We start from the raw sequence: 126805 nt of genomic DNA, 5'->3' as shown, positions 1-126805 counted from the left end.
ATTGTGAAATTTCTTTTACCTCGTTTGAATAAGATGTAGAATCTCCATAAGGTCGGGTGATAAACAGTGCTGTAGGTTATTGGAGAGTTCCCAAATATGCTAATTCGTTGTCCTTTATGTGTTACCGAAGGAGATGAAAAAAATGTTTTATAAAATTTTTCGACCAAGTTCAAAAAGTAGGCATGGAATTTGGCTGTTTGATATTTGTATACAATTTTTTTTTGCTAGAATTCGAAAAAAGAATGAATTATTCGGGGAACCTGTTAAATTTTTAAGGGCATAAAAGTAGTACGTAACTCACGTTGTTCGCATGACAAAATAACTGACAAAGCACATCGGCCTAGATTCAATTCGAAAAATTAGGAAAACGGTTGACCCTAAAGGCCATCCCTGCAAGTTCCCGCTATTTCAATACCTAAACTTCTTCAAATTATTGTACTTATGATGATAAAAGTCTGATAAAAGTTAAATAAAACCCTATTTTATATTTTTTTGCACCGCAATTACTTTTTAATGAATGAACCGATTTCAGGCAGTCAATTTCTTATTTTTTCTTTTTGATATCTATTGAATACATAAAAGTTGCGGACACCATCGCGGGAACAATCAGGGAAGCTTCATATGCTTCTTTTCATACTCTATGGCATGGCGTCTCCCTTTAGTTAAATAGTTTAAGCTTAAACTATTATCAATTATTCTCATAATTACAAAAATGGCAGTCATAGCATCCACAGCTTGCCTATAAAAATAAACTGCATTTAAACAAATTATGGGTCTTATACCGCTGACAATGTAACTAACAAAAGATCTAAATACCTTTACAAAGGTCGCATAATCGCTTTGTGCTTACGCATATAGAATGCCGTGGGTGATTGAAATAGCTGAATTAGATGCGCTTCCTTTTGATCGCTATTATAACTGACTGCTGAAGTCGCTTAGAAACTTGATCCTAGAATTATGTCAATAAAAGATAGATATAAAACTAACACATCGTTGGTTTACTGCAAGAACTCATTAATTGACAAAAACAGTACTATAAATTAAGCCACTTTTAGTTTTAGTAAGTAATATTGTTTTCTATATCATCTTAAATATGATTATGTTAAAGAAAAGTAAAATACTATTATATTGCTGAATATATTTATTATTATAATCAATCAAGCGGATTTTTTAACATTATCAAGTCATTCACAAGTCAAAAATAAAAATTAATGAATTCTAACCATTGGACCTTGATCGAGGTTTGAATTAAGGCGCTATAGTCCTAAAAAGTAACATTTTTGAAAATCTACTTAAAATACTTCTACAAATACTACGGTTCCCATTTTTTGACATGTTTATCTTCATCTCTTTATCAAAATTATCGCAGTTTCTAATACTCAATTACGAAAAAAAAACTCGATAGATTTATTTTTTGGAAAATATTCTTTTTTATTTGAATTGTTTTATATTATCATAAAACTATGATAGCTATAAACACAAAACTTAATTTATTCGATTGTTTTTCTATAATAGATAATTTTTCTTGTGGATTTTATCAATACGCTTTGTGAATTATTTTATATTAATTTTTTACGTAATAAACCAAACGCGACGCCTTGGTTGGATGCTCGCTCATGCCAGCCGTACACCCGTGACCATAGATAATACACTATATACTAGAGATCACTGTAACGGAAGGTACTGTATTCGTGTCCTTCGGGCTGACATTACGTAAGATTTTAGCAAACAAATACAAAGCGGGAATCATAGTAAAAAAATAATGATGATGCGACAGCGTATTTGTTAAAATTTATAGGTAAATGGAAGTCGGAAAGTACTAAAATTAAATTTACGTAATATTATTTTCAATATTATGCAACGCGGGATTTTTGTATGTAGGTATGTACTTTAGGGAAGTTAGAAATCCAAGATGGCCGCTGCGCAAAATTATGATTTCAACAATATGGATATCGTGTCCGAGGTTCCCGAGGGTGCAGAAAACGATTATGGGATTATTTTTGAAATCCAAGATGGCGGCCGCTCAAAATTATAATTACAACAATATGGATATCGTATCCGAGATTCTCGAGAGTGCAGAGAACGATTTTGTGATCATTTTTGAAATCCAAGATAGCGGCCGCACAAAATAATGATTTCAGCAATATGGATATGATGTCTGAGGTTCTCGATGGTGCAGAGAACGATTTTGTGATCATTTTTACAATCCAAGATGGCCGACGTGCAAAATTATGATTACAACATTATGGGTATCGTATCCGAGGTTCTCGAGGGTGCGGAGAACGATTTTGTGATCATTTTTAAAATCCAAGATGGCCGCCGTGTATATCGTATGACGTATCCGAGGAGGTATAATTTTGCTCGGCCAATTAAGGCCGGCAACGCTCCTGTGATTCCTCTGGTGTTGCAAGGAGAGTGTGGGCGGCGGTGATCACTGAACAACAGGTGACCCGTACGCTCGTTTGTCAAAAAGTGTTTTTGTGCCATTAGATAGTATTATATAATATATGAAAAGTGCATGTTTTGTCATCAGACAGTGAAATATAAAGAAATAAATCCTAAATACATTGAGTATACCATTTGTATACATAAAATAATATCAATCTACCCTCAACATTTTTGTGTTTTAAAGTACCTAGCTAATTTACAATTTTTAACGCCTGCTCAAATTGTCTTAGCAATCGTATCAATATTGCGCAACAAGTTGTTGGTGTCCATATAAACAATGGCTAAGTGTTATAAATGCTCGAAGCTAATAATTCATTGATAATCTCCCATATTTTCCTTGAATTTTTATAATTTATTTTTACTTTATTTTGTACATAACGATTTTTTGCAAAATTTATATATTTATTTCTATATACGTTATACAATATCCTATTTTTCATATTGCTTTCATCTTTTTTCCATATGGAGTATAATTCATCCCTTTAATTAAGACACATTAATAACATTTTTTTATCAAACCATTTACAATTTTTTCTTTTACTTTCATTACTTACAAGTGTTGTTTTCTTGCAGCTATTATATACACTTGAGAACTTATCTATAATGCAGGCAAAACCTCGCCTTAAGTATTTCTTAAAATAGAAGTCTATTTTAAAAAATACGTACCATTCGAATATAAATAATGATTTTTTTGTGGAAAAAGAGGGCAAACGGGCTAGAGGCCTACTTGATGGAAAACTGTACCACAGCCCTGGCTTGCACATGCGTTATTGGCTTTTGAGGAAAAGGTGTGGGAAAGGAAACAGAGTGCACCAACGGGGCTCTGGGGGAGGAAAAGGGAATAGAAGACCTACGGGACTGTGGCCAACTCCCTTTACCTCCAGTAGTCGTAAATTGTCTCCGGGACTCTCACTGACCAATAGAAACGCGACATCATCGCTGCCAATTGAGGCCGGTTTTCTTCGCATGGAGCATAGATTGTGACCCGGGTTGAAATATTGTCGTGCTCTATTTATGACAGCCAGCTTCCAATCTGGCTCGCCTTCCAGATGACCAATTGGTATTCGTTCGAGATTTCGATGCTGGGCGAGGCTGGGTGTGCCGATACTGGGCGAGGCTGGGTGTTGTCGAAGAGCAATGATACGATAAATGGTTTTTTTTTATTAGTTAACGCGCAAACTTGAGTCTTCTGGGAGTCAAATTAGACAAGATTAATTTTACCCCATACCGCGACCATCTCAAGAGAGGGATTGATGGAAGACACAAGTGTCATCTGGCACTGGTCAACAATTTCCCGAGAGAGACCAGCATGGCCCGTGTATACGACATCACCAGTACTATCGTCTGCATAGCAATCTATGTTGGATGTGTCTAACATATCATATCATAGACATACGGAAGAAACAGGAAGAACAAACAGTGTAGGAGTACACAGCCTTGGGGCACTCCAACGGGCTACGGGTTTGAGCAATAACCATCGACAACAAACTGTATGCTGCGTCTAGTGAGTAACTGGAGGTCCATTTGCAAATATTGTAGGGAAGCCCAAATAATCGAAGTTTTGAGAGATGCGCCTTGTGCCATACACGGTCAAAGGCCATCGCTATATCCAGGCTAACAGCCAGACCTTCTCCCTTTCTTACGATAGCCGCTATCAGTAAGTAAATTGTATTTTTAACCGACTTCAAAAAAGGAGGAGGTTCTCAATTCGTCGGTATTTTTTTTTTGTTTATTTTTTTTATGTTTGTTACCTCAATACTTTCGACTGGGTGAACCGATTTTGATAATTCTTTTTTTTTTATTTGAAAGCTGGTGCTTCCCGAGTGGTCCCATTGTAATATGGTCCAGATCTTACAATGGAATCCATGAGAAAACCATAAAAGTCTTAAATTTTGCTAAACATACGTATAGCAAAGTTGATGATAAATTTACGAATAACTCAATATCGCGCCAACCGATTTCGATGATTCTTATGATGATTTTTATTCGAAAGCATATACTTCAAAGACAGTTTGGTGAGAGTTTGGTTTGGTTCTGATCACGGAATCCATGACAAAGTAACGGAACACTGTATGTAATCAAATTGCAAAGTACTTACGTTCATTGCTGCATTGAAAAATTTAGTATATTTACACATATTTAGAAAAATTTTTAGTTAGTGTACTTCAGATTCATTAAAAATCATAAAATAAAAAAAATTAACAAAAGAACAACCGCCTTCAAAAACACTATTCCTAAACGATAGATATAATGTGCACTACAAAGTATAAAAATAACAGCGTATTTTTATACAATATAATTAATTTATCTAGTTACGATTATTGTAATTTTTGGAGTCGGTGTCATGCAAAATAGGTTTGTTACTACATACATAGTTAAAAGTGAGATGTGCTTGACTCGCGAGGAGGCGAGAGGCGAGAGCGGGTTGGGGCGGAAGGACACCTATTCCAAAAATAACAATAATCGTAACTAGAATTAGATTAATTAAGTAGATTGTATAAAAATACGCAATTATTTTTCTACTTTTTAGTGCACATTATATCTAACGTTTTGGAATAGTGTTTTTGAAGGCGGTTGTTTTTTTGTTAAAAATTTTTATGATTCAAGTATGCATTTGCCCGCATTAAGAACGTGTATATTTTGTAAAAATATAGTAATTGTATAATATACTCTCTTGGTAGATTAAAATTTACACAATTTTTATTGCATATAATATATGAATATTAATTATAAATTGATTTAAATTTCATTTTTATTAAAAAAAAGTGTGTGTGTCAGCTCCAACGCACAACTTGAGTTTACTCCAAAGAGTATAATAATATATATAGGGAAAAGAGAGCCCTCTCTACGCATTATGTGCTGTCTATTTGAAAACTATCGCACTCTGGAGATTGGCCCCGGAAATAACTATATATATGCTCGAAATTATAAAATTCATGTTGAAATTGCGTGTAGAGTTAGTTATTTAATTTTGTCACAACATAGAACATAAAGGATAGATTTAGTAGTGCAAATATGCAAAATGGAACACGAGAGCTACATACATGCGCAAACGCTAGAAGTAGCCGCCATTTTATGACCAGTGGGCAGTGACACAATTAAAGGAAAGTTGAAAGGTTTCAAAGCGAGTGACAGCTGACAAAGCTTTCATTTTCGGGCCAACTAACAGATGGCACTACAGTCTTCTGAAAACGCCACTTTAAGGCGTCTGTCCCAACCCTGGTTTACTCCTCAGGAACGATTGTCTTTGAATAGGTACTAAACCAAATCAAGTTCAATGGAGTCGGTTACAAACAGACACACAGCAGAAGTTAATAAAAGTGTATTAATTAGAAAAAAAACATGGATATTAGATATTCAAAAAATAAAAGAACTTCATAGTTAAAGTGATTTTTCTTATGGTCAGGTACCTTATTATTAAATCTGTGATCAGCGCCATCTATCGAAAACTGGTATGTTGTCGTATTCCTCGATAGATTCAGTGTTCGATTTGGAAATACTAAATAGTTTATGAAAATGACACTAGATGACGTTTAATCTAGTATTATTTATTTTTAATTCGAATTTAGATGGGGTGTTTGTGGTTCAACGCCATCTAATAAAGTTTAGGACACTAAAGTACACTAGCCACAAAACTTCTTATTGCAAAATAAAATGATTTTCAAAAGTAACGCTTGTTGCCGACAGTAAAATACAATGCTAATTGTTGCCTTATTTGTAAGCATACAAAGTCTGTTTTTATTTAAATGAGAAAATCGTTACTATGTCATTTGATGAGTAGAATTTACTCTCCATATTTTTCTCATACCGGGCACCTTATATAAAAATCGATCCTTAAGATAATATAGATAATATCTAATACACTTTCATCGACCAATTGGCACAGTAATACCGTCAGAGTGTTACAAATATTAAAACCATAAGTCTACTTTACTTTAATTCCATAGACAATGTTGGTTCTCTCTAATCTGCCACCTGACAACTTAACCTCCTCTTTGTTCAGTAAGTTGTCAATCGGTTACTAAACTGTTTAACACAAACGAACAGCAAGCCACTCGAGCTACAACAGTTGCCTGGCATGATTGCCTTCTAATACCATATTCGTACATTAAGTGAAGTCACATGAGAAGTAATAATTGTAAATTCTAATAAAGCGCTTATTGTGAAGACGACGTCTTGATTCCACGACCTTAAAAGAGGCAACATCCAATGTTACTGTTACCGAAGTAACTAATGAAAATAATTGAGTTGTCACGATTTTTAAGGAATTTTCTGAATTAAACATTTTTGTATGTGAAGAAAATAAATGTATATTAAATAAACTGTCATCATTATCTGGAAAAATTCGTAATATTATATTTTTTTATCATGCCATATTTAGTTTCTGTCATAATCTGTACTTTTGTGCCTATTACTTGTACTTACAAAATAATTTCGATGTTTCACATGTGCCAGGCGTCCGTGAACGTGACGGCTCACAATTTTTTAAGCCTATGTTACGTGTTAAATATGGTGTTAAAAAAGTGTAAAAAATATTTTTCTATGAAGTCCTCCTCTCCTTTAATACGATTTCTCACATTTTCCATAAATTGCTTTTAGCCCAGTGAAAAAATATTCGCCATCTTAGCCTTAAAAATGCTCGTTAACTGCCGCCATAATTTCTTCGCCACTCGGAAATCTTCACCTTCGGAAGTCTTTCATAACAATATTAGAAAATATAAAATAATTACTGGAGGCTAGGAGGGTGGTTAATTTTTTCAAGCCCTGTTTAATCTGGGGCACGCATTGCAACTAGCACTAAGTGAACAGATGCATCAAAAACAGGACACCACTTCACGCACTTTTGTCAGCGACAGCAATGCGGCATAAAAATGCCCATTCATCGTAGTTTTTTTAGAAATGCAATCGATAAGCAAAACCCCTTCACAATTCGATACAGCAGAGGCCATGAGCTTGCATACCGATTTTTCAACTTTGAACATCCGTGGCGGTTTTTCCCCCTTTTCTATGCCCCTTTTCAATGACGCCTGTTATGACTCCGGGTCATATTGTCGGATTCATGTTTACTGTGACAATACGAGTAAAATATCATCGGAATTATCGCCAAAGATATCCAAAAACTGCTGCGAAGTTGTCCAGTGGCATTTATGGCATCTAGCGCGCGCACACCTTTTGCAAATGATTATGCAAAATTCCGCCGATTCGTTGCATGTAGCTTCAACTTTCTGCCACAAAAATAATTGAGGGATAAATTTTTTTATTTATTAATTTAGTTTAGTTAAATTAAGTGACCGACTACCGAGCGAGGCAGCAGGCGAAGCTGCCCACCCTGCGCGTTATCTCCCGTTGCACTTATCCCACCCCGCGTTTCATTCCTGAGCTATTACACCAATATTTTTCATTTGGTTTTAAGATAACAAAATTCACTAAATAATAATAGAGGGATAATGAATTGTATCATAAGGTACTAACTGCTTTTAATCGATATAAAAATTAATTTAGTACTTTATTAAAAGAGCAATGACCAATCATAAAAAAACAATCATTATCACTTGATATGAGAGAATCAAACAATTTGTTGTTTTTAAAGTTCACTTCTAGGACAGGATCCACTTTGCAGTTGTAGATCAAGCCACAACCTGAGAGTTGTACAAAGCATACAAGATTTTATGACGATACGTCACTCGAACAGTTAGCTCAGTTGGCAGAGCACTGGCACGGTACGCTAGAGGTCGTGGGTTCTCGAGCATCGTTCATAAAATTTTATTTTAAAATTTTATTTGTGTTGATAGAATCAATTAAAATTGTTTAATATGTCTTATTTTAACATTATTGTTTATAATGAGTAAATTTATTGAATTAGGCGTTACTTTGCGGAAATCCATAATTATACAAATGATTTAAGTTTTTTTTAGTGTTAATTCCGCCAATATTTGTCTTTAAAACAATTCGACACGTGTTTCGCCTCTACACGAGGCATCCTCAGGATGTGTTGTCTCGCCAAAATCTGGCGTTGAGTCTAGTGAAACACTAAAGAAAACTTAAATCATTTGTATTATAATAAGTAATTAAGCGCAGTTAATGAATTTTAACCAAGTTCCGTTCTAAAGTGATTTAAGTATGTCATATTTAAAATGTCTTATTATAATGATAGCAGAATACATTAAAATATTACTTTTGAATTCGCAAAGGGATTTCAAAAGCAATCTACGTACCTGCTTACTTATTTCTAGCAGGTAGTTGTCATTTTTCGTGTTAGGTCGACATTGTACCTATCGCATGGGTTCTAGGAAGCTACAGGTTGTCACGAAATTATGCAAAACATTTTTAAAGTGAAACTTCTTTGCGCGCATGAGAGTACAATTTTTACTGATGAAACGCAATAAAGTGACACGTAAATTTGGGACATTTTTCTCTAAGAAGAAGAGAGATCGATTGAGACCGATTTAAAGAGAGTAGGATAGGGTGAACGAAGCAGTTAAGCACATAGAGCCGTAGGTTGTTCTACTTCCTAGCAAGTAGAATATCTTCCCTACTAGCGTTGCATCGAGCAGATTTAGCGCGCCCCCGCAAGTAAGTAGAAAGTCTTGACCTTCGACCTTAGGCACGGCAGTCCTATATTATCGTTCTGTAACTCAAACAGTATTATGTAGTAGTATAAATCCTTAATTAGTCATAATCATGGCACCCGTTCGATGACATCAGGCAAACTTGAAGTACCTAGAGTAAACAATTATTAGATTGGCGATAGAACTTTAAAGAAAAGAATACCATATCTGCTTAATAGTTTGCCAGACGACATCCGACGGGAAGCAAACAAAAAAAAATTAAAAAACTATTGAATCAATATTTATTGTTGCAGTAACATTTGTAAACCTGTCACCTGGTGTTAAGTGATCACCGCCGCCCACACTCTCTTGCAACACCAGAGGAATCACAAGAGCGTTGCCGGCCTTTAAGAAAGGTGTACGCGGTTTTCTTGAAGGTACCCATGTCGTATCGTCCCGGAAACACCGCACAAGGAAGCTCATTCCACAGCTTCGTGGTTCGAGGAAGAAAGCTCCTTGAAAACCGCACTGTGGAGGATCGCCACACATCCAGATGGTGGGGATGATATCGTAACTTGTGGCGTGTCGTGCGAAGGTGAAATTCGGCGGCAGGAATCAGGTTGAACAGCTCTTCGGAACACTCCCCGTGATAACTGCGGTAGAAGACACACAGTGAAGCGACGTCTCTACGCAACGCCAAGTGATCCAGCCATTCATAGAGCGCTAGGTCCCCGACAATTCGAGCTGCTCTGCGTTGCACGCGGTCAAATGGATCGAGCTGAGACTGGGGTGCGCCAGACCAGAGATGACAGCAATACTCCATGTGAGGCCAGACCTACGCTTTATAGAGCGCTAGAAAGTGGGCCGGCTTGAAGTATTGCCGTGCTCTATTTATGACGCCCAGTTTCTTCGAAGCCAATTTGGCTTTGCCCTCCAGATGGCCACGGAATTGGCAATCGCTCGAGATTTCGAGACCCAGCTATCCGATACTAGGCGAGAATTTAAGGAAAGTGTTCTCGAAGAGTGGTGATACGGCAAATGGGGTGTTTTTAGTGGTGAACGCGCAAACTTGAGTCTTCTGGGGGTTAAATTGGACAAGGTTCAACTTACCCCATTCCGCGACCTTCTCGAGAGAGGACTCGATAGAAGACACAAGTTTCTCCCGGCACTGGTCGACGTATTCCCGAGAGAGACCTGCATGGCCCGTGTATACGGCATCACCAGTGCTGTCGTCTGCATAGCAATGCATGTTGGCGGTGTCCAACATATCATTGATATGCAGAAGAAACAGCGTGGGAGATAGCACACAGCCTTGGGGCACTCCAGCGTTCACGGGCTTGGGATTCGAGCAATAACCGTCGACAACGACCTGTATGCTGCGCCCAGTGAGGAAGCTGGAGGTCCACTTGCATAAGCTCTCGGGAAGCCCAAATGATGGAAGTTTTGCGGTCGGTCAGAGGTTCCGAGACCTCTTGCGAGATGGATACCTTATCTTGTGACAAGTGCCGGTTGGTCGTGAATGAGTGCCTGAGTTTTTGTGTTAACACCCTAGATTCAATTGATAATGTCAGTTTAGCACTTCTTTGTAGGCAATCATTCGACGAAGAGGAAATTTTCAAGGCGAAACGCTTGCTGTTTGAGACGATTCCACAGAGACTCGTCAAAAGAAAGGGTGAGGATCGAAAACAGAAAAATATAGAGGATATCATTAGTGTTTTACGAAGTACAGAGCCCGATGATATTCCAACTTTTGTGGCTAAAGACCTACACAAGCTGCCGCCCGTTACTTTCGATCATATTGATGTGACACGCCTTTTGAAGGATATTGTTACCCTGCAGAGTCAGGTGCGGGCTCTTCAAGAGAAGCAGGAGGAGTATATGACAAAAAAAGATTTTGAAATTTCCGTTAGAGACTACGAAAAGAAGAAAATTGTGTCTGAGGCTGAAGCAGGAGAGACTGAACCTTATGTCAATACCAAGAGAGGCGGTTTTTGCTTGCAAGATAGCTACGACTCAACAAGTGGCCCGATGGGGTTAATGACCGGCCTTTCAAATGGCACACCGCCGAACGTGACAATGCAAAAACGAGTTCCCGCGCAACCGTCACCGTCTTACGCGTGTGTGGCAGCGGTGCCGACCAGTAAACCTATCTCTGTCACGCCCGTTCAACGAGTGAATCAAGTAGAAGCGCACGCGTCACCGCCAGCTGATGCGATGATGTCATGTAATGCAATGAATTGCGAACCGAGTGGCGCGGAAACGCAAAATAACAACGAAGGAGAGTGGGTTCGTGTCGTAAGGCGTAAGTCATCGCGATTTAAAGGAACGAGAGGTACAGCGACGGTAGACTCCTCAACAAAACTAAAAGCAGCGGACTTACAAATCCCGTTATATATTTATAATGTTTCGAAGGAAAACACGGAGCGTGATGTCGCGGAATATGTATATGGAAAGACGCAGATAAATATTGTGCCTGAAAAGGTACCTATGAAATCGTCTAGAGATTACAATTCTTTTAAATTTTATATACCTAGAAGTAAATTATTATTATTTACGGACAGTAAATTATGGCCAGAAGGTATATATTTTAGAAGATATATATTATTTAGACATGGAAAAAAGGCCATAGTAAATCCAGAAAAAGTGGACATTAATAATGGATCTAAACAAAATTAGAGGGAACAAACATACACTAAAGCTAGTTAGCTATAACTGTAAGTCCTTGAAGCGGTCGGTGGACAGCGTGAGGAGCCTATGCGGATCTGCGGATGTAGTCGCACTCCAGGAGACCTGGCTGCTGCCGTTTGAACTTACCTACCTTAGCACCATTCACGACGAGTTTGAGTCTACGGGTACATCGGCTGTGGATACGGGAGCCGGCATTCTACGTGGCCGTCCCCACGGAGGAGTCGCGCTGTTATGGCGTAAGAATGTGTTTTCGTCCGTGTCTATAGTGAAGTGCGACAGCGTTAGGTTGTGCGCCCTCAAATGTCAGGTACGTGAGCACTCGATGCTATTTTTTTCTGTGTATATGCCTACAGACTGCCCGGATAATTTAGCGGAATTTACAGAGTGCTTGAGTGAAATTAATGCAATTATTGAAGACTGCGGTATTAGTATGGTTTTTATGTTAGGCGACTTTAACGCACACCCTGGGGAATTATTTTTTAATGAATTGATACAGTTTTGTGGCGAGCAATCATGGGTGTGTGCCGACTACGAACTGTTGTCAAATAAAAGCGATGTATTTACATATACTAGTGATATTCACGGCTGCTCGCGATGGCTAGACCACTGCCTTGTAACGAGTATGGCTAGAAAATACGTTGATCGTATAAACATAGTGAACAATGTGTCGTGGTCTGATCATTATCCTGTAGAGGTTTATTGTAAACTCAATTTATTTCACACTCGTCTAGAAAGCGCGCAATCGACGGCTTTTAATAAAATAAGTTGGGGACGTAGGGACACTGATCAGATTAGTCTGTATACTGAGTTTTGTAACAATAGGTTGAAGATGGTAGACTTTCCCGTAGAGATGGTAGATTGCTGTAATGAACTATGTAACGACCCGGAACATAAACGGATCTTAGAACAATGGTACGAGGATATTACAAGCATACTACAGGATGCGGCAATATATAGTCATAGAGCTACCCAGCGACATAAAAAAAGATATATCACTGGATGGAACAAGCATGTGAGACCGGCTCATGCGAAGGCTCGTCTCTGTTTTCAGTCATGGGTGTGGGCTGGGAGGCCGTCTTGTGGGGTCTTGTACGACGAGATGCGGGAATCTCGCAAGGTATTTAAAAATAAACTTAAATGGTGCCAGAACAACGAGGAGCAAATCAAAATGGACATGTTAGCCACATCGTACGAGACTAAGCACTTCGGCAAGTTCTGGCAGCACACCAATAGACTGAATGCAAGGGCGAATCTTCCGAGTGAAGTAGGTGGAGTGAGCGGATCTCAAAAGATTGCTAATATGTTTAGGGAGCAATTTAAAGTGGAGCCTCTTAAAATACCCTTTACGAACAACGATGCTGAGGACATCGTGGTTAACAGGGAAGTCTTGGTGCGTTTTACGCTTACTGAAGTCAAGGGAGCACTAAAGAGTATGAAACATGGAAAGTCACCGGGACACGATGGCCTGAGCATCGAGCACTTAAGGTATGCGGGTTCGCACCTTCCCAGAGTCCTCAAATTGCTCTACAACCTATGTATTAACCACAGTTACCTGCCAGAAGCCATGATGAAGACAGTAGTAGTGCCCATTATCAAAAACAGAACAGGTGATGCGGCGGATGGATCCAACTACAGGCCGATATCGCTGGCGACGATAGTGGCTAAGGTGCTGGACAGTTTGATGGATGCACAGCTAAGTAAATCAATTAAAATACACGACGCTCAGTTCGGCTTTCAGCCTGAACTCTCTACGGAAAGCGCAATCCTGTGCCTCAAGCAAACTGTTTGGTACTATACCGACAGGAAAACTCCTGTTTATGCCTGTTTTTTGGATCTATCCAAAGCTTTTGACCTAGTAGCTTACGACGTCTTGTGGCATAAGCTCGAAAAGGAATCAGCTTTGAGACCCGAACTGATTTCATTGTTTAAATACTGGTATGGTAACCAAACTAATGTGGTTAGGTGGGGTAATGAACTTAGTGACCCATATAAAATGGAGTGTGGAGTGAGACAGGGAGGGCTGACGTCCCCTGGGCTGTTTAATTTGTATGTGAACCAGCTGATTGAGGGGCTCGGTGGAGCTGGTGTCGGGTGTTCAATAGATGGCATACGCATGAATAACCTTAGCTACGCCGACGACATGGTTCTACTGAGCCCCTCAGTTGGGGGTCTTAAAAGGTTGCTGCAACTCTGTGAGGAGTATGCCGGGATGAATGGACTCAGTTACAACGCCAAAAAAAGCGAGTTCCTTATTTTCAGGGGAAAGAACAAACTATCCAGCTTTAAACCAAAGATACAATTATGTGGTAATCCCCTGAAGCAAGTGACTGAGTTCAAGTATCTCGGTCATGTAGTAACCGACAGCCTGAGGGATGATAGTGACATGGAACGAGAGCGCCGGGCTCTGTCGGTCCGAGGCAATATGTTAGCCCGCAGATTTGCGCGCTGTACTGGGCAAGTAAAGCTGACCTTATTCAGGGCTTACTGCCAGTCATTTTACACGTGCAGTCTGTGGATGGACTACAGGCAGCGGACCTATGGTGCCTTGCGTGTTCAATATAACAATGTGCTGAGAGCGGTGTTGAGGAAGCCTCGACACTGCAGTGCGTCGGCAATGTTTGCGGATGCTCGCGTGGATGATTTCTACGCGATCATGCGCAAGCGTGCCGCGTCCATGATGCGCAGGCTAATGAGTAGTACCAACACTCTTCTCAGCGCATTGGCCAGGAAACTAGATAGTCCTCTCTGGAGGTGCTGGGGGGGTGCGCACATAGGCGCCAAGAGGCTCCCTCGGGTTTTTTAGTTATAGTTTTTAGTTATAGAATTAGTTGTTAAGCTAGAAATAAGTACCTACTAACATAGTTTTAAGTTATTTGTCATACTAACACAGTTATGGGTCTAATGGCCTGAAATAAAAGTTTATTATTATTATTATTATTTGCGAGGAGCGCCTAGTGCCATACACGATCAAAGGCCTTCGCTATATCCAGGCTCACTGCCAGGCCTTCCCCCTTGCTTTCAATAGCCGCGGCCCATCTATGTGTTAGGTATACCAGAAGATCGCCAGTCGACCGACCATGGCGAAGCCGTACTGCCGGTCGTTGATCAACTGGTGACCCTCAAGGTATACCACGAGCTGGCGGTTAATTATGCTCTCCATGATTTTGGAGAGTAGGGAGGTAATAGCAATAGGCCTGTAGTTTGCCGGATCCGAACAGTCTCCTTTTTTTGGGATCGGATGGACAAAGGCTGACTTCCATGAATCAGGGACTACGCCTTTTGAATAAGAGTGCCGGAATAAATGCGTTAGCAGCGGCGTCAACTCAGGGGCACACGTTCTAAGCACGATTGGAGAAATGCCATCCAGCCCGCTCGACTTCCTAACGTCCAACGAAAACAGAGCTCGCCTAACAGTTTTCTGTCGGAACTGTACTTCAGGCATGGAGCTCTGACATCGCGGGATGGTCGGCGGTGTTTTTCCGTTGTCGTCAAGATTCGAGTTGGAGGCAAAAAGAGTGCACAGGAGATCGGCTTTCTCTTTTGCCGTATGGGCCAGGGTGTCATTCCTCATGTGCAACGGCGGCATGGACGGCTGGTTGAAGTTACCAAGAGCAGCTTTCGACAACGACCAGAACTTGCGTGTTCCGGTCGGGTACCTGGAAAGCTGCTCGCCAATTTTGACGACGTGCTTCGATTTCGCACGGGCGATTTGCCGCTTAAAAAATCTGGAGGCACGGTTATATTTCCTCTTCAGAACTTTGCAGTTCGGATTCTTTGAGCCCAGCGCCACAACCCAAGTTCGATACGCCTGTTTTTTGCAGTCAGATGCTGCTTTAACTGACGCATCAAACCAGGGCTGTGATCTGCCACCGATCGGAGAGCTTGGTATAAAAATATCCATGCCCTGCAGTATCACATCGGCTACTGCAACGGCGCAGGCATTGGGATCGTCCGAAGGGAAACAAACCCTGCCCCAAGGGTAGGATGCAAAAAAGGAACGCATCCTATCCCAATCTGCTAACTTGTAGTGCCAAACGCGGCGGGTCGCTGGTGGTCTGCGACGTTGGCGTCGGATAGGCACTACACTCATGACCAGGCAATGGTCGGACGTTCCGAGAGGGGAGACGACAGAGACCTGGTAACCATCTGGATGTGTAGTCAGTAGAAGATCTAATAAGGACGGCATGTGGCTATCCACATCCGGGAGCCGCGTTGGCGACTCAACCAATTGGGACAGACCATACGCCAATGAAAAATTATGTACAGATCGCCCTGCGTAGTCTGAAGTACGTGATCCAAGCCATTCGGCATTGTGCCCGTTGAAATCACCCAAGTAGGTGCATCTGTGCAATCTGATGGTGGGGATCTGAGCAAGCACATCATCAAATGCCGCTTGAACGCAGCCCATGAGGTGATCCGTTTCTGCGTTACCACTATGGGACCTGTAGACACACGCATAGATGCGGACGCGGTCCTCTTAATCTACGCGGAGCCAGAGAGTAGACAGGTCCCTACAGGTCCTCGACACTAACCTATGCGAAACATAGCGGCACTAGGCCGCTACTTCACGCCGGTATTCTGTGCGAGTGTGGTAAGTAACCCGGACGAGTCTGGCCCGATTGTGCTGACGTCATAAGACGGTAGCGTAACTCTCCCACTTTTAAAAAGCCCGTAGTCGCCTCTTACGACACCGTTGGACCTGGGACTACCCTATTCTTTTTTTCCGGTTCATTTAATTTGCTATAAATCAGAAACAGTTTTAATATGTCTTAATTTAATTCATATGTCGTTCGAACTGTCAACTCGAATAGCCGTGTTGAGTCACGGTGATACTAATTAAATTTATAAAAATTACAACAAGTGTTTATATACCGATATAAGTGTTTTTGTGCCATTAGATAGTATTTTATTATAAGTGAAAAGTGCATATTTTGTCATCAGGCAGTGAAATATATAAAATAATAATATAAATAGGAATAAATCCTAAATGCAGTGAGTGTACCATTTGTATACATAAAATAATATCAATCTACCCTCAACATTTTTGTGTTTTAAAGTGCCTAGCTAATTTACAATTTTTAACGCCTGCTCAAATTATCTTAGCAATCGTATCAATATTATAAATTGCTAACAACAATGGCTAAGTGTTATAAATGCTCGAAGCTAATAAATAAAAAGAGTCCCGGCCTCCAATGTAGTAAATGTTGCAAGTGGTTACGTGGTTCTTGTGCTGCAATATCAACGGACCAGTTAAATGCACTTTATTCAACGGATTCCGTTGATTAGAAGTGCAAAAATTGTACGAGCGGTGCAAGACCTAAGCGACTGTCGTGCATATTGCCTGATACCGATGCAGAAGAGAATACCGACACGGAAGCTGCATCATCAAATGTGCGACAACATGACAACAACATCACTCAGCAGATATTATTGGACATAAGTCGGGAGGTTCGAGAAATCATAAGAGAAGAACTACAACGTACACTACAATTTTATTCAGACAAAATCGATGAATATGAAGAAAAGATGAAATCATTTGAAGATGACCTTATGAGAATGGATAGACAAAACAAAGATCTCAAGAATACCATCAAAAACTTATCACTGAAAAATGAAGCGATGGAACAAAAAAATAACCATATAGAACAAAGACAAATGGCAAATGATATTGAAATATACGGAAAGAGTGAAGTAGACAATGAAAACGTTACTGAGCTGGCGACTAAATATTGCGAAATTATCAAACAAAACCCTGCAGACATAATAAAAGCATACAGAAAAAAAAACAAATCGGTTAATGCCAAAAAGAGAGCCCCAGCAGCGATTATAGTGAACCTGTGCGAGGGCACCCGCGACTCATGGCTGCAGGCCGCCCGCACCCAGAAGCGTGCTGTTACCGACGCAGACCTAGGAGGTGCCGACAACAGCACCATCTACTTGAGGGAATCACTTTCTCCGGCTATATCGTTTTTATTATGGAAGTCAAAAGCTGAACTACGGGACAAGAATTTGTGCAAATTTGTATGGTGCAAACAAGGTATGATTATGGCCCGTAAAAGTGAAAAGGATAAGATATTCTACATAAGATCCATACAAGACATAGAAAAGTTATCAAATGACTTTAGACATTAATAGGTTAATAAGAAACACAGCCGATAATTAAATCTAACAAAAATAAATTATAAAAATGGAGGACTCAATTGTTAATGACAGACGTGACAGAAAGTAATTAGATCCATGATAATGAACTTTTCCCAGTTAGAATATATTATGAAAACATGTAAAAGGACTATACACATGATTGTCATCACAGAAGCTAACATCCCTAAAGGCTGTGAAAAAATGTTTGAACTGAAGGATAATGAGACACACCAACACCTTAACACTTAAACACAGGAAAGGCGGCGGAATAGTGATTAACATACATAAAACGATTGACTTCAAATGCCACAAAGTAATTACTTTGAATTCGGAATATGTTGTTGGTGAAATCTCAACGAAATCAAACTATAACTGTGGTGTGTGTGCAATTTATAGACCACCGCACCTAAATAAGGACTTATTTATTAGTGAATTAGGTAGTATTATTAGGAAATTCCCGGCGAAGAAGGACTGTGTAATAATAGGAGATTTTAACATAAATATTAAGGGCTCAAATCCCATTATCGTTAATTACTTAAATACATTATTTGAATCAGGATTTGTGCAAGGTATCTCCCAGTATAAGAAAATCGAAAAAAAGGGCAAGTCTAGCATAGATCATATTTTTGTTAGGACAATGAGCAACCGAAATCTATACACAGCTGTTATCAACATTGTGCCAGCAGACCACTGCATAACTGGTTTAGCGATAGAAGATAACTCAATCGCTAGCAAACAGAACTTTGCAGGCACTTATGTAACTACTTTAGATAACATTAAGGTTCAAGATCAACTAAATAAGGCTGATTGGAATGCAGCATTAGCCTACGATAGCCCAACTGATGTTTTAGAATGCATTATAGATAAGTTCTCAAGTGTATATAATAGCTGTAAGAAAACAACACTTGTAAATAATGAAAGTAAAAGAAAAAATTGTAAATGGTCTGATAAAAAAATGTTATTAATGAGTCAAAAAAGGGATGAATTATACTCGATATGGAAAAAAGATGAAAGCAATATGAAAAATAGGATATTGTATAACGTTTATAGAAATAAAACAAATAAATATATAAATTTTGCAAAAAATCGTTATGTACAAAATAAAGTAAAAATAAATTATAAAAATTCAAGGAAAATATGGGAGAGTATCAATGACTTATACGGTAAAATAAATACATCTATAGATAATACAATATTAAAATCATTTCATATAGAAAAAAAAGATATAGCCAATAAATTTGCATTAGAATTTCATAAAAATGTAAAAAAAATAACCAATAATTGTTCCTCGCCCATGCTTGACACAAATTCGTATATAATACAATCAGACAGATGTATGAAAATATATAAAAGTAATCATGAAGCTGTTCACCACCATAAAAAACAATTAAATGACATTAAAATTCCAGGGATTGATGGTATTAGAGCTAAAGACATAAAATTTGTTAAAAATAGTATAACGCCAGCAATCACACATCTTATAAATCAGTGTATTGTGAAATCACAATATCCGGATGGTTTAAAAGTTGGCACAGTTAGGCCTATTTACAAAAAAGGTAGCCACGCACATGTCAACAATTACAGGCCAATAACGATTTTATCATGTATTGACAAAATAGTTGAGAAGTATTTAGGAGGGCAAATAAATGATTATTTAAAAAAGAAAAAGTCATAAATGAATGAACAGTACGGATTTCAAAAAAATCGTAGCACAAACCAACTGTTGGCCAAGTTCACCAATGAGGTCAATGGACACCTGGACGCCAGGAAGCATGTGCTAGTTGTTCTGGTAGATTTCAGTAAGGCATTCGAGACAATTAGACATAATATTTTATATGAGAAGCTAAGTCAAAATGGTATACAGGGTCCGCTTTTAAAGTGGTTTCAGCACTATCATACTAACAGATATACATCCGTCAAAATAGGTGACGTAGTTAGTGAAAAAATATTAACCGAAGAGGGCACAGCTCAAGGCTCAAATCTAGGACAAACTGAGTATTTAATTTTTGTAAATGACATGTGCAATATGTTCGAGGGAATATCTGTATATCAGTTTGCTGACGATACTTGTTTATTAGCTTCTCATAAAAGTTCAGATAAATTACAACAAATAATGCAACGTAACTTCGATTCGTTAAGTAAATGGGCGCATGATGTTGGACTTGTTATAAATGCATCAAAAACTAAAATGCTGCACATACAGAGTTCACATAACAAGTCAACATTCCGTCCAATCATTGTTGCTCATGACCACCACTGTCTCCATCATGCGCGTACACATTGCCAGTGTGAGCCATTAGAGATAGTAGATAAGCATACGTATTTGGGACTTATTATAGATAATCGTTTCAACTGGAGGTCTCATATTGACAGTGTCTGCGCTAGGCTAAGATCAGTACTCGGCAAGTTGTATATTTTAAAATATAAGTTACCCTATAGAACTCTTAGGCTTATCTATATGGCATTAGCAGAGTCGATAATTAATTATTGCTTGAGTAGTTACGGTCGTACTTATAACAGTTACATTGAGAACATTTACAAATTACAACTTAAAATATTAAAAACTATAGTACCGCAACACATTAGAAAGAAATATAAAAATAACGAAATGGGTTTGTTTAAATTTTGCAGAATTGTAAATGTCTACGATAAGATAAAAATCTCTGTTATAATGGAAGAAATCTCAAACATTAAAGCTTTAATAAGACGGTAACGGCAACCACACCTCCGTAGTCTGTCCTACCTAAACACATACATGTTACCCAAATGTAACAATGCATATGGTAGGCGGAAATGGGAGTATTTATTGCCAGACATACTAAATGGTTTGCCAGCAAACGTTTTAGAGGGTATTGAGAGGGAACCGGAAAAGGCAAAGTATTTATTAACTAAACAATTTTCAATGTAATTATGTAAGGCGTGTTAATATAATTAGTATTAGAATTTAGTATAAAAATGTTAATTAAGAGCGATCTCGTCCCCACGGATAAACCTTACATGGTTTCTTGTGGGTGACTATATATGTATTTTTTTTTTTTTTTTTTATGGAATAGGAGGACAAACGAGCGTACGGGTCACCTGGTGTTAAGTGATCACCGCCGCCCACACTCTCCTGCAACACCAGAGGAATCACAAGAGCGTTGCCGGCCTTTAAGGAAGGTGTACGCGCTTTTCTTGAAGGTACCCATGTCGTATCGTCCCGGAAACACCGCACAAGGAAGCTCATTCCACAGCTTCGTGGTACGAGGAAGAAAGCTCCTTGAAAACCGCACTGTGGAGGACCGCCACACATCCAGATGGTGGGGATGATATCGTAACTTGTGGCGTGTCGTGCGAAGGTGAAATTCGGCGGCAGGAATCAGGTTGAACAGCTCTTCGGAACACTCCCCGTGATAACTGCGGTAGAAGACACACAGTGAAGCGACGTCTCTACGCAACGCCAAGTGATCCAGCCATTCATAGAGCGCTAGGTCCCCGACAATTCGAGCTGCTCTGCGTTGCACGCGGTCAAATGGATCGAGCTGAGACTGGGGTGCGCCAGACCAGAGATGACAGCAATACTCCATGTGAGGCCAGACCTACGCTTTATAGAGCGCTAGAAAGTGGGCCGGCTTGAAGTATTGCCGTGCTCTATTTATGACGCCCAGTTTCTTCGAAGCCAATTTGGCTTTGCCCTCCAGATGGCCACGGAATTGGCAATTGCTCGAGATTTCGAGACCCAGTATTCCGATACTAGGCGAGGCTTTAAGGGAAGTGTTCTCGAAGAGCGGTGATACGGCAAATGGGGTTTTTTTAGTGGTAAACGCGCAAACTTGAGTCTTCTGGGGGTTAAATTGGACAAGGTTCAACTTACCCCATTCCGCGACCTTCTCGAGAGAGGACTCGATAGAAGACACAAGTTTCTCCCGGCACTGGTCGACGTTTTCCCGAGAGAGACCTGCATGGCCCGTGTATACGGCATCACCAGTGCTGTCGTCTGCATAGCAATGCATGTTGGCGGTGTTTAACATATCATTGATATGCAGAAGAAACAGCGTGGGAGATAGCACACAGCCTTGGGGCACTCCAGCGTTCACGGGCTTGGGATTCGAGCAATAACCGTCGATAACGACCTGTATGCTGCGCCCAGTGAGGAAGCTGGAGGTCCACTTGCACAAGCTCTCGGGAAGCCCAAATGATGGAAGTTTTGCGAGGAGCGCCTTGTGCCATACACGATCAAAGGCCTTCGCTATATCCAGACCAACTGCCAGGCCTTCCCCCTTGCTTTCAATAGCCGCCGCCCATCTATGTGTTAGGTATACCAGAAGATCGCCAGTCGACCGACCATGGCGAAAGCCGTACTGCCGGTCGTTGATCAACTGGTGACCCTCAAGGTATACCACGAGCTGGCGGTTAATTATGCTCTCCATGATTTTGGAGAGAAGGGAGGTAATAGCAATAGGCCTGTAGTTTGCCGGATTCGAACTGTCTCCTTTTTTTGGGATCGGATGGACAAGGGCTGACTTCCATGAATCAGGGACTACGCCTTTTGAATAAGAGTGCCGGAATAAACGCGTTAGCACCGGCGTCAACTCAGGGGCACACATTCTAAGCACGGTTGGAGAAATGCCATCCGGCCCGCTCGACTTCCTGACGTCCAACGAAAACAGAGCTCGCCTAACAGTTTTCTGTCGGAACTGTACTTCAGGCATGTAGCTCTGACACCGCGGGATGGTCGGCGGTGTTTTTCCGTTGTCGTCAAGAGTCGAGTTGGAGGCAAAAAGAGTGCACAGGAGATCGGCTTTCCCTTTTGCCGTATGGGCCAGGGTGTTATTCCTCATGTGCAACGGCGGCATGGACGGCTGGTTGAAGTTACCAAGAGCAGCTTTCGACAACGACCAGAACTTGCGTGTTCCGGTCGGGTAACTGGAAAGCTGCTCGCCAATTTTGACGACGTGCTTCGATTTCGCACGGGCGATTTGCCGCTTAAAAAATCTGGAGGCACGGTTATATTTCTTCTTCAGAACTTTGCAGTTCGGATCCTTTGAGCCCAGCGCCGCAACCCAAGTTCGATACGCCTGTTTTTTGCAGTCAGATGCTGCTTTAACTGACGCATCGAACCAGGGCTGTGATCTGCCACCGATCGGTACTACAGAGCTTGGTATAAAAATATCCATGCCCTGCAGTATCACATCGGCTACTGCAACGGCGCAGGCACTAGGATCATCCGAAGGGAAACAAACCCCGCCCCAAGGGTAGGATGCAAAAAAGGAACGCATCCTATCCCAATCTGCTGACTTGTGCCAAACGCGGCGGGTCGCTGGTGGTCTGCGACGTTGGCGTCGGATAGGAACTACACTCCTGACTAGGCAATGGTCGGACGTTCCGAGAGGGGCGTCGACAGAGACCTGGTAACCATCGGGATGTGTAGTCAGCAGAAGATCTAATAAAGACGGCATGTGGCTATCCACATCCGGGAGCCGCGTCGGCGACTCAACCAATTGGGACAGACCATACGCCAATGCAAAATTATGCACAGATCGCCCTGCGTAGTCTGTGGTACGTGATCCAAGCCATTCGGCATTGTGCCCGTTGAAATCACCCAAGACTACGATTTCAGCGGAGGGGATCTGAGCAAGCACGTCATCAAATGCCGCTTGAACGCAGCCCATGAGGTGATCCGTTTCTGCGTTACCACTATGGGACCTGTAGACACACGCATAGATGCGGACGCGGTCCTCTAAATCTACGCGGAGCCAGAGAGAAGACAGGCCCCTACCCTCAAAATTGCCGAGACGGCGACAGCAGATATCCTCCCTAACGTACACACATACCCCGGCATGAGGCATGAAATTATGCTCAATTTTGTAACCGGGGTACGTTATATATGACGTATCGCTAGGTCGAGATATCTGCGTCTCCGTAAAGAAACACAAGGCCGGCTGCGCCGTCTCAAGGTGGTGGTGGACGGCGTTTAAGTTGGAGTGAATTCCCCGGATGTTACAAAAGTCCACATTAAGCGTGGAGCGGGGTGCCGTGGTGTTGCTGCCCTGTTTGTCCTGTGACATACGCGGTACTTTGCCCTCCCCAGAATACGAGGGGCAGCCCGAGCGCGAATGCTCGGGGAGGGATTCTCCGGCTCTACAAGAGCCGGTACCCTCCTGGGGTAATTTCTTTTTTAGGACCGCTCTCATAATAAGTTGGGGGGGGGGGGGGGGGGGGAATGGCCTCCGGTCCTCGACACTAACCTATGCGAAACATAGCGGCACTAGGCCGCTACTTCACGCCGGTATTCTGTGCGAGTGTGGTAAGTAACCCGGGTGAGTCTGGCCCGATTGTGCTGACGTCATAAGACAGCAGCGTGACTCTCCCACTTTCAAAAAGCCCGTAGTCGCCTCTTACGACACCCTTGGACCTGGGACTACCCTATTCTTTTTACGCCCCGGGGCAGCACAGGGCATGTTTCCGAGATATCGGCCAAAATCATTTTTTCACGAGATCCACCTGGATTTGGCAGCCTTTTGTGATTTTGTGCTCAGTTAGAGACCTTATGCCTTACAAAAAAAATTGGATATAATTCTATTCTGACCTTACTTGATTTTGTTCAGTTTGTATTGCTGAATGCTAAGCTAATAAGCCAGCGCCCAACAGCCTAAATATTAGGCTGTTATTGTTTTTATTTACATCATTCTTATAAACAGGGAATATATTTAGTATTTACTTACTTTAAAGATTCCAAGTTGGAATGTGTGGATAAAGTAGCTTATTTCAAGCTACGAAGTACCTACGTACTCGAAAACATTGTCTAGAATTGGTTGTTGATTGTATATAATGGATGTTCCCGAAAATGTTCGTAAGGATTTGATTAAACTTCTACCAGAATCTCTTATAAATTCGACTATATGTTGTTGTTTTTATGACAACCATCCTAGAGACCCAAGATGTCTTGATATAACAGTATGCACTGATATGGGTGAAGTATTAGAGATTTATCAACGCGAAGTAGTTTCTTCTTTACTTATACAAAATATAAAAAAAATAGTAGAAATTATACCAGTTCGGAATGAAAGGTGTGAGCTGTTCTACATTGTAGCTGCTGATAATCAGCTTATTATTTTAACCACGAAAGATCAAATGCATATTCATCGAAGAATAACTAATGTGGATACCTATGAAATGGTTGATGAACAGTGTACAGGAAAACCATATCTCAAAGTGATATGTATGGATGATGGGGTGCCATTAATCTTTGATGATAACCTTAACTTGACCGAAAAAATTATGCAATCAAAGAGTATGAATGCATCAAAAACAAACCCAGTGATGACAATGTTAGCTAGAAAGCTGACCGAAGCAAGGTTTAGTGTGAAGACTAATGAGAATGCACTGAATGAGTTTATAAAGCTTAAGCAGACAGCTGCTCATGCATTGTATGAAAAGGAGCGGCCAAACGTGCAAGATGCCATGTTCAAAGTAGACATTGTACAGGTACGCTTAGCATTGAAATATAATACTTAGGTCATGGATTCTGGATCATTAAAAATACTGTTTATTATGTGTCTGATATTTTTATTATTTTTCAAAGTGTATTCCTTCATTAAACAATAACATTCTTTGGAACCATTGTATAAAGCAGTTGTTCCAGTTTTTCTGAGGGATATGCTGAATAGCATCTTGGAACACATTCACAGCCTCTTAATGGGCTATTTAATCATATACCTCTTAGTTTATCTTATTATTTTATTATTTATATATTTATTTTGTAAAATCTGGACTATATGATGAATGTTTTCATGAGTTTTATATTTAAGGCCTTCAAAAACTCATTTCTTACTTTAGCAGAAAGTGAGGACATGTGGTTGTATTGAAAGATGTCTTTGATGTGGGGATGTTGGAGCAGCTGCCCTTTGGTTTTTCAAGTGTAACTGTAGTATTATTTCCAGATTTCATAAAAAATTAAGAAACCATTTTCTCATCAATGGTTCAATTTTTCTTATCTTTCATTGGCAAATCTTTTAAAGGACAATACCAGTCCGCCCATTGGCTTACATACATGCAATGACTGTCCTTCTTTTATCATTTTATGGCATTAGTTGTCATCTGGTCATCTGTAGCCAAGTGCAAAGCGCCAGAACCTTCATGTATTTGTGCATTCTTTTACATTTGGCTTATGCCAATACATTATACAGTATAAATTTGCTCTTTAAAAATTTAAAAAAATTTTCAGATAAAGAAGGCTCTTAAAATAAAAACACCAAACCCATCTGTGAGGGTATGCAACAAGAAAATTATTTTAACCACTGACATTGAAAATGATAATGACGTGTAAGTATTGAATAATTATATACTTAACTTTACTTATCAATATGTCAATCATCATTAAATCCCATATCATTGGTTTTCACTTTTCATCAAGATCAAAGATTCTGAATGTGGAGAGATCCTATCAACAAGAAATGGGACAAAATTAAACTCATATTGGGAAATCAGTCCGCAGTATCTACAAGCCTAAGCAGTTTGCTTACAGGGCAATAATAAAAAGCAATCTGGACATATGGTCTCTAAATGTGATCCACTGCAAGTTTATCTAAAAATGATTATTTGCAAGGAGCTCATAAAAATATTATAAGAGTGATTACAGGAGCTGTGGGGTCATGCTGCTGACATTGATATAGTGTTTGCTCTGCAAAAGAGAGCTGTTCATGCTGTATATCAGCTGGTTTATAAACAGTCACTCACAGAAAAATTGAAAGAAATTAAATATTATGACTCTTCATTGTCAGTACATTTATGAAAATTTAATATACATTCACAAAAATTGTCACCTTTTTGCTCTTAATAATGATTTTCATTAATATAACACTAGAAAAAAGGCATTGCTTGTGACTAATTCTAGTAGGCTTCATAAGATACATAATAGCTTTAAGGGTAAATCACTTTTATAATAAAGTCCCAGCCACTGTTCAGGCATTATCTATAAATAAATTTAAATGTTTTGTTAAAAAATGGGTCTGTCATAAATCCTATTAGTCCACAGCTGAATATCTAAGTGATCGGACAGCCTGGGACTAGATTATGATTATTTTACAGCAATAGCAATGACAGTACAATATAGTATATTTTTATTAAAAATTCTTATTATTAAAGATTCTTCTCTCTCAGAGCACCATTTGTTTCCGAAGCGGTAGTAGTATCTAGTATATTAGAAATGATATCAAAAAGAATTTTAAAGGAATCGATTTTGAGAAAATAAATGCCTTTTATGCCTTTACCTGGTACAGTCAAAACATGAACATGCACTCGAATCCTTAAATCCCAACTATCTCTGAAGAATATAGGGATACTTATCTATGAATATTATTAATTAACCAATGCAAAAAATATGTGCTTAAGGATATTTGTAATACCAAGTATTATTACTAATTATTCATAAAAAGTGTCACATATTTAATAAAAAATTTAAAGTTGTTTATGTAAGGTGAGTTCAAATGAGCATTCACATTGAGCATCATGTCCCTCATGATAAGTGATTACCATCACTCATACTCTTTTATAACACCAGAGGAATCACAAGAGTGTTGTTGACCTTATACAGCATCAAATAAACTTACATAAGATTTTGAATACTGAAAACACTTTGTTATTTGTTGATTAAAACAGTGGTGAAAGTCAACCGATACTTTAGCAAAATTAAGGATCTTATAATAATTATAATTTTAATATATTTTTAGGTCCATTGATAATGTTCACATACTTCTACATGGTAAATCAAAAGACTCTGTTACATATACAACTAAAATCTTTAAAGAGATACCAGAATCGCCATATTGGCAAGAAAAAAATTCACACTCACTAAGAAGTAATGAAAAGTGTTCTGTTGTCGCAGTAGTGGATTTAAAAGAGTTAAAGTATACCATTACTAGTAAGCTGGAAGTTGAAGGTGCAATATCATATACTATACTTGATAATAAACATATATTACCTTTGGAAAATATATCAATATCTACTGTGGAGACTATGGGGGAACAATTTGATGCCCTTGTTAGTGATGCAGGTTGGCATATTAATTTATTTATACTAGAACTAACTACATATGTAGTGTCGGAGCCAGACATATTTGCCACCACCCTTGTTCTGCCATATAATATTATAATAGGGCACTGGTAGTTTTATTTACTGGTTTGGAGGATCTGTGGAAATATCTAAAATTTTGGCTTGAGAAGATTGTTCTCCTAATGGAGCTCTTAGTGAATAATAATAAATATCCCCACTAAATTCAACAAGATCACATAGACCAAAGTGCTTCATGCACATGGTTAACTAAAGGAAACCTTTTTGGCGAAACAGAAGGTTTCCTCATAGCAATACAGGACCAAGTCATAAAAACTCGAAATTACACTAAATACATAACAAACAATAGACACAGATAAATGTAGGCTATGCCATCAAACCACTGAAACAATAGATCACATTATGGGAGGCTGTAACATATGAGCTAATAAAGAATACACACACCACCATGATAATGTCGCTAAACACATTCATCAACAACTTGCCCTGAAACATAAATTACTCGACACATACACACCATATTATCAATAGAAACCAAAAAAAGTTATGGAAAATAGCATCACCAAATTATACTGGGACATAGATATAAGGACTGACCGTACTATTCTCAGTAATAGACCTGACATCACACTAACCTAACCAGTGAAAAACAACCTACCTGATAGATGTAGCCGTACTTAATACCCACAATCTTAAGCAGAAACACAACGAAAAAATCCAAAAATATATATCACTTGCAGATGAAATCAAACAAATGTAGCACCAAGAAACTGTCAGAAATATACCCATCGTAATTTCGTCAACAGGTGTTTTACCAAAATCTTTGAAATCTGCTCTCAAACTTTTTGATCTTCCCGAAAATTCATATATTCCACTACAAAAATCAATAATTATAGATATTTGCTCCAGAGTCCGCCGTTTTATGAACGCAACTTCTTTAACAATCCAAGACGAAAATCATACCAATCATCATTCATCAACACCACATCTTCATACGCAAAACACTTGAACCAACTTACTTGGCATATGCCCGTACTTAGGTTCAAAACCGACCTAAAGTCGAGAACAAAAATCTGTTGAACTAATAGTAATAGTAGGTGGCCACCCCACCACTGCTACTAACCAATATTTTAATAAGTAAAAAATTAGGTTGTATATAATATTGTGTAGTATAGCTAACAGTTTGTTATTTTTAAGTGATATCCCTCACTTCTGGGATTGAATATACAACAATGGATTAAATATAAAAGAATTATAGATGATAGCGATGATGATTATAGGTTTGGTACAAATTAAATTAGTATATTTAATTCCAGAAGTGGTGGTATATTACTTAAAAATAACAAATTGTTTAGATTTGGAAAAGCAACATTTCAAGTCAATTTCCTAATATGCAATTATTGGGGTTGAGCAGGTTGTAACTGTAAAGTAGACCCTGTATATGAAGCCACAACCGGAGAGTTAAACAAGACATACTAGGATTTACCAGTTGGTAAAAACCCTCGGACGGAACTCCACAGGCGCGGTTTCGAGTCCCGCAACGTCCATGAACCATGATACTAATAGTATCTTAGAATATACTAGAGGTGGGGTCTTGCGTACATAGACAAGCTGACAGCCTGAAAATATGTGACCAATTGTGATTTATCAATGTGTGTGTTAGTGATATAATATTCAAATAGGTATCTATTAAGGAGCTAATTACAAGTGTGAGTAACTGTTTACGACTTCTCAATTAAAATTTGTAACAGTTACAAGATTCGCTTTACTTTTTTATATTGCTGTATCGCCATTAGAGATGTAGGTACTTCTCTCTTGCACGCCTTGTTCGTCTATACTCTATACGCTAGTATGGCGTATATATAGGCGAACCAGAAAGACTATGTTATGTTTTTTTTAAAGTGATAACCCTCACTTCTAGGATAAATACACAAATAAAATTTGAAAAACAAAATTTTATGAAGGAGATGAAGCCACAACCTGAGAGTTGAACAAAGCAAACAGAATTTTATAACGAGGCGGTACTCGAACGGTTAGCTCAGTTGGTTAGAGTACCGGCACGGAACGCCGGAGGTCGTGAGTTCGAATACCGCATTGTTCATAAAATTTTGTTTTTCAAATTTTATATGTGCAGAAAGACTATATCAAAAATTGCCTATCACGGCTATATAGCATCTATAATTAGGGATTGTATCTTGATATGGGGTAACTCCACAAACATAAACAAAAGAGATGCATAAGAGCTGTGGCTGGTATAGGGCCCTTTGATAGCTGCAGACCACTTTTTTTAAATTTAAACATACTGACTGTTACTGTAATTTATGTATTTATTATTATGGCTAGTTTATTTGTTGAGAAAATTTTAAATTTATTCACTCGGCTGGGCGACTGTTCTTTGTTTCCATCGCGTGATCCTATTAGACTTCGAGTATTCTACATGAGAACCACTTACAAATACTGTCATGCTATGTGTGTAAAAATATTTAATAAATTACCAAAAGAAATAAGAGAGGAGAGAGTGTTAAATAAATTTCAATTTAAATTATTAACAGTATAAAAAATATTGGTTTTACTTAATAAACGAATATTATCAAACAAAGCGGTAACTGGTAGCAATACTATTTTTACCAATAATATTATATTTTTTGTTAGTTATTTTTGCTACATTATCTCTGAGCATTTCATTAATTATTGTAATTGTCTATTGTAGGGTCTTTAGGTATGGCTTTACGTTGGTCAAATTAAATGTAGCAGTAATTAATGATTGTGTTAGGTTTATAAAATTGTGAAGCGAAACTACTGGAATATTTGCATGTCTGTGAAGACGAAACAAGTGCCTGCTCTTAAATTTGTAACAATTTTGCTTGTGAATGTTTCTGGCAAATAAAGAATTTGACTTTCACTATATTGTAAGTGTATGGCTCACTTTGCTACACGATGGACATTGGGGATTCATGAAATGCTAAGTTCGTCTCAATTGTATTTGTTTCATATTACAGAGAATAAAGAAAAGTTGTTAGCCGTTCTCGCAACATCGGAGAAGACTGACCTATGTTTAAGGCATTTAAAACAAAAGGGAGATCCTCACATAAATTTGTCTCAAGTCTTCTGTGACCAATTACACATGGAGGTGTTTGGAGGAATTGAGAACGTTATTATACACAGAAAGTCTCCTTTTCACATGCTGTATGGACTAGTTATAGTATTCAATAAGACCGAAGAATTGCTTGGAAATAATCATACATACAGCATTCGACTGTATTCAAGGTAAGTAATTATTTTCACTAGAAAAAACATCTCATATAAGGCTAATAAAAGACTCATATAATTTTAAATTCCTATGATTTATTAATTAGTAAAATGTGCGTCCAAAACCCCACCATTCTAGCTAAATTTCGAATGTTATATTTTTTTAAACGTTGCAACCTTCTTAGTAATAAAATAAAACAACTGGCGGGAAATCATTTGTCAATTGTTTTTTTATCACACACTAAAGTTCCAACGAAAATGGAATAAAGTCGAAATGATTTTAGAGTGATGATTTTTTATGATTTTAATAGTTATCTCTCTCCGCAAGACTGTGCCGCTCGTCTTCTAAATGCTTTTGGGAGAGAAACACCTCGCTTGAGCACCGTGAGGCGATGGTTTGCTGAATTTGAGAGAGGTCGGGTTTCTTTACATGACGAATTTCGTGAAGGGCGGCCTTCAACTGCCGTCAACAAAAATAATGTGGCTACTGTTAAGCGGCTGTTAAATTGAAGTTGACCCGCGGATTAGCTATGAGACTGGTATGAGCCAATTCAGAAAATTTCACACGAAGAATAGAAAGAAAAAAAAAACTTTATCGTTCGAGGGGTCGTTGGATCCCTCGTGAACTGACAGCGAAGCAGAAGCGGGCTAGCGTGGAATGGTGGTCACAGGAGACGAAACGTGGATTTATTGTTTTGAACCCCAAAAAACAGCAATCTTGTGAATGGGTGTTTGAAAATGAGAACAGGCCAACAAAAGTGAGGCGAGAAACGTTAGTAAAAAAATGATCACATTTTTTTTCTCAGCTACGGGTCCCATCTGCACAATTCCACTTGAAGATCAAAAGAGTGTTAATGCCGAGTGGTATTCTACCGTTTCTTTACACAGGGTTAAAAAAAAATTCTTCTCGAAAGACGACCAAAAAGCCGCGTTCTCCTACATCATGACAACGCTTCTTCACACACGGCCAACAAAACTAAGTCATTTTTAGCTTCCGAAAAAGTACAACTCGTCACCCATCCTGCCCATAGCCCCGACCTAGCACGCTGTGTTTTCTGTATTTTCCCCAAAATCAAAGATTTGATGAGAGGTTTCACTTTTACCAATTCTGAAGAGGCAGTGATGGCGTTCAATCAGCACGTAGAAAACATGGCTTCAGAACTCTTCCTGTTTTAAAAAATGGTTCGATCGCATGAAAAAATATTTAAAAAGTAAAGGAGAATATTTTGAAAAACAATAAATATAATATTTTGGTTACAACATGTTGTTTTTTTAAGTAACGCAAAACTTTTAGTGTTACCTACGTATAATAGGTACAATATGACAATGTTGTAACATATAACAAAACAATCTAATGCAATAATGCAATTCCACCCCTGTTCGCATTACACTCTACCAGGCTTTTCACTTTGTCACCGTCATGCTCACTGAAATGGCTTTGCTTGCGGCGGCGTCGTGTGTAAAAAGTAATTAAAGCTATATCCAATATACGATAATTTATATTTATACAGTTTATTCTTTATCACTTTTTATGAAATATTTAGTATTATTTAAACACGAATCTTAAATTGGTTGAACCACTTGAAACTAATGTTTGTTGAGTTTTTTGTATTTTCTTCTCATCAGCTCTACTTTTTCCGAACATATGGCAGATTTAGTAATATAAAAGAAATATTTATAGTGACGGTTCAAAAGCGATTAGTTTAAACCTAACTGAATAAAGTTTATTTGACATTGACTTGACTTACTAATTTTTAAGTAACTACTTCAAATTATTCAGTACATTATAAGTCATTGCAAAAATAATAATAATGTTGTCGGGAACTTTTGATCATTTAGTAAATCTGAAGTAAATTAATAACATTTACAGGATGACCCTGAGTCTATTTTTACGATTTAAAGTGTATTGGTTGGTCGTTTGTTGAAGATATGTTTGTATTAAATATAAAAAAAAACTACACAGAATAAGAAAATTATTTGTATACCTATACATAAAATCGAATAAAATGTTTCCAGTTTAATATTGCTTAAAAACTTATTGAATATAAAAATGTTAATGTAAAACAATCGGACGCAAATCAATTAATGTTCTATACATTTTTTAAATTTATTTAATGATATCTTTATAGAAAAAAATATGTGTATCTACAATTAATCGAATTCAGTAATTGGGCTACAGCAAGCATTCATAGGAGTAGAAAGCGACTTTATGAATTCTATGAGCTTAGAAATGTGAACAACTATCCAGTTTTGAAGAAATATGTGCGTATTATTCTTAAATATTAAAAAAATTGTGAAGAGCCACAACGTATCCATATTCGCGACCAAATAAAGATTCTATCTGTATTAAAAAAGATGGAGTGGTCATCGAAAATAGTAGATATATCACTCAAACTTTTGATAACCTTTTTTCTAATATTCTTGTTCAGATTACAACTTCTTTAGGCCTCCCCCAAAGATCGCCATGCCGATCGGTCCTGCGCTGCCCTTATCCAACCTATTCCGGAGATCTAGACCACCTGTATTTCTAGGTATAACCCTCGATAATAAGCTTCAATGGGGCCCTCATATTGATACATTGTCGAAGAAGCTCAGTTCTGCAGCATACGCAGTCAAAAAGATCCGTCTCTATTCAGATGTACCCACAGCTAGATTAGTCTATTTCAGCTACTTTCACAGCATTATGTCTTATGGTATACTGCTGTGGGGAAGTGCTGCAGATATTAACATCATCTTTGTGCTAGTATAATGACCGTCACTTGTCAATATATTTATGAAAATCTGATGTATGTGCACAGGAATATTAACTTCTTTAAGAAAAATAGCGATAGTCATGAATTTTATACTAGGAATAATAATAAAGATAAGCTTGCTGTTACCACTACCAGGCTCCATAAAGTTGATAAATCATTTAAAGGGCAATGTATACGCTTTTATAACAAACTCCCAAGTGATATGCTTAATCTGACAATAAACAAATTTAAAAATTCAATTAAAGGGAAACTTAGTAAAAAAGCTTACTATAAAATAACGGATTACTTAGATGATAAAAATGCTTGGGAATGAACATGCTCTAACTCTGTCTTAATAAAACAAAATATGTATTATAATTTTCTAGAGTATAAGTATATGTATTTTTTTACAAACTACATTATGTAGCTCTTATTATTATAAGAAACCTTAAATTGACGATTCAAAATGATCAAATATGATTTCAATGAATAAAGATATTTTGACTTTGACTTTGACAGATCGTCGGTCCGTCTTTTGGGGGGCATACCAACACTACGTCTTCCGGTACGTGGTCGCCATTTGAGACTTTACTGCCGCAACGGCCATCTGTCCATCTAGTATATTTTAACTCATTAAATGTAAAAAAAAACATCTCACTTATTCTAAGTCTGTGGCTTTTATAGCAAACATAATCAAAAATATTGCTCCACAATAATTTTTGATCTTCAATAAATGTTGCGATCCTGGAATTTTTCCAGATTATCTAAGGTACCGTAAAGTTATGCTAGTTTTTAAGTCAGGGGATTAGGAAGATACTAACAATTATACACCAGTTTCTGTTCCACTTATAATTAGTAAAATTTATGAGAAAATAATATTAAATAATTGTCAAACCATTTCTCTGGCAATAACATCTTACATTCTAAGCAATTTGGTTTTACGAAAGGTCGTTCAACATCTGATGCCGTATGGCGTTGATTCGACACATATTTAATGCTTGGCAGAAATCAGATAACGCCATAGGAATATTCTGTGATCTTTTGAAAGCATTTGTTTGCGTAGACCATTGTACTCTTACCCGTAAACTCAATTATTATGGTGTAAAAAGCAAATCACTTGATTTTATTACTTATCTAATAGAACTCAGAAAGTAGTAATGAATAATGAACATTGACCAGGAGCTGTAATGCGGAAGGGCGTGCCTCAGGGTTCAATCATTGGACCATTCTTATTCCTCGTCTACGTTAATGATTTGCCATTTGCAGCCTCGAAAGAATGACAGTATACTTAAACTTTGCGCTTTTGAATAGTCACATTAAATATTTCTTTTTAATCGTTGAATCTACCATTTATGTTGTTGATATAGTGAAACAAAAATATAGAAAATTTATTTTCTAGGCTATAAAGTCATAAATTCTCATTTATTTTTAATGATTTGACATACTTCGTGATATTCACCAATGTATAGTATAATAGTTTCAATGTTATAATTTTCATTTTCAGATCTCATGCACAAGTCTTAGCTTTCATGCACTATATGTATGATGGATTGTCATACAGAATTATTGCAACGCTGCCTGATTGCAGAATATCGTCAAGATCCGAAGAGTATTTAGATTACAATGAAACAATTGAAGAAGATGTAGTACCTGATTACACAAAGTGTGCCAATTCGGTTTTGAATCAAACCAAGACAATATTGAACTATTTTGATAATTGTATGATGAAGATGAATGAGAGTACAAGTGATGTTCATAATAAAATTGGTCAAGAAATACATCTCATGGCTCTTGGTTTGCCGGAGTATTTGAAGTTTAGAAATAAAATTTTAACTGAATCTTTGAATGAAGCACAATACTTTGGTGTGCAGAATTCGCAATCAATGAGTGTTTGATATGCAACATAACCAAAGAAAATCAAATCAAAGTTGCTTTATGCATTTATCTCAAACCGTTTTACTCGCATACCTATATACATTGTAGCATTAATTAATTTAATATTTATATATTTACTACCACTTCCAAAATGGTTGAGGCTTTGGTGTTTACCATCCATCATAACTTATGTTATCGGGCTTAATTTTACTTTGAATTTCAAACAATGGAAAAATTCAGTTACTTCAGTACTTTTGACACCAACTGCAGATATTGTGACGGATCAAATTAATAATCAATCGATAATAATCACATACACCAAAAGCATTAAAACAAATAACGTTAAAGTTATACGTTATTAATAAATAAAATTTGAATTTTATGTACAGTTGCAGCCCCAAAAAGCATGTCGTTTCGACTTAGCCGTTTCTTTACGTTTTGTATGGAAATATTATAATATGTTATGTTATCCGTGATACTGTATTAATAAAATAAATCATTTATCAAATATAAATAACTTTATTTTCTTAAATTTCCTATTCTAACAATAATAATAATAATTGTGTATACAAAAGATCAATCCAACTTTTATATAATTGAGCATTTCTCTCCATTTTACAGCTATGAGAAATATTAATTCATTATAACACTAAGTATTAAACAAATTTATATTACCCGATTTTCTATTTAGCACCATGTATCAGCTATGTTAATATAAGTTAATATTTATATAATAACTAAACCCATCAATCACTACGTTGGAAAAATAGCAATGCAATAAGCTACACCCGTTCACAAACTTCTAGATCGCTCTGACGTTGTTGCGAATAGATGCGCAGTATCAAAAAGTAAAGACTCGAAGGGGCGAATGTGGAATGTATCTGCGCAAACAGGTGCGCGTGCCAACTTCAGAGCAAACTTGAAGTTAGGCGAGGGATATACATATCATACCTATTATTTTTGATTGATTGATATTTAAAACTACAAGTAGGCAAGCCATTTTAGGTATTTCTCTGAATCAAATATTTTAAAGAATAAGTACCTAGTTACCTAATCCCAACAGTCGAGGTAGGAGATTTATAGATATTTTAAAATTGTACGTTTGTGATATACATTGCAGAATTTTTGTAATCGTAAAATATGATGCTGTAATACTATGGAGATAGTTAAGACAGTCCGATAGACAATGAGCAAACAGCCTTATAATATAACCATAGCTTATAATTTTAAATGACCCATCCAGTCGAACGATGTTCAACTGCTAAAGATCATACGAAGGACATTAATAATTACTAACTCATAATTTTTTATGAAAAATCTTCAAGAATATTACATTATTAAGCGCAAGATTATTGATTTATTTAAATATTGAATTCATAAAATGTATAATAGGTAATACTAGATCATAATATCGACAATAAATTAGTTTTTTATAGAAACTATTTGATGATCTATTTTTTTGTTATACTCAACTAACTAAATTATAAAAAACTTTTCTGAATGTAAATTTCTTATAGGTACTGTCATATACATATTTTTGCAGATTGCCTGCTCTGAAAGCGAACAAAATAGGTATAATTGCTTTTTCCCAACATGTAATTATATTTATGCTCTTAAATACAGAGAGGCACTTTGTGCTCTTCTCTGGAGCAGAATAATTTAATTGTCAGGTACTAGGAAGCTATCTTTGCTGCCTGACTCTTACACAATATTATTTACATAAACTTTTCTTTAAAAGTTTCAGACACATAAATATATGTGGGCGTGATATTTTCGCTCTTAATAACGTGGTGTGTAAATACACTTACCATATCGGTGCTATAAAGTGCAACCTGTCATTTCTTATCTATCGACTCGTATACAGTACTACTCAACTATGTTAAACACATACCATGAACAATTTATATATTCTAATCTATGAGTCATTAATTATAATTATTGTTTCAATAGCTAATTATTTTCTAAATAAATTATAATATTGCTATTAATCTATTATTGCATTGCACAACCGGCCATTATTCACTAACATGATATGTTACGCAGTAATTAAATACATTATAATATATTCTTATATTTTTCTTTTATTATTTAATATGAATACTACAAACTTACCATTAGTATAATTATTTTCTACTACATTAAAATTGCAATTGGTATTCAAATTATTGCACAATTAATATTCCTAGTTTTTCACTTTGCTAATTCTCACATTTTTAGTGTCATTTGTTACTGGTATGCCCGCATTGTTCCTGAAACTACCAAAGTACACGGAATGTGTTTCTACACTTTCAGCACCCGATTCACTCCTAGCCTCATTTGCTGTGTCATCACTGTCACTGCAGCTCGCCAATTTCGCTATAACTAATTTTCTTTGGAAAGGTCGTGAACTTGTCGAATCACTGCTGAGGTATCCAGAGTCATCTATACTCATACCAGCTTTCCGTTTTATTAATTTATTCTTTGGATCAACCGTTGGTTCTCTTACAAATGTGTTTGTATTAATTATACCGCTACAACTTCTTGTTGAATGACGCTGTGATGAATTTCTATTACAATTTTTAGAGAATTCGCCTGATCTGCTGACGATGACACCTTCATATGTAGAAGACAATGCTTCATTCGTAATATTGCTTTTGGGCATTTCAGTTGTTAGTGTAATACCATTATTATTACTATTTGAAAAAATTTCCACTCTCCTAACAGGCAAATTAGGCTGTTTATAAATTGTTTCTTCAGTAGGAGGTAGCGGTGGAAGAATGTCAGGTCGCGCTAAATGTTTTTGCTGTTTAGCGGTTGGTGGTGTGCATTGACGCTGCCTCTTTGAATGTCGTAATTCCAATGTTAACACTCTTCCTTCTTCTGAAGTCCAACTTTTGTCATCCCATGACTCAAAGTCCTTACTCTCTGAAGAACCATCGAACATACTTGTTGAAATTTTAGCACGTTGATGACCTGTTCTATGGGCATCAACATCGTTTCTCAGGCTGTGAAATTTTGTTGTTTGTGAAATGTTTCCATTATTATTTTTTATAAATGATCCACTACTTCGTAACTGTAAACTGTGACTACTCTCAGATTGTTGACTGTCTAGATACTTTAGAAAATCTTTTCGTTTAAATGTCTGTATTTCTTGAAACGATTCTTTATGTTTTGGGTGCTTGCGATCTAAGGTATCTGGTTCGAAACCATCAGACTCATGGATCCTTATATAATTTTCTGGTGGATCCTTTACTTCGATAGTTAAGCATCCTGGCTTTTCATCATTCTTTCTTGTTCTATATTCCTTTCTACTTCCCATTGAGCATTCTGACCCACTGGGCGATGTTGGAGCACTACCAAAATTGTAACTGTTATTTACATAAACTTCGCTCACAAGACTGTAATTAGTTACGCTCATATTTTTGCTACAATCTTGAGTATTTTTCTTTAAATCAACGATTTCGTAATGATTTTGATCTACACTTACTTCCATATCGGGTGATGGAGTATTACTGTTGCTACTTGTATTATTTTTATACACGGCATTTCTCATAGTCAATTCCTCTTCTAAAGGTAATGCGTTGCTTAAACTAGGACTTGCTTGGGATGATGGTACTTCCGGATATTCCGCCGACGCTGTATTGGTTTTAGTACAATTTCTTTCTAGACTATCAGTTTCGTAATCGGCCAGTGGGCTCTCTGAATTATTCATATAAGGATTTTGAATGATTTCCTTAATCATTTCTTGTGTGAAATGTTCTTGAGTATCAATGTTTTGATTCAAAGATCTTGAAAAGTCATTTAATGCAATGGTATCATTGACCATATCAGGCAAACTATTGTTATTATTTCTTAATATAAATTGTCTATTTCTGTCGGATGCATTACTCTTCGAGCTGGCCGGTCGGTAATCTATACAATTTATCGATTCAACCATTTGCTTGGATTGAAAATAATTCAAATTGTCATCACACGTAACGTTTCCGAAATCGGGTAGTGGTATGTTGTAGGTTCGCGACGGCTCTGATCTTACAGAACGTGTTGTTGTTTTCTTAACAGGACATTTGTTACTGAAATCTACTAAATGATTTTCCGAAAAACTATTTTGTTTTTGTATTTTACTACGACTATTTAATACAGGTATACATGACAATGAGTGTGCAGAATGAGCATTCGATAAAAAGTCATCGTGTATTCGGTCATGTTCATTAGGAATATTTTCTAACCATTTCCTGATACTATTTTGCTTGTCTCCCTTACAGTTAGAACAGCTAGGAATTTCGTACTTCATAATATTTTTTATATCAGTTTTGTTTTCAGATTTACATCCAGGGCATCCTAAGCAGTCTGTCGATCGTCTTCTACTATTATTTCGCTTAAGACTCAGGAGACTTGCACTACGCCGACTTCTCATACTGTGATATAAATCAATACTGTTTGGATTTGAAGGATACGTTTCTTCTGGTATTTCGTTCAAAACAGGATGAAATCGTTTCGCTGCCATCTTTTGCTTTGCTACGGCAATAACTTCTCTTATTTTAGAGAGAAATTCTAGAGCCGCTACTGGCGGATCCTGAAAATGATTTTAAGTTTACTTTTGGTATCTTTTATTTTAGGATTTTACTCGAACATCTTATGATAGTAATATTTCGAAATTTAAACTTTACTCATCAGCGAACTGTGGATGTGAACTTTCATTTTCAGTAGGTACGTAAATGTTTTGAATGGAGAGTTATTAAATCTTCAATTAAATTTACCTTTGAGACTACGGGTTTATGTCTTACCGAAAAGGAGCCAAACATGGGTTCGTGAACGGACAACGTAATAGTTAAAACTTACAGCCATTAGATGGGGTTCAAAATAAGCTGGGTTAAAGTAAAGTTTTCGTCTAGTCGTTCCCACAGGTCTTGCGATCTCTCTGTCCTCGATAGTTTCAACGATCGACACGTGCTCGTCTGGAAGTTTCTCGATGCCTGACTCATCGCGGTGGCTCATTTCCATTCCGTAGAATTGATTTCTTGTATCTTCTCTTTGTAAGTGAATGACAGCAGAGGTTGTACGTTTCTGGAACATAAAAACATAGTGATATCATGCCAATTTTTATCTACCGTCTAGGTCTTACTGTTTTTCAAATGTTGTTTATTCAAGTAGGTATCGGCATGTGGCTTCATAAATAATTATTAGCTTTATGATGTATTACAAACGTTAAGCAGAAACAATATTTTATATTAATTTTATCGTACTTTTTTTCCTAAAATTAAATTTTTGGGCCTAAGCCAAATTTTCCCAAGGGATACTAAACCTTATTAGTCTTCTTGAATTATTACGATTCTGGCAAGGACGATCTTTTCCTTAAATGATTTGATACTAACTTGTTAATAATATGGAAACTTGTATTACGTACTTTAAATCCGTTCTCATCACTACGCGTGCTGCTATCAGGCATGTCTTCAGAATCCGACACATTGCTACCAGAATCACTCGTAAACGATCGTACAACAGATAGGAGAGGGTTTTTCTTAATAACACCGTCATCTTGTCCCATAACATTCGGTAAAGATTGCACGCACTCAGAATTAATTCTCATTATATCGCGTTGCGTCAAAGATTTCCCGTTTTTCTTCTGCTTAAGTCTTTGTATTGTGCATTCTGCACTAGCGATTTTCTTCCTTTTTCGGATGTGGAGGTAGAGGAAAACTGAGGCAACATATATGAGCCCAAGAAGTAAGGAACTGATGCCAATCGCGACATATTCAGTTGCTGAGAGTCCATTGCTTGCTGAGGATTCAGCTATTTGGGCATCCGGAGTGAATTGTACTTCTGTTATATCTGAAATAATAGATTTTTCGTAGATTGGGGAAGGCAGTATCTAATTATAAGTAAGTTAAAGGTGACTTTTCGGTTAACCTACTCTAAAACCTTGACGTACGGACCTGATTAATAATAGTTTATAAGAAAAAGAAAACTTACTAGTAGCATGTCTAGGCGGGGTTCCCTGTACTCTGAACGCGACACAGGGAGTGAAGACTCCTCGCAAGTCCAGAGGGGAGGCAGGGGTTGTGGATACATCACGACACAAGAGCCGCACTACCATCAGCCGACCCGACATGCGAGCGCGAACGTCATCCTCTCCGTTCCACTGAAACATAAAAGGATTTGAAGAGAACATTGGTAGACTGCTATTTTTGTCTGATTATCAAAATATTCTGCGGGACCCCCTTTCATGCTCGTCATCTTGAAACAGAAGATGTTTAGTCTCCAAAGTCCAGACATATCACTAGTTACAGCGCTCTTCAAACAGAATTAAATAGCGCTTGTACTCTACTGTTTGGTGGCAGAGGAAAGTGCCGGGGATGGAAGGTAGATACACAGTAGACTAATTCTAACAACCAACTGAAGTAAGCGGGCGCGAGGAACTGAATGTTCAATATTCAGGTAATGATCAACATATCGTAAACAATAGTTTCGTCTTCTAATTGTGAGCGTGTGTGCTCACGTATATTCCAGACTGTAGGATTAGACCAGTAGAAATAATAGAATTGCTTAATTATTAAATTCCGATTGCGCAACGAAACACTATACACAAAAAAGGGACCACGAAGTGGGAATTGCAGGATTTGTATGTGAATCATTGGTTGCAATACAACAAAATATTGTAAAAAATTAAAAAAAGTATGATTTAACTAGTTCAAGTATACCTATTCCCTATTTCTCCCTTTTATCTTTTTCGCAAGTATTTTTTTTTTCATTAGCTTCCTCAATAAATACTTTCATTTGATTTGGTAGGTACCAAATGAAAGTGTTCAAAAAAGTGTGTTTCACGAGGATCTATCATAAAATGAGCGAGGGCTCGCGGCTTTTTTCGCGTAGACTTAGCGTTTTACTTAAATTTACCGATTGGAATAAAATAAATAGGTATTAGTCACTTAGATAATTTATACGTCTAGACTCTAGATAGAGCCTCTTAGTGTGCATGACAGCTACATATTACGCACTCGATACTTCAGTTAATTTGTTTAACAGAGGTTAGCAGTTAGACGCTATAATTTTTGCAAGTTCACAGCTGCTGTCACAGTCTTTCTAGACGTAGGTATAAATTATCTAAGACCTATCACATTTTTCATATCATTTACTCTATCTACTTATTAAAGCTTTATTAGCTGTCAAACAGCATTATGCATAATATTCTAAGATTATGCACAAATCAGTTCAAAAACTAAAAAAAAAGTCTACTTTTTTTATGAAAATAAGGGATGAGACGAGCAGGACGTTCGGCTGATGGTAATTGATACGTCTTGCCCATTACAATGCAGTGTCGCTCAATTTTCTTGATAAACCCCAAAATTCTAGTTGAAACTACAATTGCGCTCGTCACTTTAAGACATAACATGTTAAGTCTCATTTGCCCAGTAATTTCAATAGCTACGGCGCCCTTGAGACCGAAATACTTACACATTACTGCTTCACGGCAGAAACAGGTGCCGTTTTGGTACCCATAATCTACTCGTAGCTGGCATCCTGTGCAAAGGAGCCTCCCGCTGGTAGTTAGTGTTATCATGAACCAGGCGATACATGTAACGGCATACGGGTCATATGATGGTATGTCATCACCGCGGGTCATACTCTATTGTAGTACCACAAGATAACACGCGATTTTATAAAATGTACCTACATATTAATCCGAAAACTAGTTAGGTTGGTGAGAGTCAATGGTTATAGGGCCTAGGCCAGCGACACTTCGAAACTGATGTATAAAATAATAATTTGACTTTGACTTTTTATTCAAATAAACAAACCTGTAAAAATGTCCTGCCCTCATCTCTAAACAGGTTAAATGGCACATCAGCATCAAGCGTGTTTCGAAGGTCTAAGAAACCTTTCCTCGTGAGAAATTGGGCTCCTGACACAGCGCAAATTGGAGTCTTTACATCTGCAAATACAATTAATGTGTAGCAATGTGTATTGTTATAACATTATCTGTATGTATGTTCCTAATTTCCTAGTAATTGTAATGTCCAGGAACCAGCTTGGGATTGAGGCTTTCAATTTTTAAACAAATTCCGCTAAATTTCTTGCGCCCATTCTACTCAGATCTGAGGCATTGAAAAAAAAGTGTGTGCGTGTAATCTTTACGCGCGATTGAAGTAAAATGTAATAATAATTAACTTTAGGAATAATTAACAGATACATTTATGTATTACATTAAATAAAGCCTTGTAACCAAATAAGCACTCAGATATTACTGAGGAGCTTTGTTAGATTTTTTGCCAATCTTTTTCTCGGAAACGCTAACGATATAACTTCATCTTTTGAGCAAAGTTGGCATTTTCCCTACCTAAAATAAAAGAATGCCTTATAATAAATAATATTATTTAATCAAGTGAGATGTTATATGTTTTACAAAGAACGATATAATGTTATATTTTGATATTATTATTCATCAGAAAATAAACTCTGTCTTATTCATAATGACTTAGTTTAAAACATCGCTAATATACGCTTGTTAAAAAATGGTATTCATAATAGCATATTAGAGCTAAAACGCTCATTATCTCTTCGATAAAGCTGACGTGACTTATAGTAGCTAGGACCCTTCTATAAACCTATTTTAAGCACTCGAATGCAAAAAGACATGGCCGACATCGATCAGCTGTACATTAAATAATGTTCTAAATAGCTTACCGCTCAAAGTTGTTGGATATCCGTCATAGATTGACAACCGACAGACTTCAAAACTTTGATTTTTGAAGGTTGAAATTATTTTGACTTTTGACAACTGACAAGCCATTCAAAAGATGTCTGTTTCCATTGACAGTTCCTCATTAAATTAGATAAAATCATGTTTTTTTGTACGAAATGGCAACATTGCGTACTATGTATTAGTTATGGGAGATTTATCTAACGAATATGAACAAGGAATTTTATCTAACGTTCGATAGGATTGAAACACGTTTTAACTAATATAGCTTTATACCTTCGAAAAGCGTTTTATTATGAAAAAGGCAGTTAAACTTTTTACAGTTGAGGTCATTATCAGGTTCTGGATTTTCTTTTTTATGCTTACTTTATATTGATGAAAGAGTAAAATATTCCTGGGATTCCGCGATTTTATTTGACCGATATTGTTTTCATTTTATATTCTATTTATAATTCATTAATACCATTCGCACATTTCAAAATATTCACTCAGCAAATAATTTTTTATTGAATATTTACGAATATGGCTGTATCGGCTCGAACCCTTTCCTATCCTTATAATGTACGAAGAAACCAAAAACAAATTAACGAATGACGCAAATGTCAGAAAAAATCTGATAACTTATATATTATTTATTACAAAAGTAGTAATAAATAAGCAAATTATACACTTGGAGATTTTCAAAAAATATTACTGAGCATATTGAAATGTTTTTTTTTTTATAACCATGAAATTAAAATGGCTTAAAAAATTGTTTCAATTGACTTTTTTACTGAGCATTACTTCCGTCAGAAAAAATTTCTAAGTTACCCCCCAGTCGCGCCTAAAGAAGTTTTACTTCAAAAATATTTGAAGGCTCGAGCGATTGCCAATTCCGCGGCCATCTGGAGAGTAAAGCCAAATTGGCTTCGAAGAAACTGGGCGTCATAAATAGAGCACGGCAATACTTCAAACCGGTCCACATTGTAGCGCTGTACAAATCGCAGGTCCGGCCACTTAAGGAGTATTGCTGTCATCTCTGGTCTGGTGCACCCCAGTATCAGGTCGATCCATTTGACCGCGTGTAACGCAGAGCATTTGTCAGCAGAGAATTGTCGGGAATCCAGTGCTCTGTGAACGGCTGAATCACTTGGCGTTGCGTAGAGACATCGCTTCATTGTGTGTCCTCTACCGCATTTATCATGGTGGTGTTCCGAGGAGTTGTTTCACCTGATTCCTGCCGCCGAAATCCACCTTCGCACGACACGCCATAAGTTAGGATATCATCTCCACGCTTTCTTCCACCTTCTACAAAGCTGTGGAATGAACTTCCTTGTGCGGTGTTTTCGGGACGATATGACATGGGTACCTTCAAAAAAAGCGCGTACACCTTCTTTAAAGGCCGTCAACGCTCCTGTGATTCCTCTGGTGTTGCAAGAGAATGTATGCGGCGGTGATCACTTAACACCAGGTGACCCGAACGCTCGTTTGTCCTCCTTTTCTATAAAAAAATCCGTAAATTTATTAAAGAAACCACCAACTTCTTCGTATTGTTAGTTGTGCTTATGATGAAGAATGTCATCAAATTCTGGATCTTACCTTACATTATTTTACTAGCATACATACATACTGTCACATGATGGAATATTATGACCGCGAACACTTACCCTCTTGTAACACCAGAGGAAGCAAAGAGTTTTGCGCATTTTATACATAACTATTTAATATTGTGTTTAGAAAACCTAAAACACTACAATATTATGTTATGAAGACGCGGGGCATTTCGCGCGTACAATATATATAAATAATGCGGAAACCAAAATTATCACAAAAGCTTTAATTATTATGTTTATTACACCCATATTCATTAAAAAATAAATACACCGCTGCCTAAGTTGCGGCAGAAATAGGTCTGATGGCAGTATTGCTCCTTGCGAACAGTAGGTATGTAGGTACAGCTGTTAGTTAATGGATTTTGACAATGGTTCTGTCTTTTTAAGCTGTTCAGTATTTTGGTTTGATTGTACAGCCATAGTTTTTCATGACTGCCTGGTACCGGTCTCTTCTCAGACCATAATATTATGTTATTTTTAAATTTAAAGCAAAATTTGTAGGAAAATGTATAGACGATCAATTTAAACCCGCGACCTCTCTAGATTCTCCCCAGCGGTCTTAACTAAAAGTACGTATAAAACTAAGCCAACCGACATAATCCATACATTTTGCTATGCTCGTTCAACTCGCGTGGTGGTGCATCTACAGGATCTAGGTACAGTTAACAACCTCAACTCGATCCCAGAATCGAAGGAGGTCACTTAGAAATATCTTCTTTTTGTCGTATTTTGTGTGCAGATACTTACTATGGAAAGTTATCTCCCTTGAAGGATGAATTATTTGTCCCTTCAGCGGCAAAAAAACGAATGGAATTCTTTGTAATGCGCTGCCTGTTCCGAACGTGGCCAGTGAACATTCTGAAATATATAAAAGAAAAACACTCAGTCTTTTCAGTCAAAACGACTTCAAGGTTGGATTATATGGCCCCTTGACTGTGAGTTTTACGTGAATACTTTACATATGTTGTTGTTCTTAAATTCACAATGTTTTATTCATCGATATTTGAGATTAAATTTACAGTCAGTGCCTCGTCTGGCATAGTATTATTTAGTAGGTTTGGTTGTTGTTTTCCGTTGGCATCTTCAGTCGAACGCGGAAGAAAAGCTGTGTGTCTGTACTTATGTACTCACGCAAGAAGTTTTTCTTCTTTGGCGAAATAAAACAAATATCCTTAAAAATATTACGTTTGTAGAAAATCAATGTTGTATTAAAAAAGGTTACACCTTTACAACCAATGAAAATATTATAATACCGCATAATTTAGTTAGATACCGTGGAATTAAATATTATTAATTTATTTATTTACAATGGTATCTACTTAAAAACTTTAGATTTGGACGACAAGTCAACCATCCATCCATCAACCATATAGCTACAACAGCAAAATATCACCTGATTTTATTATCATCACTTTTATGGATTTCCTCTTTCTATTGAGGGAAATATAAAGATTATATTCGTTCACGTTAAAAAGAATAATAAATCAATTTGAATTATTAACTTCACCTTCCCAATCGTTAAGTAACACTTCGTAGCAACGTAAAAGTATATTTGACATGTCATTATTTGCATCTTCTTGATACAGTTTGTACTTAAGTGTCAATCGACTTTCACGAATCTTACCATAACGGATTTTACGGTGACGCGGCAATTTTTTAGCCTAGACACGTTGTGATGAGATTGCTGTTTTTAAAGTAGCTGTTGCGACTTTTCTTTTTTTTTAAGAACCACACATAGACACAATTTACGAAAAACCTAATCGATACTGAAGGATAAGAATAATGGATAAGCTTTGCTTTATTAGCAGAGCTTATTACGTAGTATTTACATCCTCTTTGAGCAGAGTTATTAGTTGAGAATTTAATACAACCCTTTTCTATTCAATTTTTTATTGTGGCATATGTGGGCTACCATAATTTATTTATTAAAAAAAAGGCCACCAAATATAGAGTATTCGTACGTTGATGTTGAGTTTTACAAGATTTAATAGTAAATGCTTAAATACAGCAGTTTTATTTCTTTAACTTCTTTACAAATACTAATGCTGTTAGTAAGACTAAAAAATTATATGAAGAATGTTTAGGCTGGGTTGCATCATAATAGCTTAAGTCAAATTTAAGTTAAAGTTAAAAAGTGAAATATCAAGTCACTATCGACTATTTATTTGAAACTTTTGACAGGTCGCTATTTAACTATTTAACATTAACAATAGCTTTAACCGGCGAAGATTGGTCGGTTACGGTTAACAGTTAAAGTTATGATGTCATCTAAAAATTTTCAAATGATGCAATACATCTTTTGCTTAACCTGTACTTTAACATGTTTGTTATTGTTATAGTTGATGAAACCCAGCATTTAACAAATTTAAATAATATTAGTTAGTGTTAGTTCGTGCTACTTATAGTTTAATCTTGTTATTTCTATCTATCTTATTTTTGATATATTTACCTAAAATATTAAGAAATGGAGTAAAACCTGAGAGATGAGACATTTAAAGGTTAAACGAAGTAGGACGGGGAATTTCAGGAGGTTATAATGGTTATATGGTCCACATTTGTAAGGTAATTTTAATTCAAAACGAATGTTCCTTGTATGTCAATTTAACACACATACCTTTATGTTGAGTCTTATGAATTATCTAGTATAAAACAAACACTGTGTGCTTAAGACATCAAGAAAAAAGAAATAATAAATATGTATAAATTACTCAAAATTTGCTCTGACTGGTCATTCTCCGATATCAAGCGTTACACAGCCGAGCGTGACAGCTCAGTCTCAGTTTTCTTGACCGACCCAAAAATTCTGAGCAGCACTACAATTGCGCTCGTCAACTTGAGTCATAAGATGTTAAGTCTCATTTGCCCAGTAATTTCACTAGCTACGGCGCCCTGCAGACCGTTACAAAATAATGCTTACACATTACTGCTTCACTGCTGTGCAAAGGAACCTTCCACTAAATGCAATATTAGCTTCTACTAGCTCCCTTACCTGGTAAGTCATCGACACATAGTTCCCGATCTTCCCTGAAGAGTGGCGCACGTTGAGGGCACCCACAGGCACACCCTCCCACCATCAACAAGGCCCGATGTTCACCCGCGCCGTGCTCTGCGCATTGCGCCGCACCGCAGTCATCACCTTCATACATAAATAAAGCCTTTAAATATTTTATAATTTATTAGCCTTTAAATATTTACATAGTTATGTCAAACATTACTCGAATGAATATAAAAGTTACATCTTTTAACGTTTATCAGGAAAACAGCTTTAATAAGAAGTGGCAAAATACACATCAGCACTCTTTTAAATTAAAAAACAATTACTTAAGCAGCATAAAACATAGTTAAACTTAGTACGTCATGGAAGATAATCGCCCTGCCAATAAATAGAATTATTTTATGTTGTTGAATCAATTTTATTTTAAACATTGAATGATTCAGGATCAGATCGTAAATTACAAAAAACAGATAACATTTTTTATACTTGACTGGACGGGGATTCGTTTATTGCTTGGATTTTTTTTTATTCCGCACTATGGTGGATGTTTGAAATAACCTGCAATGGTTTACATTAATTGTCAAAAGCCCATCGGACTATCATTCTGATCATAATATTAGATGGTACCCTTCTTCACTCCTACCCCGGCACCAAGTACACAGCCGGCCCGAGCTTCAAGTCTCCTTAAGAAACGTCCCGCGACTGTTGTTGCGTAGTATTTGTGGCCCACGAACATGTTTCTAGAAAAGATTTTCGGGCTACCAGCATAGAGAAGGATTTTAGTCGGTAGGGATAGGGGGTGTTCCACTACATGGGCCCCGCTTAAAAAAAATGTTTTACAGTCATTGTCACTCTCACCGATCAGTGTGAACACGTCTCCAGTCTCCTGGCGCGTGACGTCAGCGAGCGTGTGTGCGGCCGCAGCTGTTCCCAGGAGCAACACTACCAGGGCGGCCATGCTACCCCGCTGCGCCCAGACAACCGCCCTGCGGCCGCATGGCTAACACCTGCAACGAAATAATACGTATATTCACATTGTAAAGTTAAAATACAAATAAAATTTGAAAACAAAATTTTATGATCGATGCGGGACTCGAACCCACGACCTCTCGTGTTCCGTGCGAGGGCTCTTACCAACTGAGCCAACCGTTCGAGCGACATATCGTTGATAAAATCTTGTATGCTTTGTTCCTCTACAATCTGCCTACGCAGTCGTAGAAGTACCTACTTATGGAAAAGCACTTACTATTCATAATAAAACATAAAAGGAAAGTTTTATAAATAATTGTTAATAAGCGCAGTATGTAAGCTGTGTTGTTCCATTTTGCTATTTAATATAGCGGAGTCAATATAACACCAATAGTTATATTTCCACTAATACTTAAACAGTATTTTAACATGTCACCGTTTAAGTATCTGTTAAGTTATGCATAACGACTTAAAATAACGTCTTTTACACATAATATCGTCGCACATAGTTACTATGTAAACTTTGCATCTTTAAAAATTTGAAATGGTTCGATAAGAACTCCAAGTAAAGAGTTTTGTAACGGTTTGTTTTAAATTCATTTACCAGAGTTACATATTTTACAATTTGTATGGCTCAATTATAAGGCATGAAGAAATCATAAAATTACAATTATAATATCATTTTATATGCAATTTGAATTCGTGGTGATGCCAATTTGAGAGTTGACATGTTGACACAATATAATATAATGTTATTTCCCCCCATGGTCATTTATGGATTGCAGTTTAATACTTCCGGCTTTTTCGTCACTTCTTAAATACATTCACGCCTAGGGTATATTATACTTTTCATCAGTATCTTTCTGTATACACATGCTTGTGTTTTATACCTATAATAATATTTTTTTTTAGGAAGAGGAGGACAAACGAGCGTACGAGTCACCTGATGTTAAGTGGCCACCATCACAGGAGCGTTGCCGGCCTTTGAGGAAGGTATGCACGCCACTTTGGAAGAACTACGCACGCACTAGGAAGCTCATTCCACAGCTTTGTAGTACGTGGAAAAAAGTTCCTTGCAAACCGGTCTGTGGAGGAACTTTACACATCCATCATAGTGGGGATGATATCCTTATTTGTGGTGTGGTGAAGCAGCTCTTCAGAACACTCCCCGTTATAAATGCGGTAGAAGACACACAATGAAGCGATGTCTCTACGCAACGCCAAGTGATCCAGCCGTTCACAGAGCACTGGGTACTTGAGAAGCTCCCTCGATCCGTAATTAATTCCATCATCAGAACTTCCAAGTTAAAGTCAAAGAATATTTTTAAATTGTATAAGATGTCTTTGTTATTTAATTTAAAATGCAGATTGTTGTCGTTACGATACGAAAATCCGTTATTTGAAAACAGTGAGAATCTAGTGAAATGACATTAATGACGGACGCATGATCGGGTTCATATTGTGTTATCTGCACTTAGGATGGGGATCGTGACGGTTTAGATCACATTGTCAGTGTTATGGTCAGAATAAGATGTCGCTTAATAGTTCCGAACACTTTAATTTAAAATTCATACGAAATACAAGATGAAGTGCATTCGTCCAAATTATGCTGAGGCCTGAGGGTTAGGTCCGCAACATTGGATCAGGTGTGATCAGCTATACTTCCTGTGATATGACGTCTTGATGGTATTGAAAAGTAAAACAACCATTATTACTTTTTAGCACAAGAATGGACTACAGTTGCATGCGACTATCACATCTATTTCAGATGCAGTCCATGCTAATTTGGTTACAGCGTCCTCCGGCATCAAAAGTCCAAATAGTTTTCCCCAAATCGTAATTCCAAGGTAGAGATTTATAATAGCAATGTACTGCAAGTTTTTTTTTTTGCAAGTTACCGCACCTTCTAACGATAAATAGTCAAACTAGTTATTTCCTGCTCAATAATGTAAAATTTGTAACAGTTGCATGCGAATATGATATTTATTATAACAAGCGCTAGTGTACTTATTGTAAAATAATATATTTACCGCACCCTCTAGCGTTCAAAAGTTCAAATAACTATATTTACTGTTCGAGAAAGTGATGACAGTTGCATACAAATGTAACATTTATTTCAAAGAGAATTGAGCGCTAAATATATTGGTTACAGCGTTCTTGCGTTGATTGAAAAACGTGTTACTTAGTGCTCGAATTGGAATTATCTGGAAAAATATCTTTATTTATTACTTGCTGACCCGACAGATGCTGTTCTATCAAAAGAAAAAAAAATGATGTACCTAGTTATCAGGAATAATAAAGTCAGCGTTTTTATTGAAAGCTTTGAAGCCATTTATACTCGTACCATTGTTTTATGTGTATTGCAAATACATTTTAATTTACAAATGTGACAAAAACATTGGCGACTTTTAATTTTTTTTTTAATTTAAGGACACTTCCGTTTATTTAAACGTAGCAATTCACCCGGTAAAATTCGCTTGAACTTAATTATAACTATATTTTATTGTAATATTTAACTGTTCAAATCAATAAACTTAGTCTGTGGAAATCCTTACTGTTTGAAATGTTAACAAGCATGATAACACTCAAGGTTAACTTCAGATTCAATCTGTCGTTCGACGAGTACACAACTCCTGAAGATGCCTCGTGAGGAGGCGAAACACGTGTCGAGATGAATTTGTTAAAATCAGCGGAATTAAAACTAACGATTTAATTTCAAATATATAAATATTAACTTATAAAATCAAGTATTTTTTTTTCGGTTTATATATATAAATCATAATTCATAAATTCGCGCTCTCGAAACACAAAAGTTGACTCGCTGACCTAATGCTTGGTTTACCTCCCAAAAAAATCAATGTTCATTATAATATCGTCTCGGAAAGTATCTCGCATTAAAATTATTACAATGATTGTAAAGATCGTTAATGTTAAATACTCTTTTAATATTTCTATCTAGTCATTGTACTGTGGCAAGCAATAATTAGCACAGAGATATCTGACACAGCCTGACACAGTCTGCAATAATTCAATAGCATTGTACTATGTTTGATTTCACTTCTTTCACATTATTAACGGGTACAAGATAACCTCCGTGAACCGATGAGAACTAACTACAGATACTTTTTATGTGAGCTCTAATGGTTCAGTATTTATATATTGTGTTCTCTCTCAAGTTAAACGATAGGTTACAAGGTGACAAGACGAGCAGGATCAGGATCCTTGATTGAACCTAAATGTCTGAGCGGCATTGCAATTTCATTCGTCACTTTAAGACATTAGCGACCGTACAAATAAACTTGGTTTAAAGTTATATCTGCGTATAAACCCAAATAGCAAAATGTTTACAAAACAGTCATTTCACTTTTGATAGGTTTATTCGGACGTATAACGTTTCCCGCGTTTATTCTACAACGCTGTGGAATGAGCTTCCTTGTGCGGTGTTTCCGGGACGATACGACATGGGTACCTTCAAAAAAGCGCATACACCTTCCTTAAAGGCCGGCAACGCTCTTGTGATTCCTGTGGTGTTGCAAGAGAATGTGGGCGGCGGTGATCACTTAACACCAGGTGACCCGTACGCTCGTTTGTCCTCCTATTCCATATAAAAGAAAAAGATTACGAGGCCGCTGGACATTTGAAAAACATCAGAATTATCATTGTATTGACAGTGTTTTCAGCGATTTAGTCAACATTTTGCATATTCTTGGTTTATTCACTGGTATAAATTTATACCAAGTTTATTTCTAAGGCCGAAGATGTTTAGGCTAGGTTCCCTTATTTATATACGTCATTTCGACGATTTTTTAAAAATAAACGAAATATCCTATTACAGTGAAATACTAATAATATAATACAAAACTGAAATATGATTTATTTGTTCGATACTTTTTTAATCGAATACGAGGCTTATTGTTAAGCACATCGCAATTTGCTTGTGAACTACATAATTCCGTAAAAACGAAAAATAAACACTATCATATAGAAAATACCACTTGCTTCCATTGCCACTCTTAATAATCATTTCCGTATATTTTTGTATATATAAAGTAATTAAGTATATAAAGAGGTGCGCCAAAAAATTGCAAGTCTAGCGCAATACTTTAAAAACAAAACAGTTCAAATAGCTTTAGCAAATAATGATGCTTATTGAAACGCACACACATTTTTTGTCAAACATTTTCCAATAGACGCTATTATGTTAATTCAGGTGACATTTTCTGAGACGTTTTTTAGGGTTCCGTGTTCGAAGAGTAACCAGCGGAGACCTTATTGAATTTAGACGTTTATACATGCCAGTGATATTCCTCATAGGGCGAGAGTGGGTGGCCAGGGCAGACAAACCGACAAAAATTCTATAAACTAGTTTATTTTTGTATTTTTTGTAGAATATACTCTAAGTATTATTTAAAAAAATATTCGATGTACAGTTTTGTTTTGTTTCGCTGTTATTACAGCTATATATGTAAATATATATTTATCATCAATATATTACAGTTAAATACAAAAGTTACACGTAAAAATTTCCAAAATCGTTTATATATGTATACTAAGTTAATAAAGTATTCATCTCTACTCTATTATTATATTATATTTAGTATTAAACAATTATTATTGGAAATTAAATCTTAGCGATTTAAGGTAGGCGCAGTAATGTTACGAATTAAAAACAAATTAACAATAATTTCTTAATTAAATATTCACAATAATAATACTTTCTTGAATATACCATAGAATTACAATATACCAACGTATATACGAACAAAGCGTGTCAGAGAGAGGAACATCTCTACAGGAGTTTTTTTACTGTTCTCAAGGTCATTACTACGCAGAGAATGAACTTGATCCATTTTCTCGATACAAATAAATCAGACGAAGACGCGGGCAATATCTTGTTATAACTTATAAGTAGTGTTATATTATACGATGGTACAGAACGTTACGTGTGTAAGTCCAAATCGCACTTAGCCGGTTTCTAAATCTGTTTCACCGTCCGAATAGAGTATTTGGTAGTGTGTACATACTTGAACAAATACAGTGTTATCGGGAACACGAGTTAAGCTATTATTGAAGTGACAATCTGTCGTGGTAATGAACGAGACAAACACGCGGCGGTTGGTCAGACCTCCCTCAGGTTATGACTCTGTACAAACTCATTGTGTTAACACGAAGCCTATTAATATTGCTACGTCGAATGTTCGCGATAATTTTGAACTTTTTTTTTTCATTTTCATTTTATGAAATTGTCTTGAGATGTCGCTATTTCAGATCTAAGCAATTTGTTATTTTTTTAAAGTGATAATAAGTGGAAGAGCACTCGCACGGAACGCTAGAGGTCGCGGGTTCGAGTCCCGCATCTTTCATAAATTTTGTTTACAAATTTAATTTGTGTTATTAATCTCAGAAGTGCACATTGTTGACTAACATTAATTTAATATTAATATTTTATAATTCAGTAAAAATTAACATAACAGTGCGAATTAATTTAAGTTACTTGGTTTTTAGCTAGTAGTTTGCCTTAAAAGTATGTTAGTATCGCATGCCTCACTAAGGAAGCGTTTGAGGTAATGCTCAACTCTCAACGTTTTATCAGAAAAGAGTTACGGGTCCGATCACAGATGGAAACGTTTGATAAATTCCGAAGGGGTAACGAATCACTGTTCTAAGATGTTTAAGTATGAAACCTACGTAACGGTACACGACTATACCAATATATTGAATAAACTCCAATATATCTTATCGCCTCCATCAATTTTTTGAATATTGATTCTATAACCACATTGAGCGGAACTCCAATTGATTTTCTCAAATAAAGGTTACTTCTTAATTACTCACTGGTACGTGAATTACCTGCCAAATAAAATTCTCTATCCCTTTCGGATGGATCCGATGGAATGAATAAACCTACAGGATATAAGTTTTTAAAAGTTGTTCCAAGGAGCTGTTTCACCTGATTCCTGCCATCGAATTTCATCTTCTGGACCTTTCTTCCTTTGAAATTTTCAAATTTAATTTCATGTGCATTGTTTTCAGGACAAAACGACACATATTGTTCCTTCCTTCCTACCTTCAAAAAAGTACGTACACCTTTGTACAAATCCGGCAACGCCTTGATTCCTCTGGTGTTGCAGAAGAACATAGGCCGGTGGTGATAACGAGCGGGACGTTCGGCTGATGACAACTGATACGCCTTGCCTATTACAATGCAGTGCCACTCAGGATTCTTGAAAAACAGATGATTTAAAAAATAAGAAGCTAAGTCTCATTTGTATTTTTTTCTCATTTTTTCCAGTAATTTCACTAGCTACCGCACCCGGTATTTTACCAGTGGGAGGCTCCTTTGCACAGGAAGTTCAAATTCGGAAGCCGGCTAGATTATGGGTACCACCACAGCGCCTATTTCTGCCGTGAAGCAGTAATGTGTAAACATTACTGTGTTTCGGTCTGAAGGGCGCCGTAGCTAGTGAAATTACTGGGCAAATGAGTTATGAGACTTAACATCTTGTATCGAAAGGTGACGAGCGCAATTGTAGTGCCGCTCAGAATTTTTGGGTTTTTCAAGTATCCTGAGCGGCTCTGCATTGTAATGGGTAGGGCGTATCAATTACCATCTAAACATCCTGCTCGTCTCGTCCCTTACTTTCATAAAAAAAACCTTCAAACAGAAACACAATAATGCTTACACATTACTGCTTCACGGCAGAAAAAGTTCTGGTGCCCATAACCTAGCCGGCATCTAGTGCAAAGGAGCCTCCCTACTGGTAAGTCTCGGTATAATAAAATCCATATATATTAATACCTACACAGATATATTACTATAGAATCCGTTTAAATAAATCAAATCTTCTTTATCATGTTCTAACTCCTAAGTGTTATCTACTTAACCTTACACGTTACGGTATCGTCAATCATTTAACACCGCCTGTAGACAAATACACAGCTCACCATTACTACAAATGATGATTAATGGAACCCGTCACCTGTTTCCGTTATTTGAAAATGTAATTTTGCGATGCGCAGGTCTCTCGACATAACCTCAAAATTTACTAAGATTACGTAAGTGTACTCTAAAACAATTGTTGATATTATTATAGTCTATTGTTGTGTGCTGTGGAACGATGCTCATACAGAAGTATGATAGAAATGGTTGTGTAGGTTTGAAATGAAGAAGGTTTTGTGGTGAAGTAAGTTTAAGGGATTTGTGTCGATCAGATTTATAACGGTGCCTCCACCGGTGTATGTTTTTAGGCTGTTTAATTAAATTTATATTTTGGGGACGTGGTTGTAAAATATTATTTTATTCTACCTACATAACATAAATAAAACTTCCGTTTTATATATGTTACCTACTGGTGAAAACCGCTTTAAAATCCGTTGCGTGTAAAGTATTAGTTCCCGTATACACAGGCAGACACGGAAATCGACTTTGTTTATACTATGTAGGTACTATAGAAATGGATGTGTAGGAAAATTTGTGTGTGGCACGTTTCCTTTCCCTTTAAAGTATAAAGCGTCTTGGTGCAGATTAACCTGTGACTAACAACTCACTATTTTGTTAAACACAAATAACTTACAATGAAAATGCTAATACGTGGTAGTAAAAGTTTGTTAACGTTACGTCAAACCGTTAAACAATATTTTAGTAAGTATTATATATACTACACAAGTAATGGCTTCATATCACAAGCTTAAACAGATTTTTAATTATTTGTATCATATATAGTTTGCGATTTATGACGAAAAGTGACATTTCCCCTTTTTATATGTATAGGGATGGAACATAATAATATGTACGGTACCTCCGGTAGGCGAGTCTGTGCGAAGAGTTTTTTAATAGAGCTGTCAATAAATGTGTTTAAATAGCTCTCCAACTGCTAAATTAATATAATTAACAATTCCTATGGAAATATTGTAATATTTTTTTATTTTCTTTGATGGGTTATTAGTAAGGATCAATACTGGCGGACAATTAATAGACACATATATAACATATTATATGTAGGGGGAGTCCGGGAGAGTTTAGCAGGTGGAGGACAATAGCCACTGCTCACAAAATCTTTGTGGAACTGGATTTTGCGACATTACCACACTTCTTGACTCATTAGACGCCTCACATCTCGCTAACGCGATGCCGTTGTTATCGGCAGTTTGATTTAGGAGTGAGTAGTGACGATACAATTTCGTGCTCGGTTTGTATTTTTTTTCAATTTTCGATATTCGATTTCTGCTGCTTACTGTGAATAGACTCCAGCATGTCATTTATATACACCGTAAGTGTAATTATCCTAGTAACATTTACGGCAGGCAGCTTTTACTTATTTGTCATAGTTTTTTATAAAAATATACTAAAGGACAGCTTGGCACGGGGTGGGAGACATTACCCTGCCGTCGGGAGTAGACTTTACCCAGGGTAATCTTTCCCCTTCTCCCGCAATAATATTTATTTTCATATAATTCTTGGAGTTTCAACAACTGCGCACGGAATGACTGGTTCAGAGGATTTAAGACAAGAAACTCTGAACTAAGTTTAAGAACCCCAGAAGCAACCAACTTATCTAGATTAAACAGGTTTAATAGAAAAATAAATTTTCTGATTTCTTCGAAAACTCAAAGGAGTTCAAGTTTTTCAAATACGCAGATTGAAATAGATTTTGCTGCTGCCAACCCCCCTGCAGAATTAATTTAAAGTCAGTAGATGTTGCCATTTATTCACCTCGCAAGGCTAGATATAATTCAGCCATTAGTAATTGGATGTTTAAAAACCCAGTACGAACTGTTAAGATCTACAATATAGCGGCGGATTCGGAGCAAGCAATTGTAATATTCAGACAATCAGCAGAGGCAGCTTCTACAATCTCAAAATCTGGATATCCAGAATAGTCAAATGACAGTGATTGATTTTGATTCATGTGTTCGGAGATGAAAAAGTTATGGACATGAGAATTAGTGCTTTTTGTGGCAAATATGTCTATGAAATTTGCGTTGAAGTCTCCAAAGTTGATAATGAACAGTTTATTTGTCCTAATTGCTCCAATTAAGAAAAGGAGGTGATGTAGATTCAATTTTGTGTTTTAGTATTTTACCTATTTTTAAACCCGGGTAAAGGCTCCTTACTTGGGGGGAAAGTCTCCCACCCAGGCTACCAAAATGAGATTCGGCTAATATCTCCCATTAGCCGAATCTCACTTTGGTATAAATCGTTAATTACTTTTAAACTATTAATGATGTGTCAAACTTTATTAAGATAAAATGTAGCTAAATAATGCAGCTTAATATAAAACTTATGGAAAATAGCGATTCCTAAGTAAAGAAACAATTATGAGTATCTTAGTACCCCCTACATATATGTAGGGACGACTAATATGACGACCTGTATAGCCGAGTGGTTAGCGATCCTACCCACAAAGCTAGAGGTCCCGGGTTCGAATCCCGGTAGGTGCAAGCATTTATATGATGACTATGGATGTTTGTTTCCGAGTCATGGATGTTTAAATGTATTTATGTATGTTTATATGAATTTATGTATGTTTAAGTAAGTATATTGTATTAAATATATCATTGTCTTGTAACCCATAACACAGGCTATATAAGCTATACTTGGGGCAAGATATTTGTATAAAAAGTATGTCAATATTATTATTATTATATGTCAATACTTACAGCAGAGACAGCCAATTCCTGAAAATGTACACCAACAACTTAAATAAAGAAACACAGTTATTAAATAGATTGCAAAATCAGCACTAATATTATGTGAGTTAAAACGGCGCCGTGGGCTGAAGGAACTACCGGTTCCACTGGCTAATTATACGCCATCTTTAACTTGTAATGTCCCCTTCTTGGAACTTATGAAGAGCGATGATTAGTAGGTGAAGGATTCCTGGTTTAGAAATAGTTCCGGTTGCAGCCAGCTCTGTTATTATTTAGGAGCCGTTACGTATTAGTTGTAAGAACCCCTGTACGTTCAAATATGCATTTACCGCTACTGTTTTCCTTGATACAGCATTCAATAAAACAGTTATTATGCTAGAACCACAGAGTTATATCGAATTCGACTATTTAAAATGTTCTTTTTTCACGATTTGAATGTTATGAATAAATATCTTAAGTGTTGATTCCGCTTAAGCTATTATTTACGAAATTTTTATTTTAAACAGATTTTGTGCAATAGACAGTGGGACATACCATCGAATACCGGGCCCGTGACCGGTTTGTGTTTAGGCAATTAGATTTATTAATCTACAAGAAGAGTGCATCTCCGGCAAAAGATAATGATGGATTTACGCAAATAACGTTAATCTAATTTTTTTTTTGAAGCGAAGCTTTTATAAAAACGTTCAGGCCACTCGACGCACGGGCTTTCTACTCGAACCATGCGTTAGATTTAGCATAGTATATCTATATAGGTATAACACGTTTATAGTTTTCGGTAATAAATGAATGTTTCAACATGAATTATTTATTTTAAAAACGAGCGTACGGGTCACCTGTTGTTAAGTGATCACCACCGCCCACATTCTCTTGCAACAGACCAGAGGAATCACAGGAGCGTTGCCGCCCTTTAAGCAAGGTGTACGCACTTATTTTGACGGTACCCATATCGTATCGTTCCGGAAAAACCGCACAAGGAAGCTCATTCCACAGCTTTGTAGTACGTGGGAGAAAGCTCCTTGAAAACCGCACGGTGGAGGAACACCACACTTACTAATAATTGGGTACAATAATTTATGGAATGCGTGACTAGACAGGAGGTCATAACTAACGATCACTTTTTTATGTATTGAAAGAATTATTGTGTCCAGCCAATTATAATTTATGATCTTGTTATGAATATTATCCTACGAAATATAATTTAAATTTTATGTTTGTATTGTATCTGTGACGTTTTTATTTACAAAGGATAAAATATGTTTAATCTAAGTTGAATAACCGTATCTTATACAGATAATACGATATATACCAAACGAAAAAATATTGTAGTGAAATTTAGATAAAATAATCTTTAAATTATTTTGTGTACTGTTTATTTTTAAGAAACAGCATAATAGAAGTATAACCCGTGGCAATAATGAAACGAATGTAAAATGCCGGCGATACAAGTCGGTCTGAGAGCGAAATAGGGATGGCAGATAGACAATATTACAAGTTCGCTGGACGTCGAGACAGATGTGATCCGACGAACTACAGACCTATTGCCTGCTCTTCAAACTCATGGAGAGCATAATTAACCGCCAGCTCTTGGTATACCTAGAGGGTCACCAGTTGATCAACGACCGACAGAACTGCTTTAGCCATGGCCGATCGGCAGGCGGTTTTCTGGTATACCTAACACATAAATGGGCGGTTGCTATCGAAAGCAAGGGGGAAGGCCCGGCACTTAGCCTGGATATAGCGAAGGTCTTTGATCGTGTATGGCACAAGGCGCTTCTCTCAAAACTTCCATCATTTGGGCTTCCCGAGAGCTTATGCAAGTGGACCTCCAGCTTCCTCATAAGTCGTTGTCGACGGTTATTGCTCTAACCCGTAGCCCGTGAACGCTGGAGTGTACCAAGGCTGTGTGCTATCTCCCACGCTGTTTTTTCTGCATATCAATGATATGTTGGACACCTCCAACATAGATTGCTATGCAGACGACGGCCATGCAGGTCTCCCTCGGGAAAGCGTCGACCAATGCCGGGAGAAACCTGTGTCTTCTATCGAGTTGAGGACTCGAGAAGGTGCGAAATAGGGTAAACTGAACCTTGTCCAATTTAATTCCCAGAAGACTTAAGCTTGCGCGTTTACCACTAAAAAGACTCCATTTTTCCAAAACTTCCCTTAAAGCCTTGCCTTTTAAGTATCAGAATACTGGGATAGTGATAGTAATGATACCTGGGCTAATGTAAACACAAGTGGCTACAGCATCTCAAGTGGCCGCGTCGGGTTTAGCGCCAAAACAGCTTAACAGGTGGCGTCTGCGGGCGCGCGGGACGTGAGAGCATAGCTTAGGTTAAGCTATCTGCTGCCTGCGACGTCGACCGCGTGTGGTAAATGTCATTTAAACTTTAATAAGTATCTTTTCCGTAGTTGTAGATGAATAAAGTGATTTTAATTCGATTTGAAACATAATATAAATTAGCATAATGCTTGAATATTGCCATTGTTCCTAGCCAAGTTGTGAATATATAACGTGCGGTAGGTAGCTCATAGGCCGATGTCATACACAATTTGATATCGGCTTGGAGTAGAGCCGTGAAGCGTTACTAATGATGCACTCGAGTCGACGTGTAACTCTGTTTGCTGGCTTCGTAAATACCGGAGAAACAAACAATACTTGAACTACCGCATCGTACGTGCTCGGGTTCCGTACGTGTCCCTAAATATGAGCCTGTCAAAGATTGGTTCAGTACCCGCTGAAGAAAATTTTGAAGCGAAAACTTCTTCACACTGAGTTCTTATCGCTACCTGCTGATTGAGAGATCTGTTATGTTCGACTGTGCGACGCTCGTTGGCATGCAGTCCGCGCGAGTTGTCTCAACAAGAAAACAACTTACATAAGTAATTGATTCACAAACTTATTTTTCTTTTACAAAAGTATATAAAAAGTACTTTTCGTTTGACTAAAACCATCGAAATTCACCCAGCAGTAAAGCCTTTTTTCATTTTGGGAACGCAACTCTGAAAAGAAAAAAAAAACAACTATCTTGATGTATTTTCAATTGGTACTTATAGTTAACATTTAAATGTAATTTCATTTAATTTTTATATACACAATAACCATATTTTTAAAATTTTCCTGAGTTATAATTATCGTCGGAAACTATAATTTTAGAAAGTATACCTACATAATATTTTACATCTAAGTAATTTTCCCTCCACTAATAATTAGACTATAAGACTTACATATATAAATGTCATAACATCATTCTTTTTGCATAAATATTTATCGGTTTATTAATTTTGTGGTAGGTTCAGAAAAAATAAGTGCCAAAACAAGAATATTTAGCATCCGAAGTGGCACCTCTGTATATCTCAAACCTTTAATGACTACCTAATTATATGGTCGGATATTCAATACGAAACAATATTCCCTCGAAACGTTAAAAATCACATAAAATAACGTGCGATCGTAAAGTTTATCGATAAAATAACGTGAAAATTGGGAGTCGCAGATGTTACGATCGAGTCTGGGGACAAATTGATATCGTTAATGATATTATGATAGCTAAGTGTATGGAGGAACATATGTTCGTGTGATTCGTTTAAAGTGCTATTTGCTTGGACCTTTTGAAAATATTTACTTAATTGTAGTATTAGTGAGGCTGTGTTAATTTTTGAAATACCGCCATACCATACCTTTTTTTATTTTTTTTTATTTTTTTTTTATTTTTATTTATTTTTTAACTATTTTTATTGTTTAAGTTTTACAACTATTTTAGAATAGCCATCATTCAAAGCCATTGTTACAAGATTTTTACAATATTGTTCTTTCTACAAACATAGAATAGAACGAGTAATAAATAATTTTAAGGATTTATGCTTTGTTAGGCCAAAGAAGTATAACTTCTTACGTGCATACATAAGTACACACACACACCTTTTTTTTCAAATCCGCCTATTAGCTGTAGGCCTTACGCTGAGATCTATAGAACGTAATTAGACTTTGCTCAGACTTTACTTACGTAAAACCGAACTGAGTGTAAGCTTAGCATAATCTTTTACTTCGTTTAAGAGTCATTTGACAACTGAAATTAGGCTGAGCTTAAGTTAATCACACTCATTTAAGTTTTACGTACGTAAAGTCTAAGTATTCTCTATAGATCTCAGCCTTAGTGTATTTGAACTAACAATAACACATCGGTAAATAAAAAAATTGCGCCCGTACAAAGTAAGTACACAGATCAGAAGTGAAACCTCTTTGGCAAACTAGTTATTGAATCTAATTTATATTTATATTAACCTATTCTCGAAATCTAATGTATTTTGTTAATATTAGAAATTATTAACTTTATTTTCTTTTAATAAAATTTAGTTGTAATTGTTAAGATGTTCTACTTGATACACACTAAACCTGTGCGATATAACGTTAGTAGCGAAGGTGTTCTACTTACTAGCGGCTCCCTAAACCTGTATGTACATTACAATACTATTAGTAAAGGTTTTTTTACTTACTAACGGCCGCGCGCTAAACATAATAAAACGCTTGTATTCTACTTACTAGCGGATCTATGTGCTTCGAACCTAGCGTTCGCCCTTTCCACTATCTTGTTCAAAAACGTTCAATATTTTCGTGTCAATTTAATGCGTTTCATCCGTAAAATATTACCCACATGCGAGAACATGAAAATTCCACTTCAATAAAGTAATAATAGTAAATTAATGTCATAATTTGATATACATTATATTATTACAGTGTATGCCATGTTAGGAGTTATGGTTATCAACGCTGGCCAGTAAGTATGATCATTAGAATCACGGGTCACGCCCCCGGGCCCCGATCATCACGACTGTTATAACTGGCGTATTAATAGGTGTATCTATATTAATAAAAGCTTACACAATAAAGTATTAATTACTAGCACGAACGTTATATTGCCATATAAAGTAATAAAAAAAGTTCAATAATTTAAATTTTTAGAGTATAAAAATGGATGACGACCGATTCTCAGACCTACCAAAGATATCGTACAAAATTTATCGTACTACAATAATTATTATATTCAATTGCCATCATGCAACCCTATTGGGGATCTGTGGATGGAACAGAATAACATAAAAATCGCCGTAAAAAAAAGTTGTATGCATTTTTTTATACTGAATCATAAAAAAATAATTGTCGAAAAAATTAAAAAAATATATTTAGGGGTGGTCCCCATATTGTTAAGGGAATGAAAAATAGATGTTGGCCGATTTTCAGACCTACACGATATATACACATACAAATCGGTTTGATTTCGGAGGAGTTTGGTAACAAACACCGGGACACGAGAATTTTATATATTAGATTAAAAAAGTTCCGTGAGATATTATTAACTTTATTTATTTAGTCGGCTTTACTCACACATACAATACTACAAATAATACAGACTTGTTCAGAATCCCATTAAGAAAACAAGCTGTATCAAATGATTTATCATATTGACTAATAATATTAGTAAAAGCTATTTACTTATTGCTTTGATTGATGGCTACTAATATAGTAAAGATTTCATTTCTAATATACTTCTGATGAATATTTTAAATAATTACACTGAGAACAATGATGAATTCAATTAAAGAGATTGATTTTGGATATAGGAAAGGTTAATTGATATACACTAGATATTATCAAAAGTGTTTGCGAGAAGCCATTGGAGTTAGTTAGTTTGCATAGGAAAATGTATTGGTGTATAAAATGTTTCTATAAATTACTTACAGCCAATGAAAATACTACTATGCAGCATAATTTAGTTAAATAACGTGTAAGAAATTAAATATAAATGAATTATTTTTAAACAATTACAGAAAATGATTTTATTTCTATTTAACAACTTTTAAGAACCTACATATCGTTTTTTAATTCGGAATTCTTTCCCTAACGCATCAAAAGAGGTATAACTTCAAAAATTAACAAACGTAATTCAAAAATAAATAGTAGTACCACAGAGTACGGATAGTTAGGTAGCACGTAGAAACGTCAGAAAAAATTGTTCTTTGTAAGAAGAAAAATGAATCAAATATCAAATCCAACACATCAATGTTAAAATTATATCTGATTCGCGAATTACAATAAAAGTCAGTCAAAAGTAAACCGTGCAACGACCTCCCTAAGACCATGTTTTTACAATGAAGAGGCTCGAATCATTGACGAACATATATCTACATCTTCAATCTATTTCTAAGCAAATTTCGGAGGAGCCTAAGTTTATATCAGCAGAAAAATTCTTCCTCTCTACTAGGTACTTTTAAAATAAATTTAAAACCCAGTATGGAGCTAGCTCGACATAAGAAAAAAAAAGAGTCACAATCAGAAATTATTTCTCCACGAAAAATACTTTAAATTTAAAAATCCTGCTTCAGTGTTTAGTACAATTTATCTGTCTTTGAAAAAATAATTATATTTTTAATATAAGATATATAAGATTAGATTAGATAGAACTTAATTTTTGTTTGAGGTTTTAAGAAATGTAATAATTTTCCTTTAATGTCTATAGGGTCCTCTTAATTAATATTAAGTCAGCTCAGACGCATACTCGTTCAGATACTTGTCTCCATAACACCACAGAGCTTGTCAGCATTCCAGAGGTACCCACTAAGATATCAGTTATGTCATAGAATAGAATAGAAATAAATTTATTTACCATAGGGAGTGACACTAACATAATATATTATAATAACACTTGGTTAACGTCACGAACATAGTTTGGACATAGCGAAGGCCTTCGATCGGGTGTGGCATAAAGCGCTGAAAGCAAAATGCCATCCTATGGGCTTCCAGAGAGGTTGTGCAAAATGGTCACTAGCTTTTTTTCCGATCGGAGCATCAGGTTTTTATCAATGGTGCATGCTCCGACTTAAAACCCATAAACGCTGGTGTCCCAAAAGGCTGCGTGCTATCCTCTACACTTTTTCTTCTGCATCTCAATGATTTGCTGCAAATCAGCAGTATTCATTGCTATGCAGACTACAGCACAGGGTATGCTTCCTACACCGGCCGTGCCAACATGTCCCGGGATAGCGACGACGAGTACTGCAACAAACTTGAGTCTGAAATCGAGACTATAGTACGGGGCCGTCAAAATTTAGTCCAATTTAAGCCCAAGAAGACACAAGTTTGTGCGTTCACCGCAAAAAACTCTCCCTTTGTCGTATCTCCTCGATTCGAGATCACTCCTCTAACTGCCACAGCCTGTATCGGCATACTTGGCGTCGATCATCGATGATCAAGTCATCTCCGATCGGCTTGATTCTCTAGCATTGCGTAGAGATGTGGGTTCTCTCTGCATCTTCTACCGTATTTATCATGGAGAGTGCTCAGAGGGGCTGTTCGGGTTGATTCCAGCAGCCGAATTCCACCACCGGACATTACGTGCAAAGTACGACCGGCATCACGTTGACGTCTAGCATTCCACAACCGCGGGTTTTTTTAAATCATATAATAACATAGCCTATTTAATATATTATTATACAATTTTAGGTGGTCTCTGCAGAACCAGACAATAATGCATGATTATCCTCTATATAATCTACTACACTTATAGTAAGCCTTCTTTGTCAAAGAAGGTTTTAATATATTTCTTGAATTTGTGCTCAGTGAGTCTAGGACTAAACAATAGACACATCAACCTGAAACCATCGCGGAAGGAAATTCCAAAGCAAACCTACATCAATACAATCTACATTAGGAAGTAAAAAGCAATTAGCATATTATTAATTTTCTCACAGCCCGTAGCAATATCGCAGCCATTAAAAGTTCCTGCCTGTGTATTGTTTGTCGTACATATGTTTTTTTAATACCTATCTCAATTACGGGCCATCAGCGTCGTATTTAATTTCAATCAACACTAGCCCGTTATTATAAAACAGGCGTGTGAATGTCGTGCCGTATACATTCACGAACAACACGCCATTGTCTGCGTCATCCGTGATCCGTGATCCGTGATCCATCAATCTGGTGTTGAGTGCTTTGGTTGCCATATTACAATATTATCAGAATATCTTAAACTTCTTTTGGCGCGTTACAGAAAAATTATCAGAGTGAAAATTTACGATGCGCGCGCAATTCATTACCCTGACGTTATCTGGTCAACTAGACCATTTGTATCATACTTCAGCTACCAAGCTTGAGTTCTACTGAACCACAACCAATAGACGAGAATTATATAAATTTGAACACATAATTTCAATCGATATACAAGTTTTAAAATAAAAAAAAATAATTTCTCTCTACTTGTATAAAAACAATTTAATTTCACGATGTTTATCTAAATTATGGATATAATAATATTTGCATTGGTTGTATTTAATATTATTACAATATTGTTTCTTTCCGCAAACGTAGAATAGCACGAGGAATAAAAATTTTAAAGATTTTTCTTTTATTACGCCATAGAAGAATAAATTGCGTGCCTACATAAGTACACACTCACAGTTGATCTTTAAGATCTTAAATTTATATTAATGTTAAAGTAATAAAAGAGAAATGAAAAGATTTATCTATGGTTCCCAGGATCTCTCCTGAAAAGGAATTTTTTATGTTATTTTTTTTTGTGCATAAGTAAAGCATAATATATGTATCCTAATATATATATTTCTTTTTTGCGTCTGTTGTAATTGAACTCCTCCTAAACGGCTGGACCGATTTTGATGAAACTTGCTGTGTGTCTTCAGGTGGGTTCGAGAATGGTTTAGATTCTCAACTGAACTCTTCCTAACGGCTGGACCGTTTTTTCAAATTTAAGACGTGTGTACAGGACAACGTCTGTCGAGTCCACTAGTATATATATGTATATATATATAAATTTTATTTATTTTTCTTTGGATTACCTACTATGCGTATATTAATATGTTATAACGTGCTTCTTACTTCATAAGCTAGTAAAACTATTAAATTAGTTATTTATGATAAGTTTTTTGTGCGAAAAGTTTGCGTGAAAAGTGACGATAACTTGCACATAGAAATTAGGCATAGATTTTTTTACCGACTCAGTCAAATTATAGGAATAAGCGTTTTTTCCCAATATATCGTAACGAACATAGTTATTATATCGTGTATGTAGGTAGGTACTTAGTATACCTAATCATCCACGGTGGTTCCCATACAGTTTCACGTACACACGTGAGTATGTCAATTGTCAATGTATGCATGTTATCGACGTCGCAATTTTATCATTACTCTGAAAGTAACGAGATAATTTGGTGATCGGGTCTCACAGACGTGTGGGAATGTATTACATATCAGTAGAAATCATAGTTCTATAGATATCTTTGAACTTTTGAAGGTTTTATAGTCCAGTTACAAGGAGATTGTAGTATTCCTTCGTCGTACTCTGAAAACTATTGAACTGAACGGAATTATACCTACCATACGATGCAGCGTGTTTCGGAGAGGGCTTTAGTATATGTTTGTTGATGATTTCTTATCAGGAACCTATATTTTTTACTTAGAAATACCTATATTATATTCGAAATACAAACATTTAATTACATAATATGACAATTCATACAATGATGGCAAAGCCTTAGTGGCTTGTATAAAGCACCAGGCCATTAATACATAGGATGCACTAAAAGTATCGGGAATGGAATATTTCCACTGTTCCTGTCATATTAAAATCTTTTTAATTGAAAACTCCTTCGTTTTAAAAATCGAATACCATTTATTTATTTAAAAATGATGCTCGGTCTAGTCACAAGGTCTTTTCAAAGTTGTTTAGCAGTTGAGAAAATGGAATTGACTCGAGAAAATTCTAGAGCTATGATTTATTATGACTTTCGAAGTGGTTTAACACAAAAACAGTGTGTTGACCGGATGATTTCTCTATTTGGTGATGAAGCCATCGAAAACCACAATTTATCGATGGTTTGCTAAATTTCAACGTGGACGTGTCAAGCTCAGTGATGATCCCCGTCAAGGTCGTCCAAACACTGCAGTCACCAAAGAAAACGTTGATGCTGTGCGTAAGCTGATTGAGGAAGATCGACATGTGACATACCGCGAAATTCAGGCAACTTTAGACATTGGCAAATAATCTTGCATGAACAATTAGGTGTAAAAAAGTTATTTTCCCGATGGATACCGCATTTGCTCTGTGAAGAGCAAGCGGCTTCCATCGGGATCGCAGGATCGTCAAATGCTGTATACAACATCGTATCAGGTGACGAATCCTGGATATACGCGTACGAACCCGAGACAAAAAACTAGTCACGAGTTTCGGTGTTCGAAAATGAGTTAAAGCCAACAAAAATTGTGGCAAAAAAAATGGTGGCCACGTTTGTCTCCAAAACAGGCCATGTTGCGACTATTCCTCTTGAGGGACAAAGAACGGCTAATGCAGAATGGTTTGCTAGCATTTGTTTGCCACAGCTCGTTTCTGAACTCCGTAAAGAGAACTGCAACATCACCTGAAGAAGCTGTGGACGCCTACAAAACGGCCATTTTGGAGACCCCAACTTCGGAATGGACTGGTTGCTTCAATGATTGGTTCCATTGTATGGAAAAATATGTCAAATTTCGCGAAGAATACTTCTAAAAGCAATAAATACATTTTTAAATAGTAATGTTGTGTCACTTCCTTGATTCCCGAAATTTTCAGTGCCGTAGTGAAATGCCTCAAGACGGCTCACATTCTAGCGGCGTATAATTCATGAATTTTGGCTTTAACAGCATTTACTCGTAACAGCCCTTTTAGTTGTAACTGCACGGGGCCGCTGATCTGTCATGATCTTTGACAGAGTATGTAGAATGATGATAGATTGAATTGAAATAATTTCTTAAACAAGGATGGATTTTATCATCAGATCTGACTTTTCAAATAAAAATAATAATGACACAATTTTACCCAATTATCTTGCGCCAAAAAGGCAAAACCTGTACTATGGGCACAATCAAACTATATATTTAATACAATATACCTACTTAAACATACATAAATACAAATAATCATCCATGACTCGGAAGGAAACATCCATATTCATCATATAAATAAATGAGACCAATAATTATAGAATTAAAACAAAATACGGGTTGCATTCCGGGAGTGCCGGCAGAAATAAAAATTGAACATTAACTTGATATAGCCGAACTATAATTAGTTAGTAGTATAAATCTTTCATCCATAATTTTAACGACTGTCTTACGTATTTTCGATTAGGCCACATGTCCAGACGCGAGTTTAACATTTTACACCCATCCCAAGACAAGTGCTCAACGCCTCTAAAAAGTTTTCACTTAAAAAATGCATACGTGACTGAAAGATTTCATCTGTGTGCTGACATAAACACACAACCACACTCATACACAATGATACGTACACATACACTCACACACACACACTTATACTTGCAAATGAAACAACATTACACTACACAATATAGCTTAAGTAGGTAATAGGGGAGCCATAATACATCCACTCCCACTCAACACCTTAAGGACAACATGAATTCCTGATGCTGTGATAATGTCAGGTGAAGCTGAGCCGTCTCCTTTTGCCTATTATTTCATCTTCTCATTATACTTTTTATTTTTTGTGATGTTCTCTATGGCATTAATGAATTTATTTATTTAGTTACTGAGTTGTATCATAAAATTACACAGTTTTTGAAGTGTGTTGTAAATCTACCGAGTTGGAAAAGAACCTATAGGAGCACGAATTACGAAAGCTCTTATATATATTTTTCCTTATCAAAGTATTTTTACGTTGAAGAGTCATAAAATGAAACGACATTAAATTGTCAATCGTTTCATTAAAATGTTACCATAAATACGTGGTAGCAGGTACTTACTGGATCGTATAAATTTTATTATGATAAAATTGATGAAAAGAGGTTATATCAATTAAAATGTCGCTTCTCAAGATCCTCACTTAAATTGATGACCGGGCCAGATAAAAAAAGTGTAAACGTATAATTTAATTATCAGCATGTTGTATACTTTTAAACATGAAGTGCCAAATTGAGATGACAAGATCTTATAATATAGTTACATTTTTGATAAGTTAGGTAGCAGTTAAGATAAGGATTTTGACGCTTGATAAGTGATTTTAAATAATTAAAGGCCGGCAACGCTCTTGTGATTCCTCTGGTGTTGCAAGAGGATGTGGGCGGCGGTGATCACTTAACACCAGGTGACCGGTACGCTCGTTTGTCCTCCTATTCCATAAAAAAAAATTGAATATTGCAATTTTAATTTTGATATAATATGCCACGCTTTTGTAAGTTTTCACGTAAGGCAGATTATTCGTTTAGAAAAAATCGAACGCAGGCGGATAAGTAAGTAAGTAGATAGGTAATAGGCAAAATTTATCACCTACTATCATGGAAGTTCTATGTTTACATAAGGCTTAGTAAAAATATTATAACTCTGTCTAGATAAGAATTAGAAAAATTAATAGATTTGTCACGTTAATTAACGAGACAGCGTCAACAAAAACTGAAACGAATTTGTATCTGTACTATGATGTTGAAAGTTTTGGAATTAGGCCGGATATATTTAGTCCAGTTCAAGGCAGAGACGCAGGTTCATGCGACTCCACGTAAAACAAGTATCACTGAGGTCACAACCACACGTTTTGCAAGAAACTTATTGCCCGTATCGACACTTGGTGGAATCATTTGCCGGGTGCAGTATCCCCGAATGATACGACTTAAAGACCTTCAAACTTAGAGATTACTCCCACTCTATGTTAAGCTTACTACTCGGTTTGGTAAGTCTATGGACAATACAACAGGATCCCAGAAATATAGAAAAAAGGCATGCCAAATTCAGAAGAAATTTTAAAACGTAGTGAGATAATTTAAATGATTTAAAATATCACCACACATGGGGGTGGAGAGACCCCAGGCTATTTATTGAATATAAATTGTAATGCAGTTTCATTAAAAAAAGAAAGCTGATGAGTTTCTTGTGCCTGCTCTTCTCAGATCTGCCGCATATCTTACCTGTTGGAGGCTCCTTTGCACAGGAAGCCGGCTAGATTATGGGTACCACAACGACGCCTATTTCTGCCGTGAAGCAGTAATGTGTAAGCATTACTGTGTTTCGGTCTGAAGGGTGCCGTAGCTAGTGAAATTACTGGGCAAATGAGGCTTAACATCTTATGTCTCAAGGTGACGAGCGCAATTGTAGTGCCGCTCAGAATTTTTGGGTTTTTTGAGAATTCTGAGCGGCACTGCATTGTAATGGGCATGGCGTATCAATTACCATCAACTGAACGTCCTGCTCATCTCGTCCCTTATTATCATTAAAAAAAAAATCTTTACGAATGGGTAGATTTTAAAGTTCAATAATAGATTTTTAAAATCTTATGGCCTTACAAATAAACTTGGTATAAAGTTATACCTGATAATAAACCAAGAATATGCAAATTGTTGACTATATCGCTGACAACACTGTCAATACAATGATATTTCTGAAGTTTTCTGAATTTCAAGCAGCCTCGCAAATGTAAACGGGTATACGTCCGAATAAATCAAACATAAATCAAACAAAATTGTCTATTTGAAAACATTTTGCGAATTCTAGATTTATTCTCAGTTATAACTTTATACCACGGCCTCTGAGATTACGGATATCCATTACGAATTCAAGATATTCATTATCCCACTCTTGCACCCTCTGATATAGAAATATTACTTTGGTTTAGATTCACACTATAACGGGCACGACTAGCTCACCTACCCGCCGTCTGGTCTACGCCTAATGTAATAAAAACGTATTGTCATGTCATGTTTGTAAATGGGAACAGACAGGTTTCTGTCTGCCGTCATTTAAGCTATTAAGCTTGTTCGCGGTTTGTCAAACTGCCGACAATGGTGTAGTTAGAGGACGCCGTTAAAACTTGACCTGTTGGTTTTATGATTGCATATTGTCAAATGTGGAACGAGCCCCGGAACAAGTTTGGGCTACTCAGAAGTGCTGAGCTATGGTTTTCAATTGTACCAGTTATAAACACGCGTGTTTATGTATCACTCATCATAGCACAAGTACCTTTAGTAGACACACCGCCACCTTAGTGATATTATAGTAAGACTAGCTGACCCGGCAAACGTCGTTTTGCCATTTTGAGATGGTTGAATGTTAATTTAAATTTGGAAAAAAAATATAACTAAAGAATATATTGCATTCCCATCTTGTAACCCATTGCGGATCTGTGGATGGAACAGAATAATATAAAAACCGCGGTACAAAAACAGGTGTTCATCGTTGACTGGTGTAAATTTGAAGTTATATGTATTTTTAATGCTGAATCATAATACAATATTAGGGGTGGGTCATTCTTATCATTTAGGGATATGAAAAATAGATGTTGGCCGATTCTCAGACCTACCCGATACAGACACAAATTTTCAAACAAATTGATTTAGCCGTTTTGGAGGAGTTTGTTTGGCAAACACCGCGACATTAGAATTTTATATTTCAGATAGACTTAGAAACCTAAAATTCTAACCAATTAACGTCTATTGTTATACATTGTTCTACCTTTATACTACTATTTTGTATTTTAGTTATTTAAGTTAATTGTAATAATTTAAGGTAATAACAAATTATTCTAGACTGGTTGTGCGGAAGCCAACTTAAATTTTATAGTATTAATTATATTAAATACGCTACGAATTTATGCAATTATATTATGATTATTATTATTTATTTAATAACACGACAAAGTATTTTAAAAATTATTATTAAATTCTTTCACCATTCGAAAACAGTCATAATATTGTAATTTTATAATATCATTGCTAATAATGTCGACACTGATGTTCTATTTCACGGAGTTCGGTCGCTTTATTGATAAATTTGTTACGGTGTCTAGCTACGTGTTATCATCAGCAACACAGGATCTGATGGAGACACGCACTGTAAGGAGTGGTAGGATTGCTTCATGTCTCACAACCTAGACTATTAAACCACCTCTGGAAATAGCATGTATGGGTTCATTTAGAATTCATCTAATTGGTTGTGATTCGTTCAATATTAATAAAAAATATGGTTTTGAGGTATTTTCTTTCATATAATAAACCGCTACAAACGTTACAAAGTTTTTTTCTAGCTGTAGTCTTGATCTCCTAGTATGTTATCTTACTAAAAAAAAGTGTCTGTATACTTATGTATGCACGCAACAAGTTATTCTTTTTTGACATAATAAAACAAAATCCTTAATAAATGATTCCTAGTGCTGTTTCACGTTTGTAGGAAAAACAGTATTATATAAAACCAATGAAAATATTATTATACCGCATGATGAAGTTAAATAACATGTAATTGAAAAACATTACAATATTTTTAGATAATTAGAGAGAAATTATTGTTTTTATTTTAAAATTATGTATTTAAATTTATTTAATTCGTGTCCATTCGCTGTGGTACAAATGGTCTAGTTAACCAGGTAACGTCAGGGTGTTGAATTGGTGTGACGGTGTGCGCTCGTATCGTAAAAATTCACTATAATAATTTTTCCTTAACGCGTCAAAAGTAGTATAACTTCAACAAAACATGGCGTCTTATCCTGGTTCGCAATCTGACGTTTTAACCTGGCAACTGAAATCTTACGCACTATTTGACATAGCTATTCGATTCACTTCGATTGAACGCGTCCATTCAACTCTCATTATATGCTAGAGTACTTCAAAATTGTTATGACTGAAAATATGCTATGAATTATGTAGTATGTACATAAATATATACAGGGTTACTTTGTATTACCATCCAAATTTTCATAGGATACAGTACTCATGGATATGAAACAGTTTCACTATGAGATCATTTCTGATCGAATTCAATCGAAAATAAATCAATACCTGAGATCTATAGAGAGTACTTAGACTTTACTCAAACTTAACTTGCGTAAGAATTAGCTTAGTGTAATAAAACTTGAACTTTACATGGGGCTGTCTTAGATTAAGCTCAGCTGAAATTATAGCTGTCAAATGAGTACAAAAATGAAATTAAAGATTATTCTAAGTTTATCCTCAACTAAATTTTACGAGTGGTCCGAAACTAGTCGGTACCCACGCCGATAAAACGTGAGTAAAGCCGAATTAATAAATAAGTTAATAATGATAACTCACGAAAATTTTAATAATTTATTATGAAAATTGTTGACACATTTTCACAGGGTCAAAAACTCTGTGAAATTTGGGATGGTAATTCAGAAAATGCCATGTACCTGTAGACAAAAAAAAACTTGCAAGAGAGAAGTACATTTTTAACGCAGATACAAGATATAAAAGATAACCAAATGTATTTTTACTGTTACGAATTTTTTGTGACTGGTCCTAAGCAATTGGTATTAGCATTATCGAGCTGTCAGGTCATATATAAGGCTTGTATATTTTAAGTATATGGTCATTTTCATCCGGGACAGTATTCTGGCAGTCCATAACGGAACGAATTTTTCTAAAGTGATAGCACTGTGCAGTGCATATCGGAACCCTTACACAGTATTACATACACACTTTTTTTTCGCTCTATCTTCTACATATAAATATTGTTGACAGTGACATGTAGACAGGGTGAAGATGTCTATAATCATAGACAACATAGTCATAAAAAGAGTTAGTGCGTTACTCTGCCCAATTTCTGTTCGAATATTAGTCATTATGTTAGTTGAAATTTATTCTTAGAAACTTAGCAAATTGTTCGATTTAATTTTACAGTTAATTATTTAGAGTGGTAGTATAAAAATTTGTTATAACAAAACCCCTTTAATCTTTTTCCTAGAATGTAATGTAGAGAAATGTTTCAGTATTTATTGCAATACTAAGCATAGGTATAAGAAATTTCCACCTATGTATTGACCACAGAACAGAAAAACCGTGGTATTGACTAATCAAGATATCTCTGGAACTATAAGGCGTAGAGACTTCAAATTTAGTAGAGGCCTGTTAATAGTAGAGGCCAGCTAAGAACGGATTTTACGAAATTCCACTCGCGAGTTTTTTTTTTATTATAAACAGAACAATGTCTGTATGTATCTGTGTATGTAACGGAATATTTGAACATGTTTTTTTTCCACTCCTAGAAGTCTCAGTTTACTTGAAAATTAAAAAAAAGACTTAAAAATATAAATTAATAGAAAGACAAACTAAAAGTTGAAAATAATTTCTTTCAATAAGTTTAAATTAGTAATAGTGCGATTAACAATTTGAAGAAAAAAAAAATAACCAATATTTTAGTGTAAAGTTTTATAGTAATGACATGAGCAGTGAATAATAATAGCCTTAAGGCTTATACATGTACCAAACTTTAATTTTGATATCTACTTTTTAGTATAATATTTTGATTGAATACTGATGAGTCTCTTTTTTACCTTGAAAAATTAATTTGATTTAATAAATAATTTTAAAACTTAAATAACTGTACTTTTTATTTATGTCCTACAAATATAATAAATATAATAGCAAAATACATGCAATCTGATATCCCTAGACCATTAGTTTATGTAAAAAATAATAATTCATTTCGGGTCCTTCAGACCCACCCGACATACAGCGTGATTCCAATCCACCAGGCATACCAAGGGTTAATTCGTAGCAACGAATTATTGACTATTGTATATGCGTCATAAAAACGTACAATCGGGTGTCGGAATTAAAAACCACTAATCCTGAAGTTCTGATGTCGATAAATGGTTATCATAATGTGCATGAAGTGCTTAAGATAACTAATGTATTTGATTTGAAAAGGATTAAAACTTTCGAATTAACACATTATTTGTACTTTTAAAATAACAATGTACAGTTATCTGTAGACCTATAAAAGAGAAACAACAAATACCACAGTACATTGTTTTGCGATGTCTCAAAGGGATTAGGAAGCGAATCTAAAGAAAGCTCTCAGATGCCTTGATTTTTCCAACAAATTCAACAATCATCACCATATTACAACAATTAGGTATTCACAAAAGCTTGAAATATTACACTTATACCTATATATACACACTTAAATCCTGCTCATAAATTGCTGTTTCTTGTGTAAACCGCATTAAAATCATTTCAGTAATTTTTGATATATCGCCAGCAGACAGACATACGCGGCGGGTAGAGCTTGCTTTATAAAATGCTTAAGCATGTGACATAGCTCAATTGAACATTTTCGATAAAACACAACACCGGAATCGATTTACGATTTTTTTACAAAAGATCGCAATATTTGAAGTCAATATCTAGTTTGGTAGAATTGTATTGTATTGTAATGCCATATAAATTCAAATATTCTGTTGGCTTTTTTATATATCCATACCCCCCAAAATTGTGCGAAGTAACTTTGCTTATGCGTCTACAGATATTTCGTTCAGTTCTGCTTCGACCGCGCTTTGAATACAACGCCACGCAATGGCAAAGTATTCAGTGAAAACTATCCAAATAACATAATATCCAAATTTAAAAAAGGATGTAGTGCCATATTTCCCTTTGAGTTAATAAAGTTGTGTAACTAACTTAAGGTCTTATTCAATTGCTGACACAAGATGTTCTTGTCTCGTGTTCGCGTCCGTCTGGCGCGTGACGTAGTGTTAATACTTCTAACAAATTTTGAACATTACTGCCACAAATAAGGTGTAAATTTGAATGAATCTTTAAACTTAAGTTAATGTATACCTACGTATACACAACATATATTGGGAGCCTAATTATTTTTTTTACGTCACGTACGTCGTCTTAGCACTACCGTAAAAAGGTAAAACACGCCATTTTGAATGCATGCCCTTAATTCTTGTAACACAAAGAAAGTTAATATTTAATTTGTCAATTTGTCAATCAGTTTTACACATATAAAACCCTGCCACAAAAGATATCTCGCGAAATGGTTTCGTTCATTAAAATTACCGCTAATGCTAGCCAACATTCAGAAAGAATACAAAGAAAGCAAACACAAAGAAATAAGCGACTATAATAAAATGCTTAACCTTATTAATAATAAGTTCAGTTTATTTATATAAAAAGTTCTCATAACATCTATGAACACAGAATTAGTTGCCCACTTAAGTATTGGTGCCGTTAAATATGTGTTATAGATGTTATTTTGATAGAATTAAATTTACGAATACTGTTGGCACGCGCGCCATCTCAATTGATTGTTGGATGTGTGTGCACTTAACACATATCGTAATTACAGTAATACAAGCAATGATGGATGGACTGATAAATATATAATTGTGCCCCTATAAGCTTATGACAGCCTTATTAGAAGCAAATCGTTTGCCGGCGGGAGATATTCTTTTGTCAATCTATTTAGCCATGTCTCTTAATTGGATTTTACTTAATCAATGACATATTAATAACTATGTAATGATAGATTCAACGCTTTTTTAAAACTGTTAGTGCATTTATAGTTCATTAGTATTGGGTACCTAAAAACAACCGTGTACACGTTTCTAAGATGCTCCTGTGATTCATCTGGTGTCACAAGAGAATGTGGGCAGCGGTGATCACCTCCATCTCTCTTCCATAAAAAAAACTTGTATAGAGCTCACGAATTCAGCGATAGGTTGTTGAATTGAAAATTAAATAAAATGACATGTTACATAGTTTCGACCACGTCGAAACATATGTCTATTTTATGGTATGCTAATGTGAATATTATTGTTATAGGTTATAAAATACACCCACATGAATTAGAGCAGTATTTTACCCTATTTAGAAGCACTGTAGATAGCCCTATGCACAGGTAATCCTAACCTGTAGCGACTTTACAAATAAACTGTGTATAAGTTATATATACCTGACAATAAATCAAATATATGGAAAATATTGACTATTTCGCTGACAACACTGTCAATAAAATGATAATTCTGAAGCTTTCCGAGTGTGAAACAGTATTGCAAATGGACGCGGGAAACTTTATACGTCCAAATAAAACCAATCATAAGCAAATTGTAAACATTTTTCATAATCTTGGTTTATTATCAGGTATAACTTTATACGAACTTTTGTTGTAAGGCCGTAAGTTGATATAAGTTCACTGGCGCCAGGGGCTTGTTCGCTTCGGCATGGAAGTAAAATGATTCTGCTTGACACAACAATGTCAAGAGAAACATTACACAGAATCATTACGCATGCGCGGTAGTTAAACGACTTGCAATGTCATTATTTGATTTTTTTTATGGTAGTTACTGATCTGCCCATAACATTAATAGCTTTATCTGAGTTAGAACCACTCGAGTGCCTAACGTTTTATAAAGAATACCTACAGTTTAATCATAAATATTTTTAATTTGACAATACTCCAACAGCAGCTATTTTTTAATGAACTAGAAAACTTGAATGCTGCGTCAAAAAATGCGGCTGACAGTCTACAGGATTGTGTTCCGTTTTAAATAGTAACCAATATAACTGGCTATAAAGGAACGGATTCACAGTATACTAAATTGACGTCACACTGTACAGTGGTCGCAGTGCATATCGGAACATACCCTAATTATCTGCAGTAAATATATGTATAACTAAATCCATTATGAAATTAGCAAGTATTAATTATTATGAGTGTGAATCTAGTAGACATTATTTTTATACTATTTTCAGTTTTAAGTGTGACGATTTCTTTTTAATCTTCCATACGTCGAGATAAAAGTTTCACTTTAAAAATTCATTTAGAATTGACAATATATTTAATAAACTTTAAATGACAGAGTTGTCAGTCGCGTAACCAAAAATCGTGACGATTTGCTATATAATTTCTTTTATACGTCGATAAAAAAGTTTCACTTCAAAAAAATTCCCAACTCACAAAAAACTTCAGATAGAATCTCTTGACAGAAGCTTGCATGTTTCCACCAAAGATGTTTCACTAATTACCTTGTACGTACGAATCATTAATAACACCAACGAGACAGCTTATTGCAAATTTTCTCACTACAAGTACTGCTGTATGTAGACAGAGATATTATATCAACTAATGACTACAGTCGATATAATGCCTGTTCAATACGACGTCAGCGATGGCCACTAACAATATTTGAGTCCGTTATGTCTTAGTTTTTACAGACGAATAAAGGAGGTTCCAAATTCAAACTAATACTATTTGTGTGTGTGTGTTGTGTATGATGGATATGACCTCTTATAATGTATTTATATTTTTAACCACAGACTTATAATATCGTATAGATTATAGACGAACAAAGCAAAAGAGATGAACATCTCTTACGGAGATAAAGTAAGATAGGAAAGTAAATCTATGGTTAACAATTTGTTATGTTTTTAAAGTGATAACCCTCACTTCTGGGATTAATACACAAATAAATTTTAAAAACAAAATTTTATGAACGATGCGGGACTCGAACTCACGACCTCTGGCGTTCCGAGCCAGTGCTCACCCAACTGAACTAACCGTTCTAGTGACGTATCGCTATAAAATCTTGTATGCTTTGTTCAACTCTCGCGTTGTGGCTTCATCTACAGGATCTACTTTGCAGTTGATGACCTGCTCAACCCCAATATTTGCATAGTAGGAAATTGACTTGAGATGTCGCTCTTAAGATATTTTGTTTTCAAAAAATCTATTGTTACTCACCAATTTTAATTGGCAAGTCATAAACAGTCGGCCACGCTTTGCATAAGCTCCATACTATTTAGATTATTAAACCACTAGCTAACGCACACATTGACAAAGCCAAATTGGTCACGCATCACAGGCTGCCAGGTGGTCTATACGATAGTAACTTATCTTACAAGTCTATGATATTAACGAACGTCAAAATTCAAGTGGTCTGTAAATTTTAAAGTAATACTTCTTATTGCGCGCTTGCGAAAAAAATATAAGAGTGTAGTTTTTACGACGCTTGAACGGTGCAATGATTTTGTACAATAATCATGTATCACTTTAAAATCACCAATCAAAAGTACCGTTTACAATCTGAACATTACCTGATGATGTCATGTCATGTCAACCTATAGGACATAAAAACAATTATTTTAAATCACCAAAATAAACAACAAGTTTATCAGTTACCATTACTGAACACAATTATGTAGAACAAACTTCAAGAAATTTTTTATTCGTTAAATTCACAATCTAATTCATAAATCGCATTCCTCACCCCTCGCTTCCCCTTCCCGCCGCCGATAGGATTCCTGTTAAAATATGACCATAATTTAAGGCAGAATTATTGAATAGATTTAGTGAAAAAGACCCCACTGCTTATTTAAGACTAGCTGACCTGGCAAACGTTGCTATATAAATTATATATCATGTAAACCTTCCTTGAGCTTCAACGAATCTATTACAAAAGATTTCATTGAGATCGGTCGAATAGTGTAGGAGTTATTAGGGAACATACAAACATACATTCTCTTTTATATATAGATTTATTAATAATTGTACATACCACGACTTTTATTCTCTTTTGGTAATTGAAAACAAGTGATATATAGAAGAAGCTTGTCTGTACTTCTCCATGGCATAAAAAGGATAGGGAAGTCCCAGGTCCAAGGGTGTCGCAAGAGGCGACTTAGGGTATTTACCTTAGGAGCCTGCTTTGCACAAGATGCCGGCTAGACTATGGTTGGACAATGGCACCTTTTTCTGCCGTGAATCAGTATATTACTGCTAAGTAAGCATTATTGTGTATCGGTCTGTAGAGCGCCGAAAGGAGACTTAATATCTCAAAGTGACGAGCGCAATTGTAGTGGCAGTCGGAATTTTTGGGTTTTTCAAAAATCTTGAGCTGCACTGCATTGTAAGGCAGGGCGTATCAATTACCACTGTCACCCTCCTGCTCGTCTCGTCCCTAATAAGGGACAATGTCCCCTAATAAGGAAAGTTATAACAATAGTCATAAAAAACAAAACCTGTTACAAATCACAACAGATGAAGTCGAGTACAAAATCTAATTATTTAATTGCAATTTGCGCGGACAAATTCGCGGGCAGTTGCATGTACATCATAAAAGTCGACGCGTGCGTGCACACCATATATTATAGCGTCTGATTGATGACTCGATCATGTTTCTCTAGCAATTTGTATATATTGTACATTAGTGTTCACTTCCTTATTATATTAACTGTTGTTCTATATCGCCATTGATGAAATTGATCTTCGCCTTGACACATTGAAAAGTCCATTAAGGCGTTATTACACGCCAGTGACACAAGAACTGTTTCATCTATGTGATTATTAAATAACAAAATCCATACGCGGCTTTACTGAAAGTCAAGTCTGCTCTGGCCAATTATAATTAAAATAAAAAAAGAACAATCATAGTATTCGTAAATTGAACAATTCGACAGAAGGTTACTATTTTTAACCGACTTCGAAAAAGGAGGAGGTTCTCAATTCGTCGTTATTTTTTTTTATGTTTGGTACCTCGAAACTTTCGACTGGGTGAACCGATTTTGATAATTCTTTTTTTATTTGAAAGCTGGTGCTTCCCGTGTGGTCCCATTGTCATCCAAAATAGGTAGTTTTAGGTGAGATGTGCTTGAGTCGTGAGGAGGCGAGAGGCGAGAGCGGGTCGCGGCGGAAGGACACCGATTCCAAAAATAACAATAATCGTAATTAGAATTAGATTTATTAATTAGATTGTATAAAAATACGCAATTATTTTAATACTTTTTAGTGCACATTATATCTATTGTTTTGGAATAGTGTTTTTGAAGTCGGTTGTTTTTTTGGCAGAAGTGGCTTGAGTCAACAACAAAGTTGCTTTAAACTTTAATTATCATTTGGTGATGAAACTCCCTCTTGGAGCACGGTGTATTCCTTGTTCAGTGAATTCTCTGAAATCTACATGACGATTTACGCCCGGCAACTGCTATTGTTATCCGAAACTGACATTGAAATCATAAGACAACTAATTAAAGCTGATAAAAATTACTCCTAAGCTAATTCGTACTGTATTAGGCATAGTTGGTGCACACAAGTGCAAATAAGGTTACCATCCGTCAGGATTAATCCGGACATATCCGGACTTTTGTCTAACAGAAACTAGACTCTTCTAGTCCGGATTTTGTCTGGTTCTCTAAGTTGGTTGGATTTTATTTTTAATTAGATGGAATAAAGAAATAAAACTACATATTAACTAATGTCAAATAAGTCCTTAAGAGAAACGAAATCTAAACGAGACTAAGAAGTCCGGACCACTATCGAAATAGCAGGCTTTTTGTGAGGACTTTTCAAATTACTCAATAGTAACCCAAGTGCAAAAGATTTGATTAGTATGTAGGGTAGTGCTACAAAACGATAAAAAAATTAACAGAGGACAGACATTGGCTGTATATATTATTGAAAAACTGCTTTATAAAATTTCCTTCGCATCACGTGAATCTCTCGCCCGTTTGGCGCCAAAAGTTTTCAGATTCAAGTTATGTTTTAAAAAAGCATTTATTTTCTCAAAATTGATTCCTTTAGAATTCTTTTTGATATCATTTCTTACACTACCACCAAATCGGAAACATTTGGAGCTCTGAGAGAGAAGAAGCGGCGCAAGAAACTGTCCTAGCATTCTTTTTTGCGCTCTTAATAAAATATATAATATTGTACTGTCATTGTTATTGCTGTAAAATAATCATAATCTATTATATCAATTATGAGATTATACGTAAAACAACTTTTTTCCTTTAGCCTTGAGGCGTCAGGTAAATACTCATTTTTCTTATTGCTTCAACACATGATCGGTATTGGTACGTACGGACAATCGGACGGTCCGGTAAGCACCTCGCAATAATATCTTCGGCGTCGTACTCGGTATGGTCCGGACGAATAATAATAATTTTGTACGATGGATAATGTGACACACTACGCGTCAGATGGTTCGGCCGTACCAAATCCATGTGTTTAGGCTATAAGAAAAGTGAGTCTTGAACTACTTTTAGCACCTCGTACCCAGGGGCGTGCATTGGTTTTCTAGTAAGGTAGGCACTGTGCATATAACTAGTCGTAATTGAGATTTGGATAAATAAAGATTGCTTATTTCGTAAGCGAAAGGAAAAATTCTATGAGTTCAATAGAAGTTTGGTAATAAATTAACGGGACCAAATTAAACTAAATTAACTTCAACAATAGTTCTATATTTATTTAGGTTCATAACGAGGTCTGAAAGAAGATGTTGTGACAAAAATTGAGAAAGGTATGCTGAGATGGTTTGGACATGTCGAGAGAATGAATGAAGAACGATTGACGAAGAAAGTGTATAAGGCCAGTGTGAATGAAAGTGTTGGAAGGGGTAGACCTAGGCGGACGTTTCAAGATCAAATCAGGGACGTCTTGAAAAAAGGCCAGGTCAAGAGTACCCTAAACCGGAGAGCATGTATGAAAGGAATAATGAAAGTGGTCGAAGCGAAACAAGTATGTAAGGATCGTAGCAAGTGGAAAGAAGTGGTCTCTGCCTACCCCTACGGGAAAGAGGCGTGATTTTATGTATGTATGTATGCATAACAAGGTTTGCACTGCTTAATTGCCTATATGATATGCACGCCTATGCTCGTACCAATGATTCGGTCGGCGACTCAATCGAGCAGGTATGCACATCCTCAATGAACGTTCTAGCACATACATATTATTTGTGAGAAAATAATCTCGGATCTTGGAATACTATTAACATCAACTGACACATATGTTTTTTACACGTTAATTAGATCTGCTGTTAAAAATTATTGTACTGTATGTTATTATGTTTATAAATTAATTTAAAAAACGTCATAAATATAAATAACATACAGTTCTTAAAATAAAATATAATACTTATATATTGTACTTATGACGTAATCCTAATTAATTATTCAAATTCATTCAAACTGCAGTGGTTTTTTAGATGTTAAGTAGATTTACTTTTATATATTATAATTATTCTGTATTATGAATAATAATATGAATTATGAATAAATTATAAAATTCAAGTGCCTAGTCGTTCGCTAAGAAGATGAATGATATAATGAGTCGTCGTTATTTATTTTTATTTATTAATTTTTATAATGATTTTTAATTAACACACATATCTAAATTGTTTCATTTAGGTAAGAAGGTGGCTCGGTCGAAGCTAAAGCCTTCGTGCTTATTTTTTTATAAATATCTGAATTTTTTTAGTTAATTGTTTGTAAGGAACAGATTTAATTTTTAAAAAATATTGTATGATTAAAGATCTATCTCGCTTTAAAAAACATTTCACCTTCCACCGAGGTTTTTCAATTTTTTTTATGACAATAAGGGACGAGACAAGCAGAACGTTCAGCTGATGGTAATTGATACGCCCTGCCCATTACAGTGCCGCGAAGGATTCTTAAAACCCAAAAATTCTGAGCGGCACTAAATTTGCGCTCGTCACCTTGAGACATAAGAGGTTCTATAAGGGACTCATTTGCCCAGTAATTTCACTTCCTATGGCGCCTTCACGGTAGAAAAACGCGTCGTTGTGGTACCCATAATCTAGCCGGCATCCTGTGCAAAGGAGCGACCCACTGGTAAATGCACTATCAATTAGTTATTATAATGTTGCTAAACATTTATTACTACTATGCTCAATGGCTTTTTTTTCTTTACGTCTAGCGCAATCAACATACAACTACTTTAATCGACAAATATTATATGATATTTGTCGATAATATGATATGACCACTTTAATACGCCATTTTTTTAACGTGAAGAAAGTATGTAATCGGTATATTGTTTCTCAGCTGTTTGGCAAGATTTATTTTATTATCTAGTCGACTGACGCAACAATTCAACGACTAATTTCAAATTTATTCGTTACATATTTGTAGAGAACATCTGCGATCTATTTTTTGTTATGAATATAGAAAAGAAAGATAAAGAATTCATGTTTATTCATCATTCTTTCGATGAAGTTAAATATGTAATAATCATTAGCAGTACTAAAAAAAATAAAATAATCTTGAGCACGGGGAAGGGCGCTGGTGTGGGACGCGACTTGTGTCGACACTCTGGCTCCTTCTCATGTCCAAGTTACGTCAGTTGGTGCTGGGGCTGCTGCTTCGACTGCCGAAGACAGCGAGCGTCGCAAATAAGTTGATCTCAGTGAGTCATACATCTTTGTGCCGTTTGGTGTAGAGACACTAGGCCCTAGGGGCCCAGATGCTCGGATAATGTACAAAATACTATCTTCTCGCCTCAATAAGGCTACTAGAAACCCAAGCGCTGGCAGCTATTTCGGTCATCGGATCAGCCTAGTCAGTATTCTTGGTACGCTTCCATGTAATTATAGTTTTAATATAATATAATTACATTATTGTAAATATAGTTGTAACATTTGTTTCGTTTGAATAAATATATATAACTTAATAAATAAATTAACGATACCATCTCTCCATTATTGTACATAGCTCAATATTTTTTAATGGAATTGAACACTAGTCGTTTTCTTTCACCGATTTATGAACTGTAATTTCAGGAGATATATATTTTTGAACGTCAAGGCTAAAACATGAAAGATTAAAAATTGCGCTTCGGTACGACGAAGACCTTTCATAACACAAAAATACAGTTCAGTTGCCGAATCTTTATATGATTTGGTAGTAAGGAGATGCTGTTAGTAACGTGCTAGTAAATAGTAAATCCTCGCCTTGGAATAGAAAACCAAATATAAGGTTTTTTAATTATAAATTAAGTAAACTAGAATTTAGTTGAAAGCAATAACGTTCCAAACTTGATACACAAATTGGGAATGGAGCGACCGCCGTCAGTCTTATTTAATTGATGATCTAAAATTTATTATATAAAAAAAGAAGAAGCCCGCTAGGTTTCTAGCGCTGTTCTTCTCAGGTCTGAGGCATTCATTTCCGAATGGGTGATAGTTTTAGACTTTCAATATGTGATTTCAAGTCCTATCTTGATTAAAAATATTTATAAATTTACTTTTGAAGAAGAAAGATATTTGGGAAGAATTTTTCACAAGGAAGTAGTTTTAATCATTCAGAAACAGTAAGGAGATTACTTGTTTGTATATATTATTGTTTATTTGAGGACATGTCAATGAAAACGTATAGAAAACAAACAATACTACATTATTCATGTACGTACCCATTGTAAGTGAATTTTCTTCTAACTAAGTGAAGACAAATGCTACCCAATAAATTTGCACAGAGTTTCAAAGAAGGTTTAAAACGTGTATATTAGTGGCCAGTAAATATGCTATTTCAATATTTTCATTGCAATCCGTTTCTTTTGTGGGTTTTAACTTTTTACTTAGTAGGTAAAATTGATTATCTCAATCACTCGATTTTGGTGAAGGTGAGACACCTTTATGTAAACTTAGCATCCATGGCCAAAAGTGAGATAGAATATGTGGATGAATACATCTATCTACGACAAATTATTTCACCCACAGGAAATATAGAAAAATAAGTACGCAGGAGAATAGCAAATGGATGGAAAAATATTGGAGCAGAAAGATAGAACATGGGCCCTTACTAAAGTGAACTATTAGAAATTAAACATCTATGCCAGCACTCGATGGAACGTGATGGGGATCAAGAAAAAAGAACGAGTTAGGTTGAAAGACATTAAGAAAAGCACAAAGGTTCGAGTCATAGCAATAAATATCAGGAAATTAAAATACAAATGGGCGGGGCATATAGAGGGAAGGAGAAGTGGAATAAAAAGGTCACAGAATGGTGTCTTAGAAATGGTATAAGAAACAGGGGTTTCTGCTGCCAAATTCGCAGGGTGACCCGAAGCCACGTTGCCAAAAGTAAAAATTAGAGAGAAAGGTTGGAGGAGTCCTATGCCAATTGGCAATCTTCAGAATAAGACCTAGATTGTATATAACTTAGTAAGAAATTGAATTACTTATTGTTGAATAAAAGGCTTTATAAATTATTTATTTTTAGCATCCATGGTCATTTCTAATACACGAGACCCTAGAGGTGAGTTTCCGTACTTTCAGGTGAGATGCTCTTGCCTTAAAGGTCCCTTTGTTTATCTTATTGTTAGTGATACGCCCTGTCCATTACGATGAATTCCGCTTATAATACAAGATCCCACTGCTTGATTCTGGAGGAACGTGTTTTTTTGATAAAACTAATTTTAAATGAACGTTTATGAAGTATGCTATGTATTAGCGATAGGTTGCCTATATAAAATTGGCCGCAAGTATCTGTTATTTATTTTAGTATAATAAATTTTCTTGTGTAATTTGCACCTATATGTAATTTTAAAGGAAATTATGTAAGGAATTGAAAAAAAACTGGTTGCCAGCTCTCAGTCAGCCGTTATGGGTTGCCAGGCGTAAACAGGTACATTTTTGTAGATAATATTGGCTATTAGTATTATTGATTGAATTATAAATGTCAAATTCATTCAATTTCAATTTACTGACACTTCAGAAAAATTAAGTTTCAGCGAAATAACTGGCTGGAATCTTATTGATTGGCAAGAAACTCAATGACTGGCAAGAAACACATTGACTCTATTATCAACTAACATTAACAGCTGCAGCGTGTGACAAAAAAGTTATACAACGATGCAAATATATGCAATAATAATACTCAAATGTGTCAACTTACTTAAGTCGAAAAATTAAGTAAATTTTTACGTCAAATAAATGCATACAATGCGTTAAAAATACAACAATGCATCAATCTGTACACACTGAAATAATGTAGATGGGAGTTGATTTACAAAGTAGCTGTGTGAGGCAAAAATATTCTTATACTAGCTGACCCGACAAACGTTGTTTTGCCATATAAATTGTATTGATCTTTTCCTTGCTAGTTGATAAGAGATGGCGCTAGTTGTATTCATTAGTAACAATCACACTTCTTTTAATATATTTTGTATAATTCACACTATAGTTTTATAAATTATAGCCTATTTGCTATTCTGGTGTGTAAGCTATATTATTGTAAAGTTTCATCAAAATCTATTCAGTAGATTTTGCGTTAAAGAAGTTCAAACATACATCCAGACATACAAACTTTCACATTTATAATATTAGTGGGAAGTCGTGTGTAGAAAGCCAGACACCAACAGAAAACTAAAATCTATTATCATGGCTATTAGAAAGTGGCTGGAAATTCGATAGATGTTATTGTGAGTATATCAAAATTAAAAAAATAAATAAAAACAAATGCCACACGAAAAAAGAGAGTACCACGTTTCCTATCTGCATATATATGTCGCTGGGATATGATAAAAACAGTGATTTGTTCAAATCTCGGAGGATGTTAAAATAACAACACGGTTTTATCATTTCACGAAACAAATCTAGTGATTTGACCAAATGACAGAGTTGGTTCCGTGAAATGACAAAAAGTATTTTCTTTGGTATTTATAAGGTGTATTTGGTAACACTTAGACATAATTTGGTAAGAATTTAGTATCGTGTCGCAGGTGGAGGAGAGAGAGATAGGAGGGGGGAGGGGGGAGATGTCGTCTGTCCCGTGGCTCACTTCCCCAGTCCCATGAAAATGTATCGCACCAGTCCCTTGAAAATCAAATTAATGTAATCATACCTCTTAACAGATAAAACTTTTTCTAGAAGCCAAGTAGAAGCCCAGCTTCGCGGGCGAACCCATTCCATCTGACCTGTCCGGGTCGGGGCTGTGACTGACTCAAGTCGGGTGACTCAAGTCTGATGCTCGCTTCGCTCGCTTTACATCCTAAGTTCTTCTAGTCGCGTCACTCATTGTCATTTCACAGACCCAACCCTGGCATTTGACCAAATCACTAGATTTGTTTAGAGAAATAATCAAATCGTTTTGTTCTTTTCTCCTTATGATTTGATGAAATCACTTAGGGAATTGACCAAATCTCTGTTATTATCATTTCCCTGCGATATTTATAAAGTACAAAGACGGCGTTGGAAATTTTATTCGTCAGCAACAACAATCGGTACAGACCTCCGTAGTAATATATCGTTGGGGAGTAAATAAAAAAATCGGTTGTGATCAAAAGCTATTCAGGCTTAAACATTTCCCATAGAGTTTCATTGAAAATGAGGTTTGTTTACTAGAACATGCCAACTATGGCCATTTTGAACAAATTAGTTTGTCTACATTGTAAGTCACGTGCTTTTTAAATTAATTGAAGCATCTTTTTATCATCTTAAAACAACTATATTCATATGCGTAACCAGGCATGCATGCATGGGTAGGGGACACGCGAGTAAACGTATAATTAATGTAATTTAAGTCTTGGCTCAGTTACATAAAAAACAACTCGTTTGAATTTCGCTACCGTGAAAGTGCGCTTATTTTCATAAGTTAAACTCTATACTCGAGCTAGATAGAAAGCTACAATTTAGCGACCATTTTCCTGGCTTACTGCTCCGCGTTATGTTATTATTAATATCATATAGGATTACTTCATTCCATAATACTGAGGTAGAGTACGTGCTCTTACGCCGGCTTAAGATAAATCTCATTTGGCATCCATACATGAATATTTTGCATTTGCGTTTTATAGCTTAGGCTTCGTTGCAACATATGAACTATTATAGTATAGTTATAGTTTAAGTCAATTTTAACGTTAACAGTAATGCTGACTTCAACATGTCTTGCAACATCGTGTATTTGCATAGTTAGGGTTAAAGTTGTAAAGTGAAATATCAAGTCAATATCGAGTATTTGTATTCGTGTATGAATGTGAAACTGTAATATTATTGGATGTGGGGTGGAGAGGACAAACGAGCGTACGGGTCACCTGGTGTTAATTGATCACCGCCGCCCACATTCATCTGCAATACCAAACGAGAGCGTTGCCGGCCTTTGAGGAAGGTGCATGCGGTTTTTGAAGGTACCCATGTGAAATCATCCTGGAAAAATCTCGCAAGGATACTCATTCTATATTTGGGTTATACCAGGCAGAATGTTCGTTGAAAACCTTTATTTAAAACGTTAAAACCTTTGTTCATTATAAGTACTTCATTTTGAAGTGTAAACTCCTTTAGCCGTGTTGGGAATTTTTTTGGTAGGGGAAAAAATTATGGGTTCGCGCAATAGCGTCGAGGAGAACTGGAACAATCTTGTATCTAAAATCAAGAATATGGTTTACATTTTGCTTTTCTTGAAGTTGAATTGGACTAAATTTAGTCAAAGCCACAAGTTTGTGCGTTCACCGCTAAAGTCTCCCTTTGTCGTATTCCCTCGATTCGAGATCACTCCTCTAACTGCCATCCCTGTATTGTCATACTTGGCGTCGATATATCGACTGACGTTCAGTTCGTAGTCTCTTGGAAGAAAAGGCCAAACTGGTCTCTTAAAAGCTTGATGTACTCGGAAGGCAGAGACTTCACTATAAGCCACTGCCTGCAACTATATAAGGCGCAAATTCAGCCTCATATGGAGTACTACTACCTCTGGGCGGAATTCTACCAATTGCGCCACTGATCGCCACTTATACAGGTAGTGATATATCTATCTAAGGCATAGTACACATATACAGCGCAAAGCCTCTAATTAGCCTCTCAACTAAACTTCCCTTAGATTAAGATTTTTGTGATTTAAAACGGAAGTAACAGAATGTGCTGTCATAGTGGACAGTACTATATAAATACAATGTTATTATTTTCGTGAATAAAAGAAAATTAAGTCCTATGTAATTGAAAACACCTGGAAACAAATTATTAGTATCCAAAAAAAGACAAAAGTTGAAATAAACGAAAGCTTAATGCTTAATAAAAGATTTTATCTATTAGACAGAATATAATTCCATGAATCAAAATTTTAGAAACACAGTTCCTACCGAGCAGTAATAGTTTAGCAGACTCATAAAAACTTTCTAACCTTTTTATCGCCTAGGTAATATAACATTACAGTATCTACGAAGAAACCCGGTTAGGTTAGACACCACGAAGGACATCAAAACATAATTTTCTCGTCGCAAGAACTTCAATAATCAATGAACAAGTCTAGGAATGTGAATCCAATAACATTCTTAATCAAAGTGGTCACAAAAACGTGTCTATGTAAGGCTAAGTGTAAGACTGATTCATGTCTAAAATTGTTAAATGACTATAGAAGAAGCTTAACAAAAAACATTTGTAACGAAGGATTAATATAAGCTAGCTTTACGTAGTATGTATGTATATAACATAGTGTGTGTGATATGTTAATGCACATAATCGGCAACTGACAAAAAATCCATTTATGTAAGAAAACCGTGTGGTGTCGTGGACACCGGATAGGAACGAAATTCCTTATTATAAAACTATTATTTTTACTGACTTACTAAAAAAAGGCAGATTCAACTGAATTCCACTGTCTAAAATAAAAAAAGTGTGTGTATGCTCGCAAGAAGTTATACTTCTTCGTTAAAAAAACAAATCTTTAAAATTATTTATTCGTCATGCTATTCTACGTTCGTAGAAAGAACAATATTGTAAAAATTGTGAAATAAATTATTGAATATTAACAAATACGGCTGTAGCCTGTATTGGCTTGAACCCTTTGCCTGTCCTAATAATGGACGAAGAAACCAAAAAACTTAAATGTCGCAAACGTCAGAAAATTTCTGAAAATTTTATTTTTAGATGTCGTTGTGCACGCGCAACTAATGTACGCATAATGTACATGTTTTGCTTTTATGTCAATATAATTTTGCAGATATAAACCTATTTAAATATGAATTAAATATTCGTTTGTTGTATTTTGGTTTGGGTTGGCCTTGTTACCAATACTCTAAATAAATAAAATGAACAATCAATGTAATGTGTCAGAAATGTGTCAAATGTAGTTGCTTGTCAATTATTTATATATCTTTTAATAAATACAGACCAATACCCTGTATAGTAGAGTAGAGTAACTCTATCTACTATTATAGTACCCTATAATAGTAGATAGAGTTGGCAGCCCTAGGAGAAAGTGCTGGGTGTAGGCAGGAGAAAATAAAACTACTGCTTTTATTTTTGTCCTGTCAATGATATGAAATGAAATTTGAGAGCGTGGAGATAATTAAGAGGAAGTGATAATTATTGAAAAGAAATACATACAATACACACATTATGTTAAGAGTCTGTACTCCTCCACCGGGTGTCACTTGGGGTGACCTTCCGGTGTGAAACGGTCAAATGTCGTATGATTATAGAAAAACGTCTGGTCAATTACTGATATAACCATGGACTGTAAGTAAACTGTTAATGTGTGGTCACCTTTATATGTCTGCGTAAATGACGAATAAATCCGTTAGTTAGCCCGATGTATACAATAATGAATCTAAAAAATGACACCCTGACCTTTTCTTACGAGAATTTCTGAATGACAGGATCAACAAACGAACATACAAGTCATTAACGATGGTGATAGATAAGATTTAATTCGCATACAAAGGTGGTTTTTAACATTTGATACATCAAAGAATAGCGCTGTGATAGTAAGAAATATTTCAATCAAAGCCAATTTCTTTGTGCTTATGACCGGTTACATCGTTCATTGATTATTGTTTAAGCTTGAGGGTAGATTGAAAACACTATTGTGAAGAGTTTTTGTTTAAGATATAACGTACTTAATTTGACGTATCAAAACCTATGTAATCTGGACCGTAATGGTATGGTATTTGTAAAGAAAGACAACAATTTTTTTAATTCTTATTTAAGAGATATATATAAGGGAGTCATAAAGGATCATAAGGATCTTTGGAACAGGTAAATGAAATATCAACTATGTACTTTATAAAAATAATATTATGTTTTTAAACTAAAAAGTATCAATTAAAGTTAAGCGTTTATAATGAAATAAAACTATACACCACAAAGCGCCAAATTTTTTTTCCAACGCATCTCCATTGCGAATGCGAATGTTATTAACAATAGTTTCTATGATTGAATCCGCGAGGGTTTGAGGGAATCCTCATATATTATAGGCACAGGACACACAGCGACTTACGTATTTTTAGCAACAAATCAGTCATTCGGACTCAGAATCGATCTTTAAATGAAGGTGGAACCAATAGCCCCATTAAAAGTATTTCATAAGAAATCATAACCAATCAGTCCTGATGAAAAAAGTGTAATAAAACAGATCTAATAAAAAAGTTGAAAGATAGTCATTGAAACTCAGTGATAAAATAATAAAACTTGGCTGTGTTTGGATTTGTATTATAAAATTGACTTTAAAATATCGCTGGAAGAACTTCGCTCATAGTTAGTTAGTAGAAAGTACCCTGAAATTGTATTTAATGTTATTTTAATCATATTTTTAAATTACTGTATGCGATCATTATTACTGTATGTACTTAAGGTAACCATGTCTTATCGTCCTGGAAACACCACGCAAGGAAGCGTGGTTCTGCGTGAAAACCGCACAAAAAACTCTAAACATCCAAATCAAAATATTCTAAAATCGTCTTCTAAAATCTTATTCATAAAAGATTATAATATTATTGTGACTTCATTTTGTATTTTTTCTGTCAAGCCATCTTCAAGCCTATGCTTCTGTACTAGAAATATCAATTATATCATTAAAGTAATTCCTAGCATCATGTCATGGATTCCACAACATTGTCATTTCAAGCGGCTTCCTCTTCACGACACTCACTCAATTATTGTCCATCTACCAGATGTCTGAAAAACCGTACAGCATACCACAAACGTATACAGTTTAATGGAACATTTATGTGAAATAAAACTAGACTTTATTCGTTTGTAATAAAAGTCTTTGTTGAACAGAAATTATTGAGCGTGTGCCCACAATTTAATCGACTATATCTTTGACGCAAAAAAGGACTTTATGTGGTGGAATTAAAATTGTTTGTTGGATAGTGGTGTTGAGCTTGTGTCCCGTGCGTGGATAATGCTAGACTATTGCAGTTTTATAGATTGCTTTCGTAATAAGATCGTAATGCGCTGAAGTGATCGTCATCCAACTCTACTTGAGAGCAATTTCTAGCATTAGAATACTGGATATCTGGTTATTAGTTTAGAAATATTATTTATTTTAAAATACATTACGTAATATATACCTACACAGATACATTGCTTCGCAAGGAGATCGTATTTGCATATAAGATATCTTTGCTGTAATAATCAATGTTCTTTTTAGTATTAAATGACACGGCTGAATCGTTGAACGCAAAACTTAAAAGGGATTTAATTTTAATAGTCAATCACAACACGAGCAAAAGTGACGCGGCCGTCTTTAATTATATTTTAATATAATTATGTAACAGTTAAATAAAGGATACCATATAATTTGCAGGTTGTTTTATTGGGCAACGATCCCAAGTCTCTGCAGTTAGTTAGCAGTAAATAGTGTAATTTAAATAATAAACTCACCTTATAGCATCACGTAGAATTCGATTGTGGCTTCATCAAATCTGAAATAAAAAATAATTAAATTATTATCCAAAGACAATTTTATTTTGATTATTTTTAACTTCCCGCTAAGAAAATTGAAAATATTCTAAAATTCGGGAAGTCATTTATACCCTGTTTTTCGAAAATTGAGTTTTCATCACTTGTTGTTTTAAGGTTCTAAGAAGCTTCCCTGACTATTCCCGTAATGGTGTCCGTATGTCTGCATGTATGTGTGTGTGTGTGTAGGTTTGTGTGTGTGTAGGCGTGTGTGTGTGTAGGTGTGTGTGTGTGTAGGTGTGTGTGTGTGTGTGTAGGTGTGTGTGTATAGGTGTGTGTGTGTGTGTAGGTGTGTGTGTGTAGGTGTGTGTGTATAGGTGTGTGTGTGTAGGTGTGTGTGTGGGTGTGTAGGTGTCTGTGTGGAGAGGTGAGGGTGAGGTTTATGGAAAACCACGTCGATTGCCACCAAGCCGATCAAAATCAGTTGATTCTTTCGTGACTTTGTTGACGTTACGTAATGTTTAACCGTTGACGAAAGAAAACCGAAAAAACTGTTTCCAGGGAATTACTTATTACTACGAAATTCCACTTGAAACTCGGTTCATTCATTCAAAAGTTATTGCCGGTAACAATTCAGAAAATAGTGTTTTATCAAACATGACTTGAAACTTTTATCAGACATGATTTTCAGAATGTTTTTTCAAATTGCTTGAAATTTAATATCTGATCAAATGCATGTTCTGAGTTCTTCTCGAAATAACACAAATTATATTTTTGAGCTAGAAGAGCTCAAAATCGTCCAAAGTACAGCTTTAAGCGTTTTGGTACAGAATTAGCGGGAAATTGCAGGCCCAGACCCATGACCATGGCCTTGGTGAATCGTGTTACTAATATTTTAATAAGATATCAATCAAGAGCACGTTAAAAATTAATAATGTATAAATGATTATTTTGTCTTTCCTTAGAAATTAATTAAGTAATATAAAAACTTTTGTTTTGCAAAATACAACAATGTTATATTTCATCGTACAAAACATCTTATATTATCACTTATGACGGCACGTTCCGTAAAAAACATTATAAAGTAAATAGAATAAAAACATCTAGTTTTAACATATGGTTCATTCACTTCACAATTATAATCGGTAGGGCATTCAAGTAAAGTTTAATGGAATCGTTATTAATTGGACCATATTATATCTCTTTATAACAACCTTAAGTGGAAGTTATAAAGATGATTTTTGAGCACCCGGTATTTCAGAGTTATGACGTGTAGTATAAGAGAGGAGGAACAATTTCGTTGATATTTTCATGTCAATCATCAACACATGAGCATAGTGTGAGTTACATCATCGCATTGCCGGTTTAGGTATAGTTTAAGCATAAGCGAAAGTAACGGATATATTTACAAACTAAGATTTCATAATTTTACTTTTCTGCGAAATAATTAAATATCAATTCAGATAATATTCTATAAGCAAAGGCATATATAATTTTAATTGATAAATAAGTATAATGATACTTACTCATCAGTTAAAATCTGTAGAACTCTACTGATTCCGTAAAAAGTATGTTATTTTTAATTCACCAAAGACAGGTTAATCAGTTTAGTAACACTAAGGATTAATAAGACTCAAAAATATATCATTCTATGACTATCCTAGTATTATCTGTATTATTTATAAGCTAGATTATTATCTTTTTAGGAAATAAAAAATAAATAATGTTTCGTTTATAGACCTATCTAGAACAAACTTGATTCAGTGGCGTTTTGGGCTATTCTGTCGTAAATCCTATTACTCCGCAGCTAAATATATAAATGATCAGACAGCCTGGGACTAGATTGTGATAATTTTATTGCGATAGAAAAACTGTACAATATTGTATATTTTTATTGAAAAGAGCGCAAAAAAAGAATGCTGGGAGAGTTTCTTGCGCCGCTTCTTCTCTCTCAGAGCGTCATTTGTTTCCGAAGCGGTAGAAGTATCTAGTATATTAGAAATGACATCAAAAAGAATTCTAAAGGAATCAAATTTTAGAAAATAAATGCCTTTTATGCCTTTATGCCTTTTAATTTATAAAATTATTTAATTTATATTAAATTAATTATTAAATAAATTTGACACGTGTTACACGAGGCATCCTCAGGACGTGTTGTCTCGCCAAAATCTGGCGATTTTGGATAATTATGAATTTGCGCAAAGTAACGCCTACTACAATAAATTTTATTTACCATCCAATTCATTATAATACTAAAGTAGTTTCCATGGCTAGAAGACGACGTGAAATGTTAATAAAATTTTATACTAGAGTTTCACGGTATCGTCATCGTAAATCTAATTTATTATTTTTAATTACAGTATTGTTGCATAATAAATGTTGCATAATAAATATAATAAAATATACTATAATAAACATTAGGCATATCTCGGTCTATAAAAGTGAGTAAGTGCGATATGGTAGGTTGGTTTCGACCGAAGCGTGGCAACTCACAGTGACCAACCGCCCATTACTTTTCCTTTATTTCTTCCTTGCTTTTTTGACGCGGAAATAATTGATTAATATTAATAGATGCATAATTACTTCAACTACTTGGAAATAGTATAACTTTGAGTCCCTTCTTCATCAGGCACATTGCATTGTATAATATTCAATTGTATTTATAATTACGTTTTACATATATTATCTTTACAGGAAACCCTATTACTGAGAACTGTTGCTCCGTTCGTCCCTCCGTCCATCTGTCTGTTGCGGTTTATATATATATAGAAAAGTATCTAATATAAGATTTATTCTTGTCTGGATGTCAATGTCCTTTTTCTCGTGAACGCGGGGGCTCCTGAAGTATAAAAACAAGGGCTTTCAGTTTTCAAATTCATGTGTTAGTTTTTCACCAAAACATAAGGTGAGCCGTGCCAATAATATTAACATTCATAGTCATACTCGCGTTAATCAAAGAAAATACAATATTGTATTATAAGTATACATATATGTAATAAGTGGAACATCAAACACGTGTATTTTTGGAAGACGCATCTATAATTGCGGCGGGTTATACCATCCGTTGACTTGGCGACCCGTCCGCGTCGCCACGGGACGCCAGACTGTATAGCAGCTTCAATATTAAACATTTTGTTTAAATTTTAATATATATTTTTTTTATAGAATAGGAGGACAAACGATCGTACGGGTCATTGGCCATGGCGAAAGCCGTATTGTCGGTCGTTGAAATGTTAATCATTAATTAATTTAAAAGTCAATTAGAAATAACTGAAAAAACCAAGTTGAAATAATAAAATTAAGTTGAATATACGAATATAAAAAAGTATTTCAATTAAATGTATCATATTTTAAAAAATACTATTTGTGAATATATACAAATTGGATTCGATATGTAAAATATGCCAGTTTCCCGACAACTCTTAAGTACTAAGAGGTTACATTATATTATTTACAGTAGATAATGATAATTCTAAAAAGCAAAAAAAATACTACATCATTTGTGTTCCGTTTTAACACACAATGGAATATGCTTAAGTGAAGAAATCTTTTAAAATTCATCTACAGTAAGCTAATAAGAACGCTAGCTGTTACTCTAAAATAAATTGATTTGGGATAGATGCTCTAAGATAGATTGTATAATATGTTTTATTGATTAGTGACTGACGTAAACAACAGTGATAATATCATCAGATATATAACGCATCGCAAAATAAACTAAGGCCGGGTTGCACCAACTAACTTTAGCAATAGCAAACATGTTAAAGTTGTTTAAGCAAAAAATGTGTTGCACCATTTGACAATTCTTAGGTGACGCTATAACTTTATCTGTTAACCGTAGCCGTCCAATATTCGCTGGTTAAAGCTATTGTTAATGTTAAATAGCTAAATAGCGATCTGCCGATACTTTTAAATAAATATTCGATATTGCCTTGATATTTCAATTTAGGAATACGATGGTGCAACACATTCCGCAGTCTATGTTAAAGTCAGCGTTACTGTTAACGTTAAATTTGACTGAAATTTTAACTAAAATAGCTAATATATGGTGCAACCTAATAGCAAAACGGCATAAAATTTGTTTTCTCAAAATTAGAATTCCTTTAGAATTCTTATTGATATCATTTCTAATATACTACATACTACTACCACTTTGGAAACAAATGGCACTCTGAGAGAGAAGAAGTGGCCCAAAAAACTCTCCCAGCATTCTTTATTTTTGCGCTCTTTTTAATATGTATTCAATATTGTACTGCCCATTGCTATTTCTATAAAATAATCATAATATAGTCCCAGACTGTCGGATAATTTAGATATTCAGCTGTGGAGTTTCAGTCAGTCAGAACATTTAAATTTTATTCATAGATAATACCTGAATAGTGTCTGGGTTTTTATTAAAATTGTGTGTACATTTACCCCCTTATTCATAATGGTCCGCTAACTTAAAACAGCCGCTAAGGAATGTTCTTTCTCATTCTGACTTAGGTCAATAGAAGAAGACAGAGTGAGAATTAGCAATGCTTTAAGTTAACAGACTATTATGAATAAGGGGGTTACTCTTAAAGCTATAATGTATCTTATGAAGCCTACTAGAATTAGTTACAAGCAATCCCTTATTTCTAGTGTTATAGTAATGAAAATCACTATTAAGAGCAAAAGGTGACGATTTTTTTGAACGTATATAGACACAAAAGACTTTTAATGTTGAATTGGATTCGTGTATTGGCATCACAAATTACAATAGTTATTTAAGGCCATGCCAACTGATGAGTTAGTGGCATTACAGACAGCACGAGTAGCAGAATGGCCTATTACGTACTGTGGCATACAATACTAAAGTTATGAAAGATGAGGACACAAGCATACTGATTGTAAGTGATCACCTCAGCCCATATCACAAGAGGAATGGACGAGAACGAGAGCAATCACAAGAGTATTGCCAACCTAATAAAATAAAGCGTCCAATAAATGTTACTATCTATTATTATCTACTTTTAATTTCTCTACTATCATGAAAAAAAGTATGTGTGTAATTAAAAGTTATACTAATTCTTTGGCCTAACGAAGCAAAAATCATTAAAATGATATATTCCTCGTGCTATTCTACGGTTTAAGAACGAACCATTTTGTAAAAATCTTGCAAAGATGGCTTTGACAATTAATTATTATTAAATAATAAATACGGCTGTATGCGATTAAACCCTTTGCCTGTCCAACGTGTCGCATACAATGTTTTTTCTGCGACTAAATAATTTCAAACAAAGCAAAAATTAAACAAACAAATTACACAAGTTTTCGGGTTGCCGGTTAAATGCGCGGGTAATGTATTGTGTGGATATTTATCTCTGGTGAGTGGTTTCATTTTTCCTTCAAGGAATGGCAAAGGTACATACAGCCAATATAGAAAATTCAAAAATGACAAAATATACCTAGCAGCATCCTGGCGAATAATATTAACCAGTTTTAATCTTAAGTTGACATGAAAATGTTTAGTGTAATGATTTAAACATGAAAATATTATGTGTGTAAAATAGTATGTATTACTTATATTTCTATGAACCTACAATACCTTACTTAAGATTTAGTTTTTTGTGGCACCAAAACAACTGTGCTTTTTTGGCGACATTAAATTTTTTTTAGACCATAGAGTATAGACTTTTCAAGGACTCAATAAATTATGTACTCGTCTTGGCTGTATAAATGACAGATAAAAGTAGAGGAGTAGAAAAAAGTTGTAAATAGTGGGCGCTGTCTCCCGCGCATGCAATGACAGTGCTCTACATTGCGCAGGTCCATCCGCTTTTTTAAATGTGGAGGTTACGGTTAAATAAAATTGTAGCCAATGCCATGCAACTACCTAAAAAGTTGTGGTATCTGTATACTGGTATAAATAGAAATGATTATTTTCAAACGACTATATTTTGATATATTTGATTATTTATGAAATCTTTACTCGGTTAACGTAAAATCGTTTAAAACAAAAATCGTTTCATTCTTAACGAGAGACTGGCCACTAGTTTAGTTAAACTGAGTTCATGATATCATTGGTAAAATCGGGACTAAGTGTCATTTAAATTAAACAACGTTTATTTTTTCAGTGAGGCTAAAGAATTTGGTAATCATAATATATGGTAATTAATAGTAATGTACAAAGATGGTGATATCATTTTAGCTTAAAAAAGTTCAATAAACCGGATTTGCATTCTTAGCATAATTAGTATGTGAAGCACATTGCACAGAATTCGTAAATATTTTCTCCAATACTCGATAAGAATAGACAACATATTATGTTTGTCTGAGATAAATGTTTATTCGACATTTTGCATGAGGAATTTATGTAAACTTAATATTTTAATACAGCACTACGTACTACTGTTTGAGGTTGTAGTTTTAGTAGACGATTACAGTTATTTATTATGCCTTTTTTAAATTAGAACCGTAGTTTTTACATTACTTGAATCATAAATCATCTGCTAGAATCTAGAATCATCTAGGCACTAGAGTTCCAAGAAACTAAATTTGAGTTTATCGAGAATTGCGAAAATAATATAAGTGCCCTGGTAAATTCCAATTAAGTGCCCGATCTGGATGTAATTGATAAACGAACTCTCCTCTCATCCCAGAAGTCAGAACCAATGTGCACAAAGCAAAAGCAGAGAAACGTGCTCGGAAGGGTGTAGATGCTTTCCTGGTCAGTCCAAAACCGTACTGAGTTATTAAAGAACAATAGAATGCAAACTTGCTAGGAAGAGAACTCTCCTCGCACAGAACTACTCTGTGTTATCACAAAGCAAAAGTAGCCGAATTTTACAGGAATGGCGTGGACACTCTCTTAGTTAGCCCAGAACAGTTCTGTGTTTCTTAAGCTGTTGAGCACAGAAATTCCAATAATAATAGTCAATAGAATCGAGGTGTGGAAACTCGTGACAGATTCGTGACTCGTCAAAGATTTCAGTACGAACTGTCGAAAGAGTTATAGATGCATAAATAATAAATAGTAGGTTCAAAACTTATGCAATGGCGCAAATACAAACGCAGATAAGAAATATTTCGTGAAATTGCGTTTAAGATGCCACACGTAAACACTGTCAAGAGGCGAAGGAAGCAACTATACAGATAACTAATATATAAATAATGTATCTATTTACTGTGCAGGTAGACTAGATACAGTGTAATAAGGTACTACTTATAATGAAGACAAGACAGCACAATCTGAAACTTCTTGTAAGCATCGGCAAGCATCTAGTGAATTTAGAGGTATGTCTCAAATGATCTGGTCGACATAGAGTATAAAAATATACTTAGAAAGTTATTTTTGAGTTTTGTAATACACAAAATAAGGCTAAATCTGTATTCAAATAGTGCTATTAAAATCACTCTTGAATCGTAAAATACATTATTAATTATCCTGTCCCTACCTTTTGTGATATATCGATAAGAAATTCAACAATTGCTCTCTAAAATATTAATTTTCAAAACTAAACATAAATCACTATGGAAGATTTGAAGTAGGGAAGAGAACAGGCCTGACAAATGTTGTCTTATAATAATGCTGCAACGACTTCTAGCTATTTATTTAATATTTATAGCAGGAATAATTTGCTGATATATTTCCATGGTCATCGATAGCCCTTCTTAAACTTAATGGCAATATGCAAATTTCACATTTCCTAAGTACATCATTTTACACATCATACACACATAATTTTTATATAACAAGAATTGTCGAAATAAGCAAGAACCTGCACCATCGTCCTAACTGAACCGTCGGCTCGTCAACTTAAACATTGCCTACGTATTGTGGTGGAAACCGCACGGGATACAAATACCACTAAATAAGCACCTATACACAATCGCTATAAAGGACAGCTCCAAGTGTAGAGGCTTACTGGTGAAAGACAATACGTTCATCCATGTTATCCTGGAAAATCAGCCCATACCATCGTTTATTTTTTGCATTTTGAGTGTAATTTTTATGTACTAGAAAGTAACGATAACAGTTGATTCGGGTAACAAGTTAATACTATCTTTTAAACATCTTCAGATTCTTAAATCTATCGTGTTCAGCAAAACATTAAGAAGTTTAACAGCCTACTCCCGCAGCAATTAAACCCGCTCGTTACGTTACGGCAATAAATACCAATTTCACAGATAAGCAGCCATTGCTCCTCAGACATCGTGATATTCAAAAGTGTAATCATAAAGCTCTCAAAGCTCATGCGTATTTTCAAAAAGTTTCACAATAAACTTTTTTTTGTCAGTAACAGTTTTTTTTAAGCAGACAGCAATGGTTGAGCGATGGGCTCACTGGATGGTAGATTGTATCTTAACCTCGAGTTACGTAATCCACAAAGTGAGGCCGAAGCATGCAATATGAGCTATACTTAGGTTTGTGAAGCCAACGCCTGCAACTATATGAGACGAAATTCGGCCTCACATGGAGTTGCATTTCTCAACTCGGGTCGAGTTCTATATTAAGCGGATTTTTAAAGGACGCGTTCTATTTCTACTCCATTCTTCTTCGTTCTGCGTTCTATTCTGTTCCTGGTCCAGCTTCTCTTCCAGCGACATCTATGTAACAAATATTTAACCATTCTTGTTTTAGTTTACAATCAGCATTTTTATTCAGGTACGAGTTATTAGTAAGTGAAATAACTAGAATTTATATCTTGAGAGTAAAGTGTACTCACTGGAGAAAGTTCTCATGCGTGGTGCAAGCTCGCAGAATTTTACTTTGGAATGTCATATCATAGTTTCGTGTTTAATCCTCTTTCCAGAAAATCCATAACTACTCAATTCGCTTGTGTGATTTGTTGTCACTGTCTGCCTAACGGTGTTTAAAAGAGACATAGATACATTAAAACTGCATTAAATCAGAGACGCCTGCAGTATCGGCATAAGACGATTAATACCGTAAAATATAGCCAGTTACAGAATTGCGTGCTGTAAATCCGTATTTTCCGTTATCCGACTTCAACCGTTACCGAATCATAGCCCACTATGTCCGAAATAACGGCACGTGCGCAACGTTTAATTATTTTTATGATAATTTAAATAAATTCACGGGTGATGCGCAAACGGTCGGGTTTTAGATTAAGTGAGATTCACTTTTTACGTGTTTTAAAAAGGTCTATATAGGATTCGTCTTTTTTCGCTGTAATTTATATTGAAAACATTTCCTTTTATAACATTAATTTAATGTCTATTTAAAATGTTAATTTCTTTCTATTACATATGTGTACGAATATCACCTATCATTGAAAAATACGCTACGCTAATAATTCGATCGAAGGTATCAAGCGGTGTGAAAATTGTAACTTTTAAAATAGGATTTTAAAAAGGTTTAGAGTATGTTCTTAATTTAAAAATGCGACTACAATAAATGAAACAATTGAAACAGTCCCGTACAGAATATTTCCTTTTAAATCAGTTTCCAAAATTTAATTACGAACAGATAATTTTCAATCTGATTTATGAGTTTTTTACTCATCTTACTCGTGTTACGGCGCAGGTATATCCCTACTATCATAAATCTAAATTTATTTGTTACGCTTTTACGCAGAAGCTACTGAACCGATTTTGATGAAATTGGGTACAGCGATAGACTAGCGTTTGGGAAAGGACATACTGGCTGCATTTTATCCCGGAATTCATGCTTCTTAATTTTAACTTTTAACTTGCGTATTATTTTTAAAAACAGTTTATCTACGCAGACGAAGTCACGGGCATCAGCTAGTTGTTTCATAATTCTTAAATCTGAGTCAAACAGGCATCAGAATGTAATTAAATTGTTATTGAAGAAAAATAACCTCATAACGTAAGATGATTAAATTTGTGGTTGAATTAGTTGTAATTTTGTAAGTAATAATACGTAATAGAAATAGTATTGGCCATTTCTAGGCTTAGATCATATTTTATACGTCTACATAGACTGTGACAGCTGTGAAAAAATTGAACAAAATTGAGATGGACAGTTAACCTCTATTTTGAGCAATGCACAAACACAAAGTGACATACAAATCGAGAGTGTAAGACGTAGCCACACATACTAAAATAATAAGCCTGGCCTGTTTTCATCGGTTGTCTGACTGCATGAGGCTCCATCTAAACGTATAAATTATCGATGAGACCAAGTAGATTTAAGGCGATAATAATAATATTGACACACTTTTACACATATTATCTTGCCCCAAATTAGGCATATAGCCTGTGTTATGGCTTGCAAGACAACGATATATTTAATTCAATATACTTACTTAAACATACATAAATATAATATATTTATTCAAACAAAACAAATCTTATAACTATATTTACAATACTATGACTACATAAATACATATAAACATACATAAATAGACTCGGAAACAAACATCCATATTCTTCATATAAATGCTTGCACCTACCGTGATTCGAACCCGGGACCTCTAGCTTAGTAGGTAGGATCGCTAACCACTCGGCTATACAGGTCGTCAAATGATAATGGTTTTTGTCATGGTATTCAGCCTGCGTGTGGCACGACTACCACAGGCAGCTACAATACTATTATAAACATTGATAATGAAGTGGGCTTGTACCGTTATTGAGTCCACTGGCACCGCCCCAGGAGGCGTCGCCAACACCGTTAAGACCAAACACGCATCATCTGTCAGTTATGAGATCATTGATGGACACTCGACACCAATGAGTGGCAATGATCAGAATGTTAATACAAATCAAATCAAAATTTATTTATTAGATCGAAAAAATGTTTATTTTACCATTATACCTTTAGATAAAAAAAATACGTTTAAAAAAACCGACTCTTGCGAGTGGAATTTCATAATAAAATAAAATCCGTTCTTAGCTGACCTCTCCTCGATGAAAGGAATATTCCTACCAAATTTCAAGTCTCTACGCCTTAAGGTTCCAGAGATATCGTGATGAGTGACTATATACGTGGAAATCTCTTATATATATACATCATATATATATATATATGATGTTTCGACTTAATTATTATAGGAGAGAAAATAATTATGTATCAAATTATACACACTGTGATTAATATAGGTATAATTATTGGAACCTTTTAAACATATGAAATATTGAAAAAAAAAATAGTAGTAAGTAGGGTTACGGTATGACGGGATCTTCCAGCCACCACAGGTAGCGCCCATTAACGAGCACGACGCATGGACCAGCCATCGCTTCCCTAAATCCTATTTATGTATTTTAGGAAATATTTTCGCCCGCAATGTAGAATGTCTAAGTACTTTGAAAGCACAAATTGAATATCAAAATGTACTACCCGTTTGACTTAGCAACTCGTATGCGATTACAAAGTTTAAACATAAACATTATTAATAGACAAATCTGCACCAATTTAGAAATATTTACATAAACAATTATTTAAATTAAGAATATAAATAGAAATGCAAAACTGTTAGTTTCTCACTGAGTGCTTTGGAACAGTGATAAATGTATATTATTTAAATAAAGTATTGTACAGGATTAAAACGCGTGAAACTTTATTTTTACATCAGATTTTTGTATTAAAATTCAATTTTTATTATTTTTTTTAACCCAACGTTCCATGACCTTTGCAGGGCGGAGGTTTTCAGGGGAACTAAGGAGTAAGGTTGACAGGAGACGAGATAGTTGTCGCCATTGTTGCCTGGTAGTATTTTCTATGTATGGGTTGGGATTGGTTTTGGCTATTTTTTTTACAATGTCCTATTCTTTTATTGGTTTGCTTAACTAAAATGAGCTTACAATTACACGAGTTTTAAACTTTCCTCCTATTTTATTTAATTTTATTTTACTTAAATAAATGTGTTACACGCGTTAATCAAAGAAAATACTTAATGTACACGTGTTCCACAGTTATATTAGACACGTTATTTATTAATAATTTGATATATATTAAATACAGTATCAGATATATATTATAAAACAACAAAACAGAAATAAATGCAGATCAGTGGTTTGCAAAATAATAATTTACAAAAGACATTTAGAACAAGTTATTCTGATAATGAATGTTATGTTAATTCGAGACTGAATAAGTTAGAATTAATAAGATGTAGTAAAATATCTAGATAATAAAGATGCATCTTATTATTTTAATACAAGTGCTGATCCGCCAAATGTTATTTTTTGCCATATAAATTAAGTACCCCCGCGCCCGCTTATCTTAATTTGTAATGAAATGTCATTGACTGAATTATTTGTAATGCAAATATGTAGGTATTTCTAAGTCAATAAATATAGATATAAACATAATATCATCTCTAGTAATATTATAAACGGGAATGTAAGTTTGTTTGTTACGCTTTTACGCCGGAGCTACCAACCGATTTTGATGAAATTTGTTACAGCGATAGACTAGAGGAAAGGATAGACTTTATCCTGGAAAAATCCATGGTTCCCGCGCTATAACTACAAGAAACAAAAGGTTTCGTTTGCCATAGCAATCTTCCTCGAAATAATATTCATGTAATATGTTGGGCACGGGAACGAAAACGGGAACCGGAACTGGTATGTAGAATAATATGGATAATCTTCAATTCCAAACTTGCTTATTATTTTTAAAAACCCTATATCTACGCATACGAGGTCGCGGGAATCAGCTAGTTTTTATATAATATATCGTATAACATGGCAACAAAAGAGCTGTTATTCGCAAATTTCAGGTTCAAACAACAACTAAGTATGCAAATAATAAATAAAATAATAATATATTTGTATGTTTCAAATGAATGTAATTAAATTTTTATTCCGACATATCGCAGCCGACATCACCCATGATTTAATGGTGCACTTGAACATAATACAATCACCTATTATGTACATTGTATGCATCAATTATATGTTCCCATTATTGAGAGGTGTTTTTGCTTTCCTGTCTTGTGAGAACGAACTGTCTATGATTAAGTTCACATCACTTGCCATGTGTATGTACATCGAATCTGACATACGAGGCATTAATACTTCCTTAATATTTTACAGTTTTTATTTTATATTTGACTGCAATATTATGTTAAGGCGTCGATGTAACGTGCAAGAGAGAGCGCGCTATTGGTAATACTACTCTTACTTATTAAAGTTGGGTGTTAAACGTTATCAATATTTGATTAGGTAAATTTGTATTAGAATTCGTATTCACGTTCACGACTTCTAAATTTAGCATGTAGAATATATATTTCTATGCATCCTTTGATTTCATCAGAAAGCCCACCATCCTACCATGAAATTCCTACCATCGGGAATATAATACTCGGGTTCAATGTTCCCTGGAAGAGGGGATTTAATTAATATAATGAAATGAGTCCGACACAATACATTTCCTTTCTACTCAGTTTTCAAAGTTTCTTTACGGATAGTTAAGTTTTAGAAGAGGAAAATGTAGGGAACGAAATCTTGATTCTATATTTATTTCCAGGATTTTTAGGTGGCGCTGCAGTTGTCCTTACCGCTTAAACGGAGACGGCTTCAGCTAATGTTACTTCTTAATTAGCTCCTTTTTGACGTACTTTCTTTCAAACCACTAACTGTATGATCACAATAACGTTGACATCCTGATTTTGAATATCATGTCATTTTAATCCCTGGTTAGTGGACTTAATATGCGGGCACAACGACGTTCGGGGATAGTAAAGTTTTCTAACAAATCTTGAAAAGACTTTTTAGAGTCTAAGTCAAATAAATTTTATTCAAATAGGCTACTACTTACAGTAAGTAAGCTAATACTTACAGTAAGTTAGACCTTTTGAATCGTCAGTACAAATACTTATATTCGGAAAAGTTGAGCTATTGAGAAGAACATACAAGATACTCAACGGCCACCCTTTTCAATTAATAGAGTATTTTACAATGGCTGTAATATATAGTTTAGTTTGTAAGGTGTTGCATCCTATATATGAATCAACGTTAAAGTTTAAAAAGCATATTAATATTAAATACCATAAAAAGGATTAACTAGGCATTATATATCAATAAACAATTATTTATATTTTAAATTTATAAATGATTGTATATTGGATGCATTAATTTAGACAAGGAATTTAAAATTAAGTGTTTAAATGAAAGCTTAGCAACTTAAAATATTCAAAATACTTTTTACAACACCCGAACCAATAGACAGGATCTATTAGGAGCACTTCAGTCACTTAAAATAAATTATTAATTATGTGTACAAAATAAACCGCACGGTAAATACGTCTTTATTTGTACTACACTGGAGTCGAAGAACGCAAATGTTTTCACTGTTTCATAATAATGTAATTTGCATTTAAAATGCTAATATATTTCTATATTTGTGACGTATAATTATGTTTATGAAAGTTAGTTACGTTCGTCATATTAATAACAATCTTGATCTCCATAGTGGCATTGTTCATTTCGAGGTGGTATTTGGCTTCAACTGACATGAATCGTCTAGGAGTTCCTTAAAATGCGTGTAATTGTTTTAATTCGTTTTAATCATTTAAAAAGCATTTTATTTAAATAACAGAACCATGTTAAGGTATGCCTTAAAACTTTATTAAAGTGAGGGATAACATTATGTGTTATCCACACATAAGTTATCCCTCACCTTAATAGAGTTTTCACTAATTATGTTTAGTTTCAATTAAACCACCGTTTTTCTTCTTTTATGGAAGAGGAGGACAATCGAGCGTACGGATAACCTGATGTTAAGTGATCACCGCCGCCTTAACTATTGTGTAAACGAAACAAATACATGGGGCAAAATAAAAGTTTTGCACTTCTAGCTAATCGGAACTATTTGAATTTCGAATGTTATATTTTTTAAAACGTTGCCTCCTTCTTAGTAATTAAAAAAACAATTGGCGGGATCATTTGTCAATTGTTTTTTATCACACATTAAAGTTCTACGTACGCAACGAAAATGGAATTAAGTCGAAAAGATTTTAAGGCGATGATTTTTATGATTTTAAAAGTTCTCTCTCTCCGCAAGATTGTGCCGCTCGTCTCAAAATGCTTTTTGGAGAGAAGCACCTTGCTTGAGCACTGTGAGGCGATGGTTTGCTATATTTGAAAAAGGTCGGGTATCTCTACATGACGAATTTCGTGAAGGGCGGCTTTCAACTGCCGTCAACGAAACTAATGTGGCTACTGTTAAGCGGCTAATCGAAGAAAACCCGCGGATTACCTATGAGACAATTCGAGGACTATTGGGGATTAGTATGAGCCACATTTAGAAAATTTTACACGAAGAATTGAAAGTTCGGAAACTTTTATGTTGTTGGATCCCTCATGAACTGACAGCGGAGCAGAAGCGGGCTCGCGTGGAATGGTGCTCACAGATGCTAATGAAGTACCACCACAGTCATTCTAATGCTGTTTATGACATTGTCACAGGAGACGAAACGAGGATTAATGGGTGTTTGAAAATGAGAACAGGCCAACAAGAGTGAGACAGGCGAAAAATGTTGGTAAAAAAATTATCGCATTTTTTCCTCAGCTACGGGTCCCATTTGCACAATTCCACTTGAAGATCAAAAGAGTGGTTTTCTACAATTTGTTACCCGCGTTCTCCTACATCATGACAACGCTTCTTCACACACGGCCAACAAAACTAAGTCATTTTTAGTTTCCGAAAAAGTACAACTCTGTGATTTCTATATTTTCCCCAAAAATGTTTAATTTCTCAAGTCGAGTTAGCTCCATACTGGATATTTATTTTGGAATAAAATTTACGTCACAGTATAGGGAATTTAATTGTCTAGATATATAAGCAGCATTTTTTGAAACAAAAAAAAACTAATTCTAATAACTTTTAAACAAAGGAAAGCTACAAAATTCACCATAATATAACTTCGCTCGAAACCTCATCAGTGTCGTGCTCATCAATGAAACGAAATTATATTTTTGTTTTCCCTTAAGAATCGTCTTAAGTCTCTATATTTTCCACAGAAAAACACAATTGTTAATATCGTAATTTGCAGCTATATAATGTTGTAGTATTTAAAGCCTCTCTATAATATAAATAGTAAATTGTATATTGTATTATTTAATTACTTACATGTTATTTACATTATGTATATTTATGTATATATTATTTAATTTAGGATCTTCGCTCTAGTTGCTTTAAAATGGCCGTCGAAAACACATTACAGAGCAAAGATTAAATAAATTTAAATTTTACCATATTGAGTGACTATATATGTTATTTACGAGTCACACGGAAGGTTTTGTACAATATATAACAGTACAATAGAACCTCGATTACATAATCCTTTATATGTTATAACAATCTCTTTAATTACAAATACCTTACAATTTATTCCTCCATTGAAAACCTCTTTTACGAATCATAAAAGTGTAAATTGTTGTAGCACTAAGAACATTATTTGTGGATATTGAATCAGAATAATCCGTCACGCACAGCTATGTGACATCAGTTTAGGTAAAGTCAGCTCGAGCCGACAAAGGTTCACATTTCGTATTTTTAAATTCGCCTTGATGAAGTCTCCACATCTGTGCTGTCTAAGCATACACCGTATTTTTAGTATTTTCCCTCAGTGACTCGAACAAATGTTTTATTTAAAAACTTCAATTTTTAGAAACAAAAAAATAACTGTTGGTTAAAAAAAGATCAGTAGGCTTAATGTTATTATTATTATTTATGTATTAAGAATTAAATTTGTAAAAGAAACATCTTCGTCAATCTCCATAACCGTAAAAATATTCGTCATCTAGGTATAAGTATATTTTTATGGTTGCGAAAAAAACGGAACCCTTATAGGATCACTCTGTTTTCTGTCAGTCTGTCTGTCAATACCCTTGATCTTGGGAACGCGTGTAGGTAATAATTTGAAATTAAAACATACTCATGTCTACAGTCTCTTGAGGCTGTAAACAAATCAAACTTCTAAATGAACGTTTTTGGCTTCTTTCTGACAAAATTGTATTTGCTGTTTAACTATTATGAGATGCAACCTAGTGACAGACAGACAGACGCACGGCGCAAACTTATGGAACAAATATTCCGACCATGATGTTGTTACGGTACTACGTGGATATCTAAAAGCGCTACCCACCTAAAACTGAAACTTCTCATTGGGTCATCTGTTCGAGAAAAAATGTCTATTTAGTAAAAACTGTATGTAACTTAACCCTGAAATATAACAATTTTCCAAATTTCAGCCAAGTAGATTCCGCTGTAAGTACCGTTGGTAATCAAGTCAAACGATTTTATATAAATTTATAACATGCATCTTTTAACCTTAGAAAAATTACAAGATAATTGTCAAAGCTTACTCAGTGAAAATTTTTACGGAAACCATTTTATATTGAGTATTGACATACATAGCCTGATTATAGGAGTTCATTCCGTACTTTGTGGTGCGTGGAATAAATTTGCCTTAACATGTTAATTATAAATCGATCTGGCTTTAGCTATGAAATACTTCTATAAAATTATGAGCTATGGTTAATTATTTCACGGGGGTAAGGAACTTAATACTGCTTTAGTACGAAAAAGTTACTTTTGACCACAGATGCAAATATACCAACTAAATTGTTATTCAATGCGGAACGTTTCTGAACTGAAGTATTTAAAATACAGGAAATCGACTGTTTCAGACAAATAAATAACAAACGCTTTAAAATATCATATATATACGTACCATTTATAATTTACTAGAGATTATCAGAGTGGTGAATATTAAACAGATAGAAGAATTTTTTTACGATAATAAGGGATGAGCCGAGCAGGATGTTTAACTGCTGGTTATTGATACGCCCTGCCCAATACAATGCGGTGCCGCTCAGGATTCTTGAAAAACCCAAGAATTCTGAGAGGCTCTACAATTGCGCTCGTTACCTTGAGACAAAAGATGTTAAGTGTCATTTGACCAGTAATTTCACTAGCTACGGCGCCCTTCAGACCGAAACACATTACTGCTTTACGGTAGTTGTGGTACCCATAATCTAGCCGGCTTCTTGTGCAAAGGAGCTTAGCATAATCTTTGATATCGTTCTTATTCTTATTTTACAGCTGAAATTATGCTCAGTTTAAGTTAAGACAGCCCAATGCAAAAGTCAAGTTCGCATTTTATCACACTAAACTAAGTTTTATGTGAGTAAAGATTGTGCAAAGTCTAAGTAATCTCTATAGATTTCAGCCTAAGCATTGTTACTTCTTTTAATTTCACACCACATCCCTTTACAGTAGATATTGTGTATAAGTTTCTTTTCTAAAGAATTTTTATTTTATTTAGAATTTATCAAGCTTTGTTTAAATGACGTTGAGTTTGTGTTTGTCGAAATGACCTGAAATTTTTTTATTGTTATTCTGATAAGGCTGGAAACATTCTTGTGTTTCAAATGTTGCGGACTGAAACAAATAAATTTAATTTATTACTATATTTCTTATTATAGGTTTTATAATTTTGTTCATATATATTGTCTTCATGATAGTTCGTTAATTTCTTTGCATGGAATACTTATTGTTTTTTAAAAAAATATTTAATTAAAAAGTAGTGCGCTTTAAAAAATATCTTACTATTTATACAAAGTTTAAATATGTGAAACTGATTTTTTTTAAACATTTTTATTAAATCGACAATCATGGTTTTTAGTTAATTCTGTCACTTCTGTTCCATAGAGATTAGAGAACCATAGACACGAGAATTCTATCTCTAATATATTATTTGTTATTATATTTATATGATATTATATAGATAATCTCTAGGTATATTTGTAAATGTAAATGCGCAGTAATTATTATACTATACTTAAACTTAAAAAATAGATGCGTAATAAACATTAACTTTTTATATGAGTATAATGTATGGTGACTTGAAACTAATAATAAATTAACATTTATTTATACAATGTTCAGTCACTGTGTGGTATCGCTTTCTAAGCGTAAATTACCCATCTGCACGTCAGTCGTGACATCAAATTTGACTATCATGTACTTTTTATTGAAATCGGGCAAGCGTGGGGTTCACTTGTTAGTTGGTCACACTTTTACAAGCATTGGTAAGGCGCGGCCGTTTTCAGAAATAAAGAGTAATCTGCTTTTCACTCTCTTATATTCTTCTTTTTTTGTATGGAAGTGGAGGACAAACGACGTACGGGTCACATATGTGATCACCACTGCTCACATTTTCCAGCGACACCAGAGGAATCACAGTAGCGTTTCCGGCCTTTTAGAAAAGTGTACGCGTTCTCTTATCACTTAAATAAATTGTGTGTCTTAAATATATAAGTAACTAGTTTCGTTTACATAAAATCGTTAAAATTATCAACTTACCAAAAAATTGCCTTTATAAAGCAATAACTTCAAACGCGATTGCTCATTTTTATGAACACAAAATGTAAAGATGGCCACAAACAAAATCACGTAAATTATTTTTAAAGTTCAAATACAGAACGCGTTACGCGGGAAAACACGCATCGGTCTGTGACACTGATGATGTGATGTGCGAGTCGACTCGCTCGGAGCGCGCGTGTCGAATAAATGGCATGCTCACATGAATAATATGAACCTGTGCGTTCCGAGTTCCGACTTCTATCTGCAGTCTGCACGGCCACAGGGTTGAGATTACATTCTCATCTATTTGATATGGAGGAAATAAAACACGTGGCCACAACGCGTGTAGAGTACACCGGACGTCCGAATTGCTTTATAATTAATTCGCTATCCCAACGATTTTACAACGAGTGCACAAAACGAACCATTTTTATCCGAGATGTTTAGCGGCCCGAGCCAAAGGCGAGGGCTGATAGTAATGTCGAGGATAAAAAGGTTTTGTGGACGAGTTATAAACTCTGCTTTTCATTTGAATTGCGAGGAAATAATATAGTAGTATAACATGGATATTTTAAACAATTTTAGCAAATTTGAATATAATATGTATTCACAGTATTGTAATATATTATAATATATGATAAAAAAGTCAAATTGCAAAACATTTTGATAAAAATACTTAATGAAAATTAATTACGTTATTACGTAAACAAATGACTAAGTTAAATAAAATGTAGGTGCCTTGTATATGTCTGAATAAATAGAATAGAATGAATTTAACAAGTTTTTACAGCTATATTAATAAGTTATTATGCAGCGTTTTTAAATAGGTAGCTAAATATTTTATAACATAAAAGTAAACATTCATAGGTGACAGTAAAGTCGGATAATTTGTACTAACAAGTCCCAATTGTGTAGTCTTTCACAAAAACTCTACACGAAATATTATTTATAACGAAAACCAAACATACATTTTTTACGTTGAATAACGTAATTATTTCGTCGGAAAAATATTCAAAAGATTGTAAATTGCCGGGGATTGTTCAATTGATAAATAATCAGGATACAATGACTTCTATGTTACGGGTTTTCAAAGGTCTAAGGGCGCTAAATGAAACACGTCTTCTTTTTGATATTGATTGATGCGCGCCCGAACAATTAATTGATCGTGGTGATTGCTTTTTTATTACTTCGATGAATGCAGCGTAAGTGGCCGCGCTTGTGTGAGAAATGAGAATCTACACGTCAATACGAATTTGATTATCCTATTTTGTATGGGTTATTGTTGATGGCTTCGAGGAATTTGCTTACAAAAGCTTAACTTAAATTTGAGTTACCAACAGAGGGTTTTATATTCAAATGATCTACGATACGATTGTTTTCCACTTAGATCATTTATACGTCTAGATAGAATGCGACAGCTGTAAGCACATTGAAAAAAGTAGCGGCAAACAGTTAATCTCTTTTTTAAGCAACGCACGCACACTAAAACAAAGTGACTGACGTATCGCACGTGTAAGACGTAGCTTGCGTGTCATGCACACTAAAGTAATATTTCTGGCCTGTTGTCATGCCATGCCTATCAGGAAGAGACTCTATCTAGACGTATAAATTATATAAAGTTTTTAAATTTCTGTGTGTGGGACCTCGTTCATGTGGAAAACGAATTAAATTCTCAAATACCTAATGTCTTTTCTGTTCCCCTGCCAACATATTATTATATGTGCAAAGTCTCTTGAGGATTGATTGAGTAGCTATAACCTAAGGCGTGAAAGACAAACGAAAACAGAACTGACTTGAATTTATAATACCAGTTTAGGTTTTAGGCTTAGCGTCCCGTTTGTGCACTGGTGGGTACACTTTCATGATCATCTTATCTTAGGTATATATAAAATTCTCATGTCCTAGTGTTTGTTTATACCAAACTCCTCCGAAACAGCTTTCAGCAGCTTTTTTGTTTGAATATTCTTGTGTGTATCGGGTAGGTCTGAGATCGACTAACATCTTTTTTTTACCCTTAAATGAAAAGGGTCACCCACGCATAATTTATTTTATTTTATTGACATATTTTTTTATTATTTTATTATGATTCATCATTAAAAAATACATACAACATCAAGTTTTCACCCGTCTACCATCAATACCTGTTTTTGTATCGCGAATAGTATTATTCTATTCCATCTACAGATACGCAATAGAGTTGCAAGATGGCAATCGAATATAATGATTATTGTAGAACAATAAATTTTATGTACGATATGTTTGGTAGGTCTGAGAATCAATTGTCATCTATTTTTTACACCCCAAAAATTTTAATTATTAAATTTTGTTTTTATTACTTTATTTCGCAATACAACGTTCGCTGGATCAGCTAGTATATATATAATTAAATAAAATGTTAAAGGATTAATATGTGTGTAAGTTTGAATTATTACTAAATTCATAATTCAAAATTTATTTATTGAATATGATCAATATAATCAACCCTGGAATCGTCAGGATTAAATGCTTAATGTTTTAGACAACATAATTAGGCGTGTACCTTCACTATCTCTCTAGTACGTGTTCGGGATTGACAGGATGTCAGGAGTTGGGTATTAATAGTAAGACTTACTTACTGGATGGGGAGATAGTCAGGTAACCTGTAGGTACGAGTATCTCTGTGAGCCCTAATTAGTACTGGTGCCACTCAGGATTCTTGTAAAACCCAAAAATTCAGGGTGGCAAAACAATTGCGCTCGTCACCTTGAGACATAAGATATTAAGTCTTATTTGCCCAGTATTTTCACTAGCTACTGCGCCCTTCAGATCCCAACACAATAATGCTTACACATTATTGCTTCAGGGCAGTAAAAGGCGCGGTTTTGTTACACATAATGTAGCCGATACCCTGTGCAAAGGACTTACTGGTAAATGCCCTTAGTCGCCTCCTACGACACCCTTAGGACATGGACCCAATTCTTTTTCAGCCCCAGGGAAGCACAGGGTGAACTTTGTAGCATTGGATTTTACTGGTGTAGCAGAGAATATTGAAGAGGAGCAGGAGGAACCTGGAGTAGAGAAAGCCTGAGGCGTGTAAGGTGTGCAGTTGCTCCATTAGTCCTGTATTACTTGCTGGCCGGCCGGTAAAGGTTATTTCTCGCCCTTATATAGCGGCCTGAGTGGTGGCGCGATCCGTACGATTAATGATTCGGCAGCGGTCAGTCTACTGATAGAGACAGGATGTGTCCTGTCCTAAGGGTGTGCCCTTATACCAGAACTAGACCCTGCCAGAGCACGCTGAAAATACGCAAATGATTGCCGCACATCCACCAATAGGCCCATCTAGGAATATACACAGGTTTTAGTGGGTGCAGGCGCCACATAGCTCCTTGTTTCCTCTTGTCAGAGGGTATGCAATAGCCAATGCCTGTGTATAAAAAAAGAATTCCGTAGTGGATGGATGGGTATGTTCAAAAATAACTAACAGTGTCCGTTTTATGATATTATTGAATCTCTTTTCAATGACTCATAATTCTTAGCAGAATGTCCAGAAACGTATTATTTTTTGCCAGAATTTTCGGTCAGTTAAAGTAGATGTATTGATTTGAGCGGCTTGATATGTGTTATAACTCACATTCCTGAAACTGTCATCTACATTTGATAACCGTAATCGGCTGGCCCAACGTAACTACAGGTTCCAATCAAAGTCTACAGACAACTGTATCTGGCACGGAAATATTATTTATGTTTAATCTAGCTGACCCAGGAAACGTTATTTTGATAGAAAATTATGACCCGCGCCCGTTTATTTCAGTTACTTGGTTCAATTATTTGTGTTGCGAATATATAGGTATTTCTAAGTCGAAAAATAATTGTTTCTGGATAATTAATAATCACCAACTAATATACTAAACCTGCAAACACACTGCAACTTATGGTGTAAGTATTACTCGGATCGGTTTAGTAATTTTCGCAGTATAACCGAACAAAACACTCTCCATTTATTAGTATTTCTGATTCTTTTTAGTTAACTAATAACATGAATAGATGACCGTTTTTGCAACCTATTACATTATTTCCGATTGTCTTTCTAGATAGGCTTGCTGACGTTGCACTGCTGGTACCTCCACTCTGTTCCAAAGCTGACGAAGGACATTGTTGCAGAGATCTTTGTTGCCATGTTGGCAAGTACCTCTAGATTCAGCTGACATCAACAGATAGGCGGTGAGGACATTGAGACAAATATTTACCGTAAGAGAGACGGTGGTATCGTGTATTTTAAAATAGTCAAACACAAAGATAACCATAACAGACTTGAAAGTTGAACATTGGTGCAGGTTTAAAACATTTATAAATGTTATATTATTACTAAATGTATAAGTGTGTAGTTGTTGGGTTTCCGAGTAAATAAATAAATACAATATGCATATTTTTTATATAATAATAAGAATAAATGGTATTCATTAATGATATTACCTAAGTAAGTATGAAATAGATATTTCATACTTACTTAGGTAATTTACAGCGGGAGTGCTTTCGCACTATGTCCGATCAGAGTCTGAGCCGTACCCGTGAAACATGGTCCGGAGTAGTCATAGAACTATTTCTATGGTAGTTTACGAACTAGATCCGGCTTCCGTCATCCGATTTCTTTCTGTCAACCGTTAATCTCCGTTCCGGAGACGATTATTGACGGACCGAAGAAGTCATACGAGTAGTATTATTTGTATGAACGCTCTGCGAACTCCGAACCGATTCCGAGCTGCGTTCGAGCACATAGGTAGCGGGGCGGTAGGATTAGTAGCCGGGGAGCGCAGCATCCAGTATAGTTCATAGAATCCTATGAACAGGTTCAGCTCTCAGTTTTTCATCCAACTTAACCAGCTAGCTTAAAATTTTCTAGTTAAATAACGGCGAATTGCTTAAATCAGCTATGTAATATAATTAAATTAAATTTTAAGAGATTATTAAAATACAAAATAAGAATAATAATTCAAGTCTTACTTAAAAGCTAGTTAACACTATGCCTGAACTAAGTAAACCTGTGATTCAGGCGTAAAGAGATTATATTACTTGTAAAACCAAATGATCACAAAACTAAAACCAAAATTATTACCGAAATAAGGGATAGGTTTATAATGATATCTACAAACGTATATGTTTTTTAATAAAATTCATATAACTATTTATTGCCCAATTAATAGTCCAGAAATTGACGCCGATTGAAAGGATTCATGATCAACGACGTGAATGTTCCGGTGTGGCTCCGCGTCAAATTCCGTGTGCCAAAAAATGGCCCCTGAATTGCTTGGAATTGGATCAGAGATCGGACTAGTGCGTAAGCAATATCCGAATTCGGTCCGAGATTTCTAGACCTGTATTTTCACGGATCGGACGTAGTACGAAAGCACTCTGACACAGTAGTTTTAGGTATTACTAATTCTCGCATTTTACTTTGCCTTTCTTTGCCTTCGTATGTTTTTGGGTTATTTTCATACAAATAATAATAATAATATTGACACACTATTATACACAAATTATCTTGCCCCAAGTTAAGCATATAAGCCTGTGTTTTGATATATTTAATACAATATTCTTACTTAAACATACATAAATTCATATAAACATACATAAATACATTTAAACATCCATGACTCGGAAACAAACATCCATATTCATCATATAAATGCTTGCACCTACCGGGATTCGAACCCGGGACCTATAGCTTAGTAGGTAGGATCGCTAACCACTCGGCTATACAGGTCGTCAAACATATACACATACTCTTTCTTCTTCATTCCAAAGCTTTCTTTTGCCGAATTACATTATGTGTATTGTGGAGATGGTAAACTTTATGTTAACAACCATTACTAACATTGTTACTGACCGTAAAAAAGAGAACCACAAAAGCACTCTTTAGAATCACGCAATGCACGTGTTTATTATAATATATTATGTGCTACTTTTATATTTATTATGATATCGTCAGAAAAAAATATGACATGTGCAGGTTGGCGGCGGCAGTGGCTATAGTTTCTGCCACCTCACCTTTTGCAGCTGACACATCTTTATTGAACGAAGACTTTGAAGAGAGCCAGAGTGACGGACCCTATCAAACCATGAGTATTAGTACTCATTAACTTACTTATTAGTAACTCTTAGTAACCATTTTAGTGGACAGTCCACAGTCAAGATATTGTATTATTTATTATTATTATTCATCAATCATTTTAATTTCCTACTTAGTAATTATATCACCTGTATGTGTCCTCGTCTTTCCATAAAACTACAAGTCAATTGAATGGACAAGTTTGTATTGTGTGTAATACAAAAAAAAATAAGTAAACAAAAAAAAATTCTGGCAGCGGTGGGATTCGAACCCACGCCTCCGAAGAGACTGGTGCCTTAAACCAGCGCCTTAGACCGCTCGGCCACGCTACCCATAAGAAATCTTCTGAAATTTAATAACATATTACGCAGATAAACGCAAGTTTCTATTTTTATAATTAAACTACATAGTTTCCAAATTCTCTTCGCTAGCAGCTGTGTTTTAATACTTCATCATCGTGGATTTAAAATCTATTTCGTGGATTGAAAAGTGCTTTCTTTGTTAGTATGACAATTTACACCATTGTCAAAGAATATAATATAATAAAACACAACAATTATATACCTATTAATATTAACACACTCTTATACAAATTGTCTTGCTTAAAACTAGGGAGAGAGATAACTATTTGTCTAAAGAAAATAAATATTTCTTACTAACATATATTCTCAATTTTGATGAGAAATAACTATTTGACGATACCTCTCTTATTATCTTTGGGATGTGATAATAGATTGTTAAGCACATACAAAAATAGTTTCTCTGAAACAATCTAGTTCTTTCTATCTTCTATCCTGTACTTAAGGATTTACTTTGGCATACCTCTACTTTTTAATCAGTGGTTGTGTAGGCACCTAATTTTGTTACTTATTACCTACTAAATTTCTATATGATATTATGTTTAATTATGTACTCAACAATAATCTATCAGACATGACATATTTGAGACTTTTTATGAAGATAAAGAAAAAAAACAGTAAAACGAACAAAATAACAATACACAGAAAGCTAAAACTATACACTGTTTAAATGAAAGTATATGTATGAAATGTTTTAAGAGATATTTGTTATATCTAAACAGCATATGGTTCGTTTTATGTGAAATCTGCGACATGTGTCACTTTACGAGGTGGTTATGGCATGACCGTTGCGTTCGCGAAGTAAGTCCGTCATTTCTACAATATTATTAAATAAGAGAGTTCGTGGAACTTAGGTTTAAGAGTTGGATAAATATATTCAAAATGTTTTAGGAACACTTATACGGACCAGTGAATTTCTATTTTGTACGAAAAATACGGATTAAATTTTTTACCCTCGAATTCTTTTGTTTGGAGCTTAAACATAAACTTGACAATTTCATTTAGTTACTGCTTTAAAGAATTTGTTAAATGTAATGTAATATGAAAACAACGCAGTGCGTGTAGCCAACTTTGAACAAATAGTTGCATAATATTATATAAACATCTGATATAAATACGTCATTATACATGGTGTCCCACAGCTACCTACCATTTAACTCATTGGAGTAATTATCATATTTTATACAAGCGGAACGAGCAGATGACTTAGTTGATGTAAAGGCGCATCTTTAAATTCGATGTACACTCACCATAATAATCTCATTTGGTATATAAAAATCCCTAAACCGAAGTTGAAGTCACCGAAGCTAAGTTTCCTTTTCTCACGTATACGGCAGCGGTAGGCAGGCTCATCCACTCTAAATTTAATCAATTGTTACTCTTATAGGATTAAATAATAATACTAGTAATGTATATACACAATGTTATGTATATTGTAACTAATAATAAAAGATTTTTTTTATAAATAACTATAGTAAATAATATATAAGATAGATAGGAACCTCATAAGACACAGCATGACATTTAGGACGAACTTGAAAATGAATTGAGATGTGATATTTCAAATAATTATAAAATAGCATTAAGAAGCAGCCAACTAATAAAAATATCAATAACAGTCTGTTCAATTGCCGGATTTTAAGAATAAAAGAATGTCTCCCTTCTACAAATAAATATCCTACCTAGAATATTATGGTACCTTAGCTTCGAGTCTCGCGGTCGTGGGACAGCCTGTATAACAATGATGTAAAAGTAATAATAACTAGTGAGGTTAATTGTAAGTAATTAATGCATATGCGTGAATTGTTTGTAAGTATGTTCTGTAGCCAACGAGCCAAAAAACGATGAATATTGATAATACAGTAGCAACCAACGAATATAAATAAAATGTTCATTTTTATAATCTTGAATTCTATTCAGTATTTAATTAATGATTAGGGCTTATAACTTTAAAAGTTTAATGTTATTTTTATTCATACAAACAGCACATTATAACTTAATACGTAAGTACTCTACCTACTGTAACACTTGGCATGTAACATTAAAGCTTATATTATTCAATCGTGTAGTTGAATTTTAGACTTTTCAAGTTTCCATTTGGCAGATTCTGTAAGGAAATATTATTAGGACTGACCATAGACTTTATCAATGTGAGCGTTACCTTGTTTGGAGCTAATTTAAGCGTGGCTGACTGTTGACGGTTTGTCAATCAGAGCCTGTAACAGTAACAATAGACTCGCTTTCTTCTTCTATCTTGCTGTATCTCCGTGAGAGATGTCTCTATCTCTCACTCGATCTCATTTAGCTGACAATTATTTATAACAATATCCAACAGATTATTTGAAATTGTGATAGACGGATCATTTGTTGTACCTAAGAGATTTTAACGAATTTTCAGGAGAATTCATATTGTCATAAGTGCTGGCTATTTTAATGGTCTCATCCTTTTCGTGATAGAATCTACATCTTGGGAATTCACAGAGACCCATAGTACGAATAATGTATTATTTAGATTTTTAATTACTGATCTCTTTAAGACAGCACTTTGCATAACTGTTTCAGATTTTTCGCTTTGTGTTTTTGAATATCTGTGGCACTTTCTTTTTTTTATATAAATTAAGAAAGGCAAACGGGCAAGATGCTCACGTGACCGTTAAAGAGGCAACTGCCCATGGATATCCGCAACTCTCGGTATCAAAAGATGAGTGGCCGGCCTTTAAAGTTGGGAGCATCCTCAAAGCTTGTGAAGGTCCCTAAGCCAAATTAGCCCAGGAAAACTGCAGCCGATAATTGATTCCACAAAATGGCTATGCGGGACAAGAAGAAGGGGCTAGATTTGTTCGAAATTTGCTTATAATTTCACACACAAACAGGCATCAAAAAGCGTTGCTCTAAATTGAACACTAACACCAACTAACACTACTTCTTATCCACAATAATTAATCTTACATGGTAGCGATTAGTTTATTGACCGGAAAGTTATTAAAGGGATTGTTAAGCTGATAGTTTTGTAACCGCAAAACAGTTTTTTGTTGAAGGAAATTACACCAATAGAGCTGTTGAATATTATCAGATACAAGTTGTTACTACAATGTAAAGTCGGCACAACCAGTTATGTTGTAAGGCTGCTTGTCCATTTACGCGGCGCACTAATACGAAACTGAGTTAAGAAATGTCTTTCTCCATTAAATTTGAGTGAACCTTAACCGCTCTAATTAAGTCCAATTCGAATTCGTTGGATTAAAATTAAAAATCGAAAATACATTAAATTTTAAAATTATTACACTAAATACTCATAACAGGCAAGAGATCAACCTTGAAAATGTTTGAGTAAATCAGAATGAAAAATATTACTACTTAAACTTATATTATCAATATTATTCGTACGTACGATTAGTAAGAACGTTCTTTGTTTTGTTCCGTTTTTAAAAATATTATTAGCAGTTTAAAGTTCATAAAGCCGTGTGAAACAGTAATTTCAGTAATAATTGGGAACGATTATAGTTATTATAGTTTGAATTATGAAGTTTTTATTTCGAAATAGTGTATAAATACTAAAACAAAACTCATGTATTTAAGTGGTATTTTTGTACTACCCTCATATCGATTGTGATACAAGTGTGAATGCAATTTGGTAAGTCGTTTATAAGATACAGATTGCAAAATTCGTAACTTTCCCAATATACAGTGTAGTAGTTCCAGCGCTTGATACAAATTGGTTTGAATCTTACCACCGAACAAATTTTTCGAATTTTATATTTTCTAAAAATGACAAACGAATGTAATAATTGCAAATTGAATGTGTTGGTTACACAAAAAAGAATAAAATGCACAATATGTCAAGTAATGTACCACCTTGAATGTGTTGTGCCATCTGGGAGTAAATCACCTGTGCCCCGGGGGCAGTGGACTTGTACAGTCTGTAAGAGCTCGTCAAAAGTTCTGTCATCAACATCAGCACTGGGAGGCATAACGACTGATGGTACGCTTACTTCAAATAACGAACTGTTATCGGCTGTAAGGAAAGAGGTGCAGGAAATAATTTCTCAAACCGTAAGTGTCGAATTAAAAAAAATTTGTGAGGAGCTGACTGGTCTACAAAGTATAAAGTCATCCATAGAATATTTATCAGGAGTTTTTGATACAGTAAAAACAGAGTTAGAAAACGCAAAGGCGGAAATCTCAACCTTAAAGAAAGAGAATATTGAACTCCGAGATATCATAAATAGTCATACAAACGCACTTAATATATTGGATCGAGAGGCAAGAGCCACCAATATTGAGGTAAATTGTATTCCAGAGCATAGAGGCGAGAACTTAGTTAAAATAGTAGAACAAATTGGAAGAGTTATAAATACTACAATACCTGAAGGGAGTGTAGTTAAGTGCACAAGAGTCGCTAAAATTAACAAGGACTCTTTGAGGCCTAGATCCGTTATTATTAAGTTTAGCTCATCTTTGCTAAGAGACAAATTTTTGGCTGGTGCAATAAAGTTCAATAAATCTAACAAGGAGGATAAGCTAAATACATCACATTTGGGATTATCTGGAGACAAGAAGCCGGTTTATATTTCAGAGCACTTGTCCTCCACCGCTAAAGATTTGTACGCCGCAACACGTATTTTTGCCAAGAGTAAACAGTACCGTTTCGTCTGGTCGCGTAACGGTAATATATTCTTACGAAAAACCATATCAAGTGACGTAATATTAGTAAAATCAAAGGATCAATTAGCCACCTTAGTATAAAATTCTCTAATCTTTTGTCCGTCACTGTGTAAATAACTTTTTATTGTGTAATTGTTTTTGTATTTTAAAAGGCATCAAAACTTGTAACTGGAATTGATGGTTAAAGGTTTAAAAATTTTCTATCAAAATGTTAGAGGAATAAGAACAAAAACTAATGACATATATCTTGCAGTACTGAATTCGGACTTTGATATTATAGTGTTCACAGAAACATGGCTTAACAGCGGAGTATTGAATAATGAGTTTATTGATGATAGATATAATGTGTTTCGTAGAGATCGTGAATCTAGCGAGTCATGCAAATTGGATGGAGGGGGAGTATTAATTGCTATTTCTAGAAAATATAAATGCTACAGGGTAGATTTGTGGGAATCTGATCATGAAGACCTCTGGGTTAATATGGTCCTAAAATCAATAACTATATCGATATGTGCAGTATATATACCTTCACCGCTTAAATATGGAACTATTGAAGGTTTCATAAAGAATGTAGAACATACTATTATAAATGACCAATTACAAGTGATAGT

The 126805-nt window shown here is 35.3% G+C and overlaps 2 protein-coding genes and 1 non-coding gene across 5 annotated transcripts; 1 reads left to right on the top strand and 2 right to left on the bottom strand.

The window, feature by feature from the left end:
- Nucleotides 1-24445: 24445 nt before the first annotated feature.
- LOC126971936 (uncharacterized) lies at nucleotides 24446-36242 on the top strand. Of its 3 annotated transcripts, none has more exons than XM_050818452.1 (5): nucleotides 24446-25292; nucleotides 26032-26129; nucleotides 27536-27858; nucleotides 30875-31142; nucleotides 35361-36242. In XM_050818452.1, the coding sequence occupies exons 1-5, from the start codon at nucleotides 24636-24638 to the stop codon at nucleotides 35749-35751; spliced, it is 1737 nt and encodes a 578-aa protein (XP_050674409.1). In that variant the 5' UTR covers nucleotides 24446-24635; the 3' UTR covers nucleotides 35752-36242. The 3 variants fall into 3 exon arrangements, with proteins under 3 accessions (XP_050674409.1, XP_050674411.1, XP_050674410.1); XM_050818454.1 differs by lacking the exon at nucleotides 35361-36242 and adding an exon at nucleotides 31453-33205; XM_050818453.1 differs by lacking the exon at nucleotides 35361-36242 and adding an exon at nucleotides 31436-33205.
- Nucleotides 36231-115380, bottom strand: LOC126971923 (uncharacterized). Its single transcript, XM_050818429.1, has 10 exons — nucleotides 115083-115380; nucleotides 95798-95838; nucleotides 49854-50002; nucleotides 48990-49136; nucleotides 46748-46858; nucleotides 43507-43640; nucleotides 41681-41849; nucleotides 41115-41539; nucleotides 40550-40774; nucleotides 36231-40283 (listed from the first exon to the last, which is right to left on the bottom strand). The coding sequence occupies exons 3-10, from the start codon at nucleotides 49951-49953 to the stop codon at nucleotides 37914-37916; spliced, it is 3681 nt and encodes a 1226-aa protein (XP_050674386.1). The 5' UTR covers nucleotides 49954-50002; nucleotides 95798-95838; nucleotides 115083-115380; the 3' UTR covers nucleotides 36231-37913.
- Nucleotides 115381-121420: 6040 nt separating this feature from the next.
- On the bottom strand, nucleotides 121421-121502 carry Trnal-aag (transfer RNA leucine (anticodon AAG)). The gene has a single exon. It is a non-coding gene; the product is annotated as a tRNA-Leu (tRNA).
- Nucleotides 121503-126805: the final 5303 nt, after the last annotated feature.

This window comes from Leptidea sinapis, chromosome 25, assembly GCF_905404315.1.
Source record: "Leptidea sinapis chromosome 25, ilLepSina1.1, whole genome shotgun sequence".
NCBI classification, from domain to species: Eukaryota; Metazoa; Arthropoda; class Insecta; order Lepidoptera; family Pieridae; genus Leptidea; species Leptidea sinapis.
This window is presented reverse-complemented; position numbering and strand designations above follow the sequence as displayed.

What these genes read in the sequence shown, in the direction of transcription:
- LOC126971936 (XM_050818452.1), top strand. Translation starts at nt 24,636, where the DNA reads ATGGATGTTCCCGAAAATGTTCGTAAGGATTTGATTAAACTTCTACCA. An exon ending in TCAAAGTAGACATTGTACAG is followed by an intron (nt 25,293 to 26,031) that starts GTACGCTTAGCA and finishes AAAAATTTTCAG; the next exon opens with ATAAAGAAGGCTCTTAAAAT. An exon ending in ATTGAAAATGATAATGACGT is followed by an intron (nt 26,130 to 27,535) that starts GTAAGTATTGAA and finishes ATATATTTTTAG; the next exon opens with GTCCATTGATAATGTTCACA.
- LOC126971923 (XM_050818429.1), bottom strand. Translation starts at nt 49,953, where the DNA reads ATGGCCGCCCTGGTAGTGTTGCTCCTGGGAACAGCTGCGGCCGCACAC. An exon ending in AGGGCAGGACATTTTTACAG is followed by an intron (nt 41,850 to 43,506) that starts GTTTGTTTATTT and finishes TTTATGTTTCAG; the next exon opens with TGGAACGGAGAGGATGACGT. An exon ending in CCCGCCTAGACATGCTACTA is followed by an intron (nt 41,540 to 41,680) that starts GTAAGTTTTCTT and finishes CTATTATTTCAG; the next exon opens with ATATAACAGAAGTACAATTC.